Source organism: Palaemon carinicauda, chromosome 19 (assembly GCF_036898095.1).
Source record: "Palaemon carinicauda isolate YSFRI2023 chromosome 19, ASM3689809v2, whole genome shotgun sequence".
In the NCBI taxonomy this organism is placed as follows: Eukaryota; Metazoa; Arthropoda; class Malacostraca; order Decapoda; family Palaemonidae; genus Palaemon; species Palaemon carinicauda.
Genome location: NC_090743.1, coordinates 29,271,732 through 29,384,231, shown reverse-complemented (window position 1 = coordinate 29,384,231; position 112,500 = coordinate 29,271,732). Strand labels below are relative to the sequence as shown.

General features: G+C 38.9%; 2 protein-coding genes across 8 annotated transcripts in view; both read right to left on the bottom strand.

Moving 5' to 3' along the window:
- Window positions 1–15,687: 15,687 nt before the first annotated feature.
- On the bottom strand, window positions 15,688–102,953 carry poe (E3 ubiquitin-protein ligase-like protein poe). Of its 7 annotated transcripts, none has more exons than XM_068393390.1 (62): window positions 102,775–102,953; window positions 93,522–93,619; window positions 93,337–93,351; window positions 85,842–86,148; window positions 83,965–84,152; window positions 75,368–75,573; window positions 74,655–74,836; window positions 74,226–74,415; window positions 73,964–74,086; window positions 72,569–72,735; window positions 72,230–72,461; window positions 65,791–65,905; window positions 62,475–62,707; window positions 61,618–61,786; window positions 61,190–61,404; window positions 60,618–60,759; window positions 56,427–56,653; window positions 54,932–55,153; window positions 54,432–54,752; window positions 54,168–54,299; window positions 53,021–53,268; window positions 52,090–52,318; window positions 51,721–51,881; window positions 51,086–51,322; window positions 50,017–50,222; window positions 49,657–49,865; window positions 49,306–49,487; window positions 46,529–46,622; window positions 45,916–46,056; window positions 45,328–45,546; window positions 44,966–45,100; window positions 44,626–44,680; window positions 44,333–44,508; window positions 43,718–44,086; window positions 43,200–43,445; window positions 42,871–43,005; window positions 42,372–42,489; window positions 42,000–42,218; window positions 41,215–41,415; window positions 40,979–41,074; window positions 40,729–40,854; window positions 40,393–40,526; window positions 40,005–40,162; window positions 39,074–39,371; window positions 38,551–38,759; window positions 37,192–37,511; window positions 36,358–36,603; window positions 35,790–35,903; window positions 33,178–33,518; window positions 32,522–32,689; window positions 31,266–31,424; window positions 31,018–31,155; window positions 30,703–30,877; window positions 25,510–30,444; window positions 25,216–25,373; window positions 21,730–21,897; window positions 20,502–20,680; window positions 20,061–20,222; window positions 18,708–18,866; window positions 17,317–17,641; window positions 16,904–17,057; window positions 15,688–16,376 (listed from the first exon to the last, which is right to left on the bottom strand). In XM_068393390.1, the coding sequence occupies exons 1-62, from the start codon at window positions 102,936–102,938 to the stop codon at window positions 16,312–16,314; spliced, it is 16,215 nt and encodes a 5,404-aa protein (XP_068249491.1). In that variant the 5' UTR covers window positions 102,939–102,953; the 3' UTR covers window positions 15,688–16,311. The 7 variants fall into 7 exon arrangements, with proteins under 7 accessions (XP_068249491.1, XP_068249496.1, XP_068249493.1 ...); XM_068393395.1 differs by having other exon boundaries at window positions 33,241–33,518; XM_068393392.1 differs by having other exon boundaries at window positions 36,373–36,603.
- Window positions 102,954–111,827: 8,874 nt separating this feature from the next.
- LOC137658543 (UDP-glucuronosyltransferase 1A7-like) overlaps window positions 111,828–112,500 on the bottom strand; it is an 11,655-nt gene continuing 10,982 nt past the window's right edge. Inside the window, exons 8-9 of the mRNA XM_068393389.1 lie at window positions 112,266–112,379; window positions 111,828–112,117 (exon numbers count right to left, since the gene is read on the bottom strand). Of these exons, the coding sequence (XP_068249490.1) occupies window positions 111,955–112,117; window positions 112,266–112,379 (277 nt within the window). The 3' untranslated portion in view covers window positions 111,828–111,954. The remainder of the gene's footprint in view (window positions 112,118–112,265; window positions 112,380–112,500) is intronic.

The following is a 112,500-nucleotide window of genomic DNA, read 5'->3' as shown; positions in this document are numbered from 1 at the left end:
AAAAAAAAAGAAAAAAAAATACCATTTGGGTCTACCTTTATAAGCATCAAGGTCCATCAAGAGTGTTTTTATTTAATGAGACTGAAAAGCTAAACTAGTTAGTTTAGCCTCAAGAAAACAGGAATGAGGAAGATCTAGTTTCTCGTAATGTCAATCACATCAGCCAAAAGGGTTGCCTTTGCCTTTGGAAAGTGAGTGACAGCCATCTCGTTTAGTTAAGAATGAACTGTTAAGTCTACACCAAAGAGCTAAGATTTATATGTTCATGAGTTGTATCAGAAAAGATTTCTTTGATGGTCAAATTGTATTCCTTTTCAGTTGAAGCATAAACTCCCTGAGCAACAGCTCTTAGCTAAGTATAATTATTCCAAGTCAAATCTGATCTGTTATCCTTCCAAAGATGATACGCCTCCTGATTATCCAAACAAACGTGTCTACATTCATCATTGAACTTGGTTTTCTCTTTCATTCTGTATTTTAACATGCGGAAAGTTAACTCCTGCATAGTGGAAAGACTTTGTGAGGTATACTCTTTTCTTAGAAAATGGAAGGAATCCAGGAAACCAAGAGGTACTTTGTATGTGTTTATAAAGCTTGCATCAACGCAATACTGTATGTTGTAAATAGCCATACAGTGGAGGTGTAACGTGATAATTCTTTAAAAGTTACTTACAAAGGGGTGTTAAAAATTCTCTGATTGCAACTTTTACTCAAATATAGTACTCAAGGAGTAAGGAAAGGGAGGGAGAGTTGATAACTAAGATTTCTGCTAGTGTGGTAGTGCCTATAACTGCTTCCTGCAAAGCATGCTCAAAATTGACTATTTCCCTAATTTTTTTTTTTTTTGTGGATATAGTGTCCAAATTGTATGATAATGCAATTAGTCACCCTCAAAAAGAAATATTACTTCAAATTCCACCGCCAAAACTGGAATGGGCGGCTTGGTATTTACTGTAATTCTAACTACTGTTGTTTCTCTGGAGAATCTAGCACACCATTGTTTAGACAATCCTTTTCAGCTGAGTCAGTAGGGGTCTTATTGTCATAGAAGATTCCCTCCAGGTTGTTTAACCACCAGAACTATTGTATGGTTAGTGTAGATATTTGCAATATCATCATTATCATCATGAGCTAAGCTATCATCTTAGTTGGAAAACAAGAATACTATAAAAGAAAGAAATGGCAAAGCAAAGAATATCCTGTACTATGAATGAGAAAAACAAAAAATAAAATATTGAAATAAAAAAGATGTGAATACCATAGTAAACTGTAAAACTAGACCCATGACAACCTGTTTAACAAGAAAAGAACAAGGATAAAGTTTGAAGTTCTGAAGTACAGTACCATCAATTTAACCGTAGAATATTGTAGATTATTCCCCAATGTGATCGCAGCCACAATAAAACTTCCGGAGTACTGTGTATGAAGTCTTATAAAGAAAAAGTCAAGACTTAAAATTTTGAAGATCATTTCACAATGTGGTTACAGGCACAAAACTTCCACAGTACTGTGTAGTATTGAGTCTTATAAAGGAAAAGGCAAGACTTAAAACAAAGTGCAAATCTAGAGCTATGTGGTAGATGTTATAGTCTCGAAGTAGCTGAATACAAAGGATCTTCAGAACTTTTAAAAATATAACAATGAACTAATTGAACAATGATTGCCAGAGGTTACCATCATGATCAGGAGAGCAATATTCAGGCAATGGAAAATAAGGGAATTAAGACCTCCCCTCAGCATGCGCAAACAGGTCTAAAAAATCCAGGAATACTTTATTTCATATTTCAATTTTTGTGCAATTGAAGATTGGATTGGATTTATGAATTTAAGCCATAAAGACCAGCACTAGCTCCTGGTAGGCCATTCAACACTCATTACCAACTGGGGAAAAAACCCACCCTTGAGTAAGAAGTGAAATTAAGAGCTTGGACATCCAGAGGGAAGAATTAATACAGGATTGGAGGTATAGTAGAAGGCTAAAAAGTAAGTGCAGCTATGTAGCAGTGATACTGCTAAGATCCTTGAATAACACTTGCATCACACTACTTGAAAATAGAACAACAAGATGTACTTCTCAAGAGTGAATTTTCAATTAAGGATGGTACCTAAAATTTCAAATGACTGACATATGATTAACACTTTGAGTGCCATTGCACGCATTATATTTCATATTCAAGAGCTGAACAATTAGTCCAGATTTTACCCCTTTAGCAATCTCAACATGGCTGGACAAAAATAAAATGATCAAAACATTTTAAGGATTTGATATGTTAAAGTTTTATAGACACCCTTTCATATTCAAATATGTGAACTATATCTCTAGGTAGCTTCTTTATCTTCCATAAAAATGGGGGACCTCACTCCTAAGATTTCATCCTTATAAAAATCACATTGGTATCTGTCAAAGCCTTAATCTCATCCATAACTGGAATTGAGGAGGCGTCACATTTCCTTCACCACTTCATTGTTAAGATTTACCAAGGACATTAGTGATTAATTAAGGTAAGACCTTCCCGGACAGGAAACACTACCCTTCACCATTGCCTCATGCAAACTTCCCCAATTGTATGAAAATGCAGGATAATCTATTAGGGGGTGAGTTTAATTAACCACAGAGACCAGCAGGAGAAATGGGATGCACCAATGGGAAAGAACATCCATCCATATTTCCAGACTACTACAATGGTCTCTTTCTCAATGGCCAAGCTAGAGAGTAAAAGATCTTTGACTAGCATTTTACACCAGCAATGTTACCAGAAATAGTCAAATGAAATAAGTTAGGAAGATGGGTTTATAGTCTGATAAAGAGTTCAAGTACTAATGGCATGAGATTGCTGGGCAACAGGAAGATAACCAGCTTCCCTTGAGGGAAATTGACTTGAATGAAATATCTAAAATAAGTGAAAAATTTGTAAGCATTTAAGAGTGGACTCAGATATCAAAAGTCGTGAATAAGTTTTTCATGGCTAATTTACCAATTGGCAAATGTCTTTCCACACGTCTATAAGATTAAATGAACCTAGCCTCACTCAGATAAAGGTTATTTGTTCCAACACGGTTACTTACCTAGAACTACCTTCTTAGGAGTTACTGGTAACTCTACCTAACCGACCAGCTTTTTGTAAAGTTTACCCTCTTTCCGTTTTCTAAGGGGTCAACCTCAGGCGGAGTGATATGTACCCTGAGGCGACCCGGGGTCGGGAAGCGTGCTAACTCAGGTCGGCGACTCCTCAGTAAGTTTCTGGTCGCGTCGTGATCATCATCTCGCCGCGCTCTCTCTTACCTTGTGCGACCCTTTGTGTCCCCCGATCCTTTGTGCTTACCACGCGTTTCCCTTTCACTTTCCCTTTGCATCCTTGTGTCTCTTGGTGTATTAGCATTGCGTTATGGAGCAGCCTCGTCGTTGCCCTGGGCCTGTGGCCGGGAAGTCTTGCGGGGCTTTCCTTTCGAAACCTGAGATTGATCCCCACTCCTTGTGCTCCACGTGTAGGGGAAAAGTGTGTTCCCCTGCCTCCACGTGCCCGGAGTGTGCTTCCTGGAGTGAGATCCAGTGGGTGCTCTTCGGGACTAAGAAGAAGAAGACGGCTAAGAAGTCGCCTAAGAAATCCAGTGTCTCGTCACCTGTGGTTTCCCCAGACGTCTCGGCAGACCGTAGCTCCCGTCCTTCTTCCCCTACCCAGAGTAGGGGACGAGGTAAGTCCGTTGCGGGGAAGAGGCCCATTGCCCTTCCCCAAGAGTCTGATATTCCTGTGGGGGAAGTGTCTAGTGTGGGGCAGGCATTTGTGGGGCCTGAGGGTAGTGCGGGAGTGTGGGTAGGAAGCGAGGTCCTGGTGCCCGCAGGTCCCGTCTCCTCGGAAGATCCTATGTGGGGGAAACCAAGTGTGGATTCTTCCCCGGCATCATGGCGTATTTCAGGTGCTTCAACCGCCGAAGGAGACGCCGAGAAAGGAAGTTCGTCGTCTTCAGACCCCACCGCGTGGGTACCCCCTAGGACTCCCTTCAGGTCTCCCGCTAGAGGAGAAGAAGACGTCGAGCAATGGCTCTACAAAGGACTCGTTCGGTCCCCTCCGGCTCCCTCGTCTACGCTACCCCCCGCGTTTCTGCAGCCTCCCACACCTGAGAAACGTCGAGGATTTCCCCCCGCAGTCTTGGACGTTTCGGGCGGTCTGGTGGATTCGTCCTCGTCATCGTCGTCGGCATTGGACTCTTCTTCTACTTCGTCGTCAGAGGACGAGGACAGGAAATATAGCAAGAGGAAGAGGGAGAAATCCCGCAAAAAGAAGAAGTCCCGTTCCCGTTCCAGACAGGGAAAGAAAAGCTCTAAGTCCTCTAAGAAGAAAGCCAAGAGGAGCAAGTCCAAGGAGTGGGTGAACATCACAGTGCCCCGGAGCGAGCTGTTTAGGTTTACCACAGCCGCGGCCGCTTCCGGGTGGCTCCCTAGAGCCTCGCCTTCTGTGTTTCATCCTCCTACCTCCTCCTTCGGACCAGTCGCCCGGCAAGAGGAGTCAAACCAGGCCCCCCGTGTAGTGACTAACCCAACGATGGCCTCCGCTTCTTCTTCCCTTAGGAAGGACGTACGTCTTATGAAGGAAGGCTTAGCGTCGACCACGGGCACCTTGGAGGCCTTCCTAAAGCACCAAGGGCGCCCGTCGGTCCGCATGGATCCCCCATCCACGGAGTCCCCCGTGGAACAAGGTACTCCCATGACGGATACCTTCGTCCCCACGTGGCAGCCCATACCACGGGCAGACTCGTCCAGCGTTGCCTTTCCCACCATCACGGAGTACCCCCGTACGGAGGAACTGGTGACGGAAGACCTGGTGGAAGGAGGGGAGTGCTCGTCTGACAACATCTCCTCCTACCGTAAGGTTCTGGCCCTAATACGTCGACACCACTGATTAGACGAACCTAAGCCCTCAGCAGCAAAGGCCGTGCTCTCTGGACTGTCCAGAATGATCGACAACCCTGTGCAACAAAAGCCTTCATTGTCTCTCCCTCTCGCTCCGGACGTGAAGTTGGGGATGGAGCAAATAGATAGCTACCTGGCAGGACTGGCGGAGGCCCCCAGAAGCCAGAGTTCCTCCAAGCTGCTTCCAGGGCTGAAATCGCAGAAACGTTTCTACGTCCCAGAAGGGCATCACGGCGGACCCCGTGCGGTAGAAGCAGCAGTGACCTCACTGAACCAGGGAGCCTCGGAAGACAGGGCCACCACTGCCCCCGTGTGCTTTTCCCCGTCAGAAGCCTCTATGATGAAGGACATGGCACAGGACCTTGTCTACGTGTCCTCCTGGTTGGATTGGTGGTCTTGTGCCGTGGTGGGGTTTCAGGCGTCCCACGACCTCTCCCTTCCGGACAATCAGGCCACGCTGAAGGAGCTAGTTAGTTCGGGAGGCAAGGCTTTTAAGTTTTTGTCATCCCAGTCCCTGTCTATGGCTATGAACTGGGTACTTAGAAAGAGGGATACTGTCCTTAGCAAGTTGGTGCGGAAGTTGCCGGACAGAGAAGTGAGGAGACTGAGGAATTCCTCCGTGTGGGGAAACGACATTTTCCCCATCAAATTGGTGGAGGATACGATGGAGAAAGTGAGGAAGGTGAGAGACACGGACCTTAGGCCACCCCCTATGAGGAAGCCCGTGTTTAGAAGAGCCTCAGCGGACGTCCCTCACTCCTCCCAGGCCGCCCCTTTGCTGCCTCGAAGAGACCCACCGTCAGCTCCTTGGCTTCAAACCTCTCAGCAGCCCACCCGTAGGGCCAACGCAGCCCCTCAGTCAGCCTTCAGACCCTCCTACAGTAACTCTAGGAGAGGTCGCTCTGGCCGCTCCTCCAGAAGGAGGTAGGAAGAGAGGCCCCCAACTCCTACAGGAGCCTCTAGTAGGAGGATGCCTCAGATTTTTGGCAAGCATGGCGGGATCTCGGTGCGGATCCCTGGACGGTGACGGTCCTGAAGGAGGGCTACAGACTCCCTTTCCTAGAAGAACCTCCCCTCCCCCTCTCATCCCAGCCCACCGGGCCGAGTGGCTGGTTCCAAAGAACCCCTTGAAGAGGTCAGCGCTACAGGAGGAAGTAGCGTCCATGATCGCCAAGGGAGCTTTAGAGCCAGTGGAGAACCCCGGGCCGGGTTTCTTCAGCAGGCTCTTCCTTGTGGAGAAATCGACAGGAGGGTGGAGGCCGGTCATAGACCTCTCAGCCCTCAACAAGTTCGTCTCAAAGACGGACTTCAAAATGGACACCCCCAAGACAGTGCTAGCAGCCTTGAGGGAGGGGGATTTCCTCATGTCCCTCGACCTCAAGGATGCCTTTTTTCAAATCCCCGTGCACCCCTCCAGCAGGAAGTTCCTCAGAATCAAGGGGGAGTCCAGTGTCCTGCAGTTCAAAACCCTTTGCTTCGGCCTATCGACGGCCCCGCAGGTGTTCACGAGGGTTTTCACCACAGTCTCGGCATGGGCGCACGAGAAAGGCATACAACTGATCAGGTACCTGGACGACTGGTTGCTTCTTTCTGCCTCAAGGGAGCAACTGAAGGAGCAAGGCGTGATGTTGCTCGACCTCTGCAAGGGATTAGGGATCACGGTCAACCTAGGAAAGTCCCAGCTAGTCCCCAGCACCAGGATGACTTACTTGGAGATGGTCCTGGACACCCAGTTAGTAAGAGCCTTCCCCTCAGGGGAGAGGTTAGCCAACCTGGAACATATCCTTCAACCCTTCCTGACGGGCCAACCCAGGAGGGCCAAGGACTGTCAGAAGTTACTGGGCCACCTGGTTTCACTGGAGAAATTAGTACCACAAGGGAGACTCTGGTTCCGACCGGTACAGTGGAATCTGAAGGAATCGTGGACCCAAGGCAAGGAGCCCCACAAAATAGTCCCAGTCCTCCCGAAGACGAGAGAGACCCTGCTTTGGTGGAACATCAGGTCGAACACAGAGAAGGGAATGCCCTTCGCCCCCGATCCCCCGGGTGATACTGTTGTTCACGGACGCATCGAAGGAGGGTTGGGGAGCACACCTGCTAGGAGAATCGACAAGAGGGCAGTGGTCCAGCGAGGAGGCGTCTCTCCATATAAACATCCTGGAGATGATAGCGGTTCTGAGGGCGTGTCGACAGTTCGTACACTTCCTACGAGGAAACACTGTGGCGTTGATGTGCGACAACGCCACAGTAGTGGCGTATGTAAAGAAACAGGGGGGCCTGAAGTCGAGAGTTCTATGCGCCCTAGCCACGGAACTGTTAGAGTGGACGACAGAAGAAGGAACGTGCTGGCCGACGGCCTCAGCAGGGCAGGTCAAGTGATAGGCTCAGAGTGGACCCTACACCCGGAGGTAGCTCGGGCAGTCATCCTAATGTGGGGCTCCCCAGTGATAGACTTGTTCGCCACACGTCTGAACGCCCAACTCCCCGTGTTCTGTTCTCCAGTCCCAGACCCGTCAGCAGCGTTCGAGGATGCCTTCCAACATCCCTGGGACGACCTCGATGTGTACGCCTTCCCTCCCTTCGGGATGATCAGGCAAGGGAGACTCAGGCTCCGACCGGTACAGTGGAATCTGAAGGAATCGTGGACCCAAGGCAAGGAGCCCCACAAAATAGTCCCAGTCCTCCCGAAGACGAGAGAGACCCTGCTTTGGTGGAACATCAGGTCGAACACAGAGAAGGGAATGCCCTTCGCCCCCGATCCCCCGGGTGATACTGTTGTTCACGGACGCATCGAAGGAGGGTTGGGGAGCACACCTGCTAGGAGAATCGACAAGAGGGCAGTGGTCCAGCGAGGAGGCGTCTCTCCATATAAACATCCTGGAGATGATAGCGGTTCTGAGGGCGTGTCGACAGTTCGTACACTTCCTACGAGGAAACACTGTGGCGTTGATGTGCGACAACGCCACAGTAGTGGCGTATGTAAAGAAACAGGGGGGCCTGAAGTCGAGAGTTCTATGCGCCCTAGCCACGGAACTGTTAGAGTGGACGACAGAAGAAGGAACGTGCTGGCCGACGGCCTCAGCAGGGCAGGTCAAGTGATAGGCTCAGAGTGGACCCTACACCCGGAGGTAGCTCGGGCAGTCATCCTAATGTGGGGCTCCCCAGTGATAGACTTGTTCGCCACACGTCTGAACGCCCAACTCCCCGTGTTCTGTTCTCCAGTCCCAGACCCGTCAGCAGCGTTCGAGGATGCCTTCCAACATCCCTGGGACGACCTCGATGTGTACGCCTTCCCTCCCTTCGGGATGATCAGGCAAGGGAGACTCAGGCTCCGACCGGTGCAGTGGAATCTGAAGGAATCGTGGACCCAAGGCAAGGAGCCCCACAAAATAGTCCCAGTCCTCCCGAAGACGAGAGAGACCCTGCTTTGGTGGAACATCAGGTCGAACACAGAGAAGGGAATGCCCTTCGCCCCCGATCCCCCGGGTGATACTGTTGTTCACGGACGCATCGAAGGAGGGTTGGGGAGCACACCTGCTAGGAGAATCGACAAGAGGGCAGTGGTCCAGCGAGGAGGCGTCTCTCCATATAAACATCCTGGAGATGATAGCGGTTCTGAGGGCGTGTCGACAGTTCGTACACTTCCTACGAGGAAACACTGTGGCGTTGATGTGCGACAACGCCACAGTAGTGGCGTATGTAAAGAAACAGGGGGGCCTGAAGTCGAGAGTTCTATGCGCCCTAGCCACGGAACTGTTAGAGTGGACGACAGAAGAAGGGATAGAACTGACGTCAAGGTTCATCCCAGGAAAGAGGAACGTGCTGGCCGACGGCCTCAGCAGGGCAGGTCGAGTGATAGGCTCAGAGTGGACCCTACACCCGGAGGTAGCTCGGGCAGTCATCCTAATGTGGGGCTCCCCAGTGATAGACTTGTTCGCCACACGTCTGAACGCCCAACTCCCCGTGTTCTGTTCTCCAGTCCCAGACCCGTCAGCAGCGTTCGAGGATGCCTTCCAACATCCCTGGGACGACCTCGATGTGTACGCCTTCCCTCCCTTCGGGATGATCAGGCAAGTGCTGAACAGAGTGAGAGCGACGACCAACCTGTCGATGACTTTGGTAGCGCCCTGGTGACCGGAGAGAGAATGGTTCGCAGACCTAAAAGAATTAGCTCTTCGTCCTCCTTGGCCGCTTCCGGACAGACCAGACCGCCTGCGTCAGCCTCACTTTCACAGGTGGCACGAAAACCCTCGATCCCTCCGCCTTCACGCGTGGAAGTTATCGAGAAGCTACTGACGAAAGAAGGATACTCATCGAGAACCGCGGCAAGGATGTCGGGTTACCTACGGCGTTCCTCGGCAGTAGTTTACCAAGCAAAGTGGGCAGTCTTCGTGAAGTGGTGTGCGTCCAAGAACATCAGGCCCTTAGGGGCGTCGATCCAGGACATTGCAGACTTTCTGGTGTACCTGAGAGACGACGTGGGTTCGTCTATTCTGGCCATCAAAGGAGTACGAGCAGCCTTAGGTCAAGTCTTCCTCCTTAGGGGCATTGACTTGGGAGCCTCAAGGCACATCCCTATGCTCATCCGCAGCTTTGAACAATCATGTCCCCCCCAGGAAGTAAGGGTTCCGCAGTGGGACCTAGCCAGAGTTCTCAAGGTCCTGTCAGAGCCACCCTTCGAACCTCTCAGGGATGTACTACAGAGTACTCACCCTTAAAACAGCTTTCCTTTTAGCCCTGGCCTCGGCGAAGAGAGTTAGCAAGTTACACAGCCTCTCTTACGAGGTCTCACACTCCAAAGGGTGGAGAGAAGTTACCTTTAGGTTCGTCCCTAGCTTTGTGGTGAAGACGCAGAACCCGGCATGTTGGGATCCTCGGTTTGATGGTTTTTCAGTGCCAGCCATCCCTCGCTCCAACAACCCGAAGGATCTACTCTTATGTCCCGTGAGAACAGTAAGAAAATACTTTGAGAGGACCGCAAAATTCCGCCCGCAGATCAGAAATTTATTCATCTCAACAGGCTGGGTGAAGAAACCGGTCTCGAAGAACTCTATCTCTTTCTGGCTACGACAGATGATAAAGAGAGCCTACGAGGCTTCTGGGACTCCTCTCCTAGGTAAACCAAGGCCACATGATATTAGAGGTCTGAGCACCTCCCTGGCCTTCGAGAAAAACATGGCTGTGGGAAAGATCCTGAAGGCAGGTACCTGGTACCTGGTCTAGACAGTCCACCTTCACGGAACACTATCTCAAAGATTGTTCGAGAAAATCCTTGGACAGGTTTTCCATTGGCCCAGTCATTTCGGCCCTTCAAGAGATCTAAGGTCATGGCCCCAGGGTAACGGGGTGTTAATGCCAAGAGACACTAGTTCCTTCCTTAACCTTACCCCCCCCTCACCTCCTTTCCTTCCTTCCCCGGGCCGTACTGCCCAGGAAGATGTCGAAAAGACCTTAGCCACTTGAAGAAACGTCCTCCAAGAGAACATGTATCGGAGTTGGTTTTGAAAAGGTAAGCCATTAGACACTAGTTTCCCCTACTTTTCGTGCAGTTTTCTAATGGTCGTAGAACCAAAACCTCCTTAGAGGTTCCCTCTCTCGCGTGCCTCCCCGTCGGCTTCTGGCCCCTGCAGGACACTCCCACCTCCTAAAGTGTAAGTCTCCTAAGAAGGTAGTTCTAGGTAAGTAACCGTGTTAGAACAAATCACAAATTTTTAAGTAATTTGCATTATTCCTAACATACTTACCTAGAACTACCTTCGGGTTATGGCCCACCCATCCTTCCCCGAGAACCTGCAGGGTCGAGTAGTACCTGTTCCAACGAAACTTACTGAGGAGTCGCCGACCTGAGTTAGCACGCTTCCCGACCCCGGGTCGCCTCAGGGCACATATCACTCCGCCTGATTTTGACCCCTTAGAAAACGGAAAGAGGGTAAACTATACAAAAAGCTGGTCGGTTAGGTAGAGTTACCAGTAACTCCTAAGAAGGTAGTTCTAGGTAAGTATGTTAGGAAAAATACAAATTACTTAAAAATTTGTGATAATACCATCATGCTCTTCATGTTCTAACAATATAATTCATGTTAACGTCAAAAGAATTTCAGATGACCCATTTTTGGGCACCTTGCTATTCTTAAAAAAAGTTAAGTGAAGATGCTAGTCAAAGCATTCAATGTTGCTGCAAATTCAAACAAAGGTTATGTTCAACTGTTTTCCAATTGTATTTTACACAAGTAATTTTACAATGGCAATTTCATGTATTCAGCCACAACACTTAACAAGTTTCTTTATAATTTTACATTAACAGTTTAACACAATGGCAAATTAACTTCTATAAATTTGTATAAGAACTTTTTAAGGATACACAAGATGAAGCGCTTTAAATCACACTGTACTATCCTTTCTAGAAATACAATCTTCTTAGACTGAAGAATCTTACAACTTATGCGATGTTTGTATCATTGTCCTTTGGCATTTGCTATGGAAACCTAGTATTTCTAGACTTCAGCAAGTCTCGAGTCTAAGTCAAAGAGGTTAACCAATGTTTTATTGTTTAAGGTCAACATGCAGGGTTTATATCCATTAGAATTTGGCTAATCGTTTATTTCCTTAGTTCTCTTGTTCATCTCTTGCATACAGAGCTGTTTCAGGTGTCTAATCTCTGGCTAAGGTTTTGATGTAACACTATACAGTTCCTATCTGTAATAATTTTAATTAAATTACTGGAAGAGGGCTTCGGGTAGGGACTCTTGCTTAAGTTCTGCCGTGTTATATCTTCATTATGCAAAACCTCTTTTACTCTTTCCAATAGACAAAATGATTGGGAATTTCCATGTGATTAAGTTACAATTTCTCCATGATGATAAACTGACTTTCTATTCATCATCCTTTACCTTTCAAGTCTATCCCATATTAACAAATCCAGTCTTGAATCTTGGACACCTTCCTTGGGCATTCATTGTCACCACTAGTACCATAATTTTTTTCTTGTGACCAGTTAAATTTTTTACACACGACTTCCTTAAATTCTAAACAAATTTCTATTGTGATCCGTAGATTTCTAATAGATAACACAGCAATTTGGTTGAACTGTGATCACTGCAAAAGGTATTTGTCTTGAGACTAATGATCAAGAACGCTCTCTTTTCATGACATAAGTTGCCAACATTGATCTAGCTGTTTACGGGTTACAAGGAAACTGCCTCCCTAGGAAGGGATTCGTGCAATTCTTAAGCAAGTCACTATTTATGGATTTTATGAAGTGCTCTCACATAATGTTTTCTTCATTCAAATAAAACCAATTTCTATTCCCATTTCCCTATGGAAGCAGTTGAAAATGGATCAATGGAAAATTACAAATTTATCATATCAGCTGATCCTAACAACATAGTCCCAAATTCAGTGGAACATCAAACGTTATGCATGGTGGTCTTCTTATGGATACTAGGTAATGTTCTGTTAATACTGACTATCTATAATGACAGTCATTCAGTTTGGTAGCAGGTATCTTAGTGTCTTACTTGAATTTTACCCTGAAAATGTATTTGATGCTGGGTTAGAATAAATCACATTTCTCAAGTTTCTTAATCTTTTGAATAATATTTTGGGAGTTTTCAGAAATAGTACTGCACTGGACTTGAAATATTCATATGAATAGAACCAGAAAAAAAAATCAGATGACCAAATTTATATTCAATAACATTAAAAACTATCTTTTTTTCATCAAATTCAAATACAATTAATGTCATAACTCCTCCGAATCTTTTTCCAATTACAAAGACTATATAAAGAAGTACTGGGTCTAGTAGACTAGTTTCCTTTTTCAAATATGCTGTCATGATAAAGGAAGCTTCTTATTCATTATCAATGCAGCAATCTTTTTAGTCAGGTCTTAATGTCAAATAATGCCAGCATGTCAGGGCAATAAGGTTCTTTATCTTGAAGGTTTGTGCCTCTAAAATAATTTCCATACTCAGTATCTCAACTCTTCTTTCCCAGACAAGATTTCAAACTTCTTAACTCCGTTCATGTTCCGCAATAAAGTTTGGTTTTCAATGTCACTATTCTAAATATAATTAACAATACAGTACCACATTCACTCTAATAGCTTGATCTCATTGCCTGTGATAACTTTCCAGATTGGGATTCCATCAGTTTCAAAGCTTTTCTTTCCAATTTACTCTTTCAAATATTAAATACTGCTACTGTACATTTTTCCTCAGAATCTGCAATCAAGTAGGTATAATAGACCAGTGAATTAGTTTTGTTAAAACTTGATGGTTTGTTCTCACAAACAAATAATTGAGGGTCTAAAACCAAGCCCAAACACCCAATAATACAGGTACTTCAATGTTGAGTTCTTTTATTGGACAAACACTAAAATATTAATGACCATTGGATACATTTCTCCATAAAAAAAACATCCCAAAATCTTTTAGATCACAAATTTATGTGATATAGGTACAGTGGTACCTCTACATACGAATTTAATTCGTTCCACAACCAACTTCGGATGTAGAAAATGTTCGGATGTAGAAACGAATTTTCCCATAAGAATACATGGTAATTCATTTAATTCGTTCCTCAGCCTAAAAACCCATAATAAATCCTTAATAAATGGCTACACATAATTACACGTAACAATAATATAACTGCCTAATATGAAAGAAGCCTGTTAAAAAGATAATTATAAAGAAATAATAAATAAAAAATGTGTTTTATTGCCACTTTACCTTAGAGACAGGCCAACGCAGGTGTAGGATTTGCTATGCCAGGAGGAGACAGACGATCGGCTAGAAGGTAGACATGGTGTTAACATGTTCTTCAAATAAATACTCACTCTCTCTCTCTCACTCTCTCTCTCTCTCTTGTTCTTCTTCGCTGTTAGTGTTAGAGACGTCTATTAATTTTTTCTGAGAGAGAGAGAGAGAGAGAGAGAGAGAGAGAGAGAGAGAGAGAGAGAGAGAGAGAGATTAAACAAAAATGAGAGATTAAACAAAAATGTGTTGTGTACATGTAATTTTTAACAGTGCTAACGAGTTGAAAGACAGTTAAATGTAACTAAAAAAAACAATATCAGCGAATCTGAATTCCTTTTTTTAACTAAAACAAATATTGATACAAACACACTCGTGTGCGTATGCGCAAACACACACACACGCACGAGGAGACACGATCGGCGAGGAGGTACAGATGGTGACTGCGATAACATACCGTAACTTACACTACGGAAATTTTAATCTAACTTAGCTTATTTAATTTTTTTTCTATAATATTTTTTACATTTTTTTTTCTTTTTGATTTTTTATTTTCATCACTTTCAGTGACGAGTTACGGTATGTTATCGCAGTCACCATCTCTACCTCCTCCCCGACCGTCTCTCTTACTGCGTAGCAATTTTTGCACCTGTGTGTGTGTTTGTGCATACGCACAGGAGTGTGTTTGTATCAATATTTGTTTTAATTAATAAAGGAATTCAGATTAGCTGTTATTACTTTCTTAGTTACATTTAATTGTTTTTCAACTCGTTGATGCTTTTAAAAATCATATGTACTCTAAACACATTTTGGTTTAATCTCTCTCTCTCTTTCTCTCTCGGAAAAAAAATAATAGACGTATCTAACACTATAACAGCAAGAGAAGAAAAGAGAGAGAGAGAGAGAGAGAGAGAGAGAGAGAGAGAGAGAGAGATATTTTATTTAAAGAACATGTTAATGCTATGTTTAGAGAGAAACAGAAAAAGAGAGAAGTATTATTTAAAAGAGCTTGTTAATGCTATCTTTCTGTTCATCATGCTGGCCCTTCTCAAAAATGATCGTTGCCAACAATCTTTGTCCTTTATCCCTATCAACAAAAGGCGTTCTATCTCTGCCAGGGTATTGCTAAGATGTCTTGTAATAATGGTGATCCCCTTCGATGGTTATTTGCTTTAATGGCTGCCTTCAGCTTGATGATCCTAGAGATCATAGGCCTATTCCGGCCATATTGTTTAGCCATACAGTATCACTCACATGCACACTGCTTTCATGTTTTACTAAAATTTCTTGCTTCAATTCTAATGAAAGAATTGCCTTCTTCCTATACTGAAACTTACCTTCTTAGGCACCATGATTATAGGTAAAATCAAAAAGGAAATGTGAGAAAAGAAAGAAAATAAGCACTGTTAATAACAGACCAAACAGAGGACAACCACATGATACACACAAGAATAGAGAACTGAGCACTCGACACTCAATGGCGTAATGTTTACTTCGTGTGTTGAAATAAAATTCGGGTGTAGAGTCAAAAATTTGCTTGAATTTTACTTCGGATGTTGGAAAATTCGGATGTAGATACGTTCGTGTGTAGAGGTTCCACTGTAGTAGGTTGGCTAGGCCACCAGCCGACTGTTGGGATACTACCGCTAGAGAGATATGGGGTCCTTTGACTGGTAGGACAGTACTACATTGGATCCTTCTCTCTGGTTACGATTCACTTTCTCTTTGCCTACACATTCACCAAATAGTCTGGCCTGTTCTTTATATACTCTCCTCTGTTCTCATACACCTAGCAACACTGAGATTACCAAACAATTCTTCATCACCCAAGGGTTTAACTACTGCATTGTAATTGTTCTGTGGCTACACTGCTCTTGGTAAGGGTAGAAGAGACTAGCTATGGTAAGCAGCTCTTCTAGGAGGACAAATTGGAAAGAGTAAAATCATTACCTCCTTTTAAATACAATGGTAAAAATAACGTAAGAACAAAAATTACACAGAGAGGATTTTGAAAATAAAACAGTATTTTGTGCAATGTTTATTCCATTACAGAGGATGAAGCAATAACCAGGATATCCCTGGATTTTAAAGTAATAAAACAAATCATATACTTAAGCAATACCATATACTGTACCTGTAAAGTATAAACAGTAACTATGTCAATTGCTGTAAATAGACTTGGTAAGCAACAACATTTAAAACTTTGACAACTAGATATTACAAAAACATAGTTGTTTTGACTACAGCACTGTGAGAAAGACTGAATTCTTGGGCAAGAAAAATTTATTACAATCTCGATATATTGGATTCTACGGATAAAATTTTAGGAGGATTTTATCTTTCCCATTACACTATTAAAAACTGAATTTCAAATAAACTATTCCTATAGATTAGTAGAGGTTAGAAAAAGATCAACACCTTTAAATCTTTGAAAGGAAAATTTCATGTCAATTGCTAGACAGAATTACACATTTCAAAAGAATGACAGAAAAAAAATTGTTATATCTCTTTACTATGACCGACATAAGCATGAAAAATTACAAGTGCTAATGGTGTATTTCTTGAAGGACTAGTACATGAACTAAAATTCCACTTTAGAAGTTATCGACCCGTTGCAATGCAGTCCATTTCATGGTCTTATCAGCAAAGTTACGGCAAACTCTGCAGCAGTTGCGTCAAGAAATCATCTGGGCTTTCTATTTCTTGTAGGAGACCTGAAAAAATTGTAAAGAGCTATTAGAGGACAAAAGGCAATACTCATTTGAAAAAATTTTTAGGAGGGGGGGAAGCACATTCATTCGAATTGCAATGCAAGAATAGGCATTGGCTGTGTAAGCTTCTCATTCTTGAAGAGGACACGTTGGCATGATCAGGAATTTTCATCATTAGCAATAAAATACATGACTAATGGGTTTGTATGAAAATCTGTTTTTGTAGAATAATCCGACGCCTTTTTCCAAGGCCTATTAAAGACATTCTTCTCGTTAAATAAAATAATTTCAAACGGAATGGGTATAAACCCAATTTTCTATACTATACTCATAGAGCCATAGTCTCTCCAAGAGGGACACCAGGGGCAGAAGAACAAAGAACGGTAGAGGTGAAAAATATTGGGTTAAAGGAATAATATAGATCAGAATGCAGTTGCAAAGAACTTTTAGTATTCCCAGTGGAAAGTCTTGTACATGAGAGGCCTTAAACCTTTAGAGAAAGGCTGCATAGAAGATAATGTTTCACTTACCTACGACATCACAGAATTCCATGAAAGAAGATATGGGGAGTAACTCTTCCTGGTAATGTGTTAAAAGTTTTGAAGATGCCTCAACTAAGACTTGATCATTGTGTCTGATAAATTCTGCCACAGTTGAACTCCATTCACCTTCTGTGCTAGTTTTCTGGAAAAAACAATACAATACAATGAAAAGGATTACTTTCATATGGCTCCTGTAACTAACACACAGCTTAATGTTTCCAAAGTAATTATTCTTCTTAGGAATATTCAATTAAATCAATTTCTCAAACTGTTAAGAGTTAACTTAAAACTCAAAGTACAAAATCCTTAATGGGACACAAACATGCAATTTATCAGAAAAAAAAAGCCGCATACATCTCTTTACACAACCTATAAAACTATGCAAAAAAAAGTTTACATACTTTGAAGAAGGTGTTATAAATCCCATCCACAAGAGCCCAAAATATGGCTGCATGTTTATAAACTGCCCAGTCTTTAGTCGCTTTGTCAGTGATCTTATTTCCTGGAGGAGGATGAGGGGCAACTGTGCGAGCATGTGCCACGATCAAAAGACGTTGAAGGTAAGACACTTTCATAGATGTCCATTTTGTTGGTGAGTATACGGCTAGCGCCAACACACCCATATAGAACACCCCTTCTGCTTCATAAGAAACTTCAACCCATCTTTCTCTACCAGCTTCCAAAAAGGTATTAAGTTTCTTCTCTTCTCTACTTCCAGCACGCGTACTGTGAGAAAAAATGAAGCTGTTAGACGTATAGCAATTTCCAAGACACAAATTATATAGACTAGGTAAAACAAGTATATGACACTTCATAAGGAAAATATTTACAAATACATTGTGTGAAGCACATTATATAAATATTCATAAAATACACTTAACTGCATCACTTGATTGACAAAGGTAATACTGTACACACATGTACAGTATAAAGTTACATTTTAATGCACTACTATCTGCATTTTGAAAACCTGATGCACTTGAAAAACTCAACTTCCAGATATACCATCTTCTTACTAACACACTAATTATTACTAAAATTCAAGTTAGTATGCTCAATGCAAATACCAAAATTTTGCCTTCTATGGAAAAAAAAAAAAATTCATAAGCAATATTCTAATAAACCTGAAAATGCTACTACCGAATTATTCAGATTTATTCAATACTACAATAAAAACTTAAGAGATAAAGAATTAAATGACAATAAATCAGCAAATAAACAAATGTGACCAAGTGCATAAAATCAAACTGCGAAGGGCTATTGAGAAGATCTTGAGAAGAATTCCTCAAGAGAAAAGGAAGCAGCAGCACAAGAGTAGTCGTCCCCTTTTCTCAACCATAAACATGACCATAACAGCATTAAAACAAAAGACAAATAAAGGAGAAATAATGATAATGAACTTTGAAAACGAAATGGCAAATAAAAATGACGACTTGATGGTAACAACGCAAACGGCATATTTTTGGAAGACTATTTGTGAACTGTCACACAGGAATAAAGCAGGAACCTTCATTGAGGACCTTGCTTTCTTGAATGATGCCATTGGTGTAACAAGGATTTCATTAAAAGTAGAAAGGCAACATGTTAAAAATAGACTTTTAATTAACAATTTCTTAAGACCAACTAAGCATTCTTTAGGGAAAATTAAAATTATTATACTTTTGTTATAATGTGCATCATCACATTCCCCATTATAAAGTATCTACATCAATACAGTAATGTCAAACAATTTCATAACAGCAAATATATAGAATAAAAACACTAAAAACGAAAACGGGTACAGCATACTAACGTGTTTATCACATAAAGAGCCATGTGTAAGATATAGGGAATCAAATTCATGTTTGACTGTCGTCCACCACCACCCGTGTCATCGCTGAATGACTTTTCATTTGCAAACCTCAGTAGCAACAACTTCAAGTCATGTAATGTTGATGAGTAACTGATATCTCTGAAATAAAACAAAAAATAAAATATCAATGAAAAGTATAAATATCAATACAGTACTGTAGCGTACACACAAAGCAGTTTCCTTGCTATTTATTATTAAAACAACTCACAAACACTAACATGGACTAAACTACAGACCATTAAGTTTGGAAAAAAAAAAAAATCTTCATATATATTTTAAACAAGAAGTTTTCATGTAAACCACTACGTGTGTACCATACTGTATCCCACATTCTTGGTTATCAAAATGGATTTTGAAGAATGTTGCATATGCACATGATCTTAATTTCTGCCTCAATTCCATGTCCTGAATGTAGATCAGGGGTAGTTGAATCCCTTAATAGAGATCTAGCTAAAATTGGTGCATGGTGAAAATTACTGGGCATGAAGTTGAACTCTAATAAAACACAAGTAGGATTGTTAGTAGGTTGAGGGCTGCGACTCCCCAACATCCAGACCTCTGCATTGTTAATGATTCTCTAACTATATAATACTACTTTAAAATTCCCGGTGTGATTCTAGATTGCAAATTTACTTTTGAAAAACACAATTGCACAAAAGTCTTAAGATTTTGGGTGATCAATCTATTCTTTGGAAAAGCTTTAATTCTTCCATTCTGCTCTATTTTGAGTACTGTTCTCCTGTTTGGTCTTCAGCTGTTCACCCTCATCCTAATTTCTTGGACAAAACTTGTGGTCTATTAAATTTATTCTGTCTTGATATTAATCTCTGGCACTGCCATTCAGTTAGTTCTTTATGCATGTTGTATGAAATTTTTTTCATAATTCTGACTTCTTTTGCATTCAGATCTTTCCAGCATGTATTTAGTACTAGGTATATAGTAATTCTTACTGTCTTGCCTTTTCACTTATAAGGCTCAATACTACAAAGTATTCTAGAAATTTCATTCCAGCTATGACCAGATAATAGAATGATCTTACCTTGCAGTGAATGTTTTATTGTTGAACAGGCTAACAGGCTCTCATCATAGTTTATCAATGACATATGTATTCTAATATTGTTACTGACCTTAAGATATTTTACATTCTCCATTTCTCATACAGTTTATCCACTAACTTATTTCCTTTCCTCACAGGGCTATTTTTCCCTGTTGAAGCCTTGGGCTTATGGCATCCTGATTTTCCAACTAGGGTTGTAGCTTGGTTACTAACAATGATGATGATAATCTACAAACCTGTGGGTAGTGCATTCCTGAAGGTATGTGTTATGACGTGCCAAGCACGATGCAAAAGCAGATTCTGGAACCTGGGGTCCCCACAATGGCAAGAGACCATTAGCCCTGGTATTTGCATTATGAAGTGCTGCACACTCCCACTCTTCACGAGGTCTGGACAACCTGTTGGTAGAAATTAAGATATTAAAATTACTGATGTCATTGCTAGTTCAAATGTTTGAATAATTCTAATAATATTTTTATGAAACATTGCAATTCAATGCCTAAGGTTCACCTATCCTGATTTCTAAATCGACCTGTACTTAATCTGCAACATACAGGAAAAGAACTGTGGGAACAACTCTCTATCAACTCTGGTTTAGCTTCCAAAATAAGATGCAAGCACCAAAATCATATTGATAAGTTGCTTCAGAAAAAACAAACCCATTATAAGAATCTTACCTAACAGCAGCCAGGTGACAATCCACATGTACCACATTAAAATGTGATACAGTGCAATATCCTAAGGTTTTGTGTGGCTTGTTTTCAAACTCGTCCACAACACAGCGTTTACTAAATGTATACACAGCCAATACTTTTTGAGGTTGACAACGGTAACCTTCAAGGCATATAGCACAAACCTGTCAAAGAAAAGATTGTTAGATTACAAAAATAAAAAAAAAAGCATAGAAAAAATTGCTATCTATCTATCTATCTATCTATCTATATATATATATATATATATATATATATATATATATTTATTTATACATACATATATATATATATATATATATATATATATATATATATATATATATATATATATATGTATGTATAAATAAATATTTTATACATACATACATACATACATATACATATATATATATATATATATATATATATATATATATATATATATATATATAATATATATAATATATATATATATATATATATATATATATATATATATATATATATATTAAGGTTTCAAATACACAATGTCTGTAGAGTTTAGAAATGCATAATGAATGCACACAGTTCTGTACATCATCAATCAAGACTGCTAGTAGCCACCCCATGGACCTGACCTTGTAAACTTAGTTCCAACAGATAAAATATTTACTTTCAAGAACTATTTACAACATATAAAGGGTTTATTTTCAATAGATAAGGAGTTTCAAGGGTGAAAAAAATCTTTAATCATATTGTTTGCTAAATCGTCATTTACCCTCTAAAAACCGATTATAAAATTTATTTACATATTCCAAGTAGCAGATAACTAATGAAAATTTATTTTTTATCATGCAGTCCTGTAAAGTATTAAATAAAACTCAAAATTAAAAGTTTTAACATTAAATTATTTGATTCTTTAAATCAACATCTATGCTTGAATTCTTGCTGGGTACTAAATTACCAGGTACCGATATTCTAATAGCACAGATAAACCCTTTGAACATTGGAAATTTTAAATATGTATTCTGTATAAGGTAAACCCTTTGAATGTTGGAAGTTTAAAATATGTATTCAGTATAAGGAAAACCATTTGAACATCAGATTATAGTCTAACGGTAAAATTCCTTTTATAATTAAGGTACCAAGATCAAGTTATAATCCCAGTTCATGAAAAATCTGAATTCTTATATCACATCAAACTCAATCAATTAAAATCGCACACTTTACTTACCAATCCCGATTCTTCAGCTATTTCACCCATTTGTGATAACAATGTTGATTGGGATGTAATCTGTTCTTTTTCATTCGCTCTGAGACCCAAGCGATTCAGCTCTTTCTTACGCGTTTCCATGGCAAGCCTCTTTTTCTCTTGCCTTGTTTGCCGTCGCACTTCTTGAATCTGTTGAATGAATATTGAAAAACATTTCAACCAAAACTTTTCTTGGAGTAAATAAAACCCCCTATACATACTTACAATGGTAACCATAAACAGTGGTATACTTTACTCTATGCACCTACAAACATAAACAATATTGTGTGAGTAAATAAAATACTTCTAAATATGTTACATTCATAATGCAAGACTAAAAATGGGTTTAACCAAAGGATTTGGTTTATTATAAAATATAACAAAGTAAAGTTGAAGAAATTAGTAATAGGTAAGTGATAATAACCATAGTGAAGAGATGAAATATAAAAGGTTGAAAAAAGGAAATAAGGTTGGCCAACTGTTTCAAATTACAGTACAGTCATACCTCTCCATGAAAAAATCTGCTTACGAAATTTTCACGCTGTGAGACGAGATGCAAATATTTTTATGACTCACTTTGCCAAAAATGTTTCATATTAAGAAGAGATTTCTCAGCCAGGCTGAGAATAAAATAGTTACCCATTAAAAAAGTTGAAGAAAATGAGTTTACACTATAGAAAATGTAGCTGCAGTCTATAGCAGGGGTAACTATAATAGTACAGAACATAAGGAACTGTATATTTTGTATATGTACATTATTGTACTGTATGTATTGTATTATTTTCCATTTCTTATTACATTATGTTCTAATAACTACTTAATTTACAGGTATTAACAATTAGTTTAGGTATACTGAAAGGTTCAAATGTATTTGGCTATAAGGTATTTCATTGTGGTTATACTGTAGCCTTATTATAAGATTTAATGTAGTGTTTTGTAGGGTTTGGAATGAATTAGGCAATTTACATGTAAGATGTGACTCACGACACAAAACAATCATATTACGAAAGCCACTCCAGAACGAATTAATTTCCTTTCGATAGACGTCTTGAGGCAAGAAATGAAATGCAAGGGCTCATTGTTTCAGTTCCAAGTCGAACTATTTCCTATCCTCTTAATATCAAAAGACAGTGGGGAGGAGGGTGGGCATGTATGAACATCAAGGCAATTATAGAAATGACAAACTTATAACAGAGTTTGTATTTTTCCTAACATACAAACCCGAATTCTTTACTGTAGGAGATATTCTAGCGCAAGCTGGAAAATACAGCAGAAAACCTTAACAAGGTCGTAAACGACCGGGCCGGTAGTTATCCACCTGTTAGGGGTGGGGGACTGCCGGTTGGTAGCTACTGAATACCTTCAATCGGATTCTAGCTAGGACTATTTTTAGGGGGCGGTGACGGAGGGTTTGTATGTTAGGAAAAATACAAACTCTGTTATATGTTTGTCATTTGTTCCTACACTAGATACAAACTCTCATTATTTACTATAGGAGACTTAGTCTTGAGGTCAGGGTGGTCGAGGAGTTCCCTATTCCTAGGGAAGATAGTCCTCAGACTAGACTTTTGATGAAAAAATCTCCCGATAACTTTTCTTTGTAGATCCCCATAATCTTAGCACGACTGAAAGTTTGTAATTACGTGGAAACAAATGTTTCAGGATGAAAAGGGTCGGGAACATACGACTAGGACCCTTTCATACTTAGGATTCTCCTGACCTTGAAAAGGGGAACCCTCGTGACTACGAGTCCAGCTGAAAATGGTTACAGACTAGGATACTCAGATGGGAGGAAGAAGGAAGGTGCAGAAGATAGATAGATGTCCTTCCAAAGGTGATAGGCCTCCTGCTTCTCCAAATAAGCATGTCTACAATCATCATTGAACCACGGTTTGTCCTTCACTCGGTACCTTAGCACACAAGAAGGGATACGCCTATCAATTATGTTGACTAAATTCTCATTCAAAGGGACAACAGGATCTACACTATTATATAATTGTGACCAATTCAAGCACAAAAGATTATGCAAAATCCCATTCCAGTCTGCTTGGGATTTCATATAAATTTTACAAGAATATGATATATCAGGGACAGGCTGCTCAGTCTTCACTAATAATGAAATCAAGGCATGATCAGATGTCCCCACTGGAGAACCAACCTTACTAGTTATAATGCCAGGGGAGTCAGTGTATACGAGGTACAAGCAATTACCAGACCTGTGAGTAGCTTCATTTATGATATGCTCACAGCCTGATTCAGAGGCAAAGTCTAAAGCTCTTAAGCCATAGCGATCAGTAGGAGAGATAGAACTTAACCACTCCCTATGGTGAGCATTAAAATCACTAACAAAGACAAAAGAAGCCTTTCTATCATCTTCTTGTATCTTAGCCATAATGGTAAGAAGACAATCGAAGATAGAATCATCCATGTCTGGATTCCGGTAGATCGAACACAAATAAAAGTTTTATGCCTACCACAAACTCTTATTACCTGAATCTCATGACATCCACATTGATACATACATACATACATATACCAAGGCACTTCCCCAAATTTTGGGGGGTAGCCGACAACAAATGAAACAAAAACAAAAAAGGGGACCTCTACTCTCTACGTTCCTCCCAGCCTAACAAGGGACTCAACCGAGTTCAGCTGGTACTGCTAAGGTGCCACAGCCCACATTGATAGCAGGACTTATGAGAAGCAGGGTACTCGGTCCTAATATACACCGCCATTCCCCTGGCCCTAGGGATGGCATCACGTTTCAAAATTATTGGCTTCTTAAAACCAGTTATAAGGAGCTCAGATTAGAAACCAAAGTTTCTGAGCACAAAAGAATATCATACTGTCTGGACACAACTGTAAGGTCTTGGATATTTGCATGAAGACCACGCATATTGCAATACAGAAGACGACATTGACGAAATCTAGGACGTACTGATCCCGGATTTCGCTAAATGTCTCCAGACAGCATAAGAATTAATAGAAATAAAAAAAGAGACATCATACTTAAAAACTAGATTAACAAGAATTATAACAAAAACAATATGTACAGAATTATAAATAAAGTGATTGATGATACTCATAGACTATAGTAAAAAGTCGGAAAAACTGGTCAACATGGAGGAGCCGATACACCATGCAAGGCTAAATACCCTCCAGGATAGCCACTTCAACTGAAGGGAGGACAGTAAGGATGTTGCCTTAATTACTAACTATACCAGAGGAAAATAACTAAAAAGGCAATGAAACTTATCACAATCTGAAAGAGGTGTATAGTACTAAGAGGACTTGGCATTTCGCTTCTTGTAATGCGTACAGTATATTGAAAGGAGAGAAATTGGGAATTATCTTTTTACAATTTAGGGTTAAATATCCATAAACAATGTCTGGACAAGCAGCAATATGAACATCAGGGAAGGTTCATAAATATAATTAAAATACTTTTAGAATAAAATATATTTTTACCTGGATTGCAATGCTTGGATCATCTCTTAAAGCTTCAAGTAAATTTTCAGCAACAGAACCCACATGTTCATCTGAAGATATTTGTTCTAGGCGATGGATTGCTGGAATGCATGTTGATCCAAATGCCTGCTGTGTTCCCTTATGCTTGGTTGCTAAACCTAAGGACAAAAAAAAAAAATACAAACTAACAAGAGGGAACAATTGTCAATAACGTAACTGTAAAACCATATAATTAGTATCAGAGATGAATAACAACAATTCATAAATCATGGTTCAAGACATGACAAGACCCACCTGTCAAGAGCCTCAAAATATATTTGAGAGATGGTCGGCTCAGGAACTCTTTCCACTCGTCGTTACACACAACCACCAACTTATTGCTTACAGGTATGTGTGTCTCGATGTACGTTAATGCCTCCTTTACTATGTTAGCACGAACAATCATGTCTTTAAGCTGATTACCATTTTCATTTCGTTCAATGCCATCACAAAAAACACAGAAAGACTCCATTTTTGCAGCATCTTCTTGGGAGTGTTCAGCATCAAACTTTTCAAAGTCCAATACTGGACGGAAGTGTCCTACTAAGAGCTCCATCTTCTCTTTATGACAGAAGACAAGGAAAGGTAATACACGCAACAATCGCTGGCGAACTTGTGCATTAGTGCGGGATATAGTAGCTACATAATTCAGGAGAAGGTGAATGTCCTCAAGAGTTCCACAAGTTTCCACAAACTCTGTATAAGCTGCAGCTGGCATTGAAGAGGCTTCAACTAGCACAGCTTCCAAAACTTGCAAAAGCTGTTCCGTAAGAGATGCACCTCCTGGAGGACCAGCAACAACTTCTGGTTCTGCGGCTAAGCACTGCTTTAAAGTGTATAGCAAGGTAGAAATGGCATTAAGTGATGGAACCATCAGACGTTCTCTATTAACACGCACTTTAACACAGTACTGGAAGAGCTTAAGCAACACCGTGACCAATGCCCGTGCATAAGAAAGATCGCTTATTCTTTGCAAACACTCTAACATCACCTCTAATCCTCCACATTGGCACATCACTCCAGCCATTCGGTACACTTGTTCATTGTCCACATTTTCTTCTTTCTTCTTGTCTAATGTTTCCACAAACTCTTCAGTTGCATCACCAAGGAGACCTCTCATTCGATAAACAATTCTCATGGCATCGCTTTCGCTATTCTCAGCCAACCACACTTTCTTGTAAACTTCTTTAACAGGAAGGTCTAGGGAGATGATCTTATTGCATACTAACAGCTCCATTCCATTGTCATCCTCAAGAAGAGCAACTAGCTCACAGTCCTGACAAATCTTGTTCTTAACATCCCTCATCAATGGTCCAAGACCTTGATCCATGCTGCTGTATGGGTTACCAACCATACGTCCCTGCAAGAAGTCTTCCTGCTGAGGATCTTTCTCAAGGGTAAGAAGGAACTCGCCAACATCATTTTCTTCTGGGTAAATGATAGAGCATAACCTCTCGTATATGAATACCGGAGTACGCAGGTCATCAGGAGGGTACTGCTTTAGGGTTTCTACACAAACAGCCATGAACTCCTTAGTTTCCGCCTCTGTTCCAGATGTCATATCTTCTAGTAGTTCTAAAAATTTATCCTGTGTGTCATCAATAAGCTTCGTACGCTGGACAACTAGTTTACGTAAAGAAAGGTAACCACTGAGAACTGTGCCTACAAGTCGTCCTTTGTAGACACTCTTTATAGCATCAACATCAATAAACTGAGACAACAGTTCTGTTAGTACTTTCAATGCATAACCCTGACTCAGGTCTGTTGTAAGGGTGGTCTCTTCTAAAGTTGTAAGTAACTGGATTTCAGAAGTAATGAGACTAGCAATAGTAGGCAATACACCTTTCAGAGCTAAGTAGTATTTCCAATGTGAGCCCAAAATCAAACTCTGGTAAAGTGTAACAAATTCCCCAGCACTTTCTCCTGCTTTCCCGATCTCGGGAAGGAAAGTGGTCAACATGTCCAGAACCTCCCGTTTTCTATGTACTGAGGTACAGAGTGATTCCACCATCTGAGCCGTAACCTGACGCGCCATACGAGACGATGGATTGAAAAGCACCCGCCGCAACCAAGATGAATCCCGCATCTTCAGGTCATACTGTTGTCTGATAGTATGGGCCAACCAGCGACAACCATATTTCTCTATCAGATAGCGTTCGTGCACCTCATCCTTCTTCATTTTACTGACGGCCAATTCCTGAGACTTTTTGGCAGAACGCTTTTTCCATGCATCATATGAATGATCATTATCACCTCCCAGCCACTTGCTAACATCTACTCCTACTTTAGAACCTCCCTGATATGAAGCCATTAAATCTGTTGCAAGTGTTGCAGACACAGCAGGTGTAGAAGCAGCTGCGTTAACTGCTACTGCTGCAGCACTAGTTGGGGTCTTCTCTCTACTCTTTCTTGGTGGTGGTGGAGTAGGTGGTCTCATGACTCCTTGAAGGATACGCAAACAAGGAAGTGTTATGTGTTCCATGACTGTTGGAGAAGCATTTGAGCCTCCAGCCATCAAGAACAACTGAACAACACACCTTAATCTGTACTCCCAGCATGAATCTTCTTTCTGGGCTGATGCAGCAAGTAATCCCATCTCATGTCTAACAGCAGCTGCCAAGTCAGGCGATGTCACGTAAGAACTCAAAGCCATACTTATTTTTTCCATAATCAGACGATTAAGTTCCTGGGTGGCAGAAAGGTCATCTTTGGTAAGTAAGCAAAGCAGCTGTCTAACTTCACTTCGGACCTGGACAGTACCACGTCTTAGATTATACTCCAGAAGATCAATAATCAATCCATGCTGACAGAGAGAAGCTCTTAGAGTAGGATTGGTAGCCAAAGCACGCAAAAGTGTTATACAATGCTCTGTTGCTGATGCAGCACAGCCATAACAACGGCCAGCAGAGGTCGGAACGTCTTCAAGGTTGGCATGGACAACATTGCCTCGGCTCATTGGTGAAATTACACTTTTCTTTCCACCTTCCTTCTGTGACCTATCAAAGGTGACTAATTCTCGCCTTGAAGCCTGCACACGCTGAATTACTTTGGATAGATCATCAAAAGCATTTTTACAATCACCACAATACTTCTGAGCAAGCTGCTGAATTGCTCTGTTAACCTGCGTTCCACCAGAAGTACCTTCCTCTGCACTTCTTGCTGCTCCTTGTTCACTAATACGGACTAACAGTAACTCTAAGGTTGGCTTATATGCTTGCAACTGTTTGTATGACCTGTCTGCTTTTTCAAGAAGCGTATTGATGTTCAGAACAGCTTTCTTCCTGTCGTCCTCATTTTCTATAGGATCCACTGCACAGCACGGACGACACTGTAAGGTGTAGTCAAATTTGGCATATTTGCAATATCCACAGGCATTGCAGAGGAATGGATCTTTTTCATCATAGTTTATGGCTCTGCACTTGTGACACTGATAAACATTTTCTCCACAGTTTGCACAAACACCAGGGGATGCTGGCACAGCTGCAGAACATCTTGGACACTGAAGGGTTTCAGTAGAGGCCTGAAGATTTTCATAGAAGTCGGTGTACTCAAACATGAGATTGCAGGCAATAATTGGTAGAGGGAAATCTATCTTTACTTCAATCTGCCCAGCAGCCAGAGTTACTTTTTTAGCTCTATGCCACATTGCAGGCTTATTCTTCAACTCTACTACAGCTTGCACAGAGCGATTATTATAAAACACATTGAGAGTACGTACCATTTTAGTACGTTTCAGATCGGCAATTCTCAGCGTCAACCGGCTAATCATATGACTACCCACTAACTTCACAAGCTGCGTAGTGGTTGTGAAGCGGGAATCTACTTTGACAGTGGATAATTTCACACTAGTGAAAGGGACTTCAGGATTATTGCAAACAAGACATGGTTCAGATTCTAAGTAATAGCCATCAAATTCAACCAATGAAGCCAAAGAGTTGTATAAATTAGCATTAGGATGATTAGCTAACAACTGTGATTGAGTTCGCAGAACGGTAACAGCACGGTTGATGTACTCCATGACTTTCTTCTCGCACTGCTGTGTTTTAAGAGAGAAATATCCTAAAAGATCAACAAATTGTGCAGCTTTTCTTCCATATGCAGGGAGGTGGGGCCACAATGACCACATTAATGTCAACAGTGCATCTTGATCTCTTGATGGGGAATGTCTGTACAGAGCCAGGATGAGTGAATGGGCCTGCCAACGTACTCCGGTTGAATTGGACTCCAGTAAGAAAGTACGAACAAACTGGCTGATTCGGTTGCGATCCAAGTATCTGTTGATCTGAGCCACCAGCGCAGCACAATGAGCCTCCTCTCCTCGACTCTCTCCTTCACTGTCTTCGCTTGATGCTCTCTTAGTACTGCCTCCTGAACTCTTAGAGGAGCTTTCAGCATTTTTGGATGTGGGGCAGAGGGCAGCCTGCAGTAACTGTAAGACTGTGGGGGCAACTCCTTCCTCCAAAAGACAAGACACTTCCATTAAAAAGCCTAAGACACTTTCATCCTTCAAACAGTACTTTTGCCAATTTGGTGTACGTGATGATGCAATGTCCACGCACGATTTGAGATGTTCAATCAACTGTATCAGAGAATCATAGGGTAAAGCAATGGGAACAACAGCTGCTGCACCTGAAAAGCTGAATCCACCCTGAGCACAAAGAACTTTCACATCTTTAATATGATAGTCAAGAGCATGCATGTCTCTCATCTGACGGTAACGGTCTTTATGGCCACAGATAAAGAGAAGTAGTTTTCGAACTTGGCGCCTCACTACAGGAGTCTGCTGTGTCATCATGTATTCGCAAAGGTAGTGAGACCAGGCTGGCTCAAATTGACCTCCTTCACCTAGCTTTTTCATCTGGTACGGTAGACGAAGAATCATTTCAGTCAGCAAGTGTGGGAAGGCAGCAAAGACATCATGTGCATGACCCTTGACATACTGCCTCAAGAAAAACGGAGACATATCCGGAGGCAAGGACAATGGACGTGGCTTCAGTAATCCAGCACCTATAACCGTGCCTCCTTGCTCTTTCGAAGCAGCACGCCAGTAGTCTAACAAGGCTTTTAGAAGAGATAGGCAGTGATCCATTGCTCCTGACCTCACTAGGCAACTAGCAGTGGCTTGTGGAATGACACTAGAGCTTTCACCACTGGGTCTGGCTCCAGATTTGCTGCGAGACATCATTACACCTGTGAGAAAAAAAAAAAGTTATAATCCCCTATAGTCCAATATCTTCATGTTAGAATATTTTTCAACTTACAGTTATTTTGAATTGTTATCACACATTCAACTATTCGGAGGTTCCTTTAAATGAAGTTAGTTTTAATTTAAAATAAGATTACACTAAATAATGTCAGAAACAAACTATTTCCTAGTTTCTTTAATATGTGCACTGCTCAATAAAATGTAAAAAATAAATCTTGTTAAATAAGTAAGACCAAACTTACTTAGGAGTCTCATGACAACCAACTGGACTTCCTTGCCAGCTGTGCGTTCTGATACAGTCGAGACATCAATACTACTCATGTTCAATTGAGTTACTAAAGCATCAAGAACAGCATCTAGACTTGTTCGATCACGTGTATCTGTTCCATCAAGGTCCGAGGTTAACATTAGAAGAACCTGAAAAATTTAAACTTCTTACAAAAAACAACTCATATTTACATTAGAGGAGGATTACACCCAATTATTAGTTAAGATTGCCAATTCTTATCTTGCGCACTATAGCTCATTCCTTTGATTTTACAAAATGTTCTCCTCACCTGGAAAAATGGTATAGTTGTAACTCCCCCGACAGCTGACAATGAAGGAATACGCTGGACTAAAGCATCCAAAAGGGCTAAACGAAGTGTATGTAATCCAACGCCGCCTTCAGGCAATTCCTCCTCTACAAGTTCGCCCTGAAAATACATTACCAATGAAGAGTTGTAACCAATATAAATTCAGTAGGTATTTCAGTATGTTTAATAACATTAACCAGTTTTCCCTTGATAATAAAAAATCATAATACCTGAAGATTAGCAGAAAGAGCCGAAGACCCTTCTCGCAGGGTAGCTGGCCCAGAATCTTGACCTGCATCCCCATAAGCAGAGCTCCTTCCTGATACATTATGTTCTCCCCCTAAACTTTCAACAACAGAACCTCCTGACTCACTACCAGCACTGCCAGCCTATAAAGAAAAAGTAGAGAGATAAATGTTTTGTTAGAGAAAACTTTTATTATAGAAATGAGTTCCTGTATCCATCGGGTTAAGCCTTTCCTCCGACTGTCAACGCTGCGGTGCTTCAGTACTATTCTAGTGTTATTTAGAATGAAAGATGTTTGTCATATTCGGGTGTGAGTGGCGGAGAGGTTCACCGCTATTCGGGGGGAGGGAGGGAGGGAGGGAGGGAGGGAGGGAGGGAGAGAGAGAGAGAGAGAGAGAGAGAGAGAGAGAGAGAGAGAGAGAGAGAGAGAATGAGAGAGAGAATGAGTGTGTGTGTGTGTGTGTTAACAGCAGTATACGAATGTGTTAGCATGTGTTACATACACATGCTACATATATTTCCAGAATAGCAGTGAACCTCTCCACCAGCAACATGACAAACACAACTTATTCATGATATTTGAGTGGTTCTACTGCATTGTTGCTGGTTGGAGGGAAGATTTACCACAGTGGGTACAAAAGCATTCATTTTTCATGACTGTACCTGGAATGATACTCTGCGAAATGTAACGAAATTGTATGACTTTTCATAAAATGTGAAGCATAAAATTACTCGAGGAATATAAACAGTGGAACCATTCCTAACATGAAAGACAATTCATAAATATAGAGGAATTTTATGGTGGAAATATTTTGTACTAATAGAAATTTAAAATGTATTCATGAAATAAAAAACAGAATACCTTATTATGCTAATAAAACTGTAGTAACCGACTGAATTTTGAACTAGATCAAAGGCGAGCTGTCTTTTTGATGACCACCGATATATAAATAGGACATACATACTCGTGATTATTTTTCAAGGCAAAAATTAGCACTAATTTCCTTCTTAGGACAAGACATCTACCAAGAGCTCAAATAATTTACGCAATTCATTTCAGCAACATGCCACATGACAGCAGACTGCACTTATTTACTTTTAAATTTTGTTCTCCACATTTGACCACCATTGCCATGGTAATTTACTTTATATTCTTGTTAATACAGAAACATATGCACTCGATCATGGTTTTCATTAGGAATATAAGAAGTGTTTAAACACTACTTTAACTGGTACATACATGTTCAGCAGGGGAAGCTCTCAAATTTGACCCATCAGTAGCAGCTGTTGAACCATCGCCATCATCATCATCTGACCCATTAGCTGAAGCTGTAGTATCAGAGTAATGGCCATTTTCTTGCCCATCTCCAACCTCACCATCACCTGTCTCTTGTTCCTCAACACCATCCTGTAAAACATTACAAACTTAATGCAAAACATAAAAGCAGCAGAAGAAATTATCATATAAACCATACACACTGTTAGTAAGGAACAATTGGCTTCATTAATTCAGGCACAATTCATGGTTAGTTAAAGAGATGTCATCACCTTTACATTGTAGCTGGTGATAGTGTGTTTAGTAAGAGACTGTTGGCAACATTGCCTGTGAAACAAGTCGCTTAGCTAGTGAACACATGAGTAAATCCCATTTCATTAATTTTACTTATTGCTATTAGGCAAATATTTATATTTTTCTATTTTTCTATCGAGAACAATGTAAAATGGATAAAAATGCATTACTATACATTGTTACCTGCTACAATGTGCAAGTGTCAGATGTCCCCTTAGCTTCCTGTGAAGAGTACCAACATCAACAACACCAACTGTACAAAACAAACTTTCTTTACAAGCACCAGGAAGCATTCACCTTTGCAGTTTAGCTTTATTTCCTCTCACCTGTTGCACTTCTTGAGCATTAGCTTGTGGCCCACCACCAGGTATACCCCCAGCAGCTAGTACCTGAAGGCTTTGAAGAACTTGGCCACTAAGACCTTGCAGACGATGTAAGCCTGGAAGACCTCCAACAAGCCCTTGTAGTCCAGGATGCAAGTTCCCCAAATCGGCAGGTGCTTGACCTTGTTCATCATGTAATGATAGAGCAATGGCTAATTCAACCATGGCATCATCATCATCAGCAGGAAGATCCAGCATACCACCCATCAGGGCTCCTCTTAAGGCTAAGCTTCCTCCACCTCCACCAAGTACTCCAAGGCCTTCAAGTCCTTCACCACCACTTCCTGAAAATAGAGGACCGTATTCAAAGGTCAAATAAAAAATAAGAGAAAGTATTTTAGCAAGAAATGAATCTTGCTACATTATTAATACTTTATACAAAATCTGTTGCTAGAGATCAGATCTTTACCCGAGACCAAGTTATTGCTGCCAAGTCAATTCAAAAATTTACATTTTGTCTTTATATGTCTTTATATAGGCTGGGAGGAATGTAGAGAGTAGAGGTCCCCTTTTTTGTTTTTGTTTCATTTGTTGATGTCGGCTGCCCCCCAAAATTGGGGGAGGTGCCTTGGTATATGTATGTATGACCAAATAGCCCAGAATGGTAGTCTGGCAAGGGAATCATATACCATGATCGATGCAAATATAGAAGCCCGCAAAAGTTCTAGTGACCTAAAGAAAAGATCTTGACTAAGTGAAGAAGCTGGTAGTGCTAGAAGAAAACGAAGTTGCTCCAATAACCAAATTATTCTTATTCTGTTCCTTTGTATTCAATAAATTCTTTAAGGATTTACCAGTGTACTAAATCCACTGAGCAGGTACCACAAACTAATTCACCATACTGAGGATTAGAATGAGCTGTAGCCTCATCTACCTGATGTCACTTGAAGCATATCTACATGTAACTTTACATCTTTATATAGACTTTAAGAAACTGTCAAACTTGAGTTGTTTCTCTGATGCCTGCCTGTAAAGCCTAAAATCAGATAGCTGCAGTGCCGATGAAGTTTTGTCTACAAGGATTCTGCTGCTAGTGTTAAACTTATCCACCTCACAGTAGGATGGGAGATATCCTCTGGCAAGAGGAATCCTTACCAGGGCATCACGGTAATCCTTCCAGAAGAGAACTTTGAAACATGCTTTTATAAACTTCTAAATCATCTAGAACACTACAAAAACATCATAGCTCCAACAGTGGAGGCTAGGACAGCAGGAGAAACTTCTTTGGCTTATGAGCTTTGCTTGAATCCTGCCCTGTAAAATGCATCAAAAACCATGCAATCAGGGGCAATCATATCAAACTGAATCTGCAGTAACAAGGGTAAAAGGAACTTTTGGGTGGTGGTTTGGGTCACCAGAGAATATTGGTTGATAACAAGATTGCATTTATGAATTTGGACTATGTAGCCCAGCACTGGGGCCTGTTAGGTCTTTCAATGTCTAAATGCTACTAGGGGGAAACTCTTCAGTTATACAAAGAAGAAAAAGTTGAAAAAGGTAAGACAGCCAAATGAAACAAAAGGAAATGGGATTGGAGGTAAAGTAGAAAGATATAAAGCTAGTGCAGTTAGGGGCTGAAGGTATGCTGCTAAGACCTTGAAGTAATGCCTACAGTGCACGGCATGATGTGTACTGATGGCATTTACCCAAACAGGAGGTGGTTAATAAAGTGGTTATGGTTACAGCCCATGTCAGAGCTATGGTCATTAAGGCAAGATTTAAAAGTACTATAGTAATAGGAGTGGACTTAATAAATTTCAAGGGTTTTTGTGGTGACTGGTCGCCAGTATGTTCTTCCAGTACCAGAGCAACTTGAAAGGTAAGTAAATTGTACTATATGGAGTTATTAGGCTCTTAATAACTCTGATGACACTGGGAGAATGTAATATTTGGGAACTGAGATTTGACAGGACGTCAATGCAGCTTAAATCATCAAAGCAGTAATAAAATTTAGTAAAAAAAATCACCAAACCTAACACCTTAAGGTTTCATCATCTTGACTATGCCACTGCTTACATCTTTCACAAGTTCCTAATAAATCTGCTTCTGATGGCTGGAATCTTAATCTTTTTCTTATAATCCATGAATTATAGGGCAGACATTCCCAACAATGAAAGAAATGGGCTCTCTCTTACCATAAGAGAAAAAAGGGGGAGGGGCAGAATAAAAATGAAATACAATACAGAAAACCAAAGAATCAAATGTCAGTGATTCAAAGACCACACAAAAATGCAGCAAAAGCCTCAAGGTCCTTTCAGTGAAATAAACACACTAGTGTATTATAAGGAACAATTCTGAGCCAGAAAATACAAAACGGTACTCTACTAGAAAATACAATGACAACTATAACCTTCATAAAACCAGCCATAGCATCTTTCAAAACTAACAGGTTGCATAAATCAATTTAGGAAAGGTTAACCATAAATTATTTAACTGACATGACTACATTTATAGCAGATTTCATCATCATCTATTAAAGGTACAAAAGCACAACTATTTCTTCAAAAAGTTTGTGATAAAGATTGGAAAAGTAAATAAGAAAAAATTTTAATCACCTGCTTCTACAATAGGATCAGCAGCCTCAGCTCCTTCAAATGGAGGTTCAACCAATGCAGCCCCAGCAGGTTCTTGAGGAGCTGGTGTTGTCTTATCAGCATCATCTACCACTCCTGTCATTCAAAATGGTCTAATGAAGAAATACTCTTACTGAGATAAACGTTTACGCAATTCAACTACCATTGCATATTCCATATGACATCTGAGAACCTAAGCTTCAATTTCATGTCACTGGTATGAATTGTACATGATAATACAATTACAGATTGGTGGGAAGCTTTTAAGGGCTAAGCACTAAAATTAAAAAAGCACAAATTCATGAAATAACTTCAACAAATTACTGTACAAGAAAACTGTAAAAAAAAATTTCGAACTATAAGGTACAGTATGTCAAGAGCAGTTAATTTCAGCTACAGGAATTCTATATCCCAAAGTAACAAGCAAAATTCCCACTTGAAATTTGTTGATATAACGACTTAAACTTTCCCAAAATTCATCTTATTCCAGGAGTATAGTGTTCATAAAATTTCTATTTTAGAGAAATACTTACCTTCCTTCTACACTTACCAGATGTGTACTCACCAGGAGTTGAGCATCTCGGAGGGCTTGGGATGAACACTTTTCTTCTCTTATGACGTGGTCTCAAGACTCTTATCAAGGCTTGTTTAGCTCCAAAACTTACAGACGTATCTGTACACAACAGTAGTTCTGTATATAAACGGACAGCAAGGGGCACTGCTGACAAGGAGCACACAGTGTAGGCATGAATTATTTCCACTACTGCTTGGACAGTGGCCTCCACATGAGTCAGTCCTGAAAAGATATTTAACACAATTAACTTCCCAATTCAACACTTGAAATGGATATACAGTAGATGCCTATAAGCATTAGTACAGGGTCCTACACAGTCACAGCAATGTCAAAGATATATGAATGCAGAAATAAACACAACTTTGAGCTACCTATGCTAAGGCCTTAGAATTCAAAGTAGAATAAAAGGTGTTTCTCAAGTGTTCAAAAGATACAATAATGAGACAGAGGGGAGTGAGGACTGAAATAATTGGAAGCCAAATATTATGCATATTAGAACACTAAGTTCGTAAAGTGGCCATGAGGTTACAGCAGTCATGTTGTTGAGTGCATTCAATTCTATGATGAGGACATAAAAGGTATTTGTGAAGAGGTTGAAGAAATAATATTGTGGTGGAGGGCAGACCCAAGAGAGATAGAGACCATTTGCTACCTAGAAAACAATTTTGTTCTGTTATTCTAAAAACCATCTATTACTCCTTGTTTCTTACTATATCTAGAGGAATTTAAAAATGAGTATCACTTAACACGAATATCCTTTCTCAGTTAAAAATAAAATAACTAAAGATTAGAAAACAATTTATAACATACCAGGTTGGCAAACAGTTGTCAAGAAAACATTGGCTGGCTTTGCAGTGTGCAGAGACCAAAACACATTCATCAGCTGAGCCAAAAAGTGATTGTCATCACTAGATATGTCATTGCCATTAGTGTCTCCACCTTCCAAAGTGGCTTCAGAATCAGATGTGGTGTCTGAAGCTTTGCTTAGGGTTGAGTCCCCATCAGATTTTTTGGAGAGGGACAAATCTGCTTCAGTTTTTGCCACAAATGATGATGAATCATCAGATTTCTTGGTTTCTTCCTCTGGTTGAATCATTGTTACATCACATGCTGACAATTTTTCTGTGTACCTGTAAATAAAAACACAAGACAAATGAATATCAAAAGTCATCTTGATAGCATTATTTCATAAATCTCCTTTTTAGGGACATATTTGTATATAAAATCCTAATACTAAGTGCTTTAAAAAGTTTTTTTTATTTAATGTACGAACAATTCACATTTGCACATACAGAATATGCTTCTTTTTTTACTAAAGAACTTGAGAACAATTAAAGGTTAACTTATTCAATACTGAAACCTAAAAGTTGGAAAGCTTATCAATACCTTAAATAATGCATTTGAATATTTTTCAATTTTCTTAATCAACTACTATACCTAAACCGAAATATATTTTCACTACATATTCTCTACAAATCTTTATTGTATAAATCAATTTCCAATTCCTTACTATTACTTCTACGGACTTATACAGTAATCTGACAACACTGGCAGAGTTACTATACATTGCTTAAGAAAACTTAAGCTAGAACAATGTGAATGTTAAAAGGGTTATCATACTGAAACCCTAGCAGAACATCAATTAATACATGAATCATAACTCAATATTCGTTATCATTGGAAAATAAAATTTAAAACTGATCAAAATACCAAATAATGACTATATTTTGATGAGTAACTAAGCCCAACAATACTTTGGTCATCGCCTTACTGCTTCTGCCTTTTTCACTTCATTAAGCTATCTCCTATTTCAGTCACACTTCAACTTTACTTAGCTGCATTTTTTCCAAGCCACTTCAGAAGATTTTCTAAAGAACCTTACAGTCAAGAAATGCAACTAGGGTCTTGTAAAATTAAAATACCTATACCCCAAATAAACTTATATACTTCTCAATCTAGAAAGGGGTGACCTGAAAACCAGAAACTTGAGTAACAAGTTTCTAGTTAATATTTCTTCCCTTTGCTTGAGACAAAGATAGTTAAAGCTTTAAATGCATATTATATCATCTAATTGAATAAATGTAAATTGCTATCCTCTACAGGAATCTATAGAGAATGCAATATGCTCAATTTGAATCATCAGGTTAAGTCTACAATGACGAATCTTACTTGATCAGGTTGTGAGGTCTTGCCACAGCAACGTTTCTCGCAGTTACTACCAGTCGATGATAGGCTTCACAGTCGAGCTGCTTGGAATCTGTAACCCTTCGCAAGGATGTAAGGGCTTCAACCACACTAGCCAATTGAGCCCCATCTTTATGGTTATGGTAGGCTACTCTGCTTTGATGTAAGGATGCTAAAAGTGTTCTGGTGTGATGCTGAAAAGTTTTGAGAGTTCATCAAATTACACTAAAATTTAATGGCATTAAAAAATGGATGAAAACAATGTTTTAAATCTTTTAACATTACTTGCTTTAGTAAGAATATTAGAATGTATAGTTTCAACCAATCCATTATTATGTAAAAACACCAATTTCAATCCATATGAAGTTGCCCTAAGTCACGACATCCTGAATCAGGGGGGTACTTGTTCTACTAAGAACAACAAAAGCAATGATTTGGCATCCGAATATCTCATTTCAGTTTAAGAATTTTGAATGTATAAAACCAAACTTAATATTCTTTTGCTTACCTGTACAGTAGGTGGCAAAGGAAGATTCAGTAGTTTAGTAGCTAAATCTAAAGCACCAGCTCTAGCTACAATCTTTTCTGCAGGTGTTGCAACAAAGCATCCGTCTAAAGTTTCAAGAGCAGCAGATACAAGTCGATCAACTGCTGTTAGTGGAAGTGGAGTACTTGTTGAGGAACTTCCTGTTGCAGAAGACTCACTTGCATTTCCCGTAGTCCCACTTGAACCGGTCCCACTTACGGTCGTAGGGAAATCTTCAGGTTCCTCTGGCCAGCCAAAATCATCCTTGGTTTTCCCATAACTAATTAAAAGAAAAAGTTGATATAGTTAGGCATCATTTACAATGAAACAGACCTCATATAAAAAGCCTAAAGATCAATAGAATAGACAAACAAATGTTTAAACTACCGACTTCTTTTCCAAGAATAAAAGACCATGCATTCTTTCACTACTACAAACAGAAGTTTAGGTAGTCTGCATCCCCAACTAGGAACATAGGTCAAGTTTGTAAGGAAAATAATAACGCATAGGACGCATATATTACTTCTGAGGATGATACATTACATGGCAAATCCTTACCATTGATATATATGTACAGTATTTGATTACGAGTCCATAGTTTGAGTAATCTATTGTTAAAAATATCTAAACAGACACTGTTTGGGAAAGTGCCACATTTATGGGCAAATTTTATTCAAAATCAATTTTATTTTAACTGCAGTGCTATTTTATTCTCGCCTCATAAATTGCAAATTTCAGTGACCTCAATTAGTTTAAAAAAGCTAGGCACAGAATGTCTGGGGTAGCCTTAACTAAGGTGCCTTTTACAAAACTATTAGCATACCACAAAAACCCCAACCGCACTCAATCCGTTAGTACAGATAACACTAGGAAGGGGTCTGTAAATTAACATATAAACAAAAAATTAACTTACATTTTTACTGAATCCACAATTGTGACATTAGATGAATCAGCAGATGGACCAAATGTTATCACTATACGCTTGTCTGCTTGTAAGGATTCCTCTCTTGTTAAAGGAACGTCAAACCACCTGCTCCGTGTCGCAGAGATTGACACACTACGACCAAACACCTTTTAAAAGTGAAAAGAAAAAAATTCTTTACACAATGTTTCAATTTGAGTATCTTGTTAAATCAAACTGAACGACAAATGTAATATTCAAGAATCTTGGATCGACCAGGTCTGGTTTTAAAATTTGAGTTTGTAGTATAATTTGACTATTTATTCCCAGGATAAAAATAGGCCATCTTAAAACCACACCGATACAGAAGTAATGTCGAAGAACATTTCATTTTACTTACCTCTAAGTATGCAGGGACTCGTTGAGTATCAACAGCTCCAACAGCTATTCTTATACCACAAATGACAAGAGTGGAATCATTATTGGTTGCCTCTAGCTGGAATCCACCAGGCTTGGTTGAGGCAACATACATACCTGAAGAATAAACAGTTTTACAGTTCCCTCATTTAACTTCCCTTGACAAAAGGGCTCAATACAGTAGTCTCTGACATACACAAAGGCAACAATTTTCTACAGTTATACTATCAATATTCAAGCTACTCTCTAAAATTTTGAGGCAAACCGATATATTTCCATAATAGAATGAGAATAAATAAATAATCAATATGGTAATTACCTTGGCTGTTCAGTCTGTTCTTAAGTTGCTGTACATTATATACTTGTAAGAGGTCATTACCTCCATACTCAATGTCATTCATAACAGAGCAGTGTTCAAAGAAGTCCACAGGGAACACAACAGATCCTGAAATAACAAAAGAAAAGTGGCTCAACCCAATGCAGTAGTTACCATTCTAATCTGAGAAATGGGATATGATTTTACAAGTCAATGAAGTATTATTCAATAGCATCAATAAGAGTGTACTAACCTGATGGCCGCCCCAATTTTGGAGCTTTCTTCTTTCTTGATGGCCTTAGTGATGAAATAGCACTAACACTTTGCATCTGGGGTGACAACCAGAAGTCTGCAATATATAAAAATCATTACTAGTATATTAGGTAAGTAACTGGCATTATGCACTACAAACCACTGCTGATGACAAATAAAATTGCTTACAGTATTATTTCTTACAGATTTTCATAAAATACAATTAAATATTCTAACCTGTGGTCTGAGGGTTGGCATTGTAGATTCGAAGTGATCCATCCTCACATAGTAAGATCAGTGTCGTTTTTGCTTCGTGATTGGGAGACCATGAGTGTCGAAGTGCTACCAAGTCTGTCATTTTGCTTTTGGCTGGTAATACTCTAATTTCTTGAACCAATATTTGGTCAGGTTTCACCATTATTATCACTGGATTATTGCCTGAAAAACAACAAACATTTATACTGATTTTTGGTTAGTTCAAAGCAAACTAATCCATACCTGAATATTTTGAAGAGGAAAAAGTTTTGTAGAAAGAATCCCAGGGAATACTTTACCAAAAAATTTATTTGCTATACAGCAGAAGTTCCTTTACGATACATTTCAGAAAGCAAACTTAATTATCCTAGTCAGAACCTATGTGGTATTGTAAATGCTAGTAGCCCCTTATTTTATTTGAGATATTGAGGCTTAGGTCCACTGATGAGTAACTATGTCTGATAAAACCTATACCACAGCCAACACTTGAATATTCTGAGGACATCCTACAGCTAATGGCAATTCAAAGTTTATCACATCTAAAATCATTTTCAAACAAAGGCCTTTCATAATAATGCAATTTTCAGGACTGTAATTATGTCTGATACTGTATGTCAAGATGTCACTTGATAGGGATGTAACCATTTAAGATAAAGCTTGCCTAAGAAAAACAAAGTTTTTTACCCTTTTAGGTAAATGGTAAACAGCAAAAATCTTAAAAATAGAACATTTGAATCATCAAAATAAAAAATGGGAACACCACTCACTCGACTGGGTCAGACAAGTGATCAAGCCAGGGTGGCCTGTAACTTCACCCCACTGACAAAGTGGCTGAGGGGTGACCTTCCCACCACTTCCGCCGCTACTACTGCTGTTACTACTACTGCTACTGCTACTACTGCTGCTGCTGCTGCTGCTACCTCCACCTGAGCCATTTCCTCCTTTGACACTGACAGGGAAGAGTTTTTCAACCTTGTCATTTTCACCTGCAAATTATAAGTCACCGCATTAATCAGTGTCTCTGAAAAATCCCAAAGCAAATATTTTCCAACCTTGTTGAGCAATGCAAAAAAACATTTATCAGTGTTTGAAAACAATAAATTACATTAATAACCATGTAATCTAAACAGGATACTTACTCAGGGACACAAGAGGTGCAATGAAGCTCTTTCCTTGTGAATAACTGAAGCATAACAGCTGCAGAGTATGAGAATAATAGACAGACACACCGCCTCCACCAATCTGGCCATTTGAGTCCTGATGATAAAGAATAAATTTTCAAAGCCTTCAACTTTATAAGAGAATACTCCTTTTAAGTAGTTTTCTTTACTTAATTTTGGTCAGCACAGTAATACCTTAGATTTTAAAATCTTTTATGGGTGAAAATTTCAGGGTCATACAAAAACATACAAGTGCATACAGTACTGAACTGTTTATGGTAAATTAACTGTCTCATTAAGTTTTCCTCATATACATTACACACTTGAAGACACTCCTTGAGTACAGTACACAATGGTACATGCGCCTAGACACAAAATATTGCTTGCTTTGAGCTCAAGAGCTAAACCTGTAGGATAACATGAACAAGCCTAAGGGGATATAAAAGAGAGCAAGAGAGTGAGAGAGATTCAGTCTTACCTTAAGGTCAGGATGCTGAACTTGCAGTACATTAGTTACATAAAAAGGTCCATGCTGGGCAGAACTTTCATCGCTTAAAACCTGGTAGTAGATGTAACCAGATGATGCCATTGCCACAAGATAACATCCATCATCCTGTAATAAAGAATAAACATAGAGAATACATGTCAACAGTAATCATTCTTAAGCTTAAACTCAACATTTAATCATTTATCTTTAATGAATAAATTTACATTTTCCATAATCTTCTACTCGGTTATATCACTCATGTAATTAATATACAGTACTGATAAACATCATAAAACTAAGCTGTTTTTCCTTATACTTACACGAGTGCTGATAAAGCAAGCATCCTTGATTTTCCCAGATGGTAAGGGGAAATAATACTGAGGTGACAGGGAATCTATACTGAGATCATAGATTTTCACAAACTCTGCAGTGACAAGAGCAAGCTGTGTTTGTTGGCCTGGTAACCATACAGCACGTATTATGTAATTTCCAGACTCTAGTTGAGGGTGTAGAACGAGGTGATCTGATACACTGCCAGCACTTGCAAAAGTCAATACATGGCAATCCTGTAAGAGTAAAACCCATCATAAATATTTCTAAAAATAATTTTAATTGATCTTACTTCGCCAATCAAAGAGCTTTTCTCACATGCAACAATAAGAAACAACTTCAAGGTCTTGTCAAAAAATTGTGTAAATAACCATGACCTATATAAAAACAGTTTATATTGTGGTACCACATTTATCATCCATATTTCTTGAATGCTTTTACCATGAGAAAACTATGAACTGTATGACAATTAAGCTTATTCTATATAAACAAAGTACACAAAACTTACTTTGAGACCACAAACTGCTAAGTAATCATCATTTGCTGGGTTGGCTGTGATGGACAGCACAGTGAAAGGCACAGGAGCAGAGGAAAGTCTTGTCAGTGTTAGCTTTTTCTTGGCAGAATCGTGCTGCTTCAAGAGAGATGAAAGTTGAAGAACTGTTATTTTTCCCTTTTCATGAGAGACAGCCAAATGTTGCCTTTTGCCTCCTGGTGATGCCAAGCAGCACATTGCCACACGACGAATCATGTGAGCAGACACTAGCTGGCGTATGGTCTGTCCTTGTTCACCAGAATAGTTGAGTCGCACATTCTCAAAAGCCCCTTCTTGAGAGCCAAGGGTGGCAACCATCAATTGTTCTGATGACTCAATTGTCTAAGAAATGAAAAGAAACCATATCATCATTAGTGGAGAAAAGGGAAGCACTTTCAAATTCAATACATTTGTAAGATATAGCACTAAAACCCCCCAAAAATTCTAAAGCCCACAAAAATTGCACACTGCCTACAACAAACATTATATATATTTATCTATATCACAACCTAAAAACAAATAATACCTTGTACACACAAGTTTTCCATATTTGACAATGTCACCATTAAGAACCACTTCAAAACACACCTTTGTATTTGTGTGAACTTGATTCAGGGCTGCTAGTGCACGCTGGTAAGATCCGACAGAGCAGGACTCTGAGGCACTTTCTTGAACAGTTGGAAGTAATTCGGAAAGGAGATCAAGCACAGTAGCTGCTAACTCACTACTACTAACTTCTCCCACCAGTAAATCGCGAACATTTTCTGAAAAAATTTTTCTTTTATGCTCTCTTGTAAAATTTAAGTTAAAATGTTTATAAAAACACACTTAGAAAGGTTTATACAAAAAGACAAAAAGTTACAATAAAAATTTTTTCTTACCAAGCTTCTTTGCAAGAGCTTGCCTTTGCTTGTGTGTGTCATCTCGATGCTTATCCTGTACAAAAAGATAAATTAATACAATAAACAATACTGCACATTAATATTCAACTTATAGATGTATTGACCAGTTCATCCAAATTATCAAACAAGCTCCGAAATTTTTCATAATAATTGTTTTTCTACAAATGATATATAATTAGGAACTAAACTAATAAAACGCTAATTAGATCTTTTTAGGCAAATGAATTTGTAAAACACCTAAATTGTGTGTATATACATACATACATACATACATACATACATACATATATATATATATATAAAACTATATAATTACCACCTGAATGCCTTGAGAGGGAGATGAAGGACGTCTACGTAGAGATGATGGGAGGAGGGGCTCAACTCCAAAGGCTGCTGGGCCACTGGAAGAGCCAACGCCATCCTCATAGGAAGCAGGACTACGTTTCACTAGAGCCTTTGGAAGAATTAAATAATTATAAACCCTAAGGGACCTTTTCCTCAACATATGAAGAAATTTTTCAATTCAACATACAATACAAATAGATCTATTTTTCCACAATACATTACTTTGTGCTGAGCTATGTTTATTAAATCACAAATCTCTCCATCTCATCCAAAATTAAAAGCTTGAAAATAAGTGTGTTTTCCAATATTGGTGAAAAAAAAAAAAAATAGTTTTACCTGACAAGATCCATCTTCTTTAGCACCACAGTCACAGAAGAAGGCTCCATACTTAGCATAAGTCACGTCATGACCGCGGTGACACACTCTGGCGCACACGGTACATACCCCAACACCGTCCACCATGCGACAGGTGTGACAGTGGTACCAATGCTGGTGCATGAATTCCTTCTGGGTGACTGTAAAGGTACACAGCTTGTTGCACATACTATCTTCATCCTGGAATAAAATAAAATATGAGTAAAATAAATTTGCTGGTGCAATTTTAAGCAAAAGCATAACACAAATTGTCCTTATCACTCTCATTGATACGTAATACTTACATCAGGTGATGAAAGAAAGGTCTATATAATTTAACAAAAAAAGGCTCGATAACAAACCATTAAAACCTCTATTTCTAAAGATATTACACTGTACTGTATTATTATTACAGTCTTAACTGCGCAGTATTTTATCATTTGCATGCATTTATCATTGTTGCACATGAACGTAGCTTCATTAGAAAATCAAGCAATGCCAAAAAAATTGAAGTCTTCCCTTATCAATTTAACAACAAAACAATTACTTTCTAAAGGAGAGAGAACTTACAGAATCTTCTCCAGCACTATCCTCATCTTCTTGAGTAAGATCATCAACCCAGTCTGAATCCGTATCAGCTGTTAGGTCCAGTTCATATGGTGGGGAAGTCATGCCACTACGATAAGCTACAGCCCACCGTTCACTGCTGACCTAAAAATTTCAGAATATCCTGTGTCTTTAAGCCTATTACAACTGGTTGCAATAATTGCTCAGCTTATCATTTTTTCCCTTTACATAAATTGATTTGAAAACTTGTAACCTTGCAGCCCATAGGTTACCAGGTCCTTTAGGTGCCCAGCCTTATATTAAGTAGTAATTACATAATTGTAAATCCCCAGTTAAGAAATGCTCTACTTAGCACTTTATCATAAAATTAAAATCTATCATTAAAATACACATTTATCTGCAAAAACCATCTAACATTATGGCCATAATACAAATCTATCACAATGAAGCTTATAAGCTTTGGGACGACTTTTTTTTTTTTTTAGATTTCATGACCTATTCAATAAAAAAAAAAAAAAAAAAAATCTAAAAGACAACATAAAGATATGCAAGATTCAAATACGATACAGAAAATTATTCTGCAGCAAAGAAATATCTTGGAACTTATTCTTCTTACCTTAAGTGCAGCTACAACATCACTGACATAAGACAGCAAATGGCACATGGCTTCAAGAAGTCCTCTGTCCTTTTCTCCAACCAAGTGTTGCTTACTGTTAAAACATAAACTGTATCAGACTTATTAGACAATAAATATTGTTTACAGTAAAATTTCACTCATCTTCAATTTTCAAAGTTATCAAGAAATTCATCTTGTCACATTAATACTTTCAACTCGCTAATTATTTAGTAAGGTCTAAGGAAAATCCAAAGAAAAAATAATCTTATGAAAAGTAAATTGAAACAGTTTTACAAGCTTCAGAATATTTGATAATGTCCCTGACTGGTGATCGCCAAACTGTAGTTTAAGTCCTGCTCAAACTCGTTAGTTCCTTTAGTGGCTGCAACCTCACCATCCTTGTGAGCTGAGGTTGGGGGGTTTAAGAGAGCCTAAAGGTCTACCTGCTGAGTCATTAACAGCCATTGCCTGGTCCTCCTTGGTCCTAGCTTGGATGGAGAGGGGGTTTGGGTGCTGATCCTATGTCACTGTCCCTTACCTCTGCCATTCATGAATGGCCTTTAAACCTACTGTTATTTACTACTAACTGACATTCCTCATAAAAAATTTTTTAATCTAATTCATAATTCTATTATTTCTAAGATATCACTTACTATACCATACTGATAGAATTCTATACAAAAATAAACAATCACAACAAACCACTCATTCCAATTAGCCAACATTCATTGTCTTTACAATTACTAGAAATAAATCATCACAGTGCTGGCAATGGAACTCTGCAAAGCCAAGTTGCCACTCTAGAGCAACCTAGAGTTGTGGTTATTGCAGTGCCTAGTGAAACCCATAAGAAACCGACCATAGCGTTGGTCACAAGTCTAGAACCTCATGAACAGGGAGCTATCTAGTATGAGCAGAAAAAATCAGAGTTCTATAACTGAAAACAAAGACTGACAGAAGAGGCAAACATGGATGCGATCAGTACAGGATACACAACCACATTCACTTGCTTGGCAGATGTGATGAAAATGTCCAAGGTAAGATTGCTACCACAGATGATCATTGGTAAAATTTGATTTTACTAGCTAAGATTAAAAGACATTCAAAAAGACCACTAGCATAAGTAGACAAAACTGGGGTTTATATCTGGAAATAACCAAGAGTCCTGGTGCACTCCATAAGGAGTTTAGTTTGTCAGGCAATGTTGATGAACTATTGATTAGGCAACTAATGCCTGGGATAAAGAGTTGAGCATTCTATAGTGTTTACCACTTATGAGAAAGCTATAGATGGAGATACTATGTCATACCTCACATAAAAAATGGGACTTTTTTCAATGTCCACATTGTAACTGGATGTACGAGTTCATCTTTTAAAATTACTGAAAGACATTGTAAATAGATATCTACTACTTGTTATAATCTAGTCATTCTCGAGGAATATGACAAGTGATAGATGGTGGCACAGTAGTGTATAACTTATTTACCTAATCAAGACACTCCTTAATCATCTATTAGGAGATTCTTCATGTTATCCCTACTTATCCTGACATGTAATTTTTCTGGAAATTTACTTGTAGAGCAGTCCTTTGGTAAAAGTTACTTTAATGATACTTGGTACAGATGAAAGTAGAAACTTCCAGATTACTGGCAGTTAGAAGTAAAACTTCATAGAAAAATTTGTTTTTTATTTTTACATCCAACCTAGAGGTCAAGGGTACATGCATGGTGGCACCCACCTAACCATTAAATAATCTTTAGAATCAGAAAAGTTTAGAATACATAGATTATGAATGTGAGGTATGTAAAGGATGGATTTGTACTGAAAAAATATTTAATTTCATTTTCAATTTTTAAACATTATTCAACAAAATGAACAAGTTAAAGAAGCTTAACCTGTTGTATTAGATTAAATAAGGAAATAAACCCGACCAAAATCATTGTTAAGACAGACTGGATTGAAAATTGGAAGCATGCCACAGGGTTGAGAACAATTTTTCATATTCTACAGTGAACCCTCGCTACTTCGCGGTTCGACCATCGCGGATTCACCACTTCGCGGATTTTTTCCATAACCCATATATATACAGTATATATATATATATATATATATATATATATATATATATATTTATATATATATATATATATATATGTATGCATGTATTTATGTATATATGTAGGTATGTATATGTGTATACATATATATATATATATATATATATATATATATATATATATATATATATATATCTAAAGTAGGAAGATGTGATGTAGTTCTAAGGGAAAAGTATGGGAAATATGTCTGGGTAATAAGCAAAGCTCTACCTCCAGTTTGTTTCTACATTATGATCAGAGATAAATGTAAACAAAACATTGGTTGCCATTTTTTATCGTGCTTTTTAGCATGTTTAGGAAATGCATGATATAAAATCACCTTTAATATTTGTGCCTGTTTTAGTTTAGGGTACTGTAGTACATGCATTAAGTGTTCTGTACATTAAAGGGTAGTTTGTTAACAGTACTACGTACAAGGGAAGGTTTTAAAAGTCTGAATATACATGTTGAATAAATAGGTAAATATGGTGTCACTACTTCGCGGATTTTCACCTATCGCGGCCGCGACTGGAACCTATCTACCGCGATAAACGAGGGTTCACTGTACTTTATAAAAAGACTATCAACTAAATGTTCATGCTCTTAAAATAATCATGCGCTAATTTGTATTCAATTTTGAGTTAAAGGGAAATAATAAATTACGCATAACATCAGACTTACCACCGAGTTATCCAAGAGGTTGCTGCTCTGAAAAGTGTCACATGTCCTGTGCCTGAGCCTGCGCTCGCCAATGATGACATGACAGACAGCAGGTGAGTCATACTAGCTAGTCCTTCGGATCCAGTTGAAACTAAAGACGAGCCGAGGGGCACAAGGGATCTCAACAATCCATGAGCGACCTCCTGCATGATAATGAAACATTGTGAAGTACTTATACACTACATTGTACAATTGAGTACATTTTACATTTTATAAAGTTTATTCAAGTTTGCAAATATACAAGTTATGATTTATTAAGAGAAACGAGGATAAATATTCAATAGGGAATTAGAAAGATTTTTTCCAACCGACCTCTGCATATTGAGTGTCTTGGGTTATCAAGTATGCTGTCAATGTTCGTAGAAGCTGCCAGCTATTAGGAGTTCCTTCACCTTCGGTTGGGGTTGTGGTCAGAAGATTAGTGGATAGCCAGCCTTGCAACATACCTGACTCTAGCCACGATCCTACGGAAATTCGACTGCACACAGATGCCAGTGTGTGGTCTGTAGGATTTTTCTCCGCTGAAAAATTGACAAATGAATCATTATGACATACATTGCAGCTAAAAGAAATTTACAAGACCTTACAACACACACTAAAGCAAATACAATTTTACTGATAAACTATGATTATACGTAAGTTAAACATCAACTGGATTCCACTATGACTCACCTAGTTGGAACACCCTGATGAAAAATTTGACAACATGTATTGGCAATGTTGCAGATGACGTATCTCCAGATATAGGGGGACTCAAGAGAGCCGACACAAAATGTGACTCTGCCAGCACTCTGTCTAGTGCTAGTTTCCCTGCAGGCACTTCCAGTAGTTCTTCTAGGAATGTTGTACAGCCTTCCAAAATCTGGTCATCCATAACACTGAAAGTGAAAAATCAAACATCAACAAATGACTGAAATAGCGAACATATCCTTAAACCAAAATATAATTTGGTAGTTTTTAAACCATTAACAACTATAGAAAAACTTATGGCAAAGATGGTATTCTACATTGACATAAAATGTCCCAAAAGACTTACAAATATTCCCAAAAAGAGCATTAACAGGAGGAAACAACCAAGTGAGTGATGCCTTATATGATAAACAATAATCGGGTGTATATCTTTTGTAAAGCCTCCCTTCAGGCACAAATGCATACTTGTTGCCTTTCACATTTCATCTGTTATTCTCTTTTTTCTGTCCTTAGTGGACGACAAAGCTAGATCAGACAAAGGTGGTGTAGAGATGAATATAATCCAGAATTTTAAGGTGATTTTAAAGTTTTCTTACATGCAATGGACTGATAACCTTGTTCTTTCTAATTTTCCTTCCAAAAAATAATACGAAATTATAGGAAAAATATCCCTAGAGGGCCAGGTATGAAAATACTCAGGTTCCCACATTTGTTATATTCTTTCTCAATTTACCAAAGCATGGTTTTAAGATATACCAAATAAAAAGAAAGCCCAAAGTTTCCCATTACAATAAAACCCGAAGTCCATAGGCATTATTATTATTACTAGCTAAGCTACAACCCTAGTTGGAAAAGCAAGATGCTATAAACCCAAGGGCTCCAACAGGGAAAAATAGCCCAGTGAGGAAAGGAAAAAAGGAAATAAATAAACAATATAAGAAGTAATAAACAATTAATATACACTTCTACAAATTTGTCTCTATTACATTAATGGAATAATTCCAAAGATTTTCACGATGAAAATAGTATGAACTCTTTGCAATAAGCTTACCCTTCACATATGGCTGTAGACTGCAACAAAGACTCTACTCTGTACAAGAGATGGGTATACAGAGTAATCTGGAACGGGTCTGGTGAAGTAGATGAATCGCCACCCTCAGGAGTAGGCATCAACCTATCCAAAGCTGTTGACACAGACTCCGAAACATGATCACATGTGGCATCTACTGCCAAACTGATCAATGTATTGGTCAAGACTCCACCATTTTTATCATCATCACCACACCAGCTGTCAAGGAAACAAACAAGATCTTTGAAGGACCTGAAAACTATCTTCATTATGGAAAATTTATCGCAAGTCTTTTATCACTTAATATTATCATTATTACAAGCTAAGCTACAACCCTAGTTAAGAAAGCAGGACGCTATAAGCCCAAGGGCTGAAACAGGAAAAAATAGCACAGTGACAAAAGGAAAAAAGGCAATAAACAAATTACAAGAGAAGTAATAAACAAATATTAAATACTTTAAGAACAGTATAATATCAAATTAGATCTTTCATATATAAACTAAATAAACTAAAAACACAAGAGGAAGAGAAATAAGATAGTTAATGTGACCGAGTGTACCCTTGAGCAAGAGAACTCATTACTATACATGAAAAAAAACCACTATAATAATACTGACCTTGCTAAATCTGTCACGAATGTCACTAATGTGTGCATAACATGCTTAAGTGCCAAGTTAATGCTGAAAGATGGCTGGGCAGACAAGGTGGATATATGACCCATAACAACACCAGACACGTAAGTTTCTCCAGGTAGGACATCATTACTCATACTGTTCCTCTATAATAAAATTTTGAAGAATGTTAAGCATCATTAAAAATACAGTTTCTTAGCTATATAAACCAGTCATTTAAATAGTTTACTCATAGAAATACATACTGTACATACAGTACTTATAAATACTACAGTAATTACTATCATTAACATTTAAGATAGCAATCATCAAGAAAGAATTCTTTCAGTAAACTAATCTTCCAAACACACATACCCAAGCATGATTGGCAGGGAAATCTGTCATTGTGTTGGAATTCCAGTTGTCAAGAGCTGTTTTCAATGGTGCAGGAAGAGAAACCTTTGAAAGGCAAGGGGGGTGGGGACCAGCTCTGGTTACTTGACTACCAGATACAGAGAGCACAATGCAGTAGGCTTCTAGCTCCTCAGGTGAGAGCCTGCTAACCTCTTCCAGGACACCATTCATTTGCTGTAAGAGACTCCATCTGCAACAAGATATATCTTCATTAAATTCTTTTCTTTTATATATCCTTGAAAATGAAAATTCTTTTCACAAAGATTGAATACTCCAATGAGACTATTCAGCTAAACTAAAGCTTTCTATCCCTATACTAACAAAATGGCTAGTTCAAAAATGAACTTTGTAACTAATATTCCCTTGTCTACATACTGTCTTGCAACTGACCCTGGAATCAAACATTATTGCAATACATAATACGTGTTAATTTGTGTTAATTCTTCATCATTTAAAACCTTAATTAAGTATTAAAGTTTTCCTTGTCTTTCTTATCCAGCTGCGTCCCAGGTTATATCACAATTTCTATTATAAAAGTCAACATTATAGGACAAAAAATCCACCCGAGCAGAACATTTTCTAATTATCTTTCCATAAAATGTTTCTTAAACTACTAACAACTTCAAGATAAATTACTTCCACGTAATGAACAATGGAACTGTTTTTCACACTAAAGACACTATCATTGCACTTTGGCATAGTAAATTCCACAAAAATTAATATCAATGACTCAAAAACTTTTGATATGATACAAGTGACCAATTTATCCCAAGACACTAAAAAATAATGTACTTTTTAAAATGCAAGACACCAGTATCATATGCAAACAAGCATCCCTTCAAATTCAAAAACTTTTGTAAATGATACGATAAGTAGTTTTCATAAAACATACCTTGTTGCATGGGCAAGTGCTTCAGTTAAAGTCAGCAAGCCCGATATTGGAATCTGATCTGGAGTGATATCTAAAGCACGCAAGAGATCTCCCCCGTCGGACGAACGCAAATCAATATCTCCTTTGTGACATGCCTCATCCAGTGTTACCTGGAGTCGAGCAAGAACGGTATCGAGCATGTACAGATCAGAGAACGCTGGCAGTTGTTCCCAGGTAGTCATTAAACCGCTTGACATGTTGTTGTATCCCTAAAATAGAAAAAAAAATTAAAATCACTTATGAATTAAGATGAAAGGGTATTAATTGTAGTGGGTAACCATTCCCCTATACCTTTAAAGATGGAAAACTGTCATATACTGTATAAATCAAAGAAAATTACCAATCAATTCAACCATAATGAGCGGAAAAAAACTACAAATTTTTGTAGTCAATGGAATAATTTCATAAATTTAACAAACTAACAGATTTTTGACAAGATTGACTTCCATTACAGCAATTAATCAATTTCTGTTTAAGATTTACTTTCAAAACTGACATTTAATGATGAAAAAAGTTTCTAATTTACCCATTGTTTATTATCAACTTTTCCCTCAGGTTCTTTTCTTCTTCCAAGCATTTGTTTTTCAGTATCACGTACTTTGTAAATGTTTTCCGCCCCCCCCCCCCCCCATATACCAAAACAACCCATTCATTTATGAGCTACTCCCACTTGAAATCTAGTCCTCTTTTATTTCATTTCCAACTTTCCATTCTTTTTTAACCTTCTGCACTAACAAGAAACAATGTTATAAATTATCTTTATGATAAACTTTTCATAAAAATTATCTTTACAACATTATCTCTAGTCTTGTTCATAAATCAAATTCACCTTTCTTTAAAATGCGTATATTATTGAGGATCTCCACAACATTACATTCTGTTATTGATACCTGAAGAACTATCAATTTATAGGGAACTAGTTATATTCTACTCTGCAAAATAGTTTGCTAAAATATTTATGTATAGGATAGTTAAAAATTCTGCAATTATTCATTCACTTTTTCATCACACAAGGTCACTCAGTAACTTTACCCGTACACATTCACAGCTTGCAGTTATTGTTTTTTTAAATGTAAAAAACCCAACTTCTTCAACGATCCCCACTAACCTTGCTCAACAAGGAAGATAGAAGTTGATTGGCTACTTTCAAGTCATGCTTCACATTACACATAGACTTTGCCACCGACTTCAACAAGGCATCAGCTTTCTGTGTAGTCAAACTTTGTCGAACTAACCCATCCTGTAAGAAAAATTTTGATCCACCATGAATTCAAATCACAGATGCAAATATGGTGATTATTATAAAATTCTTTTAAATATTTACACTTGTGGCCATAAAACTATCCTCTATAGTTACAAAAACTTTCTTTACCTTGATCCACCCATTGAAGATCTTGTGTGACGCTCGTGGTCCCCAAAGTAGAGCATGAAGAAGGTGGGATCCTTCGAGCTTACTCTCACTGGTAGACATGGATTCAAGAGCAGACACTGAGGGAGGCATAGTCAAAAGAAGTCGATATGCCAAAGAAAAGGCATACTGCACTCCACAGAGTCCCAAATATGTTAGCTGAGGATCATTTGCATGACGAAGTGATGGATCAGTTTGACATCCAACATTCAGTAGATTCACTAAAGTATCATACAAGTTACTGTACTTCAATGTGTCTGGTGTAGCCAAAATGAAACTGCAGGCCTGTCAGAAAAAAAAAAATACTGCATCAGTAAATTTCACAACTTCAAGAACGAAATGATTCTACCTAAACAGTAAACAGTGTAGTATCACAACACTTCAAAATAGTTTCCTTTTTCATATAATGATAACATTCAGCAATGTAATTCACCCATAGTAGCAAGTGAAAAACAAACCCTTACCAATCCATCTAGCTTCGGTGTATCCTGAGTATTAGTTTCAGCTGGTGTCAAAGTATAGAACCTAGGTCTAATGGCATAATCTTCGTGGGAGTAGTTTTTACGATAATTTTCTTCCAAATCCCGCCAAACATGGTACATTTTCCCTCCTGATCCAGAACTAGAATCTTTGCCCAAAGACTGATTTTCACACTGTAGAATTGGCTTAAAGAGATTCCATTGTACCTGTAAGGAAAAAAACATCATCTTGTTACAGAACTTCATTCAACACACAAAGCAACTCTAAACATTGCTGAGAGTAAAGATTATTACAAAATATTACACTAAATTTTAAAGGAATCTTGTGTATAATACCCGAGTGTCCAGTTACAAGACAATCAAGAATGTACAAAAAACTAACAGCTTTCTCAGTTCCATATAATCCTATTAACTCAAAATTGGAGGAAGTTAATCACAAAGAAGTTCGGAAGCTTGGAGAAGAAGAAAAAATAAATGGATGAAAGCTATGTATCTAGGGTCCATTTCTGTCTCAAGTGTGTAGTGTAAATTTCCAGTTTTGCCGGCAGAGAACACCATTTTGAGTGAAGGTAACATTCAGTTACTTACTGAAGGGAAGTTTTTTGAGAATTCAATAACAATAAAACTCGTAGCTCCCCAAAGGCAAATACTATATATCTTCCATATCATATAAGCATGTTATGTGGTTTGGCCAGGAAAACAAGCCTGTTGCATATACAGATAATTCTATGACTGTAGTTTTACATCAATTCCATTTCATGAATGTCGACATATGATTGCTGAATCATGTTATAGAAATCTAGCTTCTAGCTACGCTTGGTCCAAATTATAACTTATGGGGGATGAAACAAACCTAACAAAAGTCAAAGTGAGATTGCAAGTCGAGGACCTTCCCTCGTTATCCACCACTAATGAAAATTCATAAGCTGAATCCCCTACTGCTTCTACTTCAACAGTCATCAATGCAATCGGAGGAAGCAGCCACGCCTATAGGAACTATTTCTATTTCTAGCACGGTCTTTTGCCTCTCTCACATCTACCCTCATATCACCTAGAGCTTTCTTCACTCCATCCATCCACCCAAACCTTGGACTTCCTCTTGTACTTCTCCCATAAAACCTTGCATTCATCACCTTCAGCAGACAGCCATTTTCCATTCTCTCTACAAGGCCTCCATATAAATCTACCCCACAGAAAATATATTGAAAAGGTATTTGGGAGCTCTGGACTAGCATTACTAAACCCCCATAGACTTTACTTGAGGTCAGCAATACCTTTTTACATTATCATGAACTGGAAAGATGTAGGCAAATTTCAAAAGAAACTGCATTTTAATCACCACATTTAAACTTCTAAAGTATCAGTAACACCATAAATTTTATCATATTATTACCATTACTTTACTTAACCATGGAAATGTATGTAAAAGGTTTTAAAATATCACTTATGAACATGCCAATAAAAATCCTTAAAAATTTACCTGTTCAATCAAAACTTGGGGGGCTTCATACAAATTCTTCATTAAATAATCAAATATGAGCAGTAAACGTGCCAAGTGTAGAACCTGAGTGTCCCTCATTGGTGTTGAAATGACACCCGACACATTTACAACAGCTGACGCTACACTTAGTAAAACACTCTTCTTCTGCATTAATTGTAATGAATGGAATAGGAACAGCAACAACTGAGCGTGTTCAACATTCAGATCTGAAATAATACAGAAGAAATACTAATAAATTATCATAACAGGCATGGTGCAAATATAAAAGATTTTAAGTAATTTGTATTTTTCCTAACAGTACAGTACTTACCTCGAACAACTTTCTTAGGAGTATCTGGGATCTCCTCCCATCCGACCAGAATTTTGTGTAGTTTACCCTACTCTCATTTTCTATGCGGGGTAATCTCTGGCGGAGTAATACGCGCTCAGAGACGACCAGGGTCAGAGAGCATGCCTGCTCAGGTCTCGATCTCCAGTAAGTTTTGACAGATAAGTTTCTACTAAGTCCTGTAAGGCACTCGGGGTAGGATGGGCGGGCCATAACCCAAAAGTAGTTTGAGGTAAGTACTCCGTGTTGGAAATTTGTGATTTGTTCCAACACGAGTACTTACTCGAACTACTTTCTTAGGAGACTTATACCTTAGGAGGTGGGAGTGTCCCACAGGACCCAGAGACCGTGATGAGGAGAGGAAAGGGGGAACCTAGATAGGAGGCTAGGTTCTGCTGACCCTCCAAGAGAAAAAACGAGAAATAGGGAAAACTACCCAAAATACTATCTTAGTGTCTAAGTAACTCACCTCTGTAAAAAAAATTCTTGGAGACGTATTCACTCACTGACGATGCATCACATGGAGCATCCCATGGAGTTAAAGGATTTCAGGGTCATTTCAGGGAAGGTAATAAGGGAACAGGGGGGGGGGGATAAGGAAGGAACCTGTGTCTCTTGGACTTACTGCCTGTGGTTTCCCTGGGGCTACACCTTTATATCTTTTGAAGCGCTGAAATGACGGGACCGAGAGAGAATCCGTCCAGGGACCTCCTCGAACACTCCTTCCTTCAAGTAGTGAGCTGTGAAGGTTGACTGACTAGCCCAAGTACCTGGCCTCAGGATTTGGCCGACTGCCATGTTCTTCTCAAAGGCCAACGAAGTACTAAGCCCTCTGATGTCGTGGGGTCTAGGCTTACTAGGAAGAGGAATCCCTCACTACTGTAGGCTCTCATGATCACCTGCCGTAGCCAGAAGGAGATCGTATTTTTGGAGATTGGTTTCTTTACTAATCCTGAAGAAACGAACAGACTCTTGATTTCGGGTCGAAGTCTGGCTGTCCTCAAGTACTTCCGTACTGCTCTGGCAGGGCACAGCCGCAAGTCCCTCGGGTTGTCCGAACGTGGGATTGCCGGCACTGAGAATCCTTCAAACTTGGGGTCCCAGACTGCTGGGTTCTGGGTCTTGGCCACGAAGGATGGTACGAACTTGAAGGTATCTTCATGCCAGCCCTTCGAGTGTGACACCTCGTATGAAAGTCCATGAAGCTTCCCTACCCGTTTTGCTGATGCCAACGCTAACAGAAAAACTGTCTTGAGGGTGAGCTCCTTGTCCAAGATGTCCTTTAGGGGTTCGAAGGGAGGTTCTGACAGCATCATCAGGACTCTAGCCTCGTCCCACTGGGGCACCCTAACTGCCTGAGGGGGGCACGATTGCTCGAAGCTCTTGAGCATCGAGATGTGTCTGGAGGAACCCAGGTCAATGCCCTTCAGGAGGAAGACTTGTCCTAGGGCAGCTCGGACTCCTTTAATGGCTGGGATGGACATATTTACCTCGTCCCTGAGATAGACTATGAAGTCAGCTATCTCCGGGATGGAAGCTTTCAACAGCTAGATGTTCTTCGTGATGCACCACTTCGTGAAGGTAGCCAATTTTGCCTGGTACACAGCGACTGACTACCGTCTCAGGTACACTGACATCCTCGTTGCCGTCTTCGCCGAATACCCTTCCTTCCTCAGGAGACGCTCGATAACCTCCACGCGTGAAGGCAGAGGGACCGAGGGTTTTCGTGGAACCTTTGAAAGTGTGGTTGCCGGAGGTGGTCTGGTCTGTCCGGAAGGGGCCAAGGTGGAAGGCGCGCCAGTTCCTTTAGATCCGCTAACCACTCTCTCTCTGGCCACCAAGGCGCTACCAAAGTCATCCACAGGATGTCCGCTCGCCTTACCCTGTTGAGGACTTGCCTGAGCATTCCGAAGGGAGGGCTCTTCTGACGGCCAAATAGGAGGGCCTGAAGGCTGACTGCGCAGCCGACGTTCCTCTACGGGAGGGCTGCGAAGGTTGCTGCCAGGATGTAGTAGGGGCGTCTCTCCTGGACTGGTTAGGCGAGGGGGGAGAGGGACGTTGGAGGGTGTTATTCTATGGGCGGGTCTTCTCGCTGAAGGGGGTCTGGGTTCTCCCGCATCCTTTAGCTTCCTAACCCTCTCCACCATCTCTTCCACCTCCTTGAGGGCGAACAATGAGTCGTCCCACAGTGGCAGGCTCCTCAGGGACCTCGCTTCTCTGTCAGGGAACCGCCTTACTAGTTTGCTGAGCACAGTGTCCCTTTTCCTCAGTATCCAGTTGGCAGCCTGTGCTATGGATTGATAGGAAAGGAACTTCAGGCCCTTACTTCCCGAGCTAATCAGCTCCTTCAGCAAGGCCTGATTCTCCGGGATTGTGAGGTCGTGCGAGGACTGGAACCCTACCAGCGTGGAGGCCCACCAACCCAGCCATGATGACACGTGAACCAAGTCCTTGGCCAGCTCCTCCATCATGGAAGTCTCTGCCAAGGAGAAACAAACCGGGGAAGTGGTAGCCCTCTCCTCTGCTGCTCCTTGTCCCAAGATGGCGACTGCTGGTTCCACCGCACAGGGCCCCGCGCGGTGTCCTTCCGGGAGGTAGAACCGGCTCTGTGTCTTCAGACTCTGGAGAAGTCTAGAGGCGCTCTGGCTCTTGGGAGCTTCCACATGGTTGGCCACGATCTTGTTAACGTGCGCCAACCCCACCTTCATATCCTTAGCCAAAGGGAGGGCTAGCGAGGGCCTCTGTTGTACAGGCACATCCACCAGCCTGCTGAGGCTTGAGAGCCAGCCTTCGTCAGTAGAGGGCTCAGGTTCGTCCAGCCTATGGTGACGCCTGATGAGGCCTATCACCCTCCTGTATCGCACCCCCTGCACCTCATTCCAGGACTCGCACTCCGGACACGTGGCTGTAGGGGAACACACACTGCCCCTACACGAAGAACACAAGGAGTGCAGGTCAACTTCGGGCTTAGAGAGGAAAGCGCCACTCGTTTTGCCAGCCATAGGCCCAGGGCAACGACGGGGATGCTCCATAACGCATTAGTAAGACACCACGAGACACAGGAACACAGAGGGAAAAGGATAGCAAAGAACACAAAGGGACCACGTGAGACACAAAGGGTCGCACTGGGTTAAGAGAGAGCGTCGGGATGTTAACCGCGATGCGACCAAAAACTTACTGGAGATCGAGACCTGAGCAGGCATGCTCTCTGACCCCGGCTCGTCTCTGAGTGCGTATCACTCCGCCAGAGATTACCCCGCATAGAAAACAGGAGTAGGGTAAACTACACTAAGAAAGTAGTTCGAGGTAAGTACTCAGTGTTGGAACAAATTGTACTTAAGAACTTGGAACTTTTATTAAACAATCTTAATTTTTCTTTCACTTTCCCATGAGGCAATCCCACAGAATTGGACAGAAAAATTTCCTAATAATAATGAAATGTCAAATAAAAATACAGTAGACCACTTTACCAAATAAAAAATTTCTATCACTTTTCAAAAACCACCTGAGCATTATATAATTATATAATTGGGAAAATATAGTCAAAGATTAATTACTGTGGTTTGTTCTAGACAAAAAAATTATGGTGGGAGTGTAGTTACACTACTAAATACTGATGATAAACATGCTTATTAATATAGTATTTCATTTCAGTAGTTGATGCTTAAGCATATAAAGGTACAATAGTAATAACTGAATATAGCATTAAGGATGATATCCTATACAATTCATATATTTCTATACATCCACTAAAAACAGCATGGTATGGAGCTTGCCTCTGAACATTAAAAATGTAAAATTTGAAGGATATCAAGTTAGGATATTCTGAATTAAATACTAACCTTCAACTTCACCTTCTGGTGCCGGTGGATTACTAACAGACTTGGTGAGAGTAGAGATAACTCTCTGCCAGATAAGTACACAGGCTGTGTCTGAATCACACTTCAACTCATCTTTATCTCTGCGTTGGCGCAACAACAAAATCTGAAATTGTAGAATAATTTTCCTTCAAAATCTTCAGTAAGTAAACAGATAAAATAATTCCATGGATATTTTTATAACTTTCTGTTACTATTAATATTTGTAATTAGCATTACCTTTGCTAATAGTGTGAATATCTGTTTAGCAAAAAGAAAAAAAAATTAGCGAACTAAAACTGCACAGCTTCGTAACAATAAGAGCAAAGATGGTCTAAGTTTTTCTTATATAATAAAATTAAATTCTAAAGTTCTACTGCATAGCCTTTTTATAATAACTTTCATTTCAAAAGCTTACTAATATAAAATTTTGTTTTACCTATATTATTGGGATATTTCTGATTTTTATAGTCAATAAACTGAATTTAAACTTCAAAGTGTTAAATTAAAAAAAATCAAAGCCTTTCAATACCATAAATGCAATTATTTAGACTGACCTGGGCTAAGACTGTCAGGGTCCGTGGAAGGACTTGTAAAGGCCAGTCTCCATCTGGAGTCCAAGGTGATACTCCTAACTGCCCAAGCAGAGTGTTTTGTAAAGTCTCGCTCAAAAGACCAGAAGCGATGACATTGTGTGTGTATTGATACAAAGCATATGAGAATTCATCATACAAGGATCCCAGAACTGGACCAAGATAACCAGTTAAGCTCCCTGTAAAACAATTAAAATGAGCTTCACAACCAAATAAATCAGTTACAGTGTTTTAAAAAAACACAACTGATCTCACCAAAATAGTCAAGATATAGAATCGACACTTTCACATTCATGAATACTGTACCTAAAAACGACAAGAATTAAATTAAAAATTCCTCTTCCACTAAAACAGAACTTCAATGAAAAATTATTTGTTAAATATTTTGGTACCTGAATCCGATCTGGTAGTTTCTCTGTCCAAATCTCGAATGATGGCCGCAAGGACTACCATGTGTGTTTCCGCCAATCCTGCACGTACATACTGCTGAACATAAGCACACTCACTTTCCACTAGGTAACTATTCATCAGCAAGAAAATATGTGAAGCCAGGGAGATGAACTGTAAGGAAAATCATTATTTTCAGTAAACAATATTAATCTTTGCACAATTCTTTCTTCCTATTTAAACATATAATACAAAGATTGATTATCCTTTACGGATATTTCAGTTTACATTAACCATTGGAAAATTAGGGAAAATAAATTTCCCCCAGGAATGAATGAGAGATTTAATTCACTGCACTTCTCAAACACAAGTATTCCTCATTTTAAGACAACTCTGGCATTCCAAATCTCTGAAATTCTCTAAAGAACCAAGTCCCTAACTTTGTGACTATTCTGAATAATATATTTACTGCACAGTAAAACTTAGGCATATTAATTGCAAACATATACTGTAATTATAATTCCTATATTGAAGCAAATTATTCAATTAATTTCCCTGTTGCTTTAACTTGGAAGTATTTTTTATTGGCTCCAGATTATCACAAGCCAATTTCTTTATTAACGTTCTATATCTATCTACTCTAGTCTTTCTTTAAAGAAGTAAATATAGTAAGTATCTATAAATAGTCCTTGACTAAAAATCAAATAACTAACAAAAATCGTTTGTCACCCTTCTTCCAATAAAATATTTCTTAAGAAACCTAACTTGAAATTTTCTTGCAAAAAGTGAAATGAACTTGACATGAAATTACAACCACCAATAATTTTTTTTCCTCTACAAAACATTAAATAAATATATTTACCCCATGCGGTTCGCCTTTTTCAGGGACTATAGTAGTTACTTCAGAGTTGTGTCTGTGGGGTGTCTTGGCTTGTGAATCATCCGGAGAGGAAGAAGAATCACTATTACCCTGTGCTGCTGCTGAAGTGGGATCGTCACCACCTTCCCCAGGAGTGCTAGGCTCTTCAAACCAGGAACCAATGATAACAGAGTCGTCGTCTGTGGCAGGGCCAAGGACTGGATTACCTAGACAGCCTGCATTACAACATACCCCAACACCAACATAGTAACACAATCCACAAAACACTTCATTAACCTAATTGGTGTCACTAACCACCATGAAAAGATAAGCCACTTTTGCATTTTTAACTGAAATTCAAAACCATATGTGCAAAAGTTCTAACCAGGCTCAAAATGTTGAACTAATATGCAAAAATACCCATATACTATATACAGTACATGTCAAGAAGTTCTAGGGGTTATGCATTGAAGCTAAATTGGTTCGAGATGGGTTAAATCATAGTATAAATGGTTGCGAAATACACGAGGACATCTGCATTACAGGGGAGTCATCTTAAGTATTGATAATACCACAAACTATGCTAAGAGGTCTCAAATACCTAGCCCCTAGACCATTCCCACCAGTTACAGTCATGCAACATCAAATAATTCTAATTCTTACAAGCAAAACCCATGTAAAGTATAAAGAAAAAATCCCACTGCATCCACCATCTATAGTAAATGAACATTGGAAATCTTATGCTTGCCTCCAAAACTATTTCCATCAACATTAGGTAATTAAAGCATAAAAAATTTTCTAATGTGAAAGATCAAAATTTAATCAATTACCTTAGGAAAATAAAAACTATAAAAACCTCAAACTGGAAAGTATCTACTGCCTTACATTAACCTTATTCCAAAACTCATAATAAAAGAACACCATGTGACACCTAAGACCATACAAAATTTTAAAATAAACATTAAGTACCATTAAATGGGAGTCACATCATGATTATAGATTTAAAAATAGTATAATTTATCAACTAGAATTCACACAATCAATCAGTTGGATTAACAAGATATCACTATAGTAAGACAAGTCCAAGAGAAGTATCTACAAAGAAACAGGAAAGTTTACATGTGTTAATGGATCTTGAAATGGTATATGACAGGATACCAAGAAGGCTAGCCTATTAGTGTTTTGAGTAAGAGAGGAATAACGGAAAACTTGGTAAGGTTAGCGAGAATGATGTATGAGGGAGCAAGACCCACCATACAGACAAAATATAGGGAGACTGAGGCATTCCTTGGGATCAGCTCTGATTCTATACTTGTTCCTCATCATTATAAACACTGATATCAAAATTAAAGAACACGGAAGAATTGTGAAAACCAAAGTTTGCTAATTCAACTATTATAGCAGACACAAAAGATGTAAAAGAAAGATTTTTAGCAAGGAAAGGATCCCTAAAAAGGAAAGTATTGAAGGTGAATATTAGAAAGACAATGCTATTGATTGCTAATAGAGAAGGATATGTAGTAGTAAACATTCAAGTAGAAACTGGTACAGTGATAAAACAGGACAATGAGATTACTTGGGATCAATAATAAGAGAGGGAGGTACTGCAAAAGCAGCGAGACAGAGAAACAAAATGGGAAAAAAATATGGAAATAACTAGTTGTTTTACACACGAAAAATGTTATCAAGGCTCGAAATCAACATTTTATGAGTTTCCAGGTCCATACTATTTTAAGGGGCAGATACTTGGACACTTAAGAAGAAAAAGGAAGAACTGTTGGAAATTACAAAGAGGAGGATAGCAAGATGGATTGCTAAATTGTCACTACAGGGAAAAGGGAGAATTAAAAGTGAGAAAAATGTGAGGTGAAGTATATGTAAAGTAAAATATAAAGCTAGGAAAGCTTGTCAGATATACTTTAGTCACATCATACGAAAGTTGGAGATGGAACCAATCTAGAGTGCTAAAAACAAGCCAGTGATGGGGAGGAATGTGGGGCTTCATCAGATCAGATTATTATTATTATTATTATTACTAGCAAAGCTACAACCCTTGTTGGAAAAGCAAGATGCTATAAGCACAAGGGTTCCAACAGAGAAAAATAGCCTTGCGAGGAAAGGCAATAAGGAAATAAATAAAGGATGAGAAAAAATTAACAAAATATTTTAAAAACAGTAACATCATCAAAACAGATGTCATATATAAACTGTAAAAAGACTTATGGTAAGCCTGTTCAAGATGAAAACATTTGCTGCAAGTTTCAACTTTTGGAAATTCTACTGATTTAACTACCCAATTAGGAAGATCATTCCACAAAGCTGGAATAAAACTTCTAGAATACTGTGTAGTATTGAGCTTCATGATGGAGAAGGCCTGACTATTAGAATTAACTGCATGCCTATTATTACGAACAGGATGGAATTGTCCAGGAAGATCTGAATGTAAAGGATGGTCAGAATTATAAAAGATCTTATGCAACATCCATAATGAACTAACTGAATGACGATGCCAAAGACTAATATCTATATCAGGAATAAAAAATTTAATAGACCGTAAGTTCCTGTCAGGACAGGATTAGAAATGAAACTATGCGAGATTACTCGAGTGCCATATGTGGATGAGGTCATGATGAGGGGTAGATGAAGATGGGTTTGGGCATGCTCTTTACACTGCCCACGAGAGATTAGTTCACCAAACGTTCAGCTGGGCTCCACAAGGCACTAAAAGAGTTGGAAGACCCAGACCTACATAGCTGAGAACTATGAAGCGCGAAGTAGGAGATGATGAATGGAGAAGTATTGAAATAAAATCTCAAGATAGAGACGACTAGCGAAATCTAACAGAGGCCCTTTGCATCAATAGGCGTAGGAGATGATGATGATCAAGTTCCTGTCCAACAAATTAAGATGAGAATAAGCAGCTGAAGACCAGACAGGAGAACAATACTCAAAACAAGGTAGAATGAAAAAATTAAAACACTTCTTCAGAATAAGCTTGATCACCGAAAATCTTATAAAAACTTTCTCAATATGCCAATTTTTTGTGCAATTGAAGAAGACACAGACCTAATATGTTTCTCAAAAGTATGGATGTGGTGAAGGGGTATGGAGGGAGTAAGATGGGGGGGGGGGGGGAGAGAGAGAGAGAGAGAGAGAGATACAAGGAATAGAAACACATGGAGAAAGTTGACTCAAGTTACCAACCCTGCTATACATTAGAACTACCAAGGTCAAAAGGAGAAATCTAACATGGTACAGTATAACTAGAAAGAAATCTCAGTTATAAAGAACCAGTGGCTAAAATAATTAAGTAACTTGCCTTCTTCTCCAAGACTACCTTCTGAAAAATCATCTTCATAATATGTAGTGGAGTCTGATATGCTGAAGTTATCTCCTTCTCCCATTGCTCTGTGAGTTCTTTTTAAACTGCAAGCCTGAGGGTGACAAGGTCAACTTATATTACAGTATATTCAAACTAGCAAATTTGTCAATACGACAGCATTCTTTTATAACAAAAAATCACAAATTTTAAGTAATTTGTATTTTTCCTATCAGTACTTACCTTGAACTACTTTCTTAAGAGTATCTGGGATCTCCTCCCAACCGACCAGAATTTTGTGAAGTTTACCCTACCTCCGTTTTCTATGCGGGGGGAACCTCTGGCGGAGTGATACGCGCCATGTAAGTTTTAGCTAGATAGGTTTCTATGAAGTCCTGTAAGGCACTCGGGGCAGGATGGGCGGGCTATAACCCGAAAGTAGTTCGAGGTAAGTACTGTTAGGAAAAATACAAATTACTTAAAATTTGTGATTTGTTCCAACACAGAGTACTTACCTCGAACTACTTTATTAGGAGACTTATACTTTAGGAGGTGGGAGTGGCCTTCCGGACCTAGAGACCGTCGACGAAGAGAAAAGAGGAACCTAGATAGGAGGCTAGGTTCTGCTGACCTCAAATATAGAAAAACGAGAAATAGGGAAACTACGCAAAAAAAACCTATCTCAGTGTCCAAGTAACTCACCTCTGTAAAAATCCTTGGAGACGTATTCTATCACTGACAGTGTATCCCATGGAAGGTGAAGGAATCAAGGGTCATGAAGGGGAAGGTGATCGGGGGGAAAAAGGGTAAGGAAGGAACCTGTGTCTCTTGGATTTACCGCCCATGGCTTCCCCGGGGCTACACCTTAAATCTTCTGGAGCGCAGAAATGACGAGACCAAGAGAGAACCCATCCAAGGATTTTCTAGAACATTCCTTTAGGTAGTGAGCCGTAAAGGTGGATTGTCTTGACCATGTACCTGCCCTCAGGATCTGGCCCAATGCCATGTTCCTCTCTAAGGCCAATGAAGTACTCAAGCCTCTAATGTCATGGGATCTAGGCTTTCCCGGAAGGGAGACTCCCGAACTGTCGTAGGCTCTCATGATTACCTGTCGCAGCCAGGAGGAGACCGTATTCTTGGATACCGGCTTCTTCACCAGTCCTGAGGAGACGAACTTACTCTTGGTCTCGGGGCGAAGTCTGGCCGTCCTCTCTAGGTACTTCCGTACTGCCCTGACTGGGCACAGTAGCAAGTCCCTCGGGTTGTCCGTCCGTGGGATTGCTGGCACTGAGAACCCCTCAAACCTAGGGTCCCAAACAGCTGGGTTCTGGGTTTTGGCCACGAAGTGGGTAAGAACCTGAAGGTAGCTTCTCGCCACCCCTTCGAGTGAGAGACCTCGTAAGAAAGCCCATGAATCTCACTTACTCTTTTCGCCGAACCAAGGGCTAACAGGAAGACCGTCTTGAGGGTGAGCTCCTTGTCTAGGATATCCTTAAGAGGCTCGAAGGGAGGTTCCAATAGCATCTTCAGCACTCTACCCACATCCCACTGGGGCACACTAGTGGCCTGGGGGGGGACATGACTGTTCAAAGCTCTTGATGAGCATCAAGATATGCCTCGAAGCACCTAGGTCGATGCCCTTTAGGAGGAAGACTTGGCCCAACGCCGCTCGGACTCCTTTGATGGCTGGAATGGACATGCCCACTTCGTCCCTAAGATAGACCAGGAAGTCTGCTATCTCGAGAATGGAGGCCCCTAATGGCCTGATGTTCTTCGAGGAGCACCATTTTGTAAAGGTAGCCCACTTCGCTTGGTATACCGCGACCGACGAACGTCTTAGGTAACCTGACATCCTCTCTGCGGTCTTCGACGAATATCCTTCCTTCCTCAGGAGACACTCGTTAACCTCCACGCATGAAGGCGGAGGGACCGAGGGTTTTCGTGAAACCTTTGGAAGTGAGGCTGCCGGAGAAGGTCTGGACTGTCCGGAAGAGGCCAAGGCAGAAGGCGCGCCAGTTCCTTTAGGTCTGCGAACCTTTCTCTCTCCGGCCACCAGGTCGCTACCAAAGTCATCCAAAGGTTGTCCGCCCGCCTCACCCTGTTGAGGACCTGCCTGAGCATTCCGAAGGGGGGGAAGGCATATACGTCGAGATTGTCCCAAGAATGTTGAAAGCCGTCCTCGAACGCTGCTATTGGATCTGGCACAGGAGAACAAAACACGGGGAGCTGTGCGTTTAGCCTCGTGGCGAAGAGGTCTATTACCGGAGAGTCCCACTTCAGGATGATGGTCTTGGCCACTCCTGGGTGTAGGGACCATTCCGACCCTACAACTTGACCCATCCTTATGAGGCCGTCGGCTAAGACGTTCCTCTTTCCCGGAATGAAATTGGCTGTGATCTTGATCTGCTCCTCCTCTGCCCATTCCAGGAATTGCGTCGTGAGACTGCACAGTTCCCTCGACTTAAGTCCTCCTTGCTTTTTCACGTAGGCCACCACCGTGGCGTTGTCGCACATCAGAGCCACAGTGTTTCCCCGGAGTAGATGGACAAACTCTCGGCATGCCCTTTGCACGGCCATCAGTTCTAACACTTTTATGTGCCGGCTCCTCTCCTCGGAGTCCCATTTTCCTTTTGCTGCCTCGTCGAGAAGAAGGGCTCCCCAACCCTCCTTGGATGCATCCGTGAACAGCAGCATCTCCGGAGGGTCGACTGTGAAGGGCATTCCCTTGAGGGTGTTTGCTCTGACGTGCCACCACTTAAGGACCTCCTTCGTCTCCGGGGACACCGGGACTATCTTGTGCGGGGAGTCCCCCTGGTTCCAGAGCTCCTTCAGGTTCCACTGCACGCCCCTGAGTTTGAGCCTCCCCTGGGGGACTAACTTTTCCAACGATACGAGATGGTCTATCAACCTTTGCCAGTCCTTGGCTCTCCTGGGCTGGCCCAACAGGAAGGGCCGGAGTGTCTGCTCTAGGTTGTCCAGTCTCTCCGCAGAGGGGAAGGCTCTCGCCAACCGGGAGTCTAGAACCATCCCTAGGTAGGTCATCCTGGTGGGGGCATCCTTGAGGTCTATGGACATCATGAAGTCCTCTTCCCTCAAGGCCGCTAAGACCGACTTCGGGGTGTCCATCTTGAAGTCGGTCTTGCACACGAACTTGAGGGCTGAGCGGTCTATGACCGGTCTCCAGCCCACTGTCGCTTTCTCCACCAGGAAGAGCCTGCTGTAGAACCCCGGTCCTGGATTCTTGACTGCTTCTACTGCCCTTTAGCGAGCATGGCCGAAACTTCCTCCTGCAACGGTGTCTTTTTCAAGGGGTCCTTGGGCGCCAACGACTCTGCCTGCTCGTCCGGGATCAGAGGCGGCGGCTCCGCTAGTAAGGGCAATCTGTATCCTTCCTTCAGCACTGTTACGGTCCAAGGATATGCTCCGTGGTCCCATCATGCTTGCCCAGAGTGTTTGAGGCATCCCCCTACCTGAGGCTTCGGCAGGAGTAGGGGGCCTCCCATCCTATCTCCTTCGAGAAGCGCGGCTGGAACGTCCTCTCCTGGAGTTAGTGTAGGATGGTCTGAAGCTCGCCTGAGGGGCCGAAGTACCCCTACGGGAGGGCTGCGAGGGCTGGTGCCACGACATCGACGGGGCGTCCCTTCTGGGAAGGATCGGCAAGGCGCGGGGAGGGTGAGACACATCCGAATAGGGTCTCCTAAGGTCTCCTATGGGCAGGCCGTCTTGCTGGAGGGGGTCTGGGTTCTCCCACATCCTTCAGTTTCCTGACCCTCTCCTTAGTCTCTTCCACCGCCTTCAGGGAAAACACCGAGTCGCCCCACAGGGGTAAGTTCCTTAAGGCTCTCGCTTCTCTGTCTGGTAGTCTCCTGACCAACTTACTCAGGTCTGTGTCCCTCTTCCGCAGGACCCAGTTGGCTGCCTGCGAGAGGGACTGGTACGATAGGAACTTGAGAGCCTTCCCTCCTGAGCTAATTATTTCCCTCGGCAAGGTCTGGTTCTCGGGGACAGAGAAGTCGTGGGAGGCCTGAAAACCTATCAACGTGCAGGCCCACCAGTCTAACCATGATGAGACGTAAACCAAATCCAGGGCCATGTCCTCCATCATGGAGGTTTCCGTCGGAGAAAAACATACTGGATCGGAGGAAGCCCTGTCTTCAGCGGCTCCCTGATTAAGGATGGCAATTGCTGGCTCAACCATACAGGGACCTCCTCGGCGCCCCTCCGAGAGATAAAAATGCTTCAGTGTCTTAAGCCCCTGGAGGAGTTTGGAGGCGCTCCGATTCCTGGGAGCACCCGCCTGGCTGGCTATGAACCTATCTATGTGGTTCATACTCAGCCCAACGTCCCTCGCCAGGGGAAGAGCCAGCGAAGGCCTCTGTTGCACAGAGTTATCCACCATCCTCCTAAGCCCGAAGAGCCAGGCTTCGTCCGTCGAGGGCTTCGGCTCATCCAACCTATGATGGCGCCTGATGAGGGCCAGGACCTTCCTATAGGTGGAGACCTCGTCCGTCGAACATTCTCCGTTATCGACGAGCCCCTCGGCTGAGTGGTCCTCCGCCTGAGTAGGAACGTCTAAGGCGGAGGGCTCCGCTTGAGGTGGAGGCATCTTTCTCTCGTGGTGAGCTCTCGGCGGCTCGACTCGCTGAGCGGGCAGCCCCACTGGGACGAGGGTATCCGTCATGGGCCAACCCCCTCCTGTGGGGATCCACGTGGCTGTGGGCTTACCCGTGCTAGCTGGATGACTCTTACGGCCAGGGCGTTCGCTTGAAGGGCCGTGGGCCAGGACAAGGCTGCCAGTCCGAAGGGGCGACTCTCTCCGCTGTGCGGATGAAGTTGGAACCTTCGCGGGCTTATGCATGTCAACCGAGACCTGATGCGAGGACTTCCGCCGATGTTCGGGCCTGCTGGAGGGCCGTACCTCGAGGATGGAGAAAGAGCTCTCGGGAGCCAGCCAGAGGTACTCGGGGCTGCTGAAGCTCCTAGGAGGTGAATGCATGGGATGGTGACACGCACCCATTCTTCTTTTGACGAGAGGCTCCTCCTGTGTTTCCTCCTTGGGGATCTGGAACGCCTCCTGGCGTGGCGAGATCGGGAACGGGACCTCCTCCTGCGGGATCTGTCTCGTCTCCTCTTCGAGTCCCTCGGACCTTCATCTTCCGAGGAGAAAGAGTACGACCCAAAAGAGGAGACCGAAGACTGGTACGACCGTGCTGATCAGTCAGAGTCGTCCCATGTTGCTGGTGGTTCTTCATGCCGGTCCGCTGATGAAGAAGGCTGGAGAAAGCCGGGCGGGAGCGTTGCTGAGGGTGCCGGGGGAGAGCGAGGCACTTTCTTACGGGTAAACCAGGTGTCGAACTCCTCCTCCAGTCTCATGGGCGACCTGAAGGGTGTCCTCGGCGGTACCCACGCAAGGGGGTCCGAACTCCGTGAATCCTCCATCTCGGCATCTCCCCCGGCCGCTGACGTACCTGAAACGCAGATCCAAGAAGCAGAGGAAGTGGTTGTGGCTGCCTTCCCCCACATAGGATCGTCGGTAGAGACGGGACCTGCTGGCACCAGGCCCTCGTCTCCTGAACACACTCCCGTCCCTCCCTCAGGCACCCCACTTGCCTGAACCGACATAACATCCCCACCAACAGACATCACGGACTCCTGGGGAAGAGCAATGGGCCGCTTCCCCGCAACAGACTTACCTCATCCCCTACTCTGGGTAGGGGAAGGCGGCAGAGCAGCTCTCTCCGAAGAGGCATCGGGCGAAGCAAGAGGCGAAGCAATGTTTGACTTCTTTGGCAACCTCTTGGTAGCCTTCTTCTTTTTGGTGCCGTAGCGCACCCACTGACTTCATTCCAGGATTCACACTCCTGACATGTGGCCGCAGGGGAAAACACACTGCCCCTACACGACGAACACAGAACACACACTGCCCCTACACGACGAACACAGAACACACACTGCCCCTACACGACGAACACAAGGAGTGGGGGTCGACTTACGGCTTGGACAGAAAGGCCCCACAAGATTTACCGGCCATAGGGCTGGGGCAACGACGGGGACGCTCCATAACGAACCAGTAAAGCAACACAAGACACAGGAACACAGAGGGAAAGGGTAGGATAAGGTAAGGTATGAACACAAGATGACCACGTGGGGACCGTGTGGGACACAAAGGGTCGCACTGGGTAAGGAGAGCGCGGCGAGATGTATCACGACGCGACAAGAAAACTTATTGTAGGTCGAGACCTGAGCGAGCACGCTCTCTGCCCCGGGGTCGCCTCATGGCGCGTATCACTCCGCCAGAGGTTCCCCCGCATAGAAAACGGATGTAGGGTAAACTACACATAATTCTGGTCGGTTGGGAGGAGATCCCAGATACTCCTAAGAAAGTAGTTTGAGGTAAGTACTCCGTGTTGGAACAAATACACAATTACAAAATCCTTACCTTCTTGTATGATATAGTTGCAAGATAGAATAACAACTGATTGAGAGGCACAGCAGAAAACAACCGTGCCAAACGTTCAGTAGCAGTATAAGTTTCTAAAGGATCTAGGCGAGCAGGTTCTGGTGGGCGTGGAGGTGTCCAGCCTTCAACTTTCACATCCTCAAGAAGTCCTGTCATTAGGGTTACTCCTTGCGATGCCAGAGCTACACATACTACACCAAAACCCTGTTGACTAGATAAAAAAAACATAAGTTTTAATATCAACTTTTGGAGAAAAAAAAAAAAAAAAAAAAAAAACAGATGAACAATTATAATGACTAAACAAGCAATAACACTTACACTTTAGTCAAGTTGATCCTTGCTGAAGCAGAGTCTTTCTTACTTGGGCTTCTTCCCTTGTCATCTTTCTTGTCTTGAGTTGCTACAGTGGATGAAACTATAAGCATGAGCTGGTGAAGCCCTGTCATTATTAGCCAGGAACCCATCAATTGAAGATTTTGAACATGCTGCAAGAAGACATAACACAAATTAGAATATCTCTGCAAACACTACAACAAACTAAACCATAAGCAACTTCTAAAACTGCACCCAAGTATACATCAAATAAGATACTTTATTACCAAGCTTAATCAGTAATCTCTCTTCCATGCTATCTTGTTTAGTAAAAAATTCTCTATTTTGACAACACAAATTTCTTCCAAAGCAGAGGCCATATAAACCAGTTTTCAAGAAATTACAAATTAAGTATCTGGATAGACAGTGAAAGGGGCTCTTTCTTGAAAATTTCAAAATGCTTCACCAAATCACTAAATAATTTCTTTGATAAACACATACCCTACACTAAAACTTCCCTGATAAAGTATTCTGAACACTTGAGCAATCTTTAGTGGAAATAAGTACAATCTCAGGTATACGTACACAAGTTTTGAAGGAATACTGCAGTAGGTTTTAAAAATTATACACTGCTACAATATTGTTGTGCTTTTAACCTTATTATATAGTCCGCAAGAGGGGGTTTAAGGGTATGATATTGAAGACAAGTAGTAGGGACTCTATAAACAATTACCTATCTATGAAAATAATTGGAGGATTTTCTTTTCAAATTCAGTGTTGCCATCTCCATACAAGCATGATTGAAAAAATCTGACAAAACATTGAAGACACAGATGCAGAGCAAAACTGCTTATGTTTTTAGTGAGACAGATGAAGGCTTTTTGTGTGGATTTTATTAACTGCAATGGTTTGAAAGGGGCTAAAGGGAAATTGTATGCCTACATCAAGTAATAAGAAATATGCTAATTCTAATTTTATATTTTTCTGGTACTTATTCTTCTCTTGCTTTAGGGTACACTCGGGCACACTATTCTATCTTGTTTCTCTTCCTCTTGTTTTGTCTAAGTTTTTATAGCCTATGTAGGAAGTATTTATTTTAATGTTGCTACTGTCCTTAAAATATTTAATTTTTCTGTGTTTCCTTTCCTCACTGGGCTATTTTCCCTGTTGGAGCCCCTGGGTTTGTAGCATCCTGCTTTTCCAACTAGGGTTGTAGCTTAGCAAGTAATAATAATAATAACATTAATAATAAAATAATAAACAATATATACGGACAGCAAAACAACCAAGGACATACAGGGCATTTGCCTAAAACTCTAATATAATTCTACTCTAAAAAATAGTAGATTTTCAGAGATAAATATTGAATTTGTACAAATGAAAGAATAAGATACTACTTACATGGCCACCTGCTCTTGTTGAGGAACGAACTGCATTTAGGATAACATTGAACAAATCCAATGCTTTTTCAGCAATAGCAGGAGCAGCTGTGTCTAAGTCATCTTCACGAGGTGGAGGCGGTGTCTGAAAAAGTAGAGGAAAGTTTTGAGGCTGAGGAAGAAATCGGAAAACCATGAAAAACAATGCTTGTATGATCCAAAATCATAATTTACATATACAAACCCACTTGATATAAAAAAGTGAGAGAGAGAGAGCGCCCAACCTTTGATGATGATGAGGTTTGTGAAGCAACTGCAATAATAGCAGTTGCAACAGCAACTGTTAAGGATGCTAGTAAAGCTGCCATTGCAATCGTTGACAGCTTTTGGAGACGTGTACTATTAAGAGGTTCCAGTAGAGGTAGTGACATGATACGCCACACTGTGCTCAATTCCATGACAACAGTTGTTAACCTGGTAATAAAAACAGCAGTGAAAATATAATTCTTACAAGTACTTTTGAAAAGCATAGAGAAGCTCTAAGAACAATTTATACTGTATCAGAGGAAATAATGGAAATTCAAAACTATCACTTAAAATTATTGAAACTAATTATAGAGAGAATTCACATAATACCAGTTATATAGAGTTACGAGCAAATTGTTCTCTCGTTACTCAACATCCATTATAGGCAAAACTCTCAAAGTACTTACCCAGCTTTGACAACAAGTGCTTCTGAAACATTGGTTGGGAATCCATGGCCTTTACCTTCCAACAATTCTTTGTATCTCTGAGTATATTTGACTATGGTAGGGAGCTTTAAACACACATCAATGAGTTGTTCTCCTCCTCCAAGGCTTTGTAAGGCAGATACACAACGGCTTGCAAAAAGATTCTGAGGGGGGAAAATCAAAACATGAGTGATTAGTGAATTATTGTTGGTCATGAAACAAAAATCTCATTATATAAAATTTTCAATGAAGAGTAAATAAAGATAATTTCAATAGCCTCTTATGAAAAAGAATTTTCAGCAACAAATTGCCTTTTTCAATAACAGTTGGACATTACAAGAATAATACTTTCAAGTCAAGGGTATAGGGTATACTACTTCAACAGATCAATACTAGTGTGTGAACATTTACCTTATTAGTCAACAACTTTTAATCTTTACATATAATTGGAAAAATATTAAAAGGTAAAAAAAAAAAAAAAATATGCTCTCTATCAAAAACCAACTCTGCACTAAACCAGAAAGCAGCTCTTGAGGTGTATTCCTTGCATGTTCTAATTAAAGCAATTCAGAATAAAAACTACTATTAATGTATTTCTTATTAATTTCACTATATAAATGGACCATTCATCAAGGATTCAAAAGATAGTACTGTATAGTAGTTTTCTTTAAATTTCCCAAAACAAACCAACTCACTCTCATATCTAGGCCAGAATCAGACACTCCAGTGAGGGGTCCATCGTTGTCTTTATCAGCATGAGCAGGTGGTGTGGGAGCATGAGGTGGCCTTGACCTCGATCCACCAATATCATGCAACGGAGAGACTAGTTGTTCTAAAATAATGGCACTTGGATCGCTTCGCCCTCGCCTCATTTCTTTGGATATGGGAGATTCCTTTTCCCCTGGAAAAATATGGCAAAATTATCATATCTATGCTAGATTATGGTATATTCTACCAAATAAAATGTTTCATGTATAGCATAGTTAATTTTGCAAAATGTTTTAATAAAATGACAAATACCAAAGGATTGCTTTTAGTAATAACATAGGTTAATGAATATTCTATATTAATTACAGTATATTAAACAATAGGTGATAATGTGTGATGCTACTTTTTCCCCATACCCACCCCATAGGTAGGTACAGTACGGTCCCGAATTATGCGCGTTCGAATTATACGATTCCCCTTTTCTGCAATCGCTATTTTTAAAAAATAAATTTTCTTTATCTGCGAAGCTGTTCAAAGTCTGCGAGTCAAGCACTACAAAATGTATCAAATCTATTGTCTTTCTAAAAATATTGGTAGCCCTAAATACGGTGATTTATAATAAAAGTTACAAAACAATATTAACATTACATTTTAACAATTTCCTAATGAATAGCCTATTTAAGGATAAAATTCCACATCAACAATGAAATCAACTGTTAACTGTGCGAGTCCAGCTGACAAAATGTAAACAGAATTGTGGTTACGTTCTCGGCAATCTTTATCTTTCTCCAACCTTACGATAATTGTAATAATAGTGTTAATGATGGTATATTAAAGCATTATTTTTGTTAATACAGCATACATAAAAGCCTAATTTTTCCCTTCGGGCGTTCAAGGTTTTCACTAGTAGACTGGGTTCGTTTATCGGCAGTGAATAGCCTAAACTTCGGTAACGAGTCAGCAATATTCTGTCATATTTTAAACAGTATACATTTGATTTGCAAAGATTGGTTTTGTAGAGTACACGGTATAATAAAAATCTCTCTCTCTCTCTCTCTCTCTCATACAATTACTGACAAATAGATGAAGAAACCAAAATAGATTTTCTTAAAGTGTCAATTAAATACGAAACGAAAAAATTATACCGTGTATACATCCATTTCAATCCTAGCTTAAAATACGTTATCCGATTTCGTCAGCGAACCACAGTTTTTTAGGAAACTTCGTTTTATTCTAGAAAATTGTTACTCTTAACATGTGCATTTGTTTTTAAATTTTGGGTGTTTTAAAAATCGAGGATTGCTGACTTCTTTGTTTAACTTTTGGCTGTGATCAGATCAGCTGATGTCTAGCTGCTGCTCTCAATAATATGCACGTACGAATACAGTAACAAAGTATTGTTTATACCATTTCTTAACTTATTCAAATCATCTATACAGTCTCTCTCTCTCTCTCTCACAAATGAAATCTTTGTGGCTTCACAAAGTATTAATTATATAAAAAATCAATCATGATTCAATTCTCCTTACTTTCTCCAAACTCGCACCATCTCTGTCACGTCGAGCGTTATAGCGGTAACTTAATTACTCGATGACTTTAAAACTAGCCTAGTACTTTCTTCTTCTTTTACTTTTTTTCTGACGGTTCCATAATTGAGGTGGGTACAAGTTGACATATAACTGAAGTTAGGAAAAGTATTTTGGATACGAAATGGACAATTAATTTTCGTAACAGTTTAGAATTATTGTAAATTATCATTCTGTCATTGGCACCAGTTTGTTATTGTTGATTAAACGCGAAAAAAAAAAAAAAAAGTCCTACTTTGGTACGTAGGTAGGAATTTATATGGATACGGTAAGTAAAATATTTTTAATAACATGATATTTACTAAAAGCTTTTAATATCATTAGTTATCAATTTGTTTAGCGTGTTTAATGCATTCGTTTGTTTATTATGATCGAAGTTGGAACGTAAAGTAAACAATTGGAAGGTTTCCGTTTCAGGCGGCGTCTTTAAGAAAAACATTATATAAATGGCATTAATTTCATTTATTTATAAGTTCTAAGAAAAATTAGGTAGAACAACATTGGTAATAACAAAATAACAGCAATGGTTTTGCTATTCACCAATTGTTTTATACAATGGACATGACAAACTATCAAAATTTGTCTGTATTTTAGGTCATGCTATAACGGGAAATATACTGTATTTACAACCATCCTGGTTGTAATTTTAACCCTTTTCAAGTTATTAGAACTTTCAAGTATATTGAATGTTTGATTTATTTACAGGAACAATTTAATATCATAAAAATATACAATAGAGTGAATAGAAAGTATAAAAATATACAATAGAGTGAATAGAAAGTATTGGAAATGGGTAGTAAACACGTTTGAAAAGGCAAGTTGCTGGTTGCCATGGCCCTAATGGAATTATTTCTGTTAGTTGTGTGTTTCGAAATATGCGAATTTCCATTTATGCGGTGTCATTGGTCGACCAAATTCTCGCATAATTCGGGACCCTCCTGTAGGTAGGTTGGCCAGGGCACCAGCCACCCTTTGATACCACCACTACAGTTATTGGGTCCTATGACTGGCCAGACAGTACTACATTGGATCCCTCTCTCTCGTAACTATTAATTTTCTTTACCTGCACATACACCAAATAGCCTGGCCTATTCTTTCCACATTATCCTGTCCTCATACACCTGACAACACTTGAGGTTACCAAACACAAGGCATATACAGTATATGTAAGGTCTGGTCAAGCACCGACCCGTGGTCAAGAGTTGACATCATCTGGAGGCATCTTGGGTACGTGTCGCCATTAACCTATATGGAAATGAAATACCTCGACTCTCTATTTTCCTCTCCTACGTATTTAAATGAAATTATTTCATACAGATTTGGTTTTTTGGCTTTTGTAGATGATGTTCCTTTAACCTGATCTAGTAAAAACTCATTAGCATGTCTCTGAAAGACCAAAAGGTAATCGGAGGATCCTACGAAATTCTAAGTTCCATACGCAGCCCGTCTTTCCAATCCTCTATGGGAAATCCTTTTTTCATCCGTATCGGCATTTAATGCCTTCACAAGTAGGAGTGAAGGAATAAAAGTTCTTCAAAACACACACACACACAGAGAGAGAGAGAGAGAGAGAGAGAGAGAGAGAGAGAGAGAGAGAGAGAGAGAGAGAGAGAGAAATTTCTTTATTCATTGTTTTTTAGAATGATGGCTTAGAACTGTGTGTTTCTAGTTCAATTAAAAGTAAAGAAATGTCCGACTAAAAATTTAGTCAAAATTGCTGACAATAATTAATCATCAATAGTTAAACATTACAGCTTGTGAATTAATAAGACCAGATATTCATTTAAAAGTAAATTAAAAAATTATATTCAAAACTTTGAATATAAGGTATTTATGTGATAATAGATATCCAATATAAGGACACTGACATCTAATAATACAAAGTTCACTTATATCTTATTCACATTACCTTAAAACCTTTGATATCTTTAACCATTCTGTTTAGAAGCTGTTCTAAAAAATCAGTCCTCAGCAGACATAATAACCTTTTACCTCATCTGGTAAATCAACATATCTTTTAAAATCCTTCGACAATTTCTTAATGGCTCCATTACTAGTCTTTAATACCAACTCTCCATGGTGGCACTCAAATAACCTCTCCATCTTTTCTAATTGTTTATTAAGGTATTCATAACTAGGATAAACAAAGGCTTCTTGGGATTTAGAAATCTCTTCTATTTAAGCTCTTTCATCTGAATCAAGTACTGTTTTTAACAACTGTTACTGAAGGATATTTTTTACAACATAACCTATTTTTCCATAGCCTCCTGAGAGGGCATGTCTTCAGAATGCTTTTCTTGGATATCATCGAATGCTGCAAGTGTCATCGCTGAAAGGCAGAGTTCCCTTTCTAGTGTTATGTAACATACCCTGGTTTCAGAGGGTTTTTCATGTTCTTTGTTGTGCAATGAACCCTGTGAAAAAAGTTCTCTCATTGCTCACTTCATCTGAATCATGTTGATTTTCAGGTAAAGAAACATCCCTCTGTAAAAGGTAAGTTCTAATTCACTGTGACAGAGGTGTACCCATTTCTTTTAAAGTTTTTCATCTTTTGAGAAGTGATAGAAAGATATTTCCCTCTACTAGAACAACCAAAAACCGCACATACGTCAGGCATTTTAAAATATTTTTTTCTTTCGGTGAGATAAGACATGAAATTTAATGATCCAAACGATTATCAGATATGGACTGACTCCGCTTCACCTAGGTGAATGGTGAACTAAGCCACCAGCATACGTCCCCACGCAAGCTCTAGCGGCTTAATCCCCGTCCGTGACCAGACCTAACATATATAGACCTTGACCAAACAATTCTTCTCAGCACAAGGGGTTAACTACTGCACTGTAATTAAGAAATTACTTTTCTATCAGTAGGGATAGAAGACACTCTTTAGCTATGGTAAGCAGCTCTTCTACGAGGACACTCAAAATCAAACAATTGTTCTCTAGTCTTGGGTAATGCCATATCCTCTGTACCATGACCTTCCACTGTCCTGGATTAGTGTGTTCTTGTTTAAGGGTACACTCGGGCACACTATCTAATTTCTCTTCCTCTTGTTTTTTGAAGTTTTTATAGTTTATACAGTACATTGAAAATCACAAATTTTTAGTAATTTGTATTTTTCCTAACATACTTACCGAGAACTACTTTCTTAGGAGGTACCTGGAATCTCCTCTCAACCGACCAGAGTTTTGTGTAGTTTACCCTACTTCCATTTTCTGTGAGGACTATCCCAGGCGGTAGGATACGTGCCGAGGCTAGTTCCGAGCCAGGTCGCGTGTTAGCTTGGGTCTCGACCCTCAGTAAGTTCTTGGATGTTAAAAATTAACTAAGGGTCAGAAAGGCACTCGGGGAAGGAAGGGAGGGCCATTACCCGAAAGTAGTTCTCGCTAAGTATGTTAGGAAAAATACAAATTACTAAAAATTTGTGATTTGTTCCAACACAGAGACTTACCTAGAACTACTTTCTAAGGAGACTTACACTTTAGGAGGTGGGAGTGTCTACCTGACCTAGACCCAACTAAGCAGAACGGCTGTGAACCTAGATAGGAGACTAGGTTCCAGAGGTTGACGGAAAACGAACCGTAGGAAAACTACACAAAGAGCTCACACTAGTGTCTAAGTACTCACCCTTAAAAAAATTTCTGAACCTTGAGATTCTATAGGCTAAAGAAAGACTTTGGTTGAACACAGAGTTTAAATCCATGCCTAGATACCCGACAGACTGCTGGGGGACTAGACTGGACTTCTGCAGTTTCAGTTGGATCCCTAACTCCTTGCACAGATCCAGAAGTAGGTTTCCGTGTTTCAGTAGGAGAGCTTGGAATTCTGATAAGAAAAGCTAGTCATCCAAGTATCTTAGGAGCCTGATGGCATGGGCCCAGACTGAGTCAAGGACAAAGAGCTTGGTGAAGACTTTAGGGCTGTTGATAGGCTGAAGCACAGCATCCTGAACTGGAAAATTTTGCCTCAAAAGGCAAACTTTAGATACTTCCTTGAGGCAGGATGGATGGGGACCTGAAAAGAGGCATCTTTCAGGTCTATGGTCAGAAGGTAGTCGTTCTTCCTGATGGCCTGCAGAATCGAGAACAGGTCTCCAACCTCCAGTCAGCTTCTCTACTAGGAGCAGATTGCTGAGGAAGCCTGGAGAGAAATCTTGAGACTTCCTCCACTGCTGCTTTAGTCAGCAATTTGGAGACTTCCTCTAACAAGAGTAGGTCTTTTACTGATCCTTTCAAATAGTACTGTTAGATGGTCAGAGGGGATGGACAGTCTATATTGGGAATCCGATACCCTGAACGGAGGACTTCTACCAGGTAGTCCATGGGTCGGGCCCTAAGTCCTGCTACCTTTGCCAAGAGCTTTGTGGGCATCCCCCACTGGTGGTAGACTGTGTGGGACATGCCCTCCCTAGTGTAAACTTCTACAACCTCATCCTTTTCGATTTGAGGAATGTACTCTCCAATGAAAGGTTGGTCGAGGGGTCTACCTCCCGGGTGGTTGTGCATCCGTTGGAGGGAAAAGTCATCTGTTGGGGAACTGGCTTAAAAGGCAAGTTCCTGGGTTGTTTCTGTGGAGTGGGCAACCTTGGTGATACTGCTTTACTCAACGTAGGGCTTTGTCCTAACCGCTCTACCTTTTCAATCACCTTCACAATATCCGAGGATAGGAAAAGGGAGGGGGAGAAGAGTAGATTCAAATTCCTTAGGGGTAATGCGTCTCTAGGGGACAGCCGCTAGAGCATCTGGCTAAGACAGTGGTGCACTTCTTGAGAACGCAATTACCAAAATGGAAAAGGTTCTGATATACAAGGAACTCTAGGGCTTTACCACCAGATCTAGATAGTGCCTTGAACAAGTTCATTTTTCAGGTTCTGTGACATCGCAAAGTGTGTGCGTGCTTTGGATCAGTGGTCTATCCATGAGCAGGTTTGGATAGCAGACATAGCTGCAATAAGAACTGGTTCGAGCTCATACTGAACACTATTAACATGGTGAAAAAATTTTAACAAAACTACGGCGGCGGTCATCCATGACTGAAGCCTCAGAGGGCTCCTGACACAAAGGACCTGGAAGGGAGATAGCATTCGCTGCAGAACAGATCTTACGCTTCTTGTCATTTCTGAACATTTTCTCATATTGTTTCTTGAAGCGAGAATGATCTCTCTTCCACTCCCTACAGTAATCACATGGTGATTCCACAGAGCAGCATTTACTCCTACATGAAGGACAAACCAAGTGTGGGTCCACTTCTATATGGCTCATAAAGGCACCATGAAAAAGTTAAAAATGTATGTATATAAATGTCATTTTAAAAATTTTACCCTAAATTACATTTCTCTACTAAAGACTTTTAAAAAGGGTACTGCTTAATGAGCTATTTATAATAATCTGCAAATTTTACTAAATATTTTTTGTATCCTTCTTTTTGCTACCAGACTAACTACCTTCAGCTTTTTTTTATTTCCAAAAAAAATATCTCCAAACAATTTCCTAAAAATTTTTTCAAATTTTACTGAAGAAAAAATATGAGCATCCATTGTGCAAATCTATGAATGTGACTCGGTAGTTCCAAACTATTAATGATCTCAAGTATAACAAGACATATACTTGAGGAACATGAAACTTTGAATTCAACATAATGCTGATATCACAACCGTATCCACTATGTCCCCCAATAGTAAAATTGACTTTATTTGAGAGAGTTTTGTTTTTCCCAACACCCGGATGTATAAAGTACTTCAAAAACAGACACAACTCATTTAAACTATAAATCTCTCCACCCATATACTCTTTGGACTAACTGGGAACTTTTTTTTTTTTTTTTTAAACTACATGCACATGCAAGAATATTTATTCTTACCAATTTTTTTTGTAATATTCTGATTAAAAAAGTCGTATGGAAAGTTGTGGGACATCCTTTGTCAATTCCATTCACAGTCTGCATATCAAATATTCGTGAAATGGAGAATGAGTATGGGATACGTCACCACAGGTGTGGTATCACCTCACGTAAAATCATGCAAATCAAGATCAAGGTCAACAGTCTTTCATTAGAAAACATTCCAGTGTAAATGTGAATAATTATTTTACAAAAGGCATGCAAGTACTGTACTGTACATTCCTAGAATAATATTTTCCCCAAATCTGTTAATAGAATCTCCAGATCAACAGCAGTTCCCCTAGATGAAGCAGCATGAATGCAAACTATTTTTTTCTAATCCAATGATCTTTCCCTTCAACGAGCAATAGTTAACTAAACATTAAATTGAACACCAGTACAATCGTCAAAACAATTCTGAAAATTCATCATTGTTTAGCAAAATGAGTATATCCTATATATAGTAAAAATAAATTTCCGAACATTAAGCATGCAACTGAACCTTTTTGAAATTCATAAAATCAAATTTAATTACTGTACATCAATGTTCATACTGTACTAAATATTTGATACTGGAAGATAATTCTTACTCAGTGGCAACGCCAACTACTCAACCAGTTTGGGACAACATAATACTTTTACTAAAACCTAGCATATTACAATAATTTTACAAAATTGAACTTGAAATAAAGCTTCTTTCTATATTCGCAGAGCATAATTACCTAAATGTCAATCCAATAACTAACAATAAATAGTTTACAATGCCCAGACCACATGTGCATTTTATTTCTATCATTTCAATAATTCATCCAAGTATGAGTTTAAAAAAAAAAACCTAATCTAGGTTAAAAAAAAAAAAAAAAAAAAAAAAAAAAAAGACGTGACAATCTAAAAAGCAACCTTTGGTGTTATATTCTCATGGAAAAAGGTAACAAAAAAGGTACCAGAGCTACAGTTAGAAATCATTATTTAGGCAGTTAAAACATATTTTGCAAAATCACATGAGCATAAATGCAATAAAATTACATGAGCAACGTGAAAAAGAAAACCATACATACACAATGCAGAGTTGAAGGAAACTACAGACTCCACTTCCTTATTGCAAAATAATAACAAACCTTGGGGGGGAGGAGTACCTGGAGTCACTGTCTTGATATGAGGAGGTAGCTTTGCCGCTTTCATCGCTGCTGTTAAGGAGGCTTGGTCGGCCCGGTGAAGAGCTCCAGAACCACGACACAAAGCTTTGATGCCCGCTAAGAGGTGTTTATCATGGACACATATCATTTTCTCCTTTTCATTGCCAGCCCTAAATTGACAAACAGAATCACATTAAGATTCCATAGTCAGAACACTACAGTACAAGTGTACACTCCCTTTGTCCCCTCCTGAACGTAACTTGAATCAATAATGTTCTTAGGAACTTTTACCTCTTCAATTTAAAAAATCTAAAGCTTGCTTTTTTGTTTAAGCCATTTCAATGCTGGTCACATGTCGCATTTAGTCTTCATGATCCTCCTACTCAGCTACTCTCCAATCAACTAACAACAGTACCGGTAAATCATTTAAGCAGCAGGAAGGACCACCTTAATAACTTTCATTTTCAACCCTTTCTTTCAATCTTTTCCCCCTCGACAGTCCACCCATATGCTTTAATACGACTTGAATCTCTTCCGTCATTTATAAATTTTTTCCTTCTAACGTTTAGCCTCCTATAATTCTATAAAATGCCTTTCAATCATTACATTATTATTCAAAACCGAACTCCAACGTACCATTTCTTTTAGATCACCAGAATGACTTGTTAAAAGAAAAAAAAAAATCCATCTTACTGTCAATTTAGTCAGACTCGAGAAAAATATAGAATTTTCAAATCAGTAAGAAAAAAGGCCTTCTTGCCTAATTTTAATTCCTAACTTTGTAAATGAATTGTTAACTGCCGGTAATTAACAGTATGTGTCCAAGTACCCAATTACCTATTTATAGCAGTGTTTAACTGATTTCTAATATTTATACTAGAATTTCCCTCTACTTCTAATGCTTTACTTGCTAACTCTTTAAATATCTTTCTTCCAACTTAATTCTAGTTTTCTATCTTCACCTAAAAGATTGATATTGAGAGAAAATCTCTCTCTTCTTTCTCACTGTTATCCTTACATTAAGTTGCTGCATCAGGAATGAGTTATACTTTGGCAATGTTTTCTCTATTGCGTACCCTTTCACCACATTTAGTGGTGAGCCTAGCCTTTTGCTAAAAAGCAAGCCTGCAAGGCAGCAGCTGTTATTTTAGTAGCTTTTTACAACACGTAGGGAGTAAGGTGGTGGTAGTTTTACATCTCTACCACAGGGCAATCAAGAGATCTACACAGGTACGTAACGCTACAATGACCATTTATACCCGACATTTTTCTAAAAATTATGGCCTAAAAGAATTGCAATATGTATGATGATGAAAAATTCAACTACTATACACATTGATAGTAAGAAAAAAAAAAAAAAGCGAATTTATCTTTAGATAAAATATCTTTATACAGTAATGTATTTGTTTTATTACTATTGAAGAAAGTCTTCAAGGTACACCCTAATCATCAACAATTTTCAGCAATACTGTACTACACATTGAGCCAAATACTTTAAGTGCGTAGGGGGTACTAAAATGAGTCTTCTAACATTAAGCACAATTTGCAGTTTTCCACAACCCCTTTGGACCTATCAGTGTTAAATTAACTATTATTGTACTGTACATCTCAAATGAATTTTTCTTTACCCTATTGACTGTCATTTTTATCAGGATTTAAGTTATTCACAAATATGTGAAGTACAATATGATGAACCACTAATCCTAGGGGCAAACAACCCTCACCTCACAGGGACCTAAAATCCTGACAGAGTATTGTGCTGCACTGAAAATATCAGAAAGAATCAATGCAACACTGATGCCATGAAAAATTCAAAACAAACCCCATAGAAATTTAATACTATAATGAACCGAACTTACTCTGTTGATGACACTGCAGTGCTGGTGGTCGTAGTTGGTGTGGATGTGGTGGTAGATTGTGTGACGCCATTGGTAGCGGTCGATGTGCTTGTACTTGTTGGAGCAGTAACAGTGCTTGTAGTGATTGTGGGAGCAGTTGTTGGTGTTGTTGAAGTAGGTGTAGTACTTGTGGTGACTGAAGGAGATGATGACGTGGATGATGGTACAGGTGTTGTTACGGCAGTGGGTGGTGTGCCAACACGACCAGACAAAAACTGGAGCAAAACTCTTGCTGCACTCACTGCTTGGCTCACTCCTCCAACACTCACTGTCAGGTAGGGAAAGATTTGGTTTCATTAATGATCCCTCGTTAAAAGAGGTAACATCAAACAATATGGATGACTCGATAGATATAATTGCGGTCAAAGTACACAGCAAAATGACAGTCTACATGACTTATTTGACAACAAAGATAATTTTCTTTGTTACAACTGTACATTAAATAGTTGTATGCATATGAGAAACTAAAATCTACATAAGGTATAAGATAAAATTATAGGAAAATATACTTTGCTTCGAGCAGAAAAGCATGACCTTGTATGGCCAAAAAAAATTTGATTTTAAAAGCAGTTTCTCAAAAGCTCATTTCCACTTTTATAACCGATCACCTTTTAAGGTACAGTACTTAATGAAAAAAAAGTCTAAGCTAAGATTAGATAAAAAATAAAAGACCTATAAATTAACAAAATAAAATATACCATTCTGAAAACAACCACAAACGGTGCTCAGAGAAAATGTCAGACCATTAGACTGCATGAAAAAAATGATTCAAGAAAACACAAGGGATAAGTTAGATATTTCAACACAACAAAACGCTAACATTAAGGGTTCTATGGAAGGGGATAGAGCTCAACTGATGTTGCACCCTACCAACAATAAAAAGGTCCTTTGAATGACAACATATTATTAAATGCAAACAAATCTTTGCATTAAGTAATTTCATATAGCAACCTGAATTAAATAGAAGAACAGTAATAACCGGGGAAGATATATGCTTTTATTTTCCATAATTTCTGTAGCATGCAATACTTGTTAAAACTGCCATCACAATTTTGGTATGTGCACCTCACATACCAAACATCCTGAGTCATGAGAGCACAGTTTTTTGGTAACACTGGTAAATATTATATTCCCCTACAGACTTACTTTGGTATTGTTACTAAACTACACATTTAATACAATTTGTATTTTTTCTAGCTATACAAACCTGAGTCATTTATATGGATTACTCCTAGTCTTGTTTTCTATATGACCAAACTAAATAAAATTGGTCTGCTTGCATCAAGCTTCATTTGCTAGGCAACTGCTGTGCCTGACGCATAACCCTTTTTCAAAGCGCTTACTCAACACTCACCAGGTCAATGATTTGTTGGGAAGTTGAGGCAGGACCTTTGATAAATGACTCAGTTTTGTATAGTTGGGCAAAATACATATGGTATTAAATTTTTAGTCTGATCCTGCGCGGATATAAACTGCCAAGTCATTTAAATGGGAGTCTTCCTTAGGCGGGAGAAGTCTTGGTGAAGTTAAGAGGTATCCCCTTCGTCTATCATAGATACAATTACTATTATTATTACTTGCTAAGCTACAACCCTAGTTGGAAAAACAGGATGCTATAAGCCCAGGAACCCCACCAGAGAAAATAGCCCAGTGAGGAAAGGAAACAAGGAAAAATAAAGTATTTTAAGAACATTAACAACATTAAAATAAATATTTCCTATATCAACTATAAAAAATTAACAAAACAAGAAGAGAATTTAGAAAAAATAGTGCCCAAGTGTACCTTCAAGCAAGAAAACTCTAACCCAAGACAGTGGAAGACTATGGTAAAGAGGCTATGGCACTACCCTTCACCAGAGAACAATGGTTTGATTTTGGAGTGCCCTTCTAGATGAGCTGCTTATCATAGCTAAAGTCTCTTCTACCCTTACCAACGGGAAAGTAGCCACTGAATAATTACAGTGTAGTAGTTAACCTCTTGTATGAAGAATTGTTTGGTAATCTCAGTTTTGCCGTGGGGGCATAAAAACAATTAGAATAGCGCCAACGTATCCCTGTGTGTCGTAAGAGGTGACTAAAAGGGACGGGATGGGGGGCTGGAAACCCCCTCTCCTGTATTATAATCCTACGAGACATCAAAGAGGTGGAGCTGGGGGGAGAGTGACTGCTCCCCGCACTCTAGTTTTGGGGTGTTTGAATGTGAGTGGATGTAGTACGATAGAGTAAAAGATGTAAGATTGGAAGTATGTTTAGGAATAGAAGGATGGATATATTGGCTTCGTGTGAGAAAGATGAAAGGGAGAGGTGAAGTGATGTTTGGTGAAATGCCTGGTAGCGTGTCTGGGATTGAAAGGGGAAGAGCAAGAGAAGGTGTGGCTTTACTGCTGAGTGAATGGATGACAGGTAAAGTAGTGGAATGGAAGGAGATATCTAGGTTAACGTGGGTAAGGGTTAGGTTGGATAGGGAATGTTGGGCTTTTGTCAGTGCGTATGGGCCAGGTTGTGAGAAAAGTGAAGAAGAGTGGAATGAGTTCTGGAATGGATTAACTAAGTGTGTAGAAGGACTGGGTAGAAGGAATTATGTAGTCATGGGTGACTTAAATGCTAGAGTGGGCGCTAGAGAGGTAGAAGGTGTCATTGGGAAGTATGGCATACCAGGTGAAAATGAGTGGTGAGAGACTGGTAGATGTGTGTGTTGAGCAAGAGATGGTGATAAGTTCTAGCTTTTCCAAAAAGAAAGATAAAAACAAGTATACATGGGTACGAGTGGCAAATTGAAGTGTGGTAGAAAGGGCTTTAATGGATTACGTGTTGATAACTGAAAGAATGTTTGGAAGATTGAAAGACGTGCACATGTTTAGGGGTTTGGCTAATGGTATGTCTGATCATTTTTTTGTGGAAGGAAAATTAGAGGTAGCAAAAGAGTGGGGGGAATAGGGTAGGTGGATGTAAAAGGGAGCTAGTGAGGGTTGAAGAGCTAATAAAACCAGGAGTAAAAAAGTAAATATCAAGAAAGGTTGAAAATGGCATACGACGAAGTGAAAGTAAGAGAAACTGGTAATTTAGAGGAGTGGAAGTTAGTAAAAGAAAATTTTGTTGGGATTGCAAGTGATGTGTGTGGCAAGAAGTTTGTTGGAGGCAGCATGGGGAAGGGCAGTAAATGGTGGAATAAAGGAGTGAAGGTAAAAGTGGAAGAGAAAAAGAGGGTTTTTGAAGAATGGCTGCCGAGTAATAGTGTAGAGAAGTATGATAGATATGGAGAGAAAAATGCGGAAGTAAAGAGCCAGGTAAGTGAGGCAAAGAGGGCAGCTGACCTGAGGTGGGGTCAGGTATTGGGTCATTCATATGAAGAGAATAAGAAGTTTTGGAAAGAAAAGAACAGAGTAAGGAAGGCTGGTTCAAGAATTGAAGAGAGAGTGAAAGATGGAAACGGAAGGTTGTTAAAAGGAGTAGGCAAGGAAAAGGTGGGTGGAGTATTTTAAAAGTTTACTGAATGTTGAGGATAATAGGGAGGCAGATATAATTGCTGTTGCAGGTGTTGAGGTGCCGGTGATGGGAGATGAGAATGAGAGAGAGATTACAAGAGAGGAAGTGAGGAGAGCACTAGATGAAACAAGAGTAGGAAAAGCATCTAGTATGGATGGTGTGAGAGCTGAGATGTTGAAGGAAGGGGGTGTGACTGTACTTGAATGGTTGGTAAGATTGTTTAATGTGTTTTGTGTTGTCAACGGTACCAGTAGATTGGGTTTGAGCGTGTATTGTACCACTATATAAGGGTAAGGGAGATGTGCATGAGTGTTGTCATTCAAGGGGTATTAGTTTGTTAAGTGTAGTTGGAAAAGTGTATGGTAGAGTACTGATTAATAGGATTAAGGATAAAACAGAGAATGCAATCTTGGAAGTACAGGGAGGTTTTAGAAGAGGTAGGGCTTGTAGGAATCATATTTTTACAGTTAGGCAGATATGCGAGAAATATTTAGCAAAAGGTAAGGAGGTGTATATTGCGTTTATGGATTTGGAGAAAGCGTATGATAGAGTTGATAGGGAAGCAATGTGGAATGTGATGAGGTTATATGAAGTTGCTGGAAGGTTGTTGCAAGCAGTGAAAAGTTTCTACTAAGGTAGTAAAGCATGTGTTAGGATAGGAAATGAAGTGAGCGATTGGTTTCGGGTGCTATTGGGGCTGAGACAGGGATTTGTGTTGTCGCTGTGGTTGTTTGGGATTTGTGATGTCGCTGTGGTTGTTTAACTTGTATGTTGATGGAGTGGTGAGAGAGGTGAATGCTCGAGTGCTTGGACGAGGATTGAAACTGGTAGGCGAGAATGACCATGAATGGGAGGTAAATCAGTTGTTGTTTGCAGATGATACTGTACTGGTTACAGACACAGAAGAGAAGCTTGGCCAATTAGTGGCAAAATTTGGAAGGGTGTGAGCGAGAAGGAAGTTGAGAGTTAATGAGGGTAAAAGTAAGGTTACGAGATGTACAGGAAGGGAAGGTGGTGTGAGGTTGAATGTCATGTTGAATGGAGAGTTACTTGAGGAGGTGGATCAGTTTAAGTACTTGGGGTCTGTTGTTGCAGCAAATGGTGAAGTGGAAGCAGATGTACGTCAGAGAGTGAATGAAGGATGCAGTGTTGGGGGCAGTTAAGGGAGTAGTAAAAAATGGAGGGTTGGGCATGAATGTAAAGAGTTCTGTATGAGAAAGAGATTGTACCAACTGTGATGTATGGATCAGAGTTGTGGGGAATGAAAGTGACGGAGAGACAGAAATTGAATGTGTTTGAGATGAAGTGTCTAAGGAGTATGGCTGGTGTATCTCGAGTAGATAGGGTTAGGAACGAAGTAGTGAGGGTGAGAACGGGTGTAAGAAATGAGTTAGCAGCTAGAGTGGATATGAATGTGTTGAGGTGGTTTGGCCATGTTGAGAGAATGGAAAATGGCTGTCTGCTAAAGAAGGTGATGAATGCAAGAGTTGACGGGAGAAGTACAAGAAGGCGGCCAAGGTTTGGGTGGATGGATGTAGTGAAGGAAGCTCTGGGTGATGGGAGGATAGATGTGAGAGAGGCAAGAGAGCGTGCTAGAAATAGAAATGAATGGCGAGCGATTGTGACAGTTCCGATAGGCCCTGCTGCTTCCTCTGGTGCCTTGGATGACTGCGGAGGTAGCAGCAGTAGGGGATTCAGCGTTATGAAGCTTCATCTGTGGTGGATAACAGGGGAGGGTGGGCTGTGGCACCCTAGCAGTACCAGCCGAACTCGGTTGAGTCCCTTGTCAGGCTGGGAGGAACGTAGAGAGGAGAGATCCCCTTTTTTGTTGCATTTGTTTGATGTCAGCTACCCCACAAAATTGGGTGAAGTGCCTTGGTATATGTATGTATGTATAAGGACAGAGGAGAATCTGTAAAGAATAGGCCAGACTATTCAGTGTATGTCTAGGCAAAGGGAAAGTGAACCGTAACCAGAGAGGAGGATCCAATGATGGCTGTTGTCATCCAACCCTCAGAGGGCTCCTGACAAGAAGGACCTGGATGGGGGATAAAGTTCTCCAAAGAATAGCTCTTACGTTTCTTGGCATTGCTGGCAGAAGATGAAGAAGGGGAATAACCTCTCTTAGATAATTTCTTGCGACGTGAACGATATCTCTCCCACTCCCTAAAGTACTTGCATGGTGATTCCACAGAACAACGTTTGCCTCAACAAGGACAAACTAGGTGTGGATCTACTTCTACCCGGCTCATAAATGTACCACAGGGGCATCGATCACGGCCAGGGCAGAAACCAACCATATAAGACATAATACAGTATCTGTAAGGCACACACTCGTAATCTCACAAAATAATGAAAGAACACAGAGTGAGAGTGAATATCATAGAGACAAGATATACAAGCAGTAAGTACTATAAGGGTACAGTGAGGGCGATGCGGATGTCTAATCGTAGAGCGGAAGTGGGCACGTCTTACCCGCTTCATGACCAGGAGTGTTATGAGGGGCTGTGAACAAGGGTTATGCGTCAGGCACAGCAGTTGTAAGGCAATGAAGCATGATGCAATCAAACCAATTTTCTTTTAATTGTTTGGTCGTAGAAAAAACGAGACTTGGAGTAACCCATATAAATGACTCAGAAGCTTGTACCAGCATAGGAATAAATACCAATAAAATAAAATTAACAGAAAGCGTACGAATAAATATCAATGAAATAAAACTAACAGAAAAAGAGTTAAGATAAACCGATCACAAGTCAAACTAAATACTGTACCTGTAAAGTAAAATTTCCCTTATATTATGTTAGGAGAAAGGATGTATCAAATAAAAACTAAATACTATGTCAAAAAGGAATTGCAGCCCACAAGTGATGGACAGGGGATAAAGTTAACATATAGCTTAGTATGGACCTTGGATTAGAACCTAACCACTGAGACAAGATCAATAAAAACAAAGCAATAATTTTTCTAAATTATAGACAAAAAAGGTTCAAAATGTAGACAATTACATTATATACTGTACAGTATATAAACTAAAAAATAAAATCTAAATCAATTCATTTCAACCAAAGAAGGAAAAAGTGAGCAAAATCATGTCAATAACTTTCTAATGATATTCTAAATATAAAAAGCACAAGATATTTCTAGGGCATCTATGTATACAAATAAATCCAAAATAAACTTGCGATTGCAAATAAAAATTCAAATGAATTTGTGAAGCCATGATGTGCAGCCCAGCATACCAACATGAGTAATGAAAACCCACTCAGAAACAAATTCGAAATTGGAATGTGGAAATTTAATGCAAATAAACAAGGAGTCAAACAAAGCAGTGAAACATAGAGATGCTCGGAGAGATATAAGAAATAGTGCAAAATTCAAAAAATATAATATAAAGTAGTGAAGCAGTACCTAAAGCCTCCAATTAACTTCAATTTTTATTTGTAGCTTTAAAAGATGAGTAGGAAACTTTAGCATAAAAAGAAGAGTAATGACAACCAACTAACGCCTTCACTAAGGCTATTTATTAAAATCCTGACCCAATACAAAGCAAGTTATGTACAGTACTGTATAGAGAATTTCTGACCACCAGGCAAGAATACAGTGCACTGATATTACTAAGCCCCTAACCCTGTAATAGACCCAACTAACAATGTAAACTCAACAGTACTGGAGTGTACTTTGTATGAAGAAAAAAGAAATATAGGTTTCATTTTCCTGGAGCTTACTTCAACAAAGTTAGTGTTGGTGTGATACACATAACTATACTATTTTCATAACCTTACTTGAAAATAATGGTAAACTATCAAGTATTACAAATTTAATACCAAATATAGTAGTCGCTGCCTGTCCAACGTAGAGGGTCATATTAATCTGGGATAGGAATTTCTTAAACTAAGTATCATGAAATATGGCTCACTCCCCAATATGCAAGCAGGATGTAAAGATAGTAAAAGGCAAAATGAAAACTTACTACGACTTCCCTCTTCTGAAACAGAAATACAAAATACTATTTAAGACAAGAGACGGATTTCAAATATTGAGAAAAAAAGCTGCAGGAAAAAACTAGCAACATACTATATGAATGTAATCAATTCTACAACAAAATACAAATAGATTTCACATTTCTGTGCTAAACCTTCTAGAGGATAAACTTACCCTGGTGGGCATTACTGGCCAAGTAATCTGCTGCGAGAACACAAAAGGCAGCATAAAAGGGTTCGTATTGGTCTTCATGGTGAAGAATTTCTTCTTTGCTGTAAAAAGCAGGAAAAGATTAATAACATGATTCGAACAAGATCAAAACCTATGTAGTGCAAAAGAAAATAAAAATGAATATGGAAACCACAAAAAATTTCTAATATACCACATTTATTCTGGTGACAAACAAGACATCAACAGCAGATACACATGTAATATGCTCTTCCGGTTACAATCCAAATTGCTATATTATAATTACTGTACTGTAATTTTACATAGCACCCTTCCAGTTTGAGGCCAAGTGATGCCTTTTGGAAAATTAGCCTTCTGACATCAAAATCAAATGCAACAAATGACATTTTTCAATCTTATCCTAACTATTATTAAAGTTTTAAAGGAAAATTCTCAATCACAAAAAACAGACTAAGAAGATTACACAATAAAAAATCTAGCAACATAGAGATGGCTTTACAATAGAGTCCATATACAAATCAACTAGGTCTCTGCAAATAGTATTTTGGGCATGAGTGGAAAACTACATTTAACTATGGTCTTTTCCCACTTTATCAAATGTTGTATATATAAAGCTAATACAATTATTTTATAAATACAGTACTGTAGAGTAATTCTTTTAACTGCAATTTATTAGTAAAAGCATTTTTCCTCTTCCATTACCACCCCCTACAGATGAATTTTATTTTCACATTACAAATACTGTAAGTGTACAGTAAAAAATTTTCTTAAATACAGGTCAATACAATATCTAAATTCTTCTACAATACTGTACTGTAATAAATGAATACCACGAGAAAGCAGACATTGTATCCGAGGACACTTTTCTACACAGTATAAACATCAAAAATGTTAAAAATAATTTGTACATTTCCTAACTATACAAACCTGAATCCTTGAATAGGAGATTGTTTCAAGTGCAAATGGAACTCGGCAATTAAAAATTACCAGTGGCGATACATTGGCAAGCACTCTGATGGTGTCTATAAGACTTTCGGGGAAGGTGATGGTGGGAAGAAGAGTTTAAGGACTCAGGTTTGCATACAGTAGTCAAGAAAAATACAAATTACTTTTAAAATTTGTGATTTATTCCTACACATAATACAACCTTTCGTCCTTAGTAGGAGACCCGTCCTAAGGTAGGAGGAAGTCCCTATTACCAAACCGGCTGGCTAAAATCCTGGTATTACTAATCTCAGACCTGATAAAGTGCAAAGAACAGCATTCTAGACACCTCGCAAACCAAGGTCAAAAGTACAATCAGGGTCACGGCCCAGGAAACCATGGCTGTTGTGTATGTGTATGTGTGTGTATATATGTGTGTGAGTGTGTATATATATATATATATATATATATATATATATATATATATATATATATATATATAATATATATATATATATATATATATATATATATATATATATATATATATATATATATCTATATATATATCTATATATATATACAGTATATATATATATATATATATATATATATATATATATATATATATATATATATATAAAAACTCTTCCTTAGATTAGGAAGTACGTCAAGGCATAAAAAATTTGATGAGTGCCTATACATACTGTATCCATCCTCCCCCTCATAATGAGTGAACACTTCTATTGAATATCACTAGAAAAGCTAATAGCTATAGGTGAGGCCTACCTATATCTACGGCTGTCCACCTGCATAGGAAATCATTGGCTTTGCTGTATCCCAAGGGAGGGGAAGAAGAGGAAAAGGGCCAGACAATCTCACTCGACCTAGAACTAGACTGTAACCGCTCTTAGATGCGGTAATTTTGGTCCTGTTGAGGAGATATGACTACACCATCTGCTGAGCAGAAAGAACAGGTCCACGTGAAAACTTCTCTACAGACCTGTGAATGCATTCCCGCAAATAATACACAGTAAAGACTTGAGCCACAAAGATTTTTCTTAAAGGCAAGAAAAGCCTGAATTACACTTAAATTGTTCTGATGCCTTGGGAAACAAAGAGATCAAAAGACATGCCTCCAAAGCTAAGAATGAGAAAATGAATACGAGTCTTTGTACCTTGTCTACCTGTTTCATCGAAGCCAAGACAAGCAGAAAAACAGTTTTTGAGGGAAGGTCCCTATACAAGGCTCGCCTCAATCGTAAGCAGCTCTCTTCAAAGACCTAAACTCCTTGGTTGCATCCCAAGCTGGAGGTTGAATTTCACGGGGATAACAGGTCTGCTCCATAATCCTAATAAGTACAGATAATTCTAATGAACAATATTCACTCCTCTCAGTCTCAGTACCTGGCACAAAGCCGAACAATATCCTTTTGCCACTGACACTTGGAGGTGTTTTCCCTCTTTGCTAAAAAGTCTGCTACAAAAGTAATAGAAGCTGTGAGAGGAGAAGTATTCTTAAAGTCATTCTTATCCATCCTGGTCTAGAAGATGGTTTTATTCACCGAGAAAGTCCTGTACTAGGTCGATTGCTAGTAACAGGCATGTGAGCAATTGTATCCCTTACTGCTCAGCGCTGGGTATGCTCTTGGTATTGTATGAGCAACTTAGCATTGACTATGATCTTTCCATGTACCATTCTCACAGTCTCAGAGATCATTAGAGATATATAGCTATGTTGATTAGACCTGTTTTGGCTATCTTCCTCTTCAAGTGTGGCAGTAGCACTCACTCTAGGATAACTCCTTTGGTACGAGACCAATAACAGTTGACAAGCAGCGTACTGTATATCAATGACATTTGTTCTCAAGAGAATGACTTTTGGTATTATCTTTTCCCTACTTCCTGAAAGCTAGAGGATAATTTTGCATGAAAGGGAGATAAGGGCAAGGCCCTTACTCCTAAGGGTAGTGTGCCAACTCATTTTGTGTGAGGATAGATAGCCAGTGTGTAAGCATTTGTATCACAAACGCTCAAGTATCTTCTGGACAAGGAATATTCGCAGTAAGTATTCTCCTGCCTCGTGAAATTCACTGGCAAACTAGAAGGCGAATGTGAGCTCTTATCAAATGACCATACCTTTCTAGAAAGGTGATTGCAAACAGAGGGTTCCTGATCTTGAGACGCATGCCTCAGTAGAGGGCAGAGGCATAACATTAAGATCTAATGAGTGTGAACCACTTGGGGAAGTAATTGCATGCCAACATGTGAGAGCGCTTGTGTTTAAATAAACAGGAGTGCACAAGCAAGTGAATACTCTCAAGTCAAATGAATGAGTGCATATATACTAGTACAGGTAAGATGGTGCGCGATCTAAAGCAGGTGAGACTGTCCATGATCGAGAGCAGGCGAGATTTTACGCAATCGATGCCAAGTAATTAAGGTGGCATTTCCGTAGATATGCGCAATAACAAGCATGTGGAGTGGCTCTCCCAAGATGTTCGCAATTATGAACAGCTAGGTGAAAAGAATGTGTGAGAGCGCTCCCGTAGAAGCCTGCAATTGCGAACAAAGGAGATAGAACAGAACTCTCTCAAGAGCAAGCAAACACCAAGTAGCACTCTAAAGATCACAAGAATAAACAAGCTTGCGATCCTGAGCATATGGAGTGGTACTCCTCTAGATGAGAGCTATTTGACGATCAGCCGAGGTAAAAGCAAATTATCGCAAAACCTTGCCGTCTTTCTTCGTCCTCAGTGAAAGATTGGCCAAATCTGTCTCTCACACAGGAAGAGAAATGGCAGGAGCGACTTGAGAATATGTAACTCCTATAGATTGGTCTCAAAAGGACTTATCATCCAATAAAGAAAAAGGAAGGGTGGCAGCCCCTTTTTCTTTCCTCTGGCATGTGTGCACTAAGTCAGCCCACTGCCTAGACTGAGCACATTTAGATGCATGAACACATTTCTCTCCCTTCAGTAAGTGTTATGATCAAAGCTGAATGGGCGCAGAAGGTGCACTATGGCACACCTTTATTAGCTATTCCCTATCGCCTGTCCTTTAAGGAAGGGAATAGGAGCGTGCACATTGCTTGCGCGCTATGCACCTAGGTGAGGGTGCTCATCATCATTGCTAGCTTTGCGATTACGCATTCAGGAGACAAGGAGATATCTCCCCTCAGAGAGAGTGCAAGGATCAATGGGATTACATGAAACTCATTTCTGTGAGCCACAAGCATGCTAATATTAAGGGGGTTGGTCGGCTAATTTTTTTTTTTAAGGACAGGACTTTGACATTCATACCACTTAATAAGGTGACTTAGGACATCTCCATAGTGCATAGGATTTTTGCCTCTGACCTTTGTTTTTGGGAAGCCAGGCCAATTTATCCTGAAAATGAGTGTCTTCAAATTCTATCTCCTCCCTTAATAATTAATATTAATACCTGGGATTACTACCCTATATAGACCTGATGTAGACCTCTAATCAAATAGTTTTTTTTTTCTTAAAGTTCTTTTTTTTGCTAGATATGATTTTTTTCATTATGGTAAAAAAATAAACCCTATAAATCAAAGGAAAAAATTAATGAAAAAATATGAAACAAAAATTGGAAAGAGGGCTCTATTCAATTGTTTTATAATGTCTTTCTAAGTTATATACCAAATAAGTATAGTGTTGAGATACGGGCATTCAAAGTTTTCCTTTGTATTTTTACAAAGACAATACAAATAAATCATGATTATTATGAATTTCATGTTCTTTTTTAGATATTAATAAACCAAACCAATGTTATTTATCATAATTTAATCATAAATGAAGATCCCTTTGCTCAATATCTTGCTTCTTTAGGCTCCTGGTCAGGCAACACTGTTCCTCCTTAATCCTTCACTAACTCCGTTAATATCGCCGATATTACCCACTTCTGAACTCTTATTACAGCCAATTTTCTTCTACCTTAAGTTAGCGAGATGTTGAAATTGTCTTTTCCTCTTTGGCATGATGAAATTCTTGTCGAAACCAAGAAAAAGACGTAAAAGCGAGTGAATGTCAGAGGTCAAACTCAAAAGGTGTAATCTCTTTGAGGTTTGTGCTAGCACTGAAGGCCGAAGGGTGTAATACTTCGTCTTGTGACTCATGGAATCTATACAACACCATTGCCCAAAATTTTTTTATATCAAAATGCAATAATTATCAAAATTTACAATAACAGAAATACTGCATATTTTTGTATGGATCAATGTTTTCGGATTACTGAGTTACTTTTACTAATTATTCTATAACTATGAAAGTAGGAGGAATTTTGACAAAATATTTCATAAACGCATTCTCCATTACCATACGAAACTCTGTGAATTTTTTCAGGATTTTGTGTTTTGGCATACCCGGCTGGGCATCTTAAAAGTGTATTAGTGAGAGACCACACCATTTTTGTGCACGCACATCAGGAGTGCAGAGCACGTGCAAGGTCTGGCGAGGCAGGGTTCTCTGATCTAGTCAGTGAAGGTTAGGCCTGTGAAGCAGTGCGTTCATCCGTAAATGATGATGACCATATTTCCCGTGTCATAAGATGCACCTTTTTTCACGAAAAATGACCCCCAAAATCACCTTGCGTCTTAACACTAAGACAAAATTGTATGGGGAAGTTTGACAACCCTCAAACACCAAACTATTGACCTACAAGCACTCAAACTCACGAGATAGAATATAAACCTACAATTATCATTCATATGTAATATTCATTTATTTTTATGTTGCACTTCATTTAGTGAAGTACAGTAGCAAATTATTCTTTGTTTTGGTAATCAGCTGATGACTCACCAACCCCCTTCTACAAGCAAACATGCCAACTAGTGGTCTCGTAGCAGACGACGCTAAGACGTATTAGTTGTTTATGAAGTATATGTCTATTTTCTCATATTTTGTAATAAAGCAATATATTGATAATGACTTTTTTACCCGAGTTACGAAACAATACAAACAGACAGTTGCTGAATACGGACTTGGAAAAAACTTCTCTTATTTGATTGCAGTATTACCAAGTTAGCAGAAAAGTGACTAGACCTAGAAACACAAACAGTAGCAAAAGTATTCCACCTAAAAGAATTTCTATATTTCTTTAATCAATAAAAAAATTTTGTAAAAATTTATAGACTATATGAAGAATTTTGGAAATATTACTAGAACTTTACCTCTTTACCAAAATTTGATGAAGAACCTTTGGCAACACTGCTAACACCAAACACTGACTATACGTGTAATAGTGGAAATTAAGACTGGTTTGGTGGTTTCTTATATGAATATGTAAAAAAATTGGGATAATCGACATATAGCTAATTAATATTAACTTAAACATTTCATAATACAGTATACCCAAAATAAGAAAAGGTTACTGTGTCAGACATTAATCACGCTAGAATCGCTGACTAAGGATTTTTGCCAAGAAGTTTTTAAAATCCTGTTTTTTTTTTTTTTTTAAACTGCCTTGCTAATTTAAGAGTAAGTCTAAACCTCCTCGTCGCTTGGAGACATATTGAGTGACAGCATTAGAAGGCAAGGACACACACCACTCAGAAGATTTGCGAGAGTGAACGCGCTCATCATACACAGGAGAGCTTTAACATCTCTTCTGGAAATGAGAACTTATTGTTCTTTGTTAAACTCATAGGGAAGTCTGGCTCAATGGTGAAATAGGCTTAAGAGTCAATGTCATAAGATACTGAAGTCTTATTCCCCTTCGAGGGAATTCCAAAGGCGTAGCATAGCGTCGTCAACTGGCATCATACCTCAAAATTTAAGACTGTTCCTAAGTAATAGACCAATGGGGAGGGGTCAGAGTACTGGGGTTGGAGGAAGAGGTCTAGCCAATTTTCTTTTACCACATGGATGAGCCCTTGGGATCAGAATTGCGCTCAGCTTTCTACTTCCGCCTCCTGCCATATACCTGTCATTGGGAGGGGAACTACTCCCTACATTACTCACAGAGGGTATCCAAATGATCCATACGTCCTTTGTGCAGGATCTACTTCCCTGCCCCTCATAAAAGTGCAGCAATTTCGCAACACTCCCTGGTAGATTCACCTTCAATATTGGTAAGCATATACAGTACACATTTTGTAAATAAAATTTTAAAAAGCAATGTTTGAAGAGACACCAATAGCATGTCTATTATTCGAGAGCTGGAATCAAAGTAAAGGTTCATTGTACCGATCAAAGGGGTAATTAACGGCTACTGCTAACACCTCGTTATAAGCTTTAACTGACAAGTTCCAGTTGCGCTTGAATCAACTTCACATTAAAGGAAGGAGGATTGTACTCGTGCAGGAACAATTAGGGCTCTCAAGTTCTAAGTAATCACTTTAAGATGTCCAACACCAGAACCAATAGTTTAACCTGGCCCAGGGTGCTACAATCAGGGATATATTATTCAATTAGATATCTACGTTACTTTTCAACATCTTTATCATCAACCCAAAGGGATATAGGGAACCCTTGGACACCCCAGAACCTAACCTGACAATGCCTAACATGAAAATTCCTACAATGGTTCCCAATCATTGTAACACTATGAAGTCCCACTATGGCCCCTAATTACTGTTAGATAGAGGATTATAAGAATTAGGCTAACCCTTCTGGCAAAGTAAATATCAAATCTGTCAAAACCATGTCAAAAATCTTTAAGAAACCTTAGCTAACCCTGAAGGACCTTGCCATTTTTCCTTAAGATAATCATTTACATTGATACTCTTTCAGCCATGGAAACTTGAGAAGTTCAACCTGTGGTAGCTGAACACACTAATTTTAGTTTATACTATTACTCAATCATCTAACCAAATATGAAGCTCAGGTAAGTCCATAAGTTAAGCAAAGCCTAACCAGTCTGCACTAAATTTCATAAATTAATTGCACTTTAAAAGGGTAACCTGCTGAATCGTGTAACGTAAAATACAGATTTCTTGCCAAGTTAATATAAGTTATTCTAATTTCTTGCTAAACCGTTACTCTCCCCAAGAAAAGTGCTGGCTATTTTGGCAATTTTCTCTGTATGACTAAAGGGGCTGCAGTATAACTTACGTATAGGTTAACTAAAAAAGAGCCTTTGTATAATGATGAACAGGACCTCCCAGGTGCTTATACCACCTATCCTAATCTACAAGTCGTATCCTTGCCTACTTACATAAAGTGGGGCTGACGTCCCGCTGCAACCCCCTTCTACTGCCATATTTTTAGCAATAGGGTTGAAAATAATGGCGTTATAGAGCATGGCCGTCATCGCACATAAGCCCCCCTAAACAAAATTGAATACCAATTCATTGCCTAAGCTCACTATCTACTTTAGAGAAAGCAGGATGCTATAAGCCTAAGGGGCCCAACAGGAAAGGCAGCTCAGTGAGGAGAGAAAATAAGGAAAATTCATTTGACAACTAATAAAGTTAATGCCAGTCCCAATGAACTAAAGTCACCCCTAGATCTGTCATACATAAACCATGAAAAAATAAGGCTTATTTCAACCTGTTTAACGACAAAGCATTTACAGCAAGTTTAAACTTACAAAGTTCCACTAATCCAACAACCAGATTTAGAAGACAATTCCACAATCTGATTATAGGTGGAATAAAATTTCAAGAATACTGTGCAGTATTGAGCCATGTGATGGAGAAAGCAAGATATATGGCCTAACCTAATATACCAGCACCAAAGAATTCCTGTCATATGACTTCCCTGTTATCTCTTCTAGGAACAGTTGAAGAACGTCCACCATTCTACTGTACAAACTTCCCTAGATCTTTAAATAATGCAAGCAGTGTTCTACCTGAGGTCCAGTAATGAGGCTAATTCCTTAACGATCAGCTAATCTTAGGCATGACAAACAGGAAACGACGGTTTTATAAGTATTCGGGCCCCTGGAGATTAGAATGTTATTCCGACATAAAAATAATAAGAGTGAAGTATAAGATCCATTTAAGGCGTAATTTTTTAACGATTTTTGTCGTTGAATGGAATCAAAATTGTCATACAACAGTCTTAAAATACGATGTCTAGCCTGGTCTACACCGAGCCTACGGTAACCATATAAACTTATTTCTTGACTATCTAAAGATACCCAATGGAATAAAATATAAAGTGCATGGCATAACACCCTCCATAATTCCTGGGATCACTTCAAAACCCCGGAGACATTTTTGTAAATGAAATAGGAAAAGATGATGCTCGGCAAATAATTACCAGGTCACCGTCAGCAACAAACGAAAAAGAAAATTCTTAGACCAGTTTTTTGGCAAATATACACAACGTTTCATAATAAACTTGATACAAACCTTTTCACAATTGCTTTCACTAATTCAGGTAAATCCTGTTTGTTCACAGAGCCATAAGAAGCAGCCAAAATTGGCTTAACAATTTGGCTCCACTCAACTCCACCGCTTGTGGCAGCCATGTCTGTGCAGCTGTTTACTGAAAAGGAGACCGACGGTGCTGCCATCTGTAGCCAAAAATAGTCAGGTTCTTATCAAAACAAGTTGGAAGTAACCAGAATTCAGGGCTTCGTACTATAATTTCGTACGAAATAAGAAAAAAAAAATATTATAGAAATTAGATTAACTTTATGACCAGCTATTTTCAATAAAAAATATACAAGAAAAGCCCCCTTTCAGACGCTTCAACACGAGTTTTAAACTGTTTCCTTTTGAGTGTTGATTTTTTCTTATCCCGTCAAATGAGTCTACATTTAACTTGAGATATATATATTGTTAAACAACTAAAGTAGCATTCTACTACCAATTATCAAATTTCTGACGCACGGTTTAGGAAATTAGATATAAATAAAGACGATGTCTTATTCAAATTCGGTACGTAGTACCTGCTATTTGACAGATAAGGGAATGTAGAGAGCCAAGTCGAGGGTTTACCATTATTTAACAATGTACATTTGTCTTGAATTACCACATTCCACCCACCAAGGTCAATTAAATCAGACAGACAGATTTATCTATATATATATATATATATATATATATATATATATATATATATATATATATATACATATATATATATATATATATATATATATATATATATATATATATATATATATATATATATATATATATATATATGGTTCAAAGATATTTTCGTACATATATTGGTCTAACTTTAGGCCTACAGTAGAAATACTGTGGACAGACTATCAATCACTTCAAGGTGAACAATTATTCTATCTACGAGCGGTTCCAGAATCACGGTGATGAATAATTGACATCAAATTAACACGTACTAAATATTACGTCAATTGCTATTTGCAAGATATCACATGAGTGCAAGACTCCTGAGAATACGGAGAAACATGCTAGAACGTATTGCATGGGGTGATGCAATTTAACATCACCCGCTCTATAATCTATGTATATATATATATATATATATATATATATATATATATATATATATATATATATATATATATGTGTGTATATATATATATATATATACATATATAATATATGTATATACATATATATATATATATATATATATATATATATGTATGTATGTATGTATGTATATATATATATATATATATATATATATATATATATATATATATATATGTGTGTGTGTGTGTGTGTGTATGTATGTATATATATATATATATATATATATATATATATATATATATATATATATATATCACTTCCTACGCCTATCGACGCAAAAGGCATGTTAGAAGACTTCGCCACTTGTCTCTATCTTGGGCTTTTAAATCAATAATTCTGCATGCGTCATCTACTTCACGCTTCATAAATATATATATATATATATATATATATATATATATATATATATATATATATATATATACATACATACATACACACACACATTATACACACACACATATATATATATATATATATATATATATATATATAAAGGCAAATAATAAAATGAAAAATTTGTTTTATTTTTCTGTTGTATCCCAAATCTGACATTAATCGAACTTTTCTTTTCCAAAGAGACTTTTTTTCGGCACTGTAGTTTCAATTACGATGAAAATTGGTCTACATAATGCAAAATTACTCAAATTCGGGTGATGTTCAGTCATAAAATAGTTTTATATATCTTGAATAACTGTAAAAATTGATATATATATATATATATATATATATATATATATATATATATATATATATATATATATATATATATATATATATATATATAAGACAACAAACGCAGTAAATGATTATTGCAAGATCTACACAATAGATATTTAAGCACAATTTAAATAGGACTTCCGTATGGCTTCTGGGAAATATTACAATACCCAACTGGCTACCTAAAACAATCAAATTACTCAACTCTGTCCACCATCAATACCATTCAAGACTATTTTTAACCTCGTGGTATTTAAGAATACGATACAAAAACAAATGGTTTTCCTCATTTGCAATATTTCCTGTCACTAAAATATGTGGGCGTTGTTTTTTATCTATTTTATTTTTTATATATATAATTTATCTACGCTCATGTCCGGTATTTATCTTTATCTTTGACTTTTAAGATAAGCTAAATACCAAACTATTGCATAACAAAAATAACATTACAGACTTAGTTTTCCCCTACATTTCGTTGATAGTGTTACTCCATGTCTAAACTAAGATGAAATTTTATATATATATATATATATATATATATATATATATATATATATATATATATATATATATATATATATATATATATCTTAGTCTATCCACCTTTGAATTGTGGAAAATTCTGATGTTCATACTTCATGAAATTACTTTTAATTATTGATTTTTCTCAAATAAATTGAATTTCACGAGTTTTATCTTTACTTATTCTCTTTCATGCTCGCCTTTTTCTTTGTTTTTTTTATTTTTCTTGTACGTACAATTAAACCTTTACTTCGGTTTTTTTTCCTACTGGGTTACTTTCCCTCTCAAGGCCTTTGGTATAGCTACTGGGGTTGCAGATTATAATAATAATAATAATAATAATAATAATAATAATAATAATAATAATAATAATAATAATAATAATAATAATAGTAATAATAATAATAATAATAATAATAATATGTATTTGTTAAAACTAACAGTTTTATTTCCAATTATTTTCACTGAATGATTTCGTTCTAATTTTCAGGACTTTAATCATCATTCAGAATAAAATATAGCTGGACCTGCTCCCTGATTAGAACTAATTTCCAGGTTTACTTTACTTTACTTTAAGGGCTGCTTCTCTGGTCCTATACAGTAGGGGAACCCTACCCTCTATAGGACCTCCACAGTCATTTTATCATGTTTGTTAAAAAAACATTCAACATTTCACACAGCATATTGCTCGTTTATTATCAAATCCAAACTATCAAAGCACCTAGAGAACAAGAAATTCTCCAGTTTCCCCTTGAAAGCCTTAATATCTTTAGTCTTTCGGATGTCTAGAATCTACAGTAGACATATATCTAGGTTTCAATAATTTTAAACCATCAGTAACTATTCTCGTGTTAACGCGATTTCTTGGCTGCACGATATGTAGCAATTCTCTTAGATATTTTGGACGTTCGGTTCTGTTAACTTGATGGGTTATTGTACATACTTTAAACTCAATTCTTGCCTTAATATGCAGCCAGTGTAAATCAATTAATGTAGGAGTGATTATTTCTTGGGGTGGGGCACCTTTTATCTGTCTTGATCCTCTGTTTATCATGTTTTGTAATTTCTTAAGTTGCACTCTTAGTAGATTGTGGTAGATGGTTAAAGTCGTCAATCCTGGTAATAACACAGTTTATCACAAGTTTCTTTACAGAATTTTCATCCAAGTACTTCTTCATAAAAGCAATGTTTCTATGATAGCCAGCAGTTTTTACTACATTATTTTTTTGGGAATTGAAAGACAAGTTACAGACTAGAGATGCGCCTAAAACATGAACTTTACTAGATATCAGGGCAGAGTTATTATTACGTTTATTTGAATATCGCCCAAGTTTCTTACGCTATTTGATTTTCATTTAATCTTAGTTGTTTGATTGTCATGCATTCCCTAACATTGACAAGAATTTCGGTTTAGAGTATCAGTGGTGTCCTCTATATCATTTATGTAGAAGTAAAATTGTGCATCATCTGCAAATAGTTTGAACTTCACTCCGTGCCTTTGTAGTATTTTCAACAGACCAATAGTATAGATGCAGAATAAGATTGGACAGTGCACTCCCCTGAGGTAAACACTTGTTTAAAGATTCATATGGTGAATAAGTTTCCAATTTGCATACAGTCAACCAAGTAGTCTTTTAGGTATTCAAAAGCTTGATCTTCAATGCCGATGGACCGTTGATAATCTAATAGAAGTTCATGCACAACTGTATCAAAAGCAGCACTGAGATCAAGTAATATTAAAATACCACAGTGGTTTTCATCCATAATTTCCAGCATATCATTTACAACAGAACAGATAGTTGTCTCAGTAAAGTTTAATTTGCTGCAAGCAGATTGGTTGTCTGACAAAGCTATTTCTTTTAAGTGACTAATCATTAAAAATTTTGTTCATGAATTACGTATTCTAGCACTTTTGAAATGAAGGATAGTTTGATTTCTAACTCCCGTTTCATCTGACTGTGGTAACAAATCTGCCCCTTTGGTCAGTTTTTATTTGTACTCCTAAAATGATCTATTCTTTCCCTTACGTCATTCATTCTTTACTTATTTTACATTAAGGGCTGTTTTGTTGGTCTCATCACACACATGAACACTGAGCCCTACACTCCAACAAAACTTACATGATCTGTTTGTCGTATACTTTTTTAGTTATTTAGAGTAGCACGCAGTGTATTGTGTTAATTGTCAAATTCATATTATCGAAACACTTAGGAAACAAGAAATTCTTCAGTTTCTTCTTTAAACCCTAATTAGTCATGGCAAAATGCAGTTTAACCCCCCAAAAATTGTAACAAAAGGTTTCTCAACTGATTCTGGTAGGTTTTAATGTACTTTTTAACATACTAAAAGTTTACCAAACTATAACCCCCGGAAAAGTGTTGTTTTCAAGATGGCGTCCAAGATGGCCGCCGAAACCTTTGAACCATCATAACTCTATAACTATCAACTCAAATTTGATGATCTTGGTGTCTATTCCTACAATTTTGGGGGCAAAGAACACATTAAGACAACTAGGGATACCATTGAGCTGTTAAATCATTACGAAATTGGATTCTTGACCTTCAGATGTGCACTATCACCTTATACACAAACACTCACAACATGCAATAGTTAAAATAATTTATTTTTAGATGTATAATGATAGCAAATTAATTATGAGCGTCTTCTATAGGGTTGTTAACTTACAGTACTCATGTTTATAGAACCTTTTAATTGTATCTAATCCTAATTACACTTAACAGAGCCTTATATTTCAAGTACTTGGTTGGTTATATTGGTTAATAACACTTTTATCCGCATAGAACAAGTTTCAGTGTTTCAATTTTGAGTGTCATCCTCCTCCTCAGTATCAACCTCTCGAGTGTTATTTGGATTGTTACATTTTTCAATCTGGCAAAGGCCACATACTCCTGTGCAAGGGAGTCCATAACGTCTTCAGCTGCATCGAGATAATCTGCATCCCTCTGAACAGTTGCAATGGACAACTTTCAAGAGTTTGTCAGGTGCAGCATTGTTTTGGGTCATAACTTGTACTAACTGATTATTCTCGAGTTTCCATCCTCATTCAACTGGGTTCATTTCACCTGCCTTTCCCATCCATACAATAATTTGGAAGCACACACGTTGGCTATGGAAACTTATCGCTGATGATGTTGGGGGCGGGGGGGGGGAGCCTTTCAGGAGGGACAAATGCTTCAGCAGTTACCACTTTCTTGGTGATAATGGTATGGCACAGTGAGGATAGTGTATCATCAGATTTGCCTCCAAAGCAATCAACCATCAGTTCTTTGCCAAGATCTGATATCTCCTCTGAGATTTGTTTTGAAGGGTGAATGCACTCGCACAGGACTTCATGACAGGGTCAGATTTCACTAATTTCCGGAAGACTGACTTTTCCAATGCCGAAAATCCTTGAAGTGGAATCACAGTTTGAGTAGGCATGTACAAAGAGTAATTTAGTGCATACATCATCTCCTAGAGTTTCTTTCAACAGGTTAATGTTAAATAAATTTACTTTGTGTTCTCTTGACTTTGCTTGCACCAGAACGGAAGTAAATGGTCTCATTGTCTGTTCTGGTATAATGAAGGAGCAGGATCAGCAAATCTGTATCCTCACCAACCAACGTTGTGGTGATGATGATGGTATAGTTCAACAGTTGCCTTAACAATATCATCTTCTGCTTAACCTGGTGACTGAATGACATGGCATCCCCTTTTAGTTAGTGCTGTGCTGATAAGAGAAATCATGTCCGTTTTATTTTTGTCACGAGATAGAAAGTCCTCCTTTTTGCCTGAAAACTCTGTTTCTGCTGTGAAACTAAGGGTGCAGCCTCATCTCAGATGTGTGTTGTCTTTTATAGAAGGGCCTTCACCGTATCCATCGAACACCACTGTTACTTGTCCATAATTTCTCACAGTGAAGTCTGCATAAGACTCGGCTATTGTATAATATGAGTCGCCTTTCTTCCATGGTAAACGATGGAGCAATGAGCCTCCATCAAGAACATAACAATCTGTTTTAGGTTTAGAGTTAATCACAGCCTCACTTGAAAAGCCTGCAACATGGTCTCTCATTGCCTGAGCAAGCAGAGGTTTATCTGCTTTTCGAAGAATGTTCCTGGTCTTAAAGAGGGCTGGAGGATATGGGCTTAGCTCATATGTCAAAACCTCGTCAAGGGAAAGATCTCCTGATCTTGACACGACAAGGAAACGCTGGAACAGAAGGGCAGGATCAATGGTACGACCAGGAGCAATCTTCACAGCAGAGCTATTTACAAGAGTTTGGGCTCTGTCTTTCCGCTTAAATTTGTAAGTAATTGCTGGCTTTACAATCATATCTTCCATTTCACTTCTTTCTGGACGACAGGTGTCTGTGAGCACGAAACCGGTCAAATATTCAACTACTTATGGCTGAATATTTGACCTGTTTCGTGCTCCCAGACACTTGTCGTCCAGAAAGAGGTGAAATGGAAATCTCTCTCAAACACCCGGACATCCCTCAACTAATATGAGTGACTGTACCATCGGTTGTGGAAGCTGCCAATGACAGCCGAATGCACAAATGTGGCTGCCTTCAAGAAAAACCTGAAGACTTATCTTTTTAGAAAGTGTTATAATAGTGACCTGAAAACTATTAAGCCTGAATACAAATGCTAGCGAAATAACTGATAACGATACAGAGCAAAATATTAACTGGAAAGGAATTATTTTTTCATACACCAAGGCCCGCCTGAACAGACCTTTAGTGTTTGATGGAGGGCGAGAAATAAACCTCTAAAAGTAAAAGTAAAGTAAAACAAGTTTCTACGGAATTGGCTCACGGGAAAATAACCTGGAGTCCTAAATATCTAACAACACTTGGAAAGTATTTTGATAATAAGGCAATACATGTAAATACTGTAAAACTCTTGGATAAACCGGACAGTAAAATGAAAAAAAGTATGAATATTTTAATACTGGGATTTGGAATCAACCAGATGTAAAATAAATAAATAAATAAATAAATAAATCTACTTTCAGATGACCACATGGTTTGCATTGCATTTCTGAAATATAACATCCATAGTCTGACACATTTAGGATTGTATCAGACTGGAGCTTGAGTCTCAAGGCCATGGAATGAGAACCAAAGATTAATAAATATATGATTGCCCTTGTGAAACCAAATTCTAGCATCCTAGAGACAGATTTAGAAACTATGATTTAAAACGACGGACTGTTGGTTTGACAGTCTCTCCTATATAAAAGAATTAAGATATTTTCATTAATAATCACTTGTATCACACTTAATCGGTGATATCAGACTCGATAGGCTATACGGATTTCCATTTGAAACTCTACTTGAGTAGGGTTAGAGTCGGAAGGATACCTTTTGATAAACCCAAATTGGGCTATTTTACTTTACTTTACTTACTTTAAGGGCTGTTTTTCTGGTCCTATACAACAGGAGCCCCATACTCTCTCAGGGTCATTCACAATCGTTTTATCATGTGCATTCCAAGGCATTAGGCGAGGTTGAAAAATACTCAGGAAAGAAAAACATACAGAAATAACATATAATACTTACCTATGCATTAAAAAAAAAATGTAATTGATTCCGATCACAAACATGAAGTTACATCAAACTAGAAACTACAAGGAATTTCATACAACTTTATTGTATAACATCATAAATAAAATCAGAATTGCCATCTACAGTACTTCCAAGGCTTCACAAAATCGTACCTTATTTCCACAACTTTTCGTTATTCAAGCAAATCCTTTCAGTATCTTAAAAAAACACTTCTTATAGGCAAACTCATAAATAAAAATATAATTTTTCAAAAGAATAAAAATTGTGATGAAATAAACTTTAATATCAGTATCCAAAATCTCTATCATAAGCGCATAATCTCGACCTTTATCCATTTCTAATTAGTCTTACTGTTCATTTACCCTCTCTCTCTCTCTCTCTCTCTCTCTCTCTCTCTCTCTCTCTCTCTCTCTCTCTCTCTCATATTACCAAATATCTTTTTCTTAGTGCAATAACAACACAGAGTATTTGGAGGCCACGTACGTATAAAAAGCAACGATAAGGCTGGGGAAATTTCATAAAAAACAGGTTCTTATGATTTTGATTCAACTATGGGCTTAATGAGGCAAAGCTGCAGACCAGCTATCCTCTGTAAACATTTCTACTATTGATAAAAAAGTCAAAGCTAAATCTTAACATTTCCTTTTCGTCAATCATGCATGCTAAAGTTATGCCAGTACAGTACACGATAACTCACAAGATAAAGTCCGGAAATCACAAAAAAAAGTAGATTTAAAAGCATGAAAGGTAGTGATAAATGACGTGCGAAGAGTATCGGAATAGGAGTGAAATCTTATCATTTGATCCATGAAATTTCACAAATTGATCTTGACCACAAACCATGTTAAACAATCTTGGATAATATTTAGACACAATCTTTAAATATCATAACCTGCAAAAGCCTGTTGCAACACATTTCTGAACACTTGCAATTTATTGGCTTACTTCATACTCATGGAAAATCTTATCCTTTAAATGCCAATGTTATTATCCTTCAAACCATTTTATCTATTACAAATTCTTAAGATATGTATACATATATACAAACATACATACATTCACATACACACACGCATATATATATATATATATATATATATATATATATATATATATATATATATATATATATAAAACTTACGAATCATCTCATCCTTTCCACATACAATACCTAGTCATATGCATCCGACATCCTTACTTTCTCCCACTGTAGGGATCAAACTTTTCCACATCATCTTCTTCTTTATCTACTCCGCCTTGGCTTTCTGCTTCTTCATTATGATTGGGAAGACGACAATTCCTACAGCGATCAACACAGCCATGAGAATGGTCAGCAGGACGAGCAAGAACAAGTACACGTCCGCATTGCTCTGTTGGAGGAGGAGCAGACTGCTGCTCTTGGTTTCGTACCTGTTTTGTAGTCAATGGATTTGGGATGAGATCTTCCATCGTGGTTAATTTCATTAATATTTTATTTGAGTAACGCCAAAAATAAACAGACAATCTTTTCCTGTCAAGAGGCCACATTTCTCATAAGATTAAAAACAACAAAACTAACCTGCGTGAATAAGGTTTTCTCAAGACTCTTTCTAAAGAAAACAAAAGACGATCCGCTGCCGAGACAGGTTGGTCATGGAATTCTTCTCCAAGTTTACGAGCTCTTTCACGGTATCTGTCGTGGATAAGGGGCCAAAATTTCACTACAAAATTCAATGTACACAAATAATTGAAGGTACATACAGTTGGGATCACTATAATCATATTTCACGAATCTAAAAAATCAGCCATACTGG

Excerpts from the sequence above, each read along its gene's own strand:
- poe (XM_068393390.1), bottom strand. The coding sequence starts at position 102,938 with ATGGCAGCACCGTCGGTCTCCTTTTCAGTAAACAGCTGCACAGACATG. Across the intron at positions 61,405-61,617 it reads AACTACCAGATCGGATTCAG|GGAGCTTAACTGGTTATCTT; the intron begins GTACCAAAATAT and ends ATTGTTTTACAG. Across the intron at positions 44,509-44,625 it reads AGCTCTTGCAAAGAAGCTTG|AAAATGTTCGCGATTTACTG; the intron begins GTAAGAAAAAAT and ends AAATTTTTTCAG.